A 144179-nucleotide genomic window follows, 5' to 3' on the forward strand; every position below is an offset into this window, starting at 1 on the left:
GCATGGGAAGAGATGCTGACAAAAAAAGGGTCAAGCTCAGAAATGGGCTACATCAAACTGGAGGTTATAGAAGAAGAAAAAAATAAAAATCTTTCTGAGTGTTCCATTCTAAAGCCGATATATCTAGCTGTACATTTTAGTGCCCATGCGTATGCATGCACACACAAACAGAAATTCAATATGTTACACACCACCTTACACATCTACTGGTGCCTCCTATGACCATGGCTTGCCAAGATTTTGGAAGGAAATCCAGAAGCCGTGCTCTGCAGGATTTCCCTTTTTGTGAAGACTGTGAACAGTCAACCTGTGGAGAAAACCTTCTGCCCACCGCATCTATACCACCTCCCATCCTACATCTATGTTATTTTTAGCTGCCCTACATTCTACATTGAGGTCAATAGCTATGTTATTTCTTTGTTTGGATGGCCACCTCCCTTTCCACAGTCCTGGTTGGTGAACAAAGTTTAAAGCAGAAATTATAATATAAATTATAATTATAATATAAAAGACTATTAAATCACACAACAGCCAAGGGTAAAAACCACAGCATGACATCAACCAGCCAGGCTTCCCTAATTTTCTTCTGGGCAAACAACTAAGTTTTCAGCACTAAAAGGTCAAGAGGGTTGAGAGCCAATCTAACCTCAGATGGCAAGGTTTCTCCAAAGGATACACACCATGATGAAAAAGGCACCCTTCCTGGATCCCATAGGCTGCCCCTTTTTAATTGACAGGACCCGAAGCAGGCTTCTCCTTCCAAATCTAATGTGGAGGGCATAGGTTTATCAGTGTATGGAGGGCATGGGTGGTTTCAAGAGGTTAAAAAAAGGCAAGAAGTGGCTAATCATGCAGTCAAAATCCTGAACCTTTTATGTTCAGCACAATGCATATAAGATGGGGTGGGGGGGGAGGATAGGCTTTAATTGCACCTTGTGAAAAGCATCTTGACTTTTTTGACTCACTCCCTGCAGACCTGGTATGGGGAAACTGAAATAATGAAGTAACTCTTGGCTTTGGTTGACCTGACTGGGATTGCAACAAATAAGATGGGAAAGCTATTTCCTTTCCCCGTAGAAACCTCTTCCTCATAAACTTTTGTATGCATTTTTAGGAGATAATCTTTATCTTCTGACTTCAGAAGTTTCCACTATGGACAGTGCCAGTAAATATGGCAGATTTATCCAATATATACCTTCTAATGCAAGACTAAGTCATCATAAAAGTGCCTAGAAGAGGAATCTATCCACTGATACCATTTCCATCTGCTATATTACTCTACACCATCTCTTCTTGGGAACCCTGCCTTCCTGTACATGATATACATGCCAATGTAGCCATTGTAGACTCCGACCTTTTTATTTTGGGAAAACAGTCTGCGCCTTCAGAAGGTTCCCATCGCATGGCCTTGAAGTATCAGCAATTTCCCAGGGTGCAGAACAGCTCACAAAATTCCTCACCTGCCTCCCAGCTCCCCATGCATTTCAAGCATTCTTCTTCCCCCTGCCTTTGTGTCTGTTGTCAAGTTGCGAGTAGAGGTGCATTACGAGTCAGCCTTGACAGCCATTTTCTAGGATTTTTTCACCACTGATTGAACATGTTCAGTTCAAACACAGATATCATACAGACGTTGGAGCAATCTGCTAACATTTCTACTTTTTATAAAAAAATAATTCTAGCATATGATCTAAAGATAAATTGTAATTATGTACCATGACTAAGGAAGACATTGGACTAACTGTCTTCCTTGGAAAAAAAGAAAATGTCAACAGTGTTTATTTTTATCCTGATAATAAAGTGTTCAGTGAGATATTGCACAGCTTCACCATTAAAATAGGCCACAAATTAATATAACTTTCTGAAGAGAAATTATTTCCCAAGGCAAAAATTTAAATCTGATGTTTTTTTCCTTCATTGGATCACTATGAATGATATTATTAAGTAAAATAATTACTTTAATAACCCTATCTTTGCTGGGTTTTTAGAGACAACCTTTACTGGAATATGTCTGCTAATATATAAATGTTTTCAGCTTGTATAAATTATGCCTTTAACTCTATTCTCCTTGGTTACTTTCTTCATACAAAATGATCTATAGGAGTGTGTATTCTGTCTTTAAATAAACAAACCCTAAAATCCTAAAAGATACATCCAAATGTATTCAATTCAGATGACTATGGCAAGGTGTGTATGTATGTAATACAAGATTACTCAATATTATGTAAAGAATCGTGCATAGAAAATCAACACTAAAATATGTTCATGCAATACTTAACACTATTTAGCTGATGCATTCTAAATTTTTCCTTTATGATTTTTAATTAGCTTAATTTTATTCATGTTCAACCCAAGTGCAAAAGCGTAAAACACAGGTGAGAGACAGAAGGCTGACAGAGTGAATTTTTCAACAAGCAGCAAACTAGGTGAAAATTATTGCACTCAGTCAGTAGCCTGGTTCGAGAGAATAAAGATCCTGTCAAATGCTATTTGAGATCAGAACTTTTGTAACATAACTGTCTTTGGACGAATATTAAGTATTATATTTTGGATCATTGAATAATCGTTAACTACATGTGTTTTTTAGTAGTAATGGAGTTTGCAATTTATTTCTTCATTCTATTAACATATAGAAGTCTTGCAATCAAGACCAAATCTATAGAGTTGCCTTAAATTATTCCAAAATCTGAATGTATAATTTCAGTTATCTTCAGAATATAAAATTTAAGCCATGAAAACTATTACGAAGTTGCTATTATAAGACTTAACAGTAGTGATTTATGACTTGAGCATGAATGAAGGAATTGACTTGGTAAGTGCTTTACAAGTCCAGATGAGCTGGACTCAGCTCAGCTGATTTAGTTTCTTGATTGTGGGGACAGGGTTTAAAGACCATTTTGTGCCCTGCAGGAATACCTTCCCTTCAAGTGTGGGCTTTTACTAGTTTGTTGAATCAACAGAATAGAGATACCATTAGTATATCACCACCTGATTATCACTCAGTTTCCTCCATGATTAAGTTGTAAGAGTGGTATCCAGTGTGATGTAAGTCTGTGGAATTCTAAGAAGCTAAGAGGCAGTGTTGACATTTATGTTGAAAGAGTCCTACTGGGGCCTGCTTGGAATTTCATGGCCACTATGACATTCATGGATCTCTGTCAAACTATAATCAGGGCAATGAATAGTCAAACCTAATTTTAGTTTTTGCTTTATGCTGAGTGGGATGGACAGTTAGGGATATCGGGGTAGTTAGTTTTAACTCACTGTCTTGATTAAATGACAATAGTGAAGTTTGGTCTCATTTCTCAAGTTTGCTACAATCTCTTCTTTAAGAAGAAGATTGGACAGCCACTTGTCTGAAATAGTATAGGGCAGTGATGGAGAACCTTTTAGTGTGTCCAAACTGCAAGCCAAAACCCACTTATGTATCGTTGGGTGGGCATGGCCCATTGGGTGGCCATGGCTGTGGTGGTCATAGCAGACTGGATGGGTGTGGCCAGGGTGGGCGTGGCCACCTCGATATTGCTCATGGGGAGGGATACCTGTGGGGGTCAGGCAGGGTTGGGGGAGATCCAGTGGGTCTCTGGCGGGTGGGACAGGGGGCAGGAGGCTCATCCTGCGGGGTGAGGTGAGGTGAGGAAAGGCGAGGGGGCAGGGTAAGGGTGCCATTGCCATAGGGCAAGGCAGGGGCCGGGGTGGCTGCTGCCTGACACCATTGGCCCCTGCATACAGTGGATCCATGGGGGCCTACTGTGTCCATCAGCAGCCACAGCCTGCCGGCCCCTCGGTTTTTGCATGATGTGGCTGTTTGCCACCTCATGTGTCGCACCCACCCCCATCGCAAATCTTTCCAGAAACTCAGTGCAAAGGACGCCCGGCATGAAGGACACCAGCACAACTCCCAGGAGCCAGAGTGGTGCTTCATGATAGTGGCACTAGGCAGGAGGCGGCAAATGGCTGGTTTTGGCACAATGTGGATGTTTGCCTCTGGCTGCAGCCATTTGCCATCTTGCGCATCACACCCAATGCTGCTGTCATGAGGCCACGGAACAAGCCGGGCAGAGATAAGGATTGTTATACCAGTTTCTTACCGCCACCCAGCTTGTTCTGTAGCCTCATGGCAGCAGAACTGGGCAGGAGGCAGCAAATGGCTGGTTTCAGTGTGACACAGCTATTTGCCACCTTCGTATTGCGCCCAATGCTGCTGCAATGCGTCTTGGCCAAAAGCGGCCATGGAAAAAGTGGGGCAGGTTTCCCCCTCATCTGCCCATTCAGCAACAGCTTTGGTGGCTCTGTAGGCAGAGACTCTAGTGCTCCAACTTCTGCTTTGGTAGGCCGGCCGGCCCCCACCTCAAAACCCTGCCCACTGCTGCCCTGCACGGCCACCCCACGGCTTCAGGGGCTGGCCTGGCATGGCAAGGGCATGCGCCACACCCTCCCGCCACCATGCAGGGTAAGGTTGTTGTGCCCGCCCCCGCCCAGATGCCCTCGCCTCCCCCAAGCGGTTTTTTACTAACCTGCCTTTCAGCTGCATTCCGTTTCTCCATTCACTTCTCAGCCTTCGCTGTGTGTTTGTGGGACTATGGGTAAAAGAAAAAAGTTCCATCAGACTAACTTCTTGAGATCTCGCGATAAGTTAGAAAGTCTGATGGAACTTTTTTTTTTACCCATAATCCCACAAACACACGGCGAAGGCTGAGAAGCGAACATAGAAACGAAATGCAGCTGAAAGGCAGGTTAGTAAAAAAAAAAAGCTTGGGGAGGTGGGCGCGGGCGCGGCAACCTTACCCTGCATTGGTATTGATGCAGGTTGCTCATGGATGGGACTGAAGGCCTAGGCCTGGGGCGATGGTGCACGTGCCCACAGAGAGGGTTCTGTGTGCCACCTGTGGAACACGTTGCATAGGTTCACCACCATGGGTATAGGGTTTCCTGCTTGAACAGGGGGGTTAGACTAGAAGACCTCCAAGTTCACTTTCAATTCTTTTACTCTCATATTTTATTACTCTGTCATGATGGCATTCCTATTCTTCAGGGTTGAGGGACTCTGCTGCCAGAAACTTATGGAAGCTGGTGAATGTTTGAGTGTATTGGGATATTTTACAGAAGTCAGAGTCAGTGATTGTAGTAATGCCTTTTATGGACATGGAGGACGGTCCTTTGACAGTATTCTCTTTCTTTAGCACTATGACATCTGGGTTTCTCCGTGATTTTTTGGGGGGCCTCCAGATGAAAAAAGCTAGAGTGTAAATGGGGTAAGACTCATTTTGAAGCTGATTAGACATAACATGGTACAGTATATTCAGTCATGCTTACTAAGTGCCAGCGATGGTTCTAAAGCACCCTTCCTCTTTATGTTGGCTAAGTACATGCTGACATTTCCTCCAGAAAACACTTAAAGACCTGCTGTGACAGATGTGTAAAACAATTTGAGAACAAAATTACCAATCTTCATGATGACTCATACAAAGAATACGACGTGTTCAGAAGTCAGGAAGGGATTTGTCCATTCCTCAAAAAGCTTATCTGGTTCCAGGGGATTTGGTCAGCTGTTATTTACCATGATGGTATTCTTATTGATAAAATATCTGTGTGAGCTGGGATTAGAGATATTATGTCAGAGTGCTTTTTCTTCTTCTGTTTAGGGACATTCTTAGTAATAACGGGTGGCTGTGCCTCTGTATCCTGGCATCTATGCTACATAGTACTCCAGAGCACTGTTTTGCCCCCAGGGCTCTTTAACATCCATCTATCATCTATTATCTGCCTCCCTATCACATTTCTATGCTGTACGACCTATAGTAATTAAGAGTGGTGCACATGAAGCCAATGGAAGCTCTCATCGAACATTCAAGGTTCACTGTAAAATAAACGTGGATAGCAGTTAACATTCCATAACATCTGCATGAATCAATGTCTAGGTGCAATGAATTAGTGGAGGAGGACCAATACGTCGAGACTGAACCTAACAAGATGGACAATCATAGACTCATAGGGCTTTCTTTTGAGCTTCCACCTATTGCTTCTTGTGCTGCCCTCAGGTGCTATGGAAAATAAATTGACCTCTCTTCCCCATGACAGCCTTTTGAGGGCTCCTTGGTTGTTTTCTTGTAGACATTTCACTACCCAAATAGGTAACAGCACACTAATGGCGTTACCTAGTTTGGGTAATAAAACGTGGTGAAAAAAACATTTTATCCCTGAGCTACAAATATTCTCCTTTATCGGTACCTTCAGGTCTCCCTTAAGCCTTCTCTAGGTTAAGCTAAACATACCTAGTTCTTTTAGCTGTTCATCATATGATTTAGCCTCCAAACCCCTTATCATCTTTGTGGTCCTTTTCTGCACTCTTTCTAGGGCCTCAGCATCTTTGGTGACCAGAAAAGGACACCATACTCCAGGTGTGGCCTCACTAGACCAGTACAGAGCAATACTACCACTTTCTGTGATCTTGATGCTTTTCCCCTATTAATATAGCCTAGGGCTGCATTGGGTTTTCTGGAAGCTGCAGCACACTTCCGATTCATACTTCGGACACCTAGCTCCCTCTCATAGGCACTACTGTTGAGCCAAGTATTGCCCATCCTGTACTTGTGCATTTGTTTTTTTCCTGCCTACATGCACAACCTTACTTTTCTCACCACTGAACTATGTCATGTTGGATAGAGCCCAAAGCTAATATGTCTCCTTGAGTCTTTCAAAGTGTTAACAATTCCTTCCAACTTAGTCATCCACCCCTTCAAAACCCTCATCTAGGTCATTTATGAAAATGTTGAAGAGCACTGAGCCAAAAACAAAACCTTGAGATACCCCTTGCATGTTTCTCCCCATGTAGATGTAGTTCCATTGAGGGATAAACGGTGAGTGCAGCTGGCCAGCCAGTTGCAAATCCATCTGGTGGTGGTTCTATCTTTTTGAAGACTGGAATCATATCAGCTCTTTTCCGGTCTCTTGATAGTTCTCCTGTGTTCCAGTAGTTCTGAAAGATTTCATACAATCATAGGGCTGAAAGGGACCTTGGAGGTCTTCTAGTCCATCCCCTGCCCAAGGAATGAATTCTTATCCTCGACAAATGATTGTCCAACTTTACTTGAAAACCTCCATCAGTGGGGTACCTATGAATCCAAGAAACAAGCTGTTTCATTGATTAATTGTTCTCACAATCAGGAATTTCCTCCTTATTTCCAGGTTGGAAGCTCTCTCTGACAAGCTGCTACCCAGGTGCTATGGAGAATAAATGGATGCCCTCTTTCCCCGTGACAGCCCTTCAATTTCAGATACATGAGTAAATGAGTTGTTTTTTTACTGTTTCCAATTCGGAAAGATCAAGTGCATTATCTGGAGATACCACCAAAGGCTCAATTACTTCCATGACCAGGGGCATATATCACCAGCTGTATGCCAATGATGCCTTTTCCTAGCTATTGCAGTCTACGAACTGGTATCCCAATGCTTCAATCATTATATTATGCTATATGTTGAGATACATTTATTCTTACTTCAGTAGCTGCAGCTGCAGCTAATGCAAATACAGCAGTCAGGTTATTTAGTGGAATCCTTGGCACTATGCCCTCTCCCAGAGAGACTCAATTTTTATGCCATTGACTTATTTTATTATTGACTCAGATTCAGATAATTTTTATGAGATGTAAAAATATAAACAACATATTTGGTTGTATACAACCTGGATACCTGATTGATAGGTTTCACCATTAGAAATGGATCCATCACTAAGATCACCACCTAAGGTCATCATCACTCTCAGGGAAGCACTTTTTTCAGCGCTAATACTTTGTGGAATAATGACTCTCTGAAATGTGGACATGACTGTTTTACGTACTTCTTGAAGGCTTAAAAACCTCTTTGTTCATGCAATATTTCTCTTATAGATGCTGGATTTCTTGTTTGAGTATAAGAGAATAATACTAATAGTAAATAATAACGCAGGCAAAAACTCAACTTATATCTTAGCTATGGTTACAATAGCACTATCTCACTTTATTATCTAACTCAGAGCTCCCTCTTCTGGATTTATAGGACTATACTTCTATGTATAAAGTTAAATATAAATACACATTTCTGAAGCAATCTGAAAATTAGTTCCTATTTACAATAATTACTATTCAACTTTTCTATTTGCACAGTAGAGGTTAGAATAATAGAAAATTGAAATCTAATCTAAGCTCACCATTTCTACCAATTTATAGCAAAACCAGGAAATTACAGGAGGTTTAAAACACAACGTAACTTGATGCATATCCTTTTCCTTTTAAACTGTATTATCAGTAAATGAATATGGAAGGGAAAGGAGGACAGCACAGTTAAACTGTAAGCAATGTCATTGCGAGATTAAGGAAAGGCAATGAGAATGACAAAACCTACTGGTTTATTAGATTATTTAAAAATATTTTGATGATCTGTTTCAGAGCTTTTGTAGAAACCAATAAAAAAAATCCAGGTTTTTGTATTCAGCAATTTTCAGCTTCTTGAATAAAAAAGGTACCAGTAGATAATTTGAGTCTAATCCACTTACAAATTTGTACCCTCCCCATAGGGAAATAGTAAGGTATAGTAAGAAGCAGTTTTGTGTAGTGGTTAAAGGGACTAGGTCAGAAACCAGGTGTCTCTGAGTTCTAGCCTTGTCTTAGACGTAGAAACCAACTGGGTGATTTTGGATTGATCACACTCTCTCAGTCCTAGGAAAAAGGCAGAGGCAAACCACATATGAAAATGTTGCAGAGAAAGCTGCATGTTGTTAATATTGTTGTCAGGATTTAAGACAGACCTGAAGCGACCAGAACCAATAAAGCATCTCTATACCTCATCCAATCTTAGCCAAAAACCCAAGATGGATAAAACATAATGGATTTTTAAACTTCTTATGTTTAGTCTATGACTGTATTTTAATAAACCAAAACTAAAAAAAGTATCTTCTGCCATATCAGGTAATTTCAACCAAGAAAACAATTATTTGATTGAATCTAGATGCTATTCTATAGTTCCCAATGTTCAAAACCAGGGATTAACAATGCAAACAGCTTAAAATTGAGAATACATTTCCCATGGAATGGAATAGTCTGATAAAACAGCTCTTTTCCTTGTCTTGCTAGCTGAAATTAATTAAAAGAAGCAGTTGGAGAAGGCACTGTAAGATGAGACTAGGACCATACCAGTTACTTAAATGGTGGCTTTGGAAATTTTTCACCAGTAGTTCAAGTATATCAACCATACCCATGGTGTTAGAAAGGAAAGATTCTGGGCTTTCATTCATGTCCTTTAAAGTGAAACTGGAGCCATCACTATCTGTAGACTCTAATGTTTATTGCAGTTCATGGCACCCTTTGGCATAGAGAGGTATAAAAGTGGTTTTGACTTACATCCAAAGTTCTAAAAATAGAGTGGGAATTTTCAGTTGATTTGTAAGGCAGAAACAATTCCATCTGGGTTTTGCTACTTTTAGCCCAGTCTAGCTCCTCATAGTTAATCAGTATAGTTTATATAAGGCCTGAGCTCCCACTAATACATTCTAAATTCCAACCCACATGATGAACATGTGCTCAAATGCTGTTTGACATATATGCAGTGAAACCTATAGTGGAGAGAAGAATGTGGGCATGAGATTACATCTGTATCTGATGGTGTTCGTGTTTGACTGCACCTTTATAGAATAGGAATAGCACACTATGCACACCCAAGCACTGAAAAGCAAACCGCCCCCCCCCATCAAAGATATGCAAATAAAAATGGGTGGTCACTATCTTGATTTTTTGGCCACATCCTACAGACACCCTTGCTAAATAGGGATTAAAAGGCAGGGAAGTAATAACAATTATGGTAGGTTTTTTGTGTTTCATGTGTCTGCAGTTCTTTCACCAAATGCAACACATGCATACAGGCAGCATACACATATGGACAAATAATAATGTTTGACTACTGAATGGGAAGCAATCTCAGAATGTTTTAAACCACAGGTCGTAAAAGGGCTATAGTTCCCCCCCCCCATTTTAAAGGATATTATGGACATTAGAGAAGCTCAAAGGCTGACAGAGTAACAGAAATATGGACCCAGGGCATTGTGTAGATTGCTGCTTCTCTGGAATTAGCTCCCAATGTCTTCTGTACCTAAAAAACCTTTTAACAAAGGTCGTTGACAATCATTTTGGCACTCTAAAACAAGAAAAATAGCAAATAAAACTAGTAGAGCACTTGGAAGAGGTCCAGGAAAGTTTTGCATCTTATATTACACAGTATTAAGTGTTTAATTTCCAGTTTGCTCACTTTTGGAAGTAACAATGCCTGGGAGTGAGGGCAAAGCAAGAGTTCAGTGTTGTTAATGTAGGCAGGAAAATCAAGCCAAAGATGAAGGTGGTTGTTTTATTGGTAATGTGAAACTGACTGAAAGAATTAAGATCAGATTTCCTGCTAAAATAAAGCAAAAGGAAATGAGACCTGCGGGTTGATAGTTTCCAGAAAAATTTATTTATTTATTTATTTAATTGTATTTATATACCGCCCTATTCCCTGAGGACTCAGGGCGGTTTACAGGGAATTAAAAATCCAAAATACAAAAATTAAGAACCAAATTAAAAAAAAATTAAATTAACCCTGTAGTCAGTTAAAAAAGAACCCCAAATTAAAAATTCCTCCTCAGTCTGGGCCCGAGAGCTCGAAGAGCCAGGTCTTCAGGCCCCGGCGGAATGATCGGAGGTCGGGGGCAGTCCTCAGCTCCACCGGCAGCTGGTTCCAGAGGGCAGGCGCTCCCACAGAGAAGGCCCTATCCCTGGGTGTCACCCGCCGGCAATCTCTCACCGGCGGAACCCTGAGCAGACCCTCCCTGTGGGAGCGCACTGGGCGAAGGGCGTTTGATGCCGGCAGCAGGTGTTCCCTCAAATAACCCGGACCCAGGCCATGTAGGGCTTTATAGGTGATAACCAGCACCTTGAATTTCACCCGGAGGGCAACCGGAAGCCAATGCAGCTCGCGGAGTAGAGGTGTTACATGGGAGTATCGGGAAACCCCCATTACAACTCGCGCGGCCGCATTCTGCACCAGTTGAAGCCTCCGAGTGGTCTTCAAGGGCAGCCCCATGTAGAGAGCGTTACAGTAGTCCAAACGGGAGGTCACAAGCGCATGAGTGACTGTGCGTAGGGCGTCTCGGTCCAAATAGGGACGCAACTGGCGCACCAGGCGAACCTGTGCAAAAGCCCCCCTGGTCACGGCTCCTATATGATCTTCAAAATTGAGCCGTGAATCCAGGAGGACGCCTAAGTTGCGAGCCCTATCAACGGGGGGCAACACCTCACCCCCCATCGTTAGAGGTGGAATAACATGGTTAACCCGAGACGCCAATATGCAGAGCCACTCAGTCTTGGCGGGATTGAGACGAAGCCTGTTTCTCCCCATCCAGACCTGAACCGCCTCCAGGCACCGGGACATCACGGAGAGGGCATCACTGGGTTGGTTTGGGGTGGAAAGAAAAAGTTGGGTATCATCAGCGTACTGGTGATACCCCACCCCAAAACCACGAATGATCTCACCCAGCGGCTTCATGTAGATGTTGAACAGGAGAGGCGAGAGAACCGACCCCTGAGGAACTCCACAAACGAGAGACCTCGGGGCGGATCTCTGCCCTCCTGTCAACACCGACTGCGAGCGGCCCTGGAGGTAGGAGGAGAACCACCGTAAAACGGTGCCTCCCACTCCCAACCCCCTGAGACGTCGCAGCAGGATACCATGGTCGATGGTATCAAAAGCCGCTGAGAGATCTAATAGGACCAGGACAGAGGAGCAGCCCCTGTCCCTAGCCCTCCAGAGATCATTCACCAGTGCGACCAATGCCGTCTCCGTGCTGTGTCCAGGCCTGAAGCCCGATTGGTACGGGTCCAGATAATCAGTTTCCTCCAGGAACATAGGGAGCTGATGCGCCACCACACTCTCAACAACCTTCGCCAGAAAGCGAAGGTTGGAGACTGGACGATAGTTGTTTAAAACAGCCGGGTCCAAAGCAGGCTTCTTGAGGAGGGGTCTCACCACCGCCTCCTTCAGGGCGGCAGGGAAGACACCCTCCTTCAAAGAAGCAGTTATTACTGCATGGAACCAGCCTCGTGTTCCCTCCCGAGCCGCATAAGCTAGCCAGGAGGGGCACGGATCCAACAAACAGGTGGTGGAGCTCAATTGACTATGGTAGTCCTCTTCCATGCCTTGAGCATAACTCATCCTCAATTGGTATTTCTCCTGAGGGAAGAATTTTATAAACAGAATGTTTCCCTTTTTATATATTAATATACACAAATAAACATTTACTGTTTTTTCCAGTATTGCTTACCACAATAGGAAAACTTTTGATTTGACTCAGCTGTGATATTCTGGAATAGAATGTATAAATTTGAAAATGGAGGAAGGGAGGGAAGAGAAGAGCATTTCTAGGAAAAGAAAATGAAGACAGAGAAACAAACTCTAAGAAACTCCATTATTTCCACACCTTTTGATTTCTAGCCAAAACAGTGATTCTTCCATTGTACTTTAAACTGGTTAAAGTGCATTGCGGTGTCTTTCATTGTGCTTTAGAGTGCATAGTCAAAGAAAGAAAAGCCCACATCTTTCCTCTAAGCAATCGATAATCTAAATTTTAGACTGTGAGAAATTTAATACGAAAGGTGAAAAAGGAGCAGTTACAAAAAAGTGAGGAGAGGATAAGGCAAGTCAAGGCTAGGAGAATAAGGAATGAATTTGAATAAATGCAAGTAGAATACTTTTGATTGGCAAGAAAAGCTATTTTAAGCCAAATTTGGTGGTGGTGGAGGGATAGTCAGCTTGCAAGAGGAGAAGCAAGAACTTTTTGGCAAGTCTGGATACATCCAGAGAGTCATTATCTAGAATAAAGGTCCTTGGTTATTATAGTTAGTAAAGCTGATGATCTAAGACAAATCCATATAAAAATGACATTTCTATGTGAATAATAAATTCACAATTGTTTGAAATTCTTGGAATCAGGCAGAGGGATGGTACTGTAAATTGTCACAAGAAATAGTCTCAACAATAGTAAAAGATTACATCATAATTTTTCCTTCTGATGGATTTTTTTGTCTTCTTTGTTTTGTGGGGTTTTTTGTCTGTTTTTTAAAATATTTTTTGAAGGCTTGTATTTGTATTTTAACCTTTTTTGAATAAAAATAGAAAAAAAACCCTCATTTTCTCCTCTGTTTAATTAGGCACTGTGACAGGTGATATCTTAGGCTTAATAGTCCATCATAACTTATGGTTATCATTTTAGGTAACCACATGCAGCATTTTGATGATCAAAATCCTATAGATGAACACATTTCTAACTCACATTAACTCACAACTCTGTACAAAGGAGATACTATTTGTATCATATTTCTGCCCGATTCTAGGATTTAAAATTGATTACTGTTTTTCCTCCTTCTGTTTATGCTTCATATGTTGCCTTGAATGCTCTAAAAAAGGACTTTCTGAACAGTTAGCTCTTCCTTTTCTTCAATAGAGATGCTGCTATCAACACTCTTTGCCTCACAGTCTATTTTTGCATTCACATATTTTTCACTTCTTTGTAGTTGTTTGTTTTTTCGCCTTGTATTAAAATTGTTGCTTTCTGAACTTGAACATTTTATCCATGTCTTATTTTCTCTCTTTTCAATTAAATCAGTATGTCTAAGAATGCCATCCTTTTCTCATTTTGCCATTTTTATTTTTTGGATATGTCAGTCTTGACTAGTGCCTATGGCAGAGCATTCCACTGTTTTTCTTCCACTTGGTCAGATACTGGTTTGTAGTTTAAACCTCTTCTTCGTCACAAAATCTACTCTGCTGATGATCATGTTGCTAGTTTTTTCCAGACTACACACCACTCTTAACTGTCACCAAATGTCACTCACTTTGTTTGCCCTCAATTGAAACGAATAGTTTAATGTGCCCACACTAATTTGCTAACCCTAACATTCCCTGTTGTGTCCCGAACTGCAGCTATCTAACAATGCTTCACCAACAAGCAAATGAAAACCACAACCAAAATCGAGTGAAGAGTGAAATAAACTTGAAAGCCAAACCATCAATCAGAAGCAGTAGTCAGCTATTCTCCAGTTTCAGGGAGCTGCAAGACAAATAGCACAAGTGCACGCAACCCCCATTGCCAAGAGGCCTGGCAGCTGAAACTAACAAAACGGAGTTACTATGGCAGAATTACTGACCCTCCTTCATTCTAGCAATTTCACAATCTGCCCTGTCTTTCCCTTTGTCTAGAGTTCTTAAACTCTTTAATGTGCTTTCAAGTCATACTGAAAGCCCCCAATCTTTTGGGAAGTGGTTTGCTCAAGTGTTCCCAGATGTGCTTTTATTAAACAGACATATTCAGTGTAACTAGAGTGAAAAGCTCCTTGCATATGGCTATTAGCTTTGGAAGGCAGGGAAGTTTCCTGTTCAGCAAGAATAAAACAAAAATCCCTTTAGAAAATGCTGCCTTTCCTACTTTATTATCCCGCTACACTCCCCCCTCCCTATCAGCCAAGCAACCTACCAATTAATAATATGCTCAAATACCATAGATTGAAGACTGTTTGTTTGGGGGAGGGGGGAATCTGACTTCACCATATGGAGCACTCTGGAAAAGCCCCATCAGGGTGATGGATTCCTGAACAACGTGCAACACTTTGCTGGATATCTGATACTAGCATTTCAGTGATTATAGGCAATGACCCCGGAATTTCTCAGAGGAGGAACCTGCCTACAGACTTTAATGGTAGTAAGGAGATTCATAACAATCATATGACTCTGCAGATTCCAACCTATGCAATGCAGTGCCACTATTGCGTCAAGCAGGCAAAATACCAGGGTGCAGGATTGTAAGAATGTGACCCTTGGGAGAAATGGCCTTCGGGAGCAAAAATCATGCAGAAACAGAGTTGAAGAAATTCAGTGTCGGAAATTTAAAGTGCAATGCAGGAGACTAATAAAAAGAGCTTCTTTTATGGGGCTCTTTCATTTTCTACTAATCTGCCTAAAATTCTACTTTTGCTCTACTCAAGAAAGTAGAAGTAGAGGTTCTCTGCTTCCAACCTTATGGACCTATGGTTTTATTTATGTCACTTGGACCTTGAAATGAACTCAAATTCTTCTTGCTATATAGCTTTCTCTGCTGAATTTGTCTCCTGTGCCTGCAACCTAGTTTGTTAAAATTACATTTTGCTGATAATACACCTTTGGGCAGGACACAAACAGTTTTTAAAAATGCACTGAAAGGAATGTACTTTGGGATACGGCAGCCTCACACTTTCTCTTTAGTAACAAAGCTCTCTAGATAAAATCCATCTCCAAGCCATAAAAGCAGATTAATACAGTACAAGTTTGCATTTAAAAGAATATAGTAGATTCACTTTATGAACTTATCTTTTACAAATCACCTCCTGTGCCACAATCCCCTTTGAAAATACTACCAGTGTAAAAAGTCATTGATTCAGACCAGTTTGGGTTTGTTTCATTTCTTTCTGGTATGACTTCCACCATGAAACTCACAAATTCATTGTCCAAACATTGAATGTGAGCCCCCTTCACATAAAACTCCTCAAGTCTTGACACATTCTTCTCCATTTTTGTTTTTCTTTCATGGACATGCATGCATCCTTTTCTGAGCTCCATTTTGCCCAAGCTTCAGAATTTGTTAAACTTTCTCAGTTTATTGGCAGCTGTTGGGCACCTATGTCACCTAAAGTCCACCTTGGCAGTCGTCCTTAACATGATCTGCTTAAATTAATGCTTAGGGAATTTAAAAAAAAATAAATAAATTAGCAGACAGTGGATATTTAAAAAACTAGAAAGTTAATTGCTTTTGATTTCAACAGGTTCAGCATGTGTGTGTGAGATTTATTGAAATCTATTCAATAAATAATTATCTGGAATGCTTACACAGCGAGTGCTCTGGATAAGCCCCAATCCCACCGCTGTCTTTCAAATGACAGAGGCCTGCTTGTGAGTCAGCATGTCCTGCCCCAAACGCAGCATGGATGAGAACTTCTCTGTGTATAACTCTATTCTTGAAACCACCCTTTCTGCCAATATCAGTGATCACTGACAGAATGCTTGGAATGCCTAATAAAGCTCACTAAAAAGACAGAAAAGCTGCAGAGTTTTAAATCAGTACTAAGAATCTTTTGAGGGACGCGGTGGCTCAGTGGGTTAGGACGCTGAGCTTGTCGATCAGAAGGTCGGCAGTTTGGCGGGTCAAATCCCGAGTGCCGCGTAACAGAGTGAGCGCCTGTTACTCGTCCCAGCTTCTGCCAACCTAGCAGTTCGAAAGCACGTAAAAATGCAAGTAGAAAAATAGGGACCGCTACGGTGGGAAGGTAACAGCGTTCCGTGTGCCTTTGGCATCTAGTCATGCCGGCCACATGACCACGGAGACGTCCTCGGACGAGCGCTGGCTCTTCGGCTTTGAAACAGAGATGAGCACCGGCCCCTAGAGTCGGAAACGACTAGCACGCATGTGCGGGGGAACCTTTACCTTTACCTTTAAGAATCTTTTTAAAATTATGTTAATCTGAAATGCAGTTTGACAAATTTATATCACTCACCAGAGTACGTCCTCATTTTTATGTTGACACATGATGTTTTGATTCCATGAGCTATTGTATACCATGTAATCCCAATCTATGCCTTCAGGTTTTTTTTTCATGTTAGTGGTAATTAAATGAATAATATGTTCTTCCAGCATGTAATTTGAAATGCAAAATTCTCTAAAAGTTGAAATAATAATCCTATAGCTAGTTATGTGGTTAAACATTGAACTCAATAGAACGTTTCTCTCAGTAGAATATATAGGTTTGCACTAGCACTGGAGGAAATAAAAACACAAAATAAAAGGTGGAAAAGAGTCCATTTGGACATTTAAGGAACAGTTTTATGCATTTCTATCTCCCTGCAGAAAATTTCTGGATTGAGATAGCACAGCTGTCTGCATGAGAGAGCTCAGGTCTCAGGAAGTGAGTTGTAGAGTGAAAAACAAATAAAGCTGGAAGCCTGGGAGAAAACATCTGGTATGTTTGAGGTGGTAGGACATGAGTTCACTTGAGCTAATTAGCAAGTTTGATGGTAATTTTTCAAGGTAGTCATGTATGCCATTTAGCCCCCCACCCCAAGACTAAAAGTCACAAACTGCAAAAATAGTTTTGTCCATGAGATTACCCTATAATATATAACCTTTGTGCACCACTCAAATTAAATTGGACACATGCCCTGCAAACTGGTTCTTTCTTTCCAAGAAACTGAGAGCTGAACATGATAAATCTAGGGTTTGGAGATTTTTTTGGTAGTTTAACACTTGAGAGAAATGTACAATTAAAGCAGTATTTTGGCATAAAGGTGCACAGAGATGCCAAAATGGTTTCACTCCAAAATATTCCTGCACAGTGGCATGCAAACCAGACTGAATTCTAACCTCTGTAAACTCCAAATATACTATTTTGAATTCAAAATAGCCTTTCTTGTATTTGAGCACAGCTGTTTCGATTATTTTAGAAAGTGTTCTGAAACATCTGTTTCGTTTCAAAACAATGCCACAATGATCCAAACAGTCCTTTTCCAATACAAAACAGCTGTTTTAAAGTCAAAACAATGGTTTCAAACTCGAAACTGGGCAATTCAAACTGATTTGCATGCTTCAGTTCCTGCATACCTATCTTTTTACTAAATGCTTAATTTTTAGAAAAATGCTAGTTTTAATAATAAACTATTACATATCAGGTATAAAGAAAGATCTCTTTCCAGAATCCTGCAGGGAAGGGTCAGATATGTGATTCTTGTCAAACAAATGATAGCAATCCAACCGATGACTCTAAATTATACAATTCAACTGTTTTGTAATAGGCAACTTCAAATATATTCTCAGGTTCAAATTCCACATGACCATGAAGCTTTCTTGATGCTTGACCAGCTACCAGCTCTCAACCTAACTGAAAGGACTGTTGCCACAATAAAATGTTGTCTGAAAGATCTGTGAGAAGATTATATTTCAATTATTATAGTCAAATTTTAAAGATAATGGTGTTAAGGATAATTCATACCTGAATGGCCGAACCAAGTTTCAAGCACACCATTAAGGAATAAAGATGGGAAAGTCTGCTTATTTCCTCTTCCTAAGGAGGAAGACAACTGCTAGTTGGGAAGAGACAGCATTTAGCAAAATAAATAAATTATTAGGTGGCATAAAGCTTTTTTTTTTTTTACAAAAATTCTAACACAAAAAAGTATAACATTCACATGATAAAATGAGTTGAAAACACAGAACATAATTGTATGCACGTTTTCCTTACAGCACTGGAATTTGCAAAATAAAATAAAAAAGGCTTGAAAACACAACATATAACCAAATGTTATTTAATATTTTAAAAAGTAACACAATCCAAAATGGATATTTCACACAACACTACATAAACAACATGAACACAGTATTACCATATGAAGGGACTTTCAAATATAGACTTACAAAAATCCCTGTCCTTTTTTTAAGTTATTTTACTAAGCATGACAAGTTATCATCATTTACAATATGGTACACTGACACAATAAAAACCATGTCACAAATGTGCTGTTATAAATCAGTAACGTTAAGGGAAGACATTTCATGAACTGTAATTATTTCATATGAAATTCTGTACAATATAAACAGAACATCCAGCTTGGATGACCTTTACAGCAACCAGAGACCAAGTAATTTTTAATATTTCTTTTTCAGTGCAAACACATTTGTACAAGGCTGTCTTGGTTGCAAAACTCCCTTCTACCATACAGTAAGTCCCACTTGGCATTTATTTACTCATTTAAACCTAATGCAACAGTCACATTCAGTCACTCACAGAAGGTTACCTGCAGAATTATGAACCCTTAAATGGAAAGTCTTTTGATGACATATAAGTTACTCATTGGGCCCTATTGAGATCTTTCATGCTCACAGGCAGGTGTTTGATGTATAGCCATTTTAACAGCATTGTAACTTGAAAATCAGAGTACTGTTACAGATGATTATCAACTAGCATCAAGGGATGTGTGTGGGTTTCTCACAGAGAGAAGAGCAATTTGTCTAGAATACCTTTTATGATACAGAACTCAAAGTGGAGGCACTCTGGTAAGTTTATGAAGTGTTTGTGTATCATATACTTGACATGATAGGAGCTTGCAGGCCCAAATTATGAAATACAGTAGCTTTACATGTATTTCTCCAATAAAAGTAAATCCCAATGACTACACTTATCCAACATATAGAAGTCATCTACTGTTCTATACTGCTGCATAAGCTAGTAATACATTACACTTCTCTGAAGTGTTGAGTGTAGCCTTTACTTCTGTCACATGTTAGAAGAGGCACCATATTTTATCCATAGGAGGCTCACAGAAGACTGAATTGTCCTGCTGATTTTGCCGTCATGCTATGCAGCGGATCTGTTTTTCAATCTGTCTCCGCACCAGATATGGGGATCAGCAGTTTTCCTAATGATCACCTGATGTTTAAGCTCTCTGCCTTTGAGGATCCAGGGAAGACTGCAACATTATGAGCAAAAAACTGTAGTACAATATACTTAGTTTCATACGTTATTTAACCCCCCTGCCAAATTTGTCCTACACTTTGTGTACTGAATGCACATTATACAAACATTATTATTATTTTTGAGCTGATCTGAAACCATTATAATGACATTAATGGTTCTATTCCAGTAATGTTCTTTAAAACATACACAAATATTCAAGCCATTTTAAAAACTCAAAGTCTACGTATATTCTATCATTTCAATTAAAGTAAACATGATTTGCACCAATGAACATGAAAGCAGATTTGGAATGACAGCATGTAACAATATCACAAGATATTTTACTAGCCTTTCTTTGATCCCAAACCTAATGATAGCACCTCGTATATAAATCTGCAGCAGAGAAAGGCTTAAAATGCCAGCTATAAGGAGAGAAAACCTCCCGTAGCTGGTTTGTGTGCTTTCGAAGAGGCTGTGACCATCTCTTGGTAGGTAATCCAAGAATGTCTAAATTCTCAAAAGGGCAGATAAGGGCTGGGCAGTTTGGAAGTGCCACAGACCTTGAAAAAAAAATGCTTACAATAATTAACTGAACGCTTAGTACTGAGAGGGATTTTCTTTTCTTTTTCAAAAATCAGTCCACAAAAAGAGTTGAAACTTTTTTCTATTTTATAATATCACTTGCATGGAGGAGCAGAAAGAAGTATAAACTACAGCAAACTACATTAATGAATTTGGCGACTTCCCGTTAAGGCAAGTCCCACATAAAACATATTTAAACTATTTTCCTTGCTTGCATTAATTTTTGTTCTTGTCAATGGGGATGGCTATGTTGGTGGAAGTGAAACATTTTGGCACTCTGGTAAGAGCTAGTGCAAGGTTTCATAATAGTTTCTTTACTTCAATAACTTTAAGTGAATGCTGCTGTATTAATACTGATCTTAAACATTATAAGCAGGCAGGCAAAGATACCCTGATATACCATAAACTCAGGGCAGATGGCAGCACCCTTACTTGATAGATTTGTGAACCTAAGAACACTTATAAAAAAGCAAGTCATTGTATTTCAGTGGAGTTTTCCCACTTGCTTGTTGACTTGTGAAGTCAAGGCACAATAACCTATTACCACTATTTCATGACCTGCTCTTTTTGTTAAAATCATTCACTACCCCCTTAAGTAAAGTAGCTGCCATTTTTGATTGACAGCTAATGCTGGTGATTTACTGAGAGTAAGAATGTTGCTTAATTACAGAACCCTTTTATATTTATCTGGTTATTATATTCAGGGATGAATGTTGTCGTTGTGTCCATGACTGCACCACACAGCATGAATTTTGGGAATTGGGATCTTCTGCATTTCTATGAAGGGAGATTAATCCCTTCACCCTTGAGGATTAATTCTTGATTTCAGGATGGATCTGCATAGGGTTGTCATTAGGAAGAGTCCAGTTGTGGTTCTCCTTTCAGGTTAACAAAAGAGCACAGGAGCAAACTGGCATTCAGATTGCAGGTGCAGAATCTGGATAACTGCTGTATGACTGCGATATGTTTCAGGCACACTGTGTCCATGGCCATGAATATAATAAAGCCAGTACTATCTGAACAGCTTAAAATATTCTGAAAATATGTTCCTCCAATTATCTTCTTAAAAATTCTGCATTGAACTGAAAAATCCAATCTGTATGCCTAACACATCAGAAACAATATAGTTGTTGTAAGGCAACTGCCATTTAAATGCCTCTTGATCCTCCGCCTTTCTCTAGTTTTTTTATGTACTTCTTAACTGCTCCTCATTAAAAAGAAAACAACAGCAAACAATCTGATTATTATCTTAAAATGAAAAACAGTGGCTTCATCTTATTTTGTGGCTACATTCCCGATGTTGTAATGTCAAGACATCAGACTACTTATTTCATGGTGAAAAGGACACAACTTATAACATTTAACCCCCAAGATGTCTAAGATCAAAAACTGAAAAATTTATCACACCAATGGGCAATTAATTGTAAGCATATAAGTTAAGTTCTGGCATGCTATCTCCCCACAAATGGGGCAGAAGGGGAGCCAAAGCGTTCCAATGGAGGCAGTTAAAATAGCCGGCATGTCTCCTGTTAAGCCCTAAACTGCCAGTCATATTCCATATACTGTATCTATTAACAGGCTTCTAAATTACCAGCAACACTTAATTTTCTATCAGGTCAACATTTCAACAGAAATGGAAATAGAAAGGACAATTTTGATCCTCCCTTTGTTTATCTAAAAGATTCTACAACTTTTTATAAAAACTTGTACTACTAAAGTCAAAGCCAATTTAACACAGTAACAGGAAATCATGGCAATCAAAAATGACTTCATATACAAGCACTGATACACGAGAGAACATCATGGCCTTTTTTTCTTCATGAAGTTTTAAATGCTGCTCTTAACATTACCTTTTTTTAAAATGTTGCTGCATTTCATCAAATTCATGGAGGTAGTTATATGTGTAAAAAAATCTTTTTACCATAAAAGTAATATGTTGTATTATAATACATATTCAGTGTGCAAAATGCCGACAGATTTGTGTTGACCCTTTAAAGTCACAACATAGAAATTCAACGCATTATGGTTTTGTAAACCTTCCAGTTGATATAGTAAAGGAGGATAATCAACCATGTAATACAAGATCATCGTAATTTTATCACAGGATAACAGTTTGTCACTCAACACTCAAGCTCCACTCCTGTGGGTATATATCTATAATCTCAAGATGGGCTTTCCTTAAAAATAATGCACAATAAGAACATTTCTTTTTGTAACTTCTGTTTATATTACATGTTGCAAGAATTACATTAATGCTAATAAAAAGTCATAAACATACTATTGGCCAATAACCATGCCAACATAGTCAGGACCTTTTTAAAGCTCTTCTTTGGGAACCCTTAAATGTCAACTTAGATAATCTGTAAATATAACAGTGGTATGATTTATTTTGCATAATTGCTACAGGTATCCATTTCAATAATTCTCACTGATGAAAATAGTAATTTTCCATATGTGGTAATATCTGCCTCATTTTAAAACTGTGTTTTGATTTTTGCTTTTGGCCATAAGTTAAGCAATCTGTTTCTACAATTCTTACTTGGTGAACTAATACATATCATACTATCAAAACATGTTTTAAATTCAAATTATGTTTATGATAACAATTTCTTTCTCAAAACCTATCTGGAATCTGCATGTATTAAAGTACTGCTAATGTTATATGTGTCATCGGTAAGTTTTGTCCAGCAATACCCAGTAACCCTATTACAACACAGCTTCAAATTAGGAGTGGCGACCAAGGAATCAGGCAGCATAATATTCATTACATGCAGAGGGTTCTACCTTTCTCTTTGCAGGAAACAGAACTTACACATGATAATAAATAAAGTAGTTAGTCCTTTTCCTGTACTGCTTGTTCTAAGCGTAGAATGGTTGCAACTCAAAATGAAATGGCTCAGGAAGCATGGTAGAACGCTTCCCAACACTGAAGGGAAGAAAGCAGTTCCTTGCTTGTTCAGATATGCAAAAGGTACTTCTAAGTTTTTCAATAGGTGCTAAATCCCCCAGATTTACAACAAAATAATTGATCAAAATGTAAACTGAAACCAAGTAAGTCTAAGATTTATAAAGCTATTTCAAGAAGCACCTGCAAGCTGTTCAAAACTGGTTTCAAAGTGCACCTTCAGAAGACAACACAGAACGCAAGTGAAGCCTGAAAAGTTATATTGTCACCAGTACGATAAAATACTGCCTTTAATGGTATATCTGATTATATCACCTGAAGAACAAAAGACAAAAGTGTAAATGTCAATGTGCACAAAAGTGTAAATGTCAATGTGCACAATAATTTACACTACTCCTGATCTTACTGAATTTCATAGTTTGACTTGCACCACAATTATGATTGTTTGAAAAACTAATTCTTTGCAATGTGGGATTGCATAAATAACTGAAGCAGAATTTGGCCCTTTATATTATTCAAGTTTACTTCTGAAACTGTAAACCTCTCTAGCCATTAATTTAGTATACTTTTTTTTCCAAAAATAAATTACTTTGGATTAGCCATTGCAGGACATATACATTATAATAAATTAATGCATACAGAACTTCTATTAATTTTGTGAATTCTATAAGAGAGGTAATTGTATTTTATGGACCTAGCTTTAGATGATGAAAAATCTAATTAAGCTTTGTATGCATCAATGAGTCTTTTTATCACCGCTCATATCAGGAAAGTGATCTTTCTGCATTATCAACAATGCTTCTAGATATGTTTAATTTCAATTCCTGTGATTGTTCTTAAACTTAGTATTTCCATACAATGTTTACTTACAAAGAAATATAATTCAATAAAAAGCCTGAAATTTATTAGTCTCTATATCTGTTTTCTACAATGTATGCTCATTTCAATAGCCTAATTTAGGCACTCTAAAATCTACATAAAATAGAAATATAAAATGTCCTTCCATAGAAAGAAATCAACTCTTCAGGCCACTATTATTTGTATTACAAAGAGCTTTTTTTAATAATTGTTCAAATTCTTTCAATATTAGTAATATTTGGGGGGGGGGTTAACAGCTGGGGTAACACATTAAAGTGATTGTTTAACTTTATTTGCTATTTAATATTTGCTATGTTACCTTTCCTATCACTTAATGATGTGTCCCAGTCATAGTTAGTATTTTCTTTACTCACCATCTATTACAAGTATTAAACCTCTCCTTGCAAATATGTAAAATTAAGAAATAAGATTTAGGCAAATATCTACTTTTTACTTTAAAAGAACACAAGTAACATAAAAATAGGTAACTTCTCTATTAGCTCCGACCTCTTCCCACATTTTTAAAACATGACCTCTTTTAACTTACTTTTGCTATGATTTCTTGCAAGATCATGTCATGAAGACTCACAGTGAAAATGACAAGATATATAAATAATTCACAGGTAGAGCTGAGGTCTTTCCTAATCTTGTTTGGCATTGTTTGCCTTCAAGGTGACCCTTAGCTGTTTACTTTCAATGAAGGCTCAGTTTATAAAGGAAAAAAAAATCACATCTATGGTAAACATTTTAATCAGTGGTGGGGGCATCACATATCTGTGGCATTTTTAAATGAAGTTGGCAACTGCATGACATTGAAAATGCAGATTACACTTACAGTGTCTAGACTTTCATATATGTGCTCAGTTACAATAAGTGAAGCAAAAGTGTACATATTGTCCCTATTCTGTTGCTATAGAGCTGCAAAATGTGAAAAGCAATGCCTTGAAATAAAGATTTCTTTGTTTTGCCCCCTAGCCTATCTAGCAGCACAGTTCAAGTTGACACAAAAACTATGCAGTTAAAATGCCTGGTTTATTTTTTCCCTCCAAACACGTAAACATCAATCTCAGTGTCGTAAACTTTGATGTATACGATGAGACAGAAGATGTGAGGCAGAAGCACTATCAAACACTTGTAACAGAAGCTTGCAAGCAATTAGCGGGTTTCTGCAGTTTTTCCGTTTCACTTGTTGGAGGGTCAGCAGTTGCTCGGAAGCTGAACACTGGACCTACACCACCATGTGCAGGACTGAGAGCTGGATTTTGGCGTCTGTTGCTTTCAACAATGCTTGACGTATTGGAAGCTAAGCTCTCACGGGTACTAAAGAAAGAAAAAAAATAATTATCAATGTAACCTATGTACATATCCATGAGCTGGCCACAAGGTGAAAAAAACAAAGCGCCTTCTGAGTCTGATTATAAATATTCTGTGCATTCTGTAAATTCCATCCAGGTACTAAAACACATATTTTATACTTATTTTTAAGGAAAGCCATGCTTTAGTCTCCCCCATATCTATAAACATAGATGAAAGAAGAGTCTAAAGAATGTTTGCTGTAAAGTCACTACCCAAACAGGGGCAAATTTTAGACATATATGAAGCCTTAGCAGTACAAACAGAATTAGAATAAATTCTATACGTTAAAAAAACAAATTATTTATTTTACTCCATATTACAGGTGTATTACATACTATAGATATGTGTGTGTATGTGTGCTCATCTTTTTAAATACTGTATACTGAATATTCATACCTCTTTGTAAAATTGACTTTGGGAATTAATCTACAATTATACTTTATAAATATGTAATTTTTAAAAAAAACATGGAGCTAAAGATGCTGGAATTACTGATAACACTCTGAAGTTAAGAATTTTTTAAAAAAAAAATTGGACTAATATTAGAGTTGCTGAATTTATCACTTGTCATTCAACTGGGAGAATCAGTGTGCTAATACTGCAGGTGAACTGTGGCATCTTTGCATTTTGGACTGTCCATCCAAGGACACAGTTCCTCAATAAGCTGTATCCCTGCATGATTGAACAAAAATAGATGAATTAGAGTTTTATTACAAGCTTTTATGCAGCATAGAGAACCCTATAGACTTCAAAATAATTTAATTTCTAATGTTAACTCTAGTTTTATCTATCAACCATGTCCAAGGGTTGAATTTATGCTTAGTACATTGATATATTAAAGAGGAATTTAACCAAAAATCCAAACATAATCAGCAATGGAAGGCAAACAGTAATTACATGTACAGCAAATAATACTTGGTAGTTGCTAGGCACAATATAATATGGATAGGAAAAACAATTGGCCTTTTTGAGACAAAAGACATTGACAGAAGTTGTATGTCATAGTAAATTAGGAATTCTAAGTATTCTGGCTTACGGTAGTATATACAAGCCAATATTCTTGTTAACACTGATCAAATAAAAAAGATTGACCCGAATAAACAGAGACACTGGAAACTATTTCTATAAATTGTTCTTCATGATGTTGGTGATTCTGTCTGCCTTCCAAGCCAGAATTAAAAATCATTATTTGTACTTGTTGTTTGATTCTTAGCTTAATTAGAAGAAATACCTTACATATCCCATAAATACAATACTAAGATAAGTAAAGCATGGTACTGCTACCCATCTACTTATCTCTGCTGAGAGGAATGATTGAGCAATGTCCACTACTACTGATTGATTCATGGTAAGACCAAATTATCAGAAATTGTGATTTACTATACTACATAAAGTCAGTAACTTTCTTCTTTCCTTTACCTTCCTTCTAATTCTTCTTTTAATTGGCTTAATATTATGCACACATACATACATATAAAATCAGTACAGGAAACATATTAATTGTTTAGCTTATAGTAGAATATTTCCAGCCAATCAATTGTCCTGTTGCAATTAAGACTACTACTAGAGCTAGTATTTCTAAGATGTCATGCATCAGTGACATATTAAATGCAGGTTGTAGCAGGAATATAAAATTACTTATGACCTAATACCAATGAAAAATCAGAATGAACATGTCTGCCATATTTCTCAATATAAACAGATGAGAATTCTAACTATTTAATAGACCTCAGATCATATATTTGTGAGCAGTAACAGATTAATCAGCTCCTATGAATTACTCTTATTATCTTCAGTATCACTTCAGGAATATGGCCATTTGTGAAACATCATGGTGGAAAAAAAGCAAATAAACAGATGAAAAATCACCTGATTTAGTGAGCTGCAGCTCATGAAAATCTATACCTTATATTAGTCAGAAACGTGGCTACCAGATTCCTGATTTTCAGGAATATGGGTAATACTACAAAGAAGCCAGCATAAGAATCAGGAAACATAACTAGATATTTCAAAATAAAAATGATGTATCAATTTAGAATACTGAAAGGAAATCAGATGTTCTCATTTATATATAGATGCTCTAGGTGCTTTTACATTGTCAGTGTTGGTAACAGAAATAAAATATTGATTCATTCCAAATAAAAATTATGCATAAATGTTGCTTAGACCAGAGGTTCCCAAACTTTGCGGCTTGGTAGCCCAGCTGGGGGAGTAGGGCAACCGAGCTGTGTGAGTGGCGGCCCAGCACACAGAAACATGCAGGTCCACTCATACAAGAGAGAAAAGCAGCCTTTGGGGTGCGGTCTCGGCTCCTTCAGGTTTCTCCATGCCAAAAGCTTTTGTAAATGGATGGAAAGCCTGAAGCAGCGTCAAATCGCTCCCCCGAAGCCTTTCGTTTGTTTGCAAAAGCTTTTGCCGTGGAGAAGAGAAGCCTTTGGGGGGGTGGTCTCATGCTCCTTCAGACTCACTGAGGCTGCTCTGTGCTCCAAAAGCGAATTGGTGAGTCAACGAAGCTGAGCAGGATGCGCTCGTTCCACTCAGCCTCTGCTCTCACCACTCCACTTTTGGAGCATCGGGAGCAGGCGGCTTGGGTGGGGAGTGGAACCAGGCTGTGTGAGCAGCAGGCTGGTGCGCACGCATGTGCAGCTCCATTCACACAAGAAAGAAGCCTTTGGGACACTGCTTGTGTGAGTGGGGCTGTGTGCATGCCAGCCTGCCACTCACACAGCCCGGTTGCGAACAGGGCACAGCCTGGTAGGGGACTACTGATTTAGACAAATGCAATACTCTTTGCTATTTGTCACATGCTAAGAAATTATTGTAATAATATTATGTTGAAGAAGTTTTAGAAACCTTTATAAAAAAATCTATGCATCACTGACAGATTTTTCTTCCATCATATTATGATGGGAAGAAAATTTGTTATCATGTCTGTAATCATAAATGTATATGAAACAATAAATGGAATGGTTGAGTATACAGTAACTCTATATGAAAGAATTCCAGTACACTGCAAAAGGAATTTAGTCTGTTGTGATAAATATTTTAATTCTGTATGAATTCATGTTGGTGCTGTGGGGGAGGAAAGCTCCACCCTAGGCCTTTGTAGTATGGTGTACCTCAAGGCCTGGGTCTCTCACTACTCCTTTTATATGAAATTGTTGGGTGAGGTCAGTGTCATAAGTTGTGATGTCATCAATATGTTGATAATACCTAGTTATGTTACCATTCCTGGTTGGTTAGGTAAAATCCTAAGCCAGTTCTTGGAGTCTAGGAAGGTTTGGATGGGGAGAACCAGCTCCAATTAAACATCAGCAGGTAGAATGGCTTGAGGGTTTTGGCTTCCCAAGATGATTCTTGATGGGCTTGCACTTCCCTAGATAAAGCCAACTGATCCTGTTCCTGGACAGAGTCACCTTGCTTATTTTCTTCACTTGTGTGAGGGGAGGGGTATCTTATGATATTATTTGTCATCGTTTTAATCCTACCCTGAATGTTTTAGTTTTTGCTAGATGCCCACAGTAGGTAAATTGCAGCAGAGACAGACAGATATTATATGAAAGAGAATTCTTGAATGAGAATTCTTAATTTATTCAATCCCTTACCACTAGCTATGCTGACTATGGATGACAGAAACTGTAGTTTAATAAGAAACAGACGGCCATATATTGCCAACCTCTGTTTAAAAGCAACATGCACAGCTAATTTGCACTTTTGAAATAATACCCTTAATTTTTCAGATCAGAATGAAAAATCAGAGAACTGAATAAGGGAACATAAGAGTAGAAAAAAAAATACATTTTCTCTGAAGCAATGGAAATAATGAGATTGAAAGAAATGTAAAATCTATGGGAAGAGGACAAGATTGCTTTCTTACATTTTTGATAGTATCAATAATATGTTCACTGAAGTGATACAAAAAGACCCTTATTGAAATAGCCACACCACATTTTTTCTTTATGCAAAGACAGCATATCTCTGTGCCTATTTTCCTTAGGTCTTATATGAAACTATGTAAGATTTCAAACAGCTGCAATAATATAGTCTGGTCTGGTCTGATACAACTACATGCTTAGTGGCAGACAAACCAACTTGAGAAGTAGCATCATAACTCAAAAACTAACCACAAAACAAAGGGAACAGGAAGGTCTACAAATGCGCTGAGAAACTCAGGTTTCCTGGCACAAGCGTAGAAGCATTAAATGACAAGCAACATTCAGAAAAATAGAAAATCCGAAGCTAACTCCAAGTCTATTAAAATAATGTAATTGTTTCGAATAAACTGTTTCATGTCTTATTTGTGCATTTAAATATGTGTATTTTTTTTCTTTGAGATTGAGGAAATATGTAGGAAAAATGTAACATCTGGGATATTTGTCCAATCCTTTTCTCACTTGTTTTCTTGCTCTCTAACCTCAGATTCTGGTCCCATTACTGCTAGAGGAGACAATCCTGAACTTCAGTGGAATTCTCCTCTATGATTTTTACCTGTTTTATAACTACTCTATATACCATAGATCTAAGTTAGCCAGAGAAAGATGGAAAATTTCTACTTTAAATAATTGTGCTTTTCAGTCAAGTTTAATAAATGTAAATTAACTCTATAAGATATACTAAAATCAATGCTGTTAGAAGATCTAATGTCAATTGAAGTGGTAAATATTGATTGCTGTCTGACTTGCCTATTGTCCAGCTATCCACTGCTATTGAAGCTGTAGAGCTAAAGATACTACAAAAAATCAAAATAGCTGAATAGTACAATTGGAGATATATAGTTTTGACATGGTATTAATATTTTGTAACCTCTAGCTTACTTCTAGAGTAGAGTCTGACCATAACAGCCATAGCCAAATATGTATCTATGTCTGTTTTGTTCTAACTTTATTCCCTTCTGATATAACTGAATTTTGTAATGTTCTAAGAATTGCCCAAAAAATTGTAGGAAAAAAAGGAAGAAAATTATAACCTGCTAATACTTCATGCATATTTCTGCTTTGCACATATTTTTGAAAGTGTCACAAATTCCCAGGAAGAGATGCATAATGTGGATAAATCAGAAACACAAGTAAGGATGCAAATGTATCACATATCCATAAAAAAAGAAAATATGCAAAGTAGCTTTGTAGAATATGGTATACTGCAAAATTTAGTTTTAAGTGCACAGTTTTTATTTTAAAAAATAAATAATTATCATAATATCCTACAAAGTTGGTATTGGAAATTGTGTTGAAATTCTGAAGGCAATATCTGATGAAATTAAATAAATTTGCAAAAGTTGGAATGAAAGGAACTATATTTTGTAGTATTGTTTTCTCTTTTGTTTGTAGTAACAACAGGGACAGAATAAATCTGAAGTAAATAGTTTTATAACTTTCTTCAACCTATTTATCTTTAAATAGAGCTCACACCATGGGACAAATATAGAACATTTGAAATCTTTAATATTTTTCAATTCATTTTAGCATAAAAAATATTTTAACTCTGAACTTTTAATACCACAAGTGGACAGAGACAGACAGGTACTCTATTTACTGCAAAACAGTAAATAGTATGGCTATAAAAAAAAAATCTCAAAGTGATGAAGTAGTTGCATTCTCTAGAATACTTGGCCTCAGCAGTAGTCACCAAAAATATCTGTACATGAATATACAGAACCTGCTTCAACACTTCAGAGGGGTGCTTCACTTGTACCAACATGGTTTATATATTAGCTCTATGTTAAGCCTTATCTCAGAGAGATAATAACTTTGGCAATAGGTTTAATCTATAACACACTATATACACACACCTGAAATTTATGATCCTGCAGCCAAAGACAACAGGCATCTTATAACTGAGGTGAAATAAAATTTTCCAATCATGTGGAAGCAGTTAAGCTACCACAATGTAAATGTTATTCTAGAAAAGTCTGATTTATTATATGAAATCATAGTTTAATTATTTAGGTGACCATTACCAAGCCATTATGATACATTCTAGTCAAATCCAAGACCCTAACTGCCTCAAGCTGTAGGAAAACTCCAACCTAAAACACTATAAATCTGCAATATTTCCATGACTTGTTTATGGTAACGAGACATTACATTTAAGGCTGCTGAAAATTAATGTTGTTAACTTAAAATCTTACCGTGGAGAATTGAATCCACTATCTACTGTGATGCTACTACTGTCCATGCTGTCCAGCCTTGCTGAATGCGTGGCTCTCTGGCTGTTGCTGTTTTCAGTTTCCTTTGGAGCAAGTAGAGTGAGATTCTTTTCAAACTTCCTTTGCAAGTCTCTTTCCTTTTCTCGCTCAAGAAGCCACTGCATAGTGCCCACATCATCCCGATTCTTCTCTTCCTCTGTATTCTTATTAGTCCCTTCCTCAGAATCATCATCATCAGACACATTGTAATAATCAAAAGCTGCTTCTTGGTTTCCAGCTGTTTCTTGCTGCCTCTGGGAAATTGGTATGACTTGTGTGACTGAGGTTACCATAGCTTGTTCAAGTTTATCACATCTGCTTGGCAAAGTTTCAGGAGGTGTCTTTTGATGAGATTTTAAGTGTGGCACATTAGCTTTGTGAAAACTGTTGACAGATAGAGTACTGTGGAGAGGCTTAAAAAGCGTGTCTTTACTAAATATTTCTTTCCTCTTATCAAGGCTACTGGACTCTGTGCTGTGATGTTGAGCTAGTCGACCATTTGTAATTACGTCAGCTGTCTGATTTGCAGCAATTGGCCCACTACTATTACTTGGCCCTTTAGGTGACTCCTCTCTATGGACACCTGATTCTCTAGCTAAGTGCTGTGACTGTCTTTCTGAGGGAGAGACTTTTTTTGTACTGTCTGCCAAAGTCACTGGGTCACTGTCATCTTTGTTCTTTCCTAAAGGTGAAGGAGCTGTGAGTACTGTTTCACTGGAAGTATTACACTGAAAATAATCATCAATGGCTGATTTTGTTGTACAAGAACTGAGTTCATTATAAGGTGGTAAGTTCTCAGTTGGCTTGCTTTGTTCTAACAAGGTACAGGAAGTAGGAGTTTCTGCATTGCCAACAGTCTTTTCAGGTTTAATTACCTCTTTGTAATTTACAGATGACAGAAGAGCCCTTTGATGACTAAGTGATTGTGAAGGCCTTAAGGTACTATCATCTATATATGTTTGACTAGTTGTTTGGTCATCTTGGCTGCAAGCTTCAGCTATGTCTTCAGGGGTACCTAAAGAAGCAGTACCCAAAGGTCCTTTTGAATTATCCATAGATCGAGATCGTTCCTTGGCTTTATTGGATCTCTCATTTCTTGATCTTCGGTCCTGTGTGTGGCTGTGGCTTCGATGTACCTTAGAATGGGAGCTTCCTCTTGAAGGTTCAGGAAAAGGCATTTCTGTTCTCCTTTTGGCCAATTCACCAGATACATCCCATTCAGGTGTCATAGGAAAATGAGACTCAAGAACATTAGGGCTGCTGTGCATGATAAAGTTGTCCCTTTTGTGTTCTATTATATAGCAGCCTTCCCTTGGGGACCTCATGAGAGGATCATAGAAATCATATTCCCTTTCACCTGGCACATCTAAATGGGAACCCTCTGAAGGATCTCCTTTAGAGACTCGAGTTTTGCTGTGCGACCGAGATTTTCCATGAGATTTTCTATGACTTCTACTTTTTTTGCTTCTCCCGCTATGGTGCGCTGATGATCCAGCCTTGCTTCTTTGAGCTTTTTCTTCTTCAAGCTTCTTCATTAGTGCAGTGTGCCTCATGACATTTTCCACAGTCAGATCAGGATTGATACGCCTAATAATCTCCATTTCTACCTCCCTAGGTATAGTGGTAGGGGTATCTTCATCCCGTAAAGGCCATTCCTCAGGAGGAAATTGGGCAGAAAAATTGGCCAGCTGTTTTGTCTTATCTTTTTTGAAACTCAGTCGAAACAATTTTAGCCCAAACTTTTTAGACTGCTTTTCTCCATCTTTAGGCTTTGAAAGTGTCTCTGTTTTGTAAGAAAAATTTACAGTACTTTTACTTTTTTCAGTGGGTGGCACCTGGCAAAGAGAAGGGGGGCAATAAGAGTCTTTGCAGTCTTTTGTTGATTTCCTCTGTAGAGTTGATGCATGCATGCTATGCATGTCTTCTCTGCAACAATGGCAAGAGTCGCAGTGGTTTTTAGGTAACGTTCGATCTCTGACACAGCCCGAGGTGGAAGGAGTTATAGTTCCTTGCTGTGGAGAGGTACACTGAGACCTGTCAGGTATCCTCTCATCCAGATGGTACCATTTACTGTTAGTTCTTATGAGGGAAGGTGTTATAAAATAAGTCTGCGGGGTCACAATGAAGTAACCATCTGGAGTTGGGTATATTTTTCTTTCTCGTACAAGCATGTTTAAGGTATGACGAAGGATTTCAGGACTTGGAGTTGGAACACCTTAAAAAAAAATAATGTGAAAAATGAGATGCATTTTATTAGAGACAGTTCTGAATACTCTTTTGAAGCCCTTCCTTCAAATAATCCATGATCTTCCCAAGATAAAAAAAGTCAAAAAACAAAAACACCCTGGCAAAGCATCTTGCTATGGGTTTGCTTTCAACTTATTGTTTGTGCTTAAAATTTTTAAACAGAAAAACCATTAGTCAGGTTTTTAAAAGTATAGATAAAATATTGATAAAATTCAAATTTATATCCAAATGTTTAACTATAATCTGTGTTCTTCTACTTGAGAGAATTCTGATAAATATTATTTTAATTAAGTCTTTCTTAAAACACAAAAGCAAGAAATCAAAAGACATCATTCTGCTGTTTTAAATAAACATCAGAAAATTAACAAGGGCTTTAAAAAAATCCCCAATATAATCTCTAGTGAATCTTAAATTATATATATGATCCATAAAAGTGAAATACACCTGTAATTCAACAAATTACTTTGATATGACGATATCAAAGCAAAGCAAAATATCTTTGGAACTTTTTCCTTGATATCTCTGTGACCACTGCTGCTTTGATGTTTTTTTTTAGACATTTGCAACTATAATAAAAAGTGCTATTCAAACTGAACTTTTAGATATTCCAGATTAAGCAATTTAGCATATTATATATTTCCTAATAGTTATAAAATACAATATAACAATTCTAGCATGTAGGTGAATTTCTGGAAGTTTGTCATATAAATTGAATATAATACAAACAATTTCTTAGCTGTGCTTCACTGGCTTTTCTGGGGCATGTTACAGCCATTATGTATAATACAGACTTTCAGATCACTATCTTATGACTGAAAGGAAAAGAAAACCAGGCTAACAGAGGGCTCTTTTATATGTAAAGACATTTTAGATTTAACACCAACTATTGCCAAGATACAACTGCTAAAAAGAAATCCAGTTATTAGAAAAATCACTGTTCATGTTAAAATCAGTCAAAGAAGCCATCTATCTCAAATTGAACAGCTCTCTCTCAACAGACAGGAGAGTGATATGACATCATCTATCTCCAATCTACAACACAGTCCTTTCAAGAGTTCCGAGAAGGCTCCACACCCATGTGCACTACTCAAGCGACCCTGACAACACAGATAAGGCTCCAGGGGCTTCAACGACTTGCTAAAAGAATTTAAATGACCAGCTGTCTGCAAGGAGTATAAATGCTGCCATTCCCCACCATCCAGTCAGAGCTGAAGAAGCTTCTTGGATGAGAAGCGAAACGTGTTCAAAGAAAAACAAGGAAGTTCAGTTGCCTCATGAGAAAAGCACCTTTGGGATAACCATGACCTGGATGACTGAGAATCTCCATAGACATTTCCCTCTCAATCATTAACTGAACTATTTACGTTGACATAAATTAGCATCATGAAAGAAGAAAGAAAATACTTATTTCATTTACAGAGATACTGGATGTATTCATTTACCTGGCCAATGGTTTCCTTTTTTAAAATATGTTTTATTAACTTTTAATATATACCTTAATATTTGGTAAACATTGTGTTGTCTGGGTTAGTGTTTAAAAAACAATAACAATTAATTTCTATAATTCTATAGTCCGTATAATAACTTGATTTCCTCTTCTTCCAATAATATTTCCTTTTGCCAAACTTAAATACAGTTCTTATTTAAATAAATGACAATTAAATATAAACATTTTTCTCATGTTTCTTCAAATAATAACCACGTCAATATAAAGCTTCTTTTCATTATCTTGATTGCCTCATCATAAATCCTGTTTACATTATTTAAATTTGTTTTCCCCACAATATTCAAAACATTCTTACTAGTTAAGATTTTCTCAAAATTAGTTACACTTAAGTATTTAAGTCTTTTTTCTCACACAAGCCATCATTTTTACATTCCTCATATCTTAAAGAAAAATAACAGAAAAAAAGAAAGACAAAACAGAGAAAACATTTCTTTTATGTAAACCATCCCAACATTTTTGTATTTCTGTCAAAAAACCAAACACAAAAGAAAAAAGAAAGAAGGCATACTATATTACTTGAGGGGTTCATCCCTCTTAAACTAATCTTTTATATTCAAAATCTTTCTATTTCTTTAACCACATTCAAACAAATGTTTAATTTTTAAATACTCCCTCTGGTAATTCCCATCATCTAATTTCTTAATTCTCACTTTAGCCTTTTTTGTTTTACCCAACATCTTCCCTGTTCAATATACTTCAATGAATCAAAGAATCTTCCCCTAAACTTAAAAATGTTGTTGCAGGTACAAAAGGCAAAACAAGTAAGATGTTTTTATAGGAAAGTTTCACCCCTTCATATTCTTTGAAAAACTTTTCCTTTTTTGATTTCTTGATTTTATTTATTATTTGTTGTCTCTCAAGTTCTCATAATTCTTCTGGTAAAATCCATTTTGCCAAATCTTTTTTCTTGTCCTCAAACTTATTTTGTAATCTTAAAGTGCAGTTTGTCTTTTCCATGTCCAGAGTTTCCTGTAAATTTTTTCCCATCTGGGTTAAGTCATACTTCCTTCTATTGTTAGATTTCATCTTGAAATCTCTCTCTGCTGTCTCATATTAAGTTGTTTGTTTTTTCTGCTCACTCTCTATTTTCATTTTCTGAGAATTTTTATGTTGTAAAGTTAAATTGGAGATATGTTCATTTGTTTTCAAGGTTATGTTTAATTTCCTCATGGTTTGAGATTATTGTTGTTTGGATTAGTTGCAACATAGCATAGATCTCCTTCTGGAAAGTATTTTTTCTTGGTATATTCTTTCTGCAGATCTGTTTTCCACGATAGCCAAAAATCAGAGTTTTCCTTTCTCTGCAGACAGCTTTAGAGTCACAGTTGAGTTAGTATTTGTAATCCAGAAAGGTCAATTCTTTTTTTTAGAGTTTATAATTCTCACTTTGTAGAAAGCCCAAGATGTTTTCTTTTTTTCTTTTCTTTTTTTGTCAGAACTGTTCTCTGTTATTAAGACATTGTAGGTCATCAGAATCAAATTTATTTTTTCCTGGGCCTCGACCTGGCCAATGGTTTCCACTGACAACTATTTCATGAGTCAAACTTGGAAAAGTGAGAGCTGGAAGCTTATAAGAATAAATCTCATATTGCTTTTAAAAAATATCTGACACTGAAGGCCAAAAAGGAAAGTTTTCACAGACTATTAGTAGTTTGTGTGAGAGGCCTTGATTAGGATTAGAAAATAAATTTGCATAAAAATCCTCCCCAATTGGGGTTGGAATAGGCAGGGCTTTTTTTCCTCACAAAACGCTCAGAACAGAGTTCCGACACCTTTTTTGGATGAAACCTTATAGGGTAGGCAAGGTGGGTTGTATGACATGTGTGAGTTCTGGCACCTTCTTACAAAAAAAGCACTGGGAATAGGAATACTGAATTGGAATTTACATTCTGTCAATAAACCTGATAGAGTACTCCAGAAGAAAATTGAATTTATTCTTTTCACTAAAACTTCAACATTTTACTACATTTTAACTCTATGGAGGCTTTTTAAAAAGGCTATCAGTTTGTGGTTGTCATGCATGATTTTTAGCATTTCAGTGTGGTTTTTTTGTGGTGGGGTGTCCCAGGGCCTTGTACATTGCTGTCCTCAATAACTTTCTGCTATGTAAACAGTCAGAACAGTCCTACAGTCCAACCATTTTGAACTTATTTGCTGATGATTTCAGGTGGAGGAGGGGCACAACATAGGTCAGGGAAGCTGCATGGGTGATAGAGTGCACAGGGGTCCCTTCCTTCCTCCCTCCCTTCCTTTTCCCTTCTCTTACTTTCCCTTTCAAGCAGGCAGTTAAGTGGCTGCTGCTGGTGGATGAGGGAGCAAGGGAAGTTTGCAAGGTTAGTTGGGAACCTGTGAAGGAATATTGAAAATGAAGATCACGTACTAGCAGTATGGTAACAACCAGTAGCATTAAAACAGTCACAACTTTCCCAAGTGTTATTCTATCAGGAGTCATGAATCTTGGATTATGAACACATTCTGTAAGTTAGCCCATTTGAGGTATTTTGGTGTAAAAATTCTTGCCCTATGATGTATTGTTTTGCCAAGTTAAGCATCACAACAACAAGAGATTTAGTAGCATATACTGTAGATGAACTGTGAAGGCAGATATTGAATATAATTTTCTAAGAAGATTAAAGCTGTAAATTGTTTCATGTAGATATACAATACTTGCAGCTTAATGTGTTCATTAATGCATTCTTGAAATGCATTTTTATCAAAAAGACATTATAATTGTATTAGGCACAATCGAACATCTCTTTATCTTCCTTGTATCCACAGCAGAATCAATTTTACTTTGAATACGTTTTAAAATGTGATGTGGTATGATATGACATGATCAGTTTTGGAACCAAGTTGGGCAGAGATGCATTGTTTTGATAAGTCAGTATCTCTTACCTCCTATTTCATCAAAGTTCTCTTATGAATTAATAGGGAACCTCCACTCAGTATCCGTAGATGGTAAAGATTTATTTTGGGTTTTTAAAAAAAGAAGAAAGAAAGAAAGAAAGAAAGAAAGAAAGAAAGAAAGAAAGAAAGAAAGAAAGAAAGAAAGAAAGAAAGAAAGAAAGAAAGAAAGAAAGAAAGAAAGAAAGAAAGAAAGAAAGAAAGAAAGAGGGGGGGAGGGAGATAGAGAGATTGATTCTGGGTAAGATGCTTAGTCCTCTCCTCAAAATTAACATCATAGTTTGAAGTTCCTTCATAATGGGATTCAGATGTTTCTATACCATTAATCTGAGCATGCAGATGCTCTATGGTTAGCCATATAATCCTAGACCGTCTAATAATACGTAGGCATGAAACAACATATTCCAAATACACATAATTTTCTAGTATCATTTTCTTCTAAGATGTATTTTTGAGATTCAATAAACAAAACATTTGCTTAATATATTTGATTTAAAATGCATAATACTTGCAATGTGATGCCATAAATAATTAGCACATTTTCTTCTATATATAGCTGTGGCTCAGATTCCCCCCCCCCATTGCTTAGCAAACTATGCACACCACAATTTCAATCTGGTTTCATATGCTATTAAGGTAGGCATCACACAATCTATACATGTGCATTTCAGAACCCAGACAAAACAGTACATTGATCAGAGCATTTAAAAAATTTTACCCCCAAATTAGAATGCACTTAAAATTATGCATGCTGTCAGACTACATCTGACTTTAAAAACTGTTTTCCAATTGCAAGTATTTTTTCAACTCCTACTTTAAAACTTGAAGGATCTATTTCAAATATATTTGAATACAAAGGTGTTGTGGTGGCATTGTGGTGAGAATGCAGTATTGCAGGCTAACTGCCCATAGCCTAACAGGCTCAAGGTTGACTCAGTCTTCCATCCTTCCGAGGTCGGTAAATTGAGGACCCAGACTGTTGGGGGCAATATGCTGACATTTGTAGACTGCTCAGAAATGCTGTAAGGAATTACAGAACGGTATAGAAGTCTAAGTGCTATTGCTATATTTGCAATATATGCCCTCCATGCATCACGATGAAGACTTAATTGAAAAAAATGTATTATTTGGACTTATAATAATTTTCTTAAATTTATATAAAACAGCAACCTGGGTAAGACACTGAATCTTTTTCTGTAAAGCTTGTAATTTTAAATTACTCCTTGCATATAAATATATCTAAAATAAAGAACAGGAAATCATTTCTAAAAACAATTAGGTATTTTATATAAGGAGAAAATATTACTAAATGTTCAGTAATTATCACATGCCATTCTTGTCACCAGAAAGTTGGGAAAACATTCTGTGATTTCTTACATTCAGTGTTCTTATTTGTTCTAAGAAAGTATGCCAGTCTAGAAGCAATGAGTAAAAGTTGATCTGAATGGTAAACTAAGTTTAATTTTGTTTATTAACTGGATCTGCTACAAAAGAATTATAGCTCATAAATAAAGATAGTAAAACAATTTAAATAAAATGTGTGACCTTATGAACTGAAAATAGAAATGTGCTTAGCACTAAAGGAATAAAATTAGCATAAATGTAGCCCTTTTGTTAAGCATTGTACATGGGCCTAAGGCTACTTTAATAGCTCTATTCTTAACAATATGACACCTTCAAATAAATATCAGTATGTGAAAAATATGTCCATGCGACCTATAAGAGAACAAGAAGAAAAGTAAAATAATATAGGTTTTATTTAAAACACAAAAGTAACCAGAGAGAGAAGAGAATGAATTTAAAAGTATAGTAGATTCTGCTATTATAGGAGAATCATGGAGGCAGAATATAGGTTAACAGTTATTCAATACAGTTTTTTAAAAATAAGATGACTTAGTTCAGAGCCCATACAAATGCATAGCTGGGAACCACATTGTTATTACAGATGAATAATACAGAACAATTATATATACAACTATTGAAGCAGAACTACCTATACATCTTATCGTTTGTGCATGTGTTTAGAGACAGATTAGTATATATTTTACCAGGAAAGCAGGTTGTTAGGTGCTCTATTAAAGCTTCTTGCGTGACTTGTTTTCGTGCTGCGTTCATTGATGAGATGGCCAAGCAAAGGATTTCTCCAAGTGGAATAAATTGTGACTGACTGATGGGTGACATATTGATTGGCGATACATCACCTGTAGATAGAAAATGAGATTCTGCTTAACCATCCTCAAGTGATTGCAATGAGACACGTGCATGCTTCTGTTACAACTTTAGAGTAAAGCCTAATAATATTTTGAAAGCATAAAAAATGCAGATTGTATTTTTATGGAGATTAAAATAGCAACACCTATTTAATTCAACAGTTTGGCTTAATAACTGAATGGAGGAAAAGAGAAAGAGAGGAGATTAAGATGTATAATTACAAGGTACATTTGCAATTATAAACAATTTTAAATAAAATGTATTTTACGTAAATTCTGTATAGTTAAATTAGTGAACTTTAGTATAACATTAGCGAATTAGTGAAATCAGTATAACAGGTAAATAAGAACAATTTACCTATTGTATCAGTGACATCAAAAATCCAATGAAACTACTGGAAAGTAGTATATCTAAAATCAATGAATGGTCTTAAATTGAGGTTTTCAAAAAGTAATGAATGAGTATACGTATTCTGTCACAAAATGTCACAACTGACAGTTTTACCCTTTTAGGTCATTTAACGAAACATTTGCTGGCCACTTTCTATTTATCCAAATCTGTACCTGTATATTACAATAGCTATATTGGAATAACATAGAACATTTTAAAACAGCAATAAGATTATCATTTAAAAATTACCCATTATGAGTGCATAACAGAATCAATTTTAGGAGCCAAAGGACTTTTTTTTTTCAAAACTACGTTTTGTCTATTGTTTTTCAAATTCAAAACAACATGCTAGAAAAATGATGGAAAACCACAATAGGAATGGATGATTAACTTCATGCTCTCTTTTGGACTTTTCAAAGATACTTGGTAGCCACCTTAAGATATTGTACTAGATATGTTGCTAATCCAATCAATGAAGAGACTGCTTATACTCCTAAGGTAAGAACAGGGGGACTTTTATAGAAAATTGTCAAATAATTTATTTAAAAACAAATATATTTTATTTGGAGAGTGGAGACAGGGACAAGATATATACCCCAAATCTCTGTAACAGTATTTTGACTGTAAGAAGGAAGTATCATATGCAATGCTAATGCCCTGCCTGATATAAGCAGACTTAAACAAAAGTTCATTAAATGTTTGAGAAAGATTAAAGGGGCTAGATTCAATCTCTCAATTGAATATTGAATACTTATTAATAAGCAAACATTTTACAGTGGTACCTCGGTACTCAATTGCTTCAAAACATGTCGAATTTGGTACTAAATGCATTTTGACGTGAAAATGCTGTCTGGTATTCATTGTTTGTTACTTGACGCACAGCGATAAGAAAAGGCGGACAGCTGGGAAGAATGGACAGAGTCAGTCATGCAGGTAAGGTCAATGCAAAAGGAAGAGGGGGATGGTCGCAGAGGATGGACAGGAAGCTCGCCATGCAGGGAAAGTTGCTAATATAGGAAAAGGGAAGTCCTTCCCGGCCAAAACAAAGGGTCACAGGGGAAGTCACACGGTTTGTTTGGCAATCATTGTTTTCATCATTTGTTTTTAGTATTTGTTCCACCTCCTGGAACCAATTAATTGCATTTTCAACCCACTATGGAAACATGGTCAGTTGGGGGTCACAAATATTCACATATGCATATATTACACATGTACATCTGCATTCACCCAGCATACTAAACTGCTGAATTGGGAACATTATGGGAGAAGAACATTTCCTCCTATTTTACCTACAACTCCTTGTAGGTTTCTGGTTCCCCACTGCTGCTAAGACCAAGGAACTAAGTAAGTTTGACTTGGTTTCATCCCCACCCAGAACTTCTATTTTAAGGCTATTTTCTTGCTAACACTAGTAGTGGCAATGAGTGATCTGTTGAAAATTCTAACAGAATCCTGATCAGATGGATTTCAGAATGACCACAAATAAGGTAACCTCAACAGAAGAGAACTTATAAAAATTCTTTTTAATACTGACCAGAAAAATACAAGGAAGAATTACTGAAGAAAAACTAACCATAAAGAAGAAAAAGTCTTGCTAAAATATTTTGTAAATGAAATTTTGTCTCACATTTTTAAAGATACGAACATGTAAATGGAAGCTAAACCAATTGACTAAAACTTTAAAAATACTGAACAAAATTTCCTACTAGTCCATAAGACAATAGATGTTCTAATGCAGTAATTTCCTCCTCTACCCTCTTATTCATTCATTCCTGCAATTTATATGTTACTTAGTCCAAAATGTTCAGAGCTGCTTACAAATTATAGAAAATAAAACAAAGGAAGTTTTAAAATAACCCAATCAACTTTCTAGCCATAAGTTTACACTGAGAAAAACACTTCTAGCAGCAAAAATAATGTTTTATAGGGAGGGTAGCCTGCCATGCCATGAATTTCCATAAATTTTTTTGGAACATTTGGTTCTGGCAAATTTCCTGAACACCATCAGGTTGGTGCTAACCAGATCTCCAAAGAAGAAGGGCACTGGCTATGGCACATCAAAAAAGTAATTAAAAAGTAATAAATGTTTACATATGCCTAATTGTTCTGCCTTTTAAAAGCTTATCATAATTCAGTTCTTCTGATACCTTAGATAATAACTACGGTACTTGTTGTGTGTCATGACAGTGCAATCCTCATTCATCTTCGCTGCCAGAATTAATTCTAAAGGGACTCAACTGATGTCTATAAGCTACTAAATGACTCATTTAAAAGACAAGTACCGTACATTAGTAAAGTTCACAAAGAAGCAATGTCAGCTCATCTTCTTCTCACAGAAATAAGAAGTGGCTACATTTTATCCCAAATATCCTTTGGGACTAGGAAATTACAAATATTTTATAACAATAGTTAAGCGAATAATTTGTGATATGTTCAAATGATTGAAAAGTTTTCAATTTAATTAATAACTGCAAAATACATTTTTAAACCAGAACTGTATCAGTTGAATTGGTTTTAAGACATACTAGGTTTTACACAGTGTATCAAAGTCTGCTTTTCTAATATATGCATAGCCAGGATATACGGAGGGCTGAATTTTTAAGAGATGAAATTGGTTTCACCTTAAACCATCAGTCATTTTTTAAAAAGGTGAAATGTTATGACCCATTCATTTCAGAAAAGTATCCCCTGCCAAAAAGAAGAAGAAAGAAAAGAGGTTGGTCGGCTACAGTTTTTGCACTTTCGCTTTAAAACATTATAAAATATATTTGCCCTGGTGTATTGCCTTTCAAAGATAAAATCACAACAATTAGAAGCCCTTTAATTAATAAAAAATGTTATTTCTTCTGAATGCTACTCCTCTTTGCTGATATGCACAAAATCAAACATAAACTCCCATTGAATTACTATATACAGCCTGTCAATATTTATGTTACAAATGAAATGGGAAATGGAAAACTAAGGGCCACAAGATAAAATGCTTTTACAGCTTGACAGTACATTTTATTCAAATACTTCCAATAAAGGTCTTATAACTACTGTTTTAAGTGAAAGAGTAGTCGGCTCAGAACAAACAAAACAGAAATTCCTGCTTCCTATCACCTTCTCATTTTCAGTACCCAGCATGAAAATGTCTACATAAAGAAGTTTCACTAGTGAACAAGATGTTGCTTATAGATTCCACAGAATTGTAAAACAGAACTAAATTTCATTAATTTACAAAGCTATTGTGCAGCTCTCAATCAACATAAATTACTATCCCATTTTACCGATCAAAATAAAATACAAAGTACAGCGAAGTTAGTAGCAATACAGATATGACCTCCACCAAGCCCATTCATATATCTGCTCTATTGTTGTTGTTGTTATTTAATATATCTAAATATCCAACTCTTTAAACATTTTAAACCTTGCAACGTAGGAGAAAAGATAAGCAAATATGGCTTCTGCGACCAGCAGTTGTGACAAGAGGCACTTCTGTTTTCTTTATAATGAAAGAGCAGTTGCATTTGTAAATTTCCTGGACTCACCTTGTGTTACATCAATGGGTAAGCATGTGTAACACTTTGTGCTACCATCAGTGGGTAAGCATGTGCAGCCAGAAGCAAAGAATAATCTGCATATACTCTGTACTGGGTCATATGAACAGGAGGAAGGAGAGATGGTAACCACCACTCAACTGTATATCCCATAGGGATATGTCACAGATCATCTCTCCCCCCCCCCCCACCTGGCAATCTCAAGCCAAATCTACTATTTAGAACTCAACCTTCCTTTTCCCAGCTTCTCAAACAGTACCAAATTTGGGTCTATTCCATTCAGTTTATTAAGCGTTAACCTGCCAATGGGTGGGCAATCATGTGGAGGTCTGAGCTCTTCTGCAATTTTCCCCAATATTCCTTGGTGTTGGAAAGAAAAAGGAACCTCTAAAGGACTATCACATCAATATATCCTTGTACATATATTTATATGTACAAGCCACTGCTGATCTGAAGTTCCAATAGTCTTATGGTATGGAATCCCAAACTGCAACCATAATAGAAAGCAATTTTGTCAACATTCTAGTGTTTGACCTACTAGATATTAGATTTTTCTTTACCACTCTTTGAAGATTGAAAAGTGTGTGCTATAGAAATAGGAAGAGTTTCCTTTCCTCCATGTTTCCCAGTATCCGACTTAAGGCATTAAAGTGCTTTTAGTGTTTTGGTTCACAATGAAAACATGTTCCTGGATGCATCAGAGCATCAAATTATGATAAGAAGAAAAGTTCTTAAAAGTCTGCCATATAGTTCCAGTGATCAAGAACACATTATAAGCATTACCCTTACCAAAATAGAAAAATAAGGAAATATTTTTCCCTTTTATCATAAGTACAATTTCAGTAATGTACTACATTACTTCTATAGTACTTCTGTACTACAACTAAAACTCTTCTTCCCATAACTCATATTTTATCTACAAGTTCTTGCCATTCAGTTCATTATGAGAAATATCACATGTTAATTTTGATCAAAAAACCAACTTTATATTCCTTTCTTTTGTTTTTAACCATCTTGATCTTTGATTCCCATAGTGTCTCAGAATTTGATTCTTTTCCATTACTCTTGGTCATCTCTCAGAAGCTTTTTCAAAACTTTAACATCTGCCATTTGTAAATTCAAATTAAGATTCCCACATCACTCTTCTGGTTTGTTATTTGTATACCCTTTTTAATTATTAAGACATCAGCTGATTCTATTTGTAAACCCAGTGTAACATCTTTTTCTTATCATTCTTGTAACCTCTTATTGTTAAATTCACATTCAAATCAGCCTTAGTCTTAATCTTGTCCAGCACCTATAACCTCTTTTCGATTCATTTTTATAATAGGCAATCTTAACTATTGGGTACTTTGTTCCCTAACTTTGAATTCTTTCAAAGTTAAGAGTATTTTGCTCCATTCTGTATTAGTAGCTCTCTTCTCCTTTATTTGTAATCTTTATAATCTCTTCTTTCTGATTCTCTCTAGTGTCTAACTTTCAAAGTACCTTCTTATCATTTTCTTTTTCTCATCAACATTTTCCCATGGAAAGGTTTCTTAATTTCCAAATGTTCATATATTTTTAAAAAGAATTCTAAACAACACACAGGAAGAATCCTGTAATTCATTTAAAAATTTACTTCAAATTCATCTGGTCCATTAGTTAATTTATAACTTTCCAAAATCAACATGTAGATCACCCTTTTTCCGTTTATTCAAAAATGACATTTTTTAAGTCCTTCAATTTAAATTTAAACTTTGCCAAGGACTGAACAAAACTCACATGGTGTGATGAATTTTGCAATTCTGAAGGTTCTTAATATCTGAAAAATCATTACTAAGAAGTGATTAAGAAAGTATGGAAAACCTGTGTCCTTTTGGGCAAAGATAACAACACCTCAGTTCCCAAATCCCAACTCCCTAAACTGGCCAAAATTGCTGTGTTACAATCTTCCTCATGGAGAAACTAGTGTATGGAGCATGTGTGGGCAATTCCAAGTCCTCTCTTGTCAAGAATTCTGAAAATGGATCCATTTTCTCTCTTATTCTGCCAAAATCATCAGCTACATTTTCAGCAGAGCAGTTCACCAATGCTTTACCAGAAGTCAGAAACAATGGAATCAATGATCACGCCAGAATGCTGATAGAAACTTCCAAAGGTAGAAATTACTTGCTTTTCTTGCTCTTGATAACTTTGAGAAATTATTCTCAGTCTATTGTTTCTATTTGTTGACTAGATGCTGCTAAATACTGCAACTCTCAAAGGTAAAAAACAAGACTGAATTTACAGAAGGTAAGTCACAAAAACATTTTATATTCTGTATTGGGCTGAGAACAGTGGAGTAGAATAGTTAGCAATTCATAAGAAACAGAATTTATGTCCATAAAAGGGTAAATTAACAGGCAATAACAATCAGTGAGATGAAATACTGAGAGATACAAAATTTTCTCAGAATGATCAAATCATGGTTTGATTTTTATGATCACACATGATGCTATTATTTTTTGTAGGGCTGTCTTTAAACCTATTTATATATAACTATGTTAAAAGTTTCTCTTAAAAGCCCAAATTCCTTCTTCCTATTCAGGCGTTGTAATGAAAATTTTAAAAAATCACAAACTAAAACAGTTTTTACAAAAAGTTGAATTTGGTAAAATGTCCCTCTCAAGGAATAAAGGAACTACTATGAAAATGCATAGACAGACACCCCTCCACCCCACCCTACCACACACAATACATAGATATAAATTATTGTCCTTTTAGTTTGGCCATATGTTACCCACCCACATATACCCCCTTAAACATTATACAATGTAGGGCAATTCTCCACAGACTTACTCAGGAGTAAGTCCAGATAAATACAATGCAATTTACTGAGTAATAAACAGAGGGTTTTTTAAGGCTTTAAATCTCATTTAAAAGAAAAATCAGAATAAATTCTGCCCAGAATTGCAAACTGCTGTGTTGATGAACCACCAGAGGGAGCACTTTTTGTAGAAATAGACAGTTGTTGCTCCTAGGAAGTATTTAATTTTATGCTGACTTGCAAAACATACTCCCATACTTTGTAGCGGGGCAAGGACCATAAATAAAGAAGATATCTCCCTATCTTCTGGTGTTTATGTTCTTCTCTTTAATAATGAATTAAGTCTAGACTAGCCCAGGTTGTTTTCCAAACAAAGCTGAGAAAATGTTACAATACATATAGAACAATTCAGAATCACAACTATAACAGATTCACCTAAACCAGAGGTAGGCAACCTTGGCATTTTTATGACTTGTGGACTTCAACTCCCAGAATTCCTGAGTCAGCATGGCTGGTTCAGGAATTCTGGGTATTGAAGTCCACAAGTCATAAAAGAGCCAAGGTTGCCTACCCCTGACCTAAACTATAAAAATCTAGTTTTAAAATACATACATTCAAGTCTTATTTGTAGTATGCAATTTCTAAAAATGTTCTTAAAAATTCACTCATTTCTTAAAGCTGGTAGAATAAAATCACTGCTGAGTATGCAGCATTGTTCTGGGTGAGAATAAAAATCTTTTTCATGTTCCTATGTTTTAACATAGTTAGGGACAGGCAATCTGAGGACCACATGTAGCCCTCAAAAATTTGGGGAGGAGCAGGCAACCCACAGAGCTCCCCACTGCAACAAATTAAGAGTAGTATGTTTTCAGTGAAAGAAGAGAAAAGTTGGTATTTTCTTTGCAGGAGACAGTTTTCAAAGGTTTAATTCAGAGGTCTTCAAACTTGGCCCTTTTATGACTTGTGGACTTCAACTCCCAGAATTTCTCAGCCAGGCACGCTGGCTGAGGAATTCTGGGAGTTGAAGACCGCAAGTCATAAAAGGGTCAAGTTTGAAGACCCCTGCTTTAACTCATGGATGGAGTAAACACAGAACATCATGGACTTTTGTTTTTTTTTCTTTTCTGGGGTGCTGCTTTTCAATACAGGTATTCCTCAGGTTATGATGGCAATTGGGAATTTCTGCTGCTAAGTGATGTGGTCCTAAAGCTAAAGCATATAATTGTATCCTTAGCACTAGCCATCCCAGCAGCTCCAACAGCTATTTTAATTCTATCCCACGTAAGTCATTAAGTGAGGACCTCACATGGTTGTGACATGGGAAAAGGTGGGAGATCCAGACAAGCAGGCCAGCCAGGAGACTTATGGGCTGTTGGGTGAGTGTTGCAAATGGGCACTATGAACTATGTAGCTTAGCAATCAAACAGGCAGTTTTAACAGCCACTCAAGTTATGTTAGTACTAAAAAGTAACTTTGTGACTAATCCTTGCAGCTAGACCAATCCTTTTGCAGGTCTGTAAAGGGAAGCTGAAGTAAGATCATAAGAACAAAGTTTCACTTAGCGAGCTTTTTGTTTCAGAACTGAATTGCTTAACTGCGGCCACAAAAATATAATGGTGCGTGGTATCTGACAAGGTCAGATAAAAGACAGCTTAGCCTATAGCAGGAATGTGAGTGGAGCAAGGGTCTCAGAAGGTACTCAGTGTGGTTTCCTGGGCTGTTAAGTGGACAAGGTGAAAGTAGTACTTTCAGCCTTGCAAGATTTTGTTAGTGTAGCCTTATAATGAAGTGGAATTAGGTTATCGGATCAAGTTTCCTGTATGGTCTACTTGTAAGGTTGACACTAAATGAAGACGACCTGAACAGATACAACTGGTAGAAAGACCAACTTTTGCTCCAAATTATAAACATTAAATTAAACAATATTTCTAGTTGTAATTTATTTCTAGAGAAATTTCGTCACTTTTCTTGAGAAATGCATATACTCTGTAATTGAACGTTAACTCTTATTACAAAGTAAAGAGAAGCCAATTGTGATTTCTAGACATGAATTTGAATGCAATTTGTTAACAAGATTCACATCCCAATACATAAAAGGAATGTGAATGATAAAACAGAGCATAACTTATTTTTTGAACAGCATTCTGCATAGCCCACCAACAAAGAGCAGCCTCTTTTTGAAAACTGTGAAAACAAGACATGTTTTATTTATTAAATAAATCACTGGTTGCTGCCTCCACTTCAACCATATGGTAGAAGTAATCCCCCCAATTAGGCACAGTCAACTGTTTTCCACCATTCCCACCCATACAGATTTAGAAGCAGTTGTATAAAGAGAAGCTGATTAATTTCAGGACAATCCTGTAGATTACACAATAGTTCTCTTTCCACTGCTCATTTGTTCTCCCTGCAACTGCCCAGCATGTGCTCCATTTTCCATGATTCTTTCTCTGGGTAAGGAACAGGCTCATCTCCACTCACCCCCAACCCAGTATTTGGTGATTTTAAAGATATGGAAGATGCCAGATCTGATGTTGCAGTAAATTCACCTAGTAATTCTCTGCACTTACAGTGTGATGTGAAAAAAAATGACCAAACAATTTTGTCTGATGATAAGAAAGGCAAACCAAATAGGGGCACTGTGATAAGATAGAGCACTGGTCAACACTTAATGCAGGCCTTAGATTGCAAAGTACAACCAAGAAAAACGGAGACATGTTCAATGAACAACATAGGTCTTGAGATTGACCTGCTAGTGGTGATGGTCAATACAGACAGCCTCCGGGCAAAGAGTTAATACTGGCAAGGCAACAACTAAAAGCTTGAAATCTCTCTAATCCATTACCATAATAAGGGACAGGTATGTACTGTCTCCCCTCCTAAAACACAAACTTCAAACCTGGTGTACCACACTGATAGGGAAAAAGGCACAAGAATATGTCTCTTGATTCAATCATAAATAGGGCTTGCATTTAGTATATAGTACTGAAATTCTTACATAATTATTTCATTTGCTTGTTTTGCAATACATTTATTTATTAGACTCCTGCATCCCTGAAAGCCTGCCTACATATGTTTCTAGTTCTAATATCTGCCATTCAAATTCCTTTCATGAAATCTGTTTTGTAATCATATTAACAAGGCTCTGGAAGTAGATATTAAGTCTGGGGATGAGGAGATTATCAATCAGAATCAGAACAGAACAGTCTTCTAGTCCAGCCCTCTGCTCAAGCAGGCGTCCCTATATGATATCATTTCAGACAAGTGGCTGTCCAGTCTCATCTTAAAAGGAGCTATCAGGAGTAGACAAAGAAAACAAGGTTATCTCCAAAACAAATTTCACTAGACTTTATACCTGTGCCTGTTCTGTCATCCACCACAGCAAACTGTGAAAGACTAACAGGTTTTGGCTTCCTTTATTTTTCAACTGTTTACATTTTGGTTGTCTCTAGAACAAGAGAAATAATGTCTCTCTGCATTGTATCTAACATTGTAAGACTTAGTAACTTGCCTTCATTTGTTTTGATTTCCTTATTCCTTCCGGAGTCCTTTTCCCTTTTGTACTGTTGAAGGCATAGTCTCATTTTTATTTGTAAGGAGATCTGGGAGACTTTCTAGGGTATGAATGCTTTAAATAAAGAAATTAAATAAATTAGTCACTTTAACGATGCCTCTGGTTGCAATGTCACATACTCTTTCATCCTGTGCTTACTAGGGACCCTTCAAGGAGCACCAATTGAACAGCTCCAGCCAAAGTAATATTTAAACCATGATATATGGACAGCTACAACACATTGTCTCCACTCCCACTCTAGCTTTTATCAATCAACAGTGTCTTTGAAAAAAGTTCCTGTTTGTTATAAAGAAATTTGTTCCCAAATCTGTTCCTTTCATGTCTTGTATTGTTTTGGTATTGCATGCAGGAAGTCAGAGGTCATTGGGTAAGAAATGTATCATTTTTCAGTATTTATACAATTCCTAGAAAATTACAATAATAAATTAATGTTATTGCTACTGTATCTAAAATAATTGGGACTGTACAACAATTATTAAAAATCATAAGACCTTGCCTACAGCTTGAACTCAAAATTACTAAAACCTAAAAGACACACCAGGGGAAAAGTAGTAGAATAACCAAATATTTGTCTTCTACTACATTATTTGATTAACTAGTTCTTCCCAGTACTATCCAAGTATTTTCTCAGCTATTCTATTGAATATTACTCCAGTATAGCTTAAATGAGTCCTATACATATTTTTAAAAATAAGCCTGCTGAAAACAATGACATTTATTATTTAGTAAATATGAATGGGATTGGATTATAAGAAACTTTTTAAAATAAGTCTATTTAACAAACAGAATTACCCAACAATAACTACAATAGTCCTGGAAATTCAGGTTCGGTAATTATTTTTGACATATCTCTCTCTCTCTCTCTCTCTCTCTCTCTCTCTCTCTCTCTCTCTCTCTCTCTCTCTCTCTCTCTCTCTCTCTCTCTCTCTCTCTCTCTCTCTCTCTCACACACACACACACACACACACACACACACACAGATATACATCCTTCCTTCAAAGTATACAGGCTCATACTTGCCTCTGAAACAACTCTATGAGGAACTGGAAGCTTCATAACGTAGGATTTTAAACTTTGTTTCTCTAAAGTCAGATACCAGATTTGATTGCATTACATTAAGCTTAATAATCTCAAAATATTTCTAGGAAATGTGAATTCAAATAAATCATAAACAGAATATGCCAGACATTCTTGAAATAGACAAGAACGAAAACAGGTTTAAAATCAAATGGATATAAATTTAAATGCTAGTTTATAATGAAATAAATACAACCAACTTTTACAATAAGCACACAAAAGAGCAAATATTTTTCAGAGAATATGTTAGTTTATCATACGAGTTTATATGACACTGGAAATGTACTGACTAAAAACATTGAATTGACATTCTTTCTTGGGCCATTGGAATGCACAACATCTTACACACAAATGCATAAACACATACATAGACATGAACACCAAGAACAAACGTTCGCTTCTGTTTTGGATTAGCTTCTCTACACAAAAACCTAATTGTATATGTGAAAGTGTTAGAAACTACTCAACATTTCTATCATCTATATATGTGTCTTCTCTCCCTGCTGGACATTTCATTATCTATACCAGTATGTCTACCTGACTGGCAACATTAACTTCCCTGGGGCAGAGAGATCTTTCACTCTGACTTTACTGCACTCTGTATTCCTGGCCATTCGCCAAATTTCCTGCTAAGTCACAGATTCTTTTTCCTAAATAAGAAGAGAGAAACCAGTTGTTGTTGTTTTTTTTAAAAAAACATAATAGCTATAACAGTACAAATTATTAGTCAGAAAACTATAGCAAGGCAAGAACTGCAGTTCCAGTGTCAGTGTCCTATGTGAAAGAGAGAAAAATGATAGAGGTAATTTTTCTTTTCACTTGAATTAGGAGATAACATTGTTCTTAGATGTGTACCCACTATGGATGACCTGGATATTTCCCATATTAATTCCCACTGGTAGTCCAAGTTATTAAAACTTTTAAACTTTTCACCACAGAGCAAGGCAGTTTCACTACAGAAAACCTACTGTATTAGCTTCACTGATACTCATAGCAATTCTAAGATATTTTGTCCCATCAGCATAACATATAAGATTTAAAATTTTGGATGCTGTCCCCTAACCAAATAATTTCATTTTTTTTTCTCTTTAACAATTTTTCACTGCAATCCACATACAGGTACTTGCTTTTTCATATTCTAATCCATGTGGCCTACATTTTTAAAAAAGTTATTTTCCACCATAGCAAAGGGTAGCAAAAAGGGTATATAACTGTTCCATGTCCAAAATACTAAGGTGCTAGAACAGAAACAAAAGAGCTGTTTTTCTTTAGAGTAAAGAATCCCATATGAATTATTTTATCTAGAGGGGCTACATACCAAATATAGATAGTCAGAGCCAGTAGTAGGCAGGATGAAATCAAAACAGAATCCACTTCTTTTTCTTTCTCTACTTCTCTTTTCCCCCCTCATATGTCTTTTATATTTCTGATGTTTGCTTCTGTATGTTTCTCTCTCAGGCTACAGGAAAAGGAATAGATCAGTCTCGCCAAGGGTCCATTAAAATTGAACTTGTTATTCATCTCCCAGTTAAGGATACACAATACAGTTAGAAAAGAAGCATGAAATACTTATGTGCATTTTAGGTACACACATCACAATGTGGAAAGTTACTGTAGCTAATCAACATTGTGTGTGGAAACTGAGTCACTCTTTTTGCTAAAGTCTTGTGCTCTAAATAATCAAATTGTTTCTAGTGCTCTTTGCTAAGCTTTTTTTGGAAATATTTGTATAAATATTCAAACTACGTATTTAATACAAGTCACATGTGAATTTATACTTGCAACATGCAAATCTGATAATTATGCAGCAACTGTTTTGATTTGGTTATGTATGTGCTCAAACAGGTCAAACTAAACAGTCAAGAAAGTGATGCCACAACATGATGGAACTTAAAGCACAATGTAACCCACCAGCAATTATTTCTAAAAAAAATTATTGGCTCAAAGCATTATAAAATCCTCTTCCGATGCTTAGTCAGAAATAGAACCATACGATTCCTAGTGAATTTCAGGGTCTATTTTTAATACAAATACAGTAATAACGTGATAGTACTTTTTGATCTTACAAACAGTCACTGTTTTTAACAAAAACACAAAATGTATTTGCATATCATAGCTCTTAACATCCTAAACAGCTATATTTCCAGACCATAACAGGTGCTAAAACTACATTAGATACTTTTTCTCTGCACAGAGGAATTATTTACAGGCTACAGAACTGACTATAGGAAATTGCTATATAAATGTACTAGCCAAATCCCAGAAATCACTTCATGAGATAATTTGGTTTCTCCTTCCAGGGGTGGAGAAAGTAATTCCAAACTTTCCAACATCAGCCTTTATATGATGGGTTACAAAGATTAACGCCACCACATTTATAACTATGCTGAGTGTTACGGCGTAATGCTGAAAGTAGCTCTTCCTAAATAATGTCAATCAATCTGCAATCAAACCTTAACACTGATCCCCGACGTTCCCCACCTCTTATCACATTAGTACAGACAGAAACCCTGCAAATCATAGGGAGGCAATTAGTCCAAAATGGAATGAAAATAATCTACTCTGCAGCCTTTTAAAGATGCATTCTATAATCCCCAAAGATTCAAAAGCATTACCTCACCGCTGCTTTGAGACAAACTGAGCATTCACTCTGGGCTCTACCCAGCATTCCCTGGTTCACACAAAGACAACAGAGGTGTGACCAATCACATTGTGGCAAGCAGGCACTGTTTGAAAGCTCCCTCCCTGCACTGCCCATTGACATGCTCGCTGGCAGCCTGCTGAACTTGTTGTCATGGCAACACATCTTAGCTGCTCTCCACTGAGGTTTGTTATATTATTCAGCCCCTCTCCCTTTTCACCACTCTTGCTAATTAAAAATTTAGGCCCACGTTTTGCGTTTTGGAGCAAACAGAAAGAAACAGACTCCTTGGTCTTGAAAAAGCTAAAAGGGCACAATTAAAAAATTAATTACAGGATCTGTTCTAACCTATCAAAGGTCCGCTGCTCAGACCTGGACAGATAAACTTTTCGCTCAAGCCTGTCTTTGTTTTACAGCAAACAAGCTCAAACCAAAAGTACCCCCTTCTACATCTTGCAGACGATAGAGACAATGCTCTCCTTAAAATGATGGCTTCTATACTATCTGCTGGCTAGAATACTTTAACAATAGTGCTCTGAGTGCTCCCGTGAAGTGAGGCAGGAGAAAGGACAAAATGAAACTTTCCACGGCTAAACAGTTACATGGTCAAGGAGTGATGCTATATTGAATACCCAGAGCCCACATGAAGTCCCACAACTGACCTCATGAAACTTTCCTTCGAATCTAAATGATGAGTAAAGTCATGAAAAAGGAGAAAGGACCTAAAAATGAACTACATGTCAGGATTAAAGCTATATTGTCATAACAATATGCTTAAATAGTTAAGACAACCATAGCTGACCAAATAGAAGAGGTCAGAAACCTGTGAATGAACCAGTATCTTTAGGGCTACAATCCCAATGTGCTGGTGCCAGGTTTCTTTGAAGAAATTCAAGGGTTTTAAAAGTGAAGCAGTTAACCACTTTAAGGATATTAGTTGCTTTTTATTGGAGATTATTTGATTCGCTCCTTGAAAGAATGCTTAAACAATCTATGAGAATATGCTTTGATGTCCACATCACTTTATAATTTATTTTTGAATTAGATAATAATATCCTAATGGAAATCATTCCTAGACTATAATCTAATACACTGATTTATATCACACCTGAAAAATGGGGGTTTCTATCCATGAAGCCTATACTTTAACTTCACAGTAGTTAAAATAATCTCATGGGAAATTATATTCCTAGTATTAGGTCAATTTTAATCAATAATCTTTACTGTGTTAATCATGGTTCTTACTATATATCTTAGCTTAAATTTTAAATGTTTAATTTTAAGTGATATAACAGATTTTATAATTTCATAAGTAAATAGTGATATTTGGAAAACCTGTTTTCAAACTAGATTTAGAATAGACAATTGGAAAAGACTAATACTGTGCTGTGTTGTACATTTCTTATCAACAGGAAAATTGGATTTGTTGTTATAGAATTTGAATATGACTCCTCTCTGTGTTTGTTGAACACATTTGCCTTCCAAATGGTTTATAGCTATTATCTCCATCATTTGCCCTCTAAAACTCCTGCCTCTACAGATCTTTGAGTGTCTTTTTTTCAGGTGACAAAGATCCTCTTAAAAGAACAGTTAGATTTATTTTTATATGTATAGTTAGGTTTGTACACATGCAGCCAATGCACAAAGGCAAGAGGTGCCAATGCTGCAAGGTGGGGGTCAGATTTTATATAACTGTTCACTAAGTTTTTACTTTCCTTTTGGCTGCTGAACAAATTAAACTCAAAGTTTATGGGTTCCTTCCCTGTCATCAGATCAGATAGTAGCTTTCCATCTGTAATCATCCATCTCAATAAAAATATATTTCACTTTTCTGTCCCTGTATGAAAGGGGCCTCCCTATTCCTTATAATCAGGGCCTTCTCCTCCCCCACCAGTTCTTGTAGATGGAAAGGGAGATAAAAGAGTATTCTGGATTCTTGATACAGGATTCTGCTATCATTCGCACCCTTTGGAGGTCTCCACTGATATTAGTACCAAAAAGGCTTTTCCCCCTTCCATTCAATGGTGTTTGACTCTTGGGAGTCTTCCTGGACAAGTCCCTGTAGTTTTATTGGCAAGGTTTTTCAGAAGTGGTTTATGATTGCCTCTTCCCTAGGATTGATAGAAATGACTGGCTGAAGAACTGAAGAAGCTTCTTGGATGAGAAGTTTAATATTTTCAAGGAAAACCCAAGAAGTTCTAGTTTCCTTTCGAAAAGCACCTTTGGGACAACCATGACCTGGACATTGAGATAGACATTTGACTGGCTCAAGGTCACCAGGTGGCTTCATGCCTTAAGGTGGGACTGGTTTCTAGGCTGATGCTTTAACTACTACACCAAACTGGCATAAAAAGGCATAAAGACTGTATTTTTTGCACAACCTTCTATCAATCAGTCAGTAACAAGGATTAGAAAACTACAGAAACAGAAAGATAAAACTTAATAATCCTATACAGCACTGTTTTTGATATATCCTCTCTATTACTAGACTAGTTATGCATTCATCCCTATATTCATTTATAACACAGCAACTGTCAAAAGAAAATAGCTTCCACAGACTGATAGCCTGCAAGTAGCCTTACTCTCCCCAGATAATCCAAGAAGTGATTATATACAAAACTAACCTTGGTATTTGTGAAGTATGGATAGTTAATGTGAGATCTACAACATGATCCCTCAGGGTCAATATAGGAGGTGTATAAATGTAACATATAAATAAATAACTAGTTAATTAGGTATTAAAATTAAGACATCTGTTAAATATAGTATAATATGATATGACGACATGTTATATGATATAATATATATTTTTGTAGGCCCACAACCTTTTGGGCACCAGGGAGTGGTTCCGTGGAAAGAGGTTTTTCCGCAGACCGGAGGGACGTGGTTTGGCATGCTGCTTGCATCCCATGGATGGGGCTTTGCTTGTTTGCACAGCCCTGTTTCTGGCATGCTGTGGCTCAGTGCCAGTCCACAAACTGGGGTTGGGGACCCTTTACCTAGAGTAGTCCCATGGCAAAACAAGCAGCAAATATGTTTAACAGATAAAATATAATAATAAAAACTGCATCATAACTGCCTGAAATCAGTCTAGCACAATACCAATGAAGAAATAGAATAGCTCTCAAAAGAAAGCAGCACGGCTGCATAAAGAACTCTCTGATAAATTGAAAGACAAAAAGGACAAGTATAAAAAATGGAAAGAGGGGCACTTAACTAAGACAGAATATCAGCAGATAGCCCAAGCTTGCAAAGGTGAAGTGAGGAAAGCTAAGGCTCAAAATGAACTAAGGCTTGTGACAAAAGTCAAAAAATAACAAAAAAAGCTTCTTTCAACATGTAAAACAAAGAAAAAAGTTAAGGAAATGATTGGTCTATTAGTGGCAAGAAGGTGACAAGCAACAGGGGGAAACCAGAACTACTTGTTTTTTGCATCCGTCTTTACCCAAAGGGAAAAACAGTCCAACCTATGAAAAACTACCGTAAAATACAGATTAGAAAGTTAAAATAGGCAAGAAAATGGTAAGTGAGCACCTGTCCAGCCTAGACGAGTTCAAATCAACAGGATCAGATGAATTACGCTCCAAAGTTCTGAAGGAACTGGCAGACATTTATTTATTTATTTATTTATTTATTTTTGGGACTTATATGCCGCCCTATCTCCCGAAGGACTCAGGGCGGCTAACAACAATAAAAAACAACAATACAAAAATTAAAAAAGAATTAAATAACAGCCCCAAAATAAATTAATTACACAGTTAAAAAATTAAAAATTAAAACATATTTAAAAACCCATCATCAATCCAGGTCAGCCTGATGGAAGAAAAAAGTTTTGAGGTTGCGGCGAAAGGACCGGAGGTCCGGGGCCATCTGAAGCTCAAGGGGGAGTTGGTTCCAAAGGGCTGGTGCTCCCACAGAGAAGGCCCTCCCCCTGGGGGTCGCCAGCCGACATTGTCTGGCCGACGGCACCCTGAGGAGGCCCTCTCTGTGTGAGCGCACTGGGTGATGGGAAGTCGTCCCCGGTAGCAGACGGTTCTGCAAATATCCCGGGCCTAAGCCATGTAGGGCTTTAAAGGTAAGTACCAGCACCTTAAAGACATGATCTCAGAACCACTGAACTATATCTTTTAAAGATGCTGGGGTACTGGGAAACTATCAGAGGACTGGAAAAGAGCTAATGTAACTTCCATCTTCAAAAAAAGAAAAAAAATAGATCCAGGAAACTACAGACCTATCAGCCTCTACCTCAACACCTGGAAAGATTCTGCGAAAGATAATCAAGCAAAGAATCAGTGAATACCTAGAGGCAAACAAAGTCGTAACAAAAACCCAACATGGGTTTGTCAAAAATAGATCAAGCCAGACAAATTTTATTGCATTCTTCGACAAGGTGACAAAATTAGTGGGCTAGAGGAATGCTGTGGATATCATTTATTTGGATTTCAGTAAGACATTCAATAAAGTAGACCACAACCTACTAATTGATAATATAGAAAAATGTGGGATAGCATCACCACCAGATGCATTCGTAACTGCCTGTGTGTAGTCCTCAATGGAACTGCATCTACATGGAGGGAAGTATGCAGTGGGGTACCCCAAGGCTCTGTTTTAGGCCCAGTATTCTTCAACATCTTCATCAATGATTTGGGTGAGGGGATAGGTGGGAAACTCATCAAATTTGCAGACAGCATCAAGCTGGCAGGAATAGTCAACACTCCAGAAGGATCTTGACAGACTTGAACATTGGGCATTATCTAACAAAATGAAATGTAATGGTGAAAAAAGTAAAGTTCTATATTTAGGCAAAAACCCCAAATGCACAGGTATAGTATAGGTGGTACCTTGCTCAATAGTAGCAACTGTGAGAGGGATCTTGGTCTCCTAGCGGACAATCACTTAAATATGAGCCAGCAGTATACTGTAGCTGGCAAAAAAGCCAACACAGTTCTAGGCTGCATTCACAGAGGGATAGAATCAAGATCATATGAAGTGTTAATACCACTTTATAATGCCTTGGTAATGCCACACCTGGAATACTGCATCCAGTTTTGGTCACCACAATGTAAAAAAAAAAGTTGAGACTCTAGAAAAGTGTAGAGAAGAGCAACAAAGATGATTAGTGAACTGGAGGCTAAAACATATAAAGAACAGTTGCTGGATTTGGGTATGTCTAGTTTAATGAAAACAAGGACTAGGGGTGACATGATAGCAGTGTTCCAATATCTCAAGGGTTGCCACAGAGAAGAGGGAGTCAAGCTATTCTCCAAAGCACTTCAGGGCAGGACAAGAAAATGGATTGAAACTAATCAAGGAGAGAGGCAATCTAGAACTAAAAAGAAATTTCCTGACAGAACAGTTAAGCAGTGGAACAACTTGCCTCCAGAAGTTGTGAATGTTCCAACACTGGAAGTTTTTAAGAAGAGATTCGACAATCATCTAGTCCTATCTGAGCAGAAGACTTCCAAGGTCCCTTCCAACTCTGGTATTGTATTGTACTGTATTGTATTGTAATTTATAACTTACAATATAAATATTGAAACAAATGGGTAGAGTTGGGTTGTATAAAGGAGGAAGAGATCTTATACAGAGTTTACTTCCTTTTCTAACTCCAGCACAATTTGTGTTTATGTATGTTTATGATGTTTTCCATCTCTTTTTCTAAACAATCTCAAGTTATGCAGAGCTTAACCATATAGCAATATTTGTCAAATGGGTGCTAAAAACAGAAATAATATCTTTAATAGGGTAAAATACATAACTTCATAAACTGACAGTTGCATATCAAATATATTTTAAATCACCACACAACTCAAACGTTGTCAAATTATAAATTTCAACACATTATAATCAGGGATTTCTTAAGGAGAAAAATTAATAATGGTAGAAATGTTTCTCTAGAGATACTTTTCATTTGTTCTGCCAAGTACACACACGAATGATACATGAATTTTAAAAAGGAATACTTTAAGTTATGAAGATTAGAGACCAGGACATCAACAGAAACTCTGTAACATGCTGCAATTTTCAGTCTCATTTGTGATCATTAAGCAAGGAGTATCTGCACACTGGTTTTCACTCACTGCCTTTTCTTATCTGAGACATTCAGAAAGTCTTTATTTATTTGACTTCTAATGCTATCCATTTTGACTTTAGGTGGCTTACAGTCAAGTAATAAATAAGACCCATACATTTACATATTCAAACACATTCAAAAATGTGATTCAAAAAATGTTCCTCAATGTGAAATGTTTAACAATAACTATACAAAAACTATTGCATATAAACTATGTATACAGAACAAATATGAAGCCTTTGAAAAATCAGAACAAGTTTTTAAAAGTGGATACGTACTTTAAACATGCATTCTGAGAACAGGTTAACATTTGGAGAAAAAAAGTTAAAATAGAAAATTCCAGACTTTGAGGGAAGAAATGGCAAACTGAAGATGGCTTTATTAAAAGGCGAAGCCAATAATCAGGAAAAAATAAAGAACCAGCAAGTAGATTGCCCTTCATAATTTTTTTCTGGACAAGGAGAGAACTTGAGATTGCACAGAGTGGTCCAGGCAGATGTTCCTCAAGAGGAGACCACAAGACAATGGTCTCTGTTAATATTACGAACTCTGCGGCATTAGGGAATAGCTATCTTGCTCGAACTAGTCACTACCTTTAAAAGGACACTGGGTTCACATACTTCCTTTTCTACTCACTTTCAGAAATTGCTTGTTACCTTCTTTTCAGCTATTAGGAACCTTTGGATTAATTAGTTTGAAAACTCTGGATGAGTTCTCTTTGATTTCTAGCAAAAAAAAAAAGTTTTAAATACAAATTTAGACTAAACAGCAAACAAATAATTAGAGCTTTGATTTTGGAAAGGTTCAAATAAACTGAGGGTCCAGATTTGAAATATGATTTTTAGAATTAATTATAAGACTCCTTCCTATGGGAAAATGTTTTTGTTTTGAATTATTTTTAAAGAAGCATGTCAAGGTGGAACTTTGAAGGTTGGATACTATAATTAAAGGAGAAGAACACTTAAATTCAACTTACAAATATAGAATGAAGCAAAATAACATTGGAAATACTGAAGGACAGTGGACCCAGAGGTTAATTTAAACAGTGTATTCCTCTACAGATAGAATGTATTTAAAAGAATATTTTTGGACTGCATTGTTCACAAAAGGCTTGTTAAACCTTTGAAGAATTTTGTGAGAAGGCACAAAGAAAAAATGAAAATAAATCAAGTTCTACAGCATTTTTAAAGGGATTAAAGGCAAAGATTATTAAAAGTAAAAGAAAAGAACATAAAGTTGGTGTATTTGCTCAAGATTAAAATAATTTGATTAAAATTAAAATCTCTGGTAACTCTTAATGGACTTTAGCTGCTATCAGGAGTGAAGTGATAAGGCTTTACAGTACTTAAAATGATAGAGGAGATTGAAATTGCAGGAACTTTGGGGGAGAATAACTATGTCATTTTGGAATTCAATATAATGCACACATAAGCAATAGAACAAAATCAAACTAGTGTTGTCAACTTTAAAAGAACTCATTTCAACAAACTATCAGTGCATGTAACATAGATGTGTGTGTGGACAAGAATATCAACCTTGCTGTCAAGCAAAATCAAGCTTCTAATAGCGAGTGCCACACAAAGTGGACTAACCAAATAGGTGGTAAGACAATAGGGGAACTCAGGCACCACACAGGTCATATAGAAAGTAAACACAGGGTCAATCATAAAGGACTCAAATGTCTATACACCAATGCACAGAGTATGAGCAATAAACAGGATGAACTAGAAATTCAGGTTAATGAAGGCAGATGTGATATTGTCACCATTATGGAAACATGGTGGGATGAAACCCACAAATGAAACCCACAGCTAGAGGGATTTAAATTATTCAAAAGAAACAGACCAAATAAAAGAGGAGGTGGAGTTGCTCTCTATCTAAGAAATAACTACATCTCTACAGAAATAGAGCACAACAATGATGAAAACTGTAAACTTGAATGCATTTGGGTCAATATAAAAGGGAGAAAAAATGACATTGCCATAGGTGTATACTATAGGCCACCCAACCAGAGGAAATAGATGAACTTTTTGCTAGTCAGCTAAGGTATGTAGGAAGCACATCACAATAGTAATGGGGGACTTTAACTACCCTGACATCAACTGGGAGACAAACTCTGCATCAAATGGAAGATCAAACAGATTGCTGACAAACCTAGCAGACAACTTTGTCACCCAAAAAGTAGAGAAGGGAACTAGGGGATTAGCCATTTTGGATCTAATTCTCACTAACAGAGATGAAATTATAGAAGGTGTTGAAGCCACAGGAACCTTGGGAGGAAGTGATCATGCAATATTGGAATTCAACATTGTGGAACCACAAGCAATAGAATACAGTCAAACTAGAGTCTTGGACTTTAAGAGAGCTAATTTCAATAAACTTAGAGAGAGCTTGGGAAGGATTCCATGGATGAGAATCCTCAAGGGGAAAACAACTCAAGAAGCTTGGGAAATAATGAAAAGTAAGATAATAAAAGCCCAGTCTAGCACAATACCAACAAAGAGGAAAAATGACAGCTCTCAAATAAACCAGCATGGCTGCATAAAGAACTCTCTAATATATTGAAAGACAAAAAGGACAAGTATAAAAAGGGGAAAGAGGGGCACATAACTAAGACAGAATATCAGCAAATAGCCTGAGCCTTGAAAGACGAAGTGAAGAAACCTAAGGCTCAAAATGAACTAACGCTTGTGACCAAAGTCAAAAATAACAAAAAAGCTTCTTTCAACATGTAAAAAACAAGAAAAAAGTGAAGGAAATGATTGGTCCATTAGTGGGTGAAAGTGGCAAGAAGGTGACAAGCAACAGGGAGAAAGCAGAACTCTTTAACTCGTTTTTTGCATTTGTCTTTACACAAAGGGAAAAAACAGACCAACCTATCAAAAATAGTGCCATAAAAACAGAATAAAAACACAAGTTAAGATAGGCAAGAAAATGGTAAGTGAGCACCTGTCTAGCCTAGACGAGTTCAAATCATCAGGACCAGATGGATTACACCCCAAGGTTCTCAAGGAACTGGCAGACGTGATCTCAGAACCACTGAACTATATTTTTCAAAGATCCTGGAGCACTGGGGAACTACCAGAGGACTGGAAAAGAGCTGATGTAGTTCCCATCTTCAAAAAAGGGGGAAAAAGGGATCCAGGAAATTAAAGACCTATCAGCCTGACCTCAATACCTGGGAAGATTCTGGAAAAGATAATCAAACAACAAATCAGCGAGCATCTAGAGGCAAACAAAATCATTACTAAAAGCCAACGTGGGTTTGTCAAAAACAGATTATGCCAGACAAATCTTATTGCATTCTTTGACCAAGTGACAAAATTAGTGGACCAGAGTAATGCTGTTGATATAATTTACTTGGACTTTAGTAAGACATTTGATAAAGTAGATCACAACCTACTACTTGATAAGATAGAAAAATGTGGGTTAGACAGCATCACCTCCAGATGGATTCATAGCTGGCTGACCGGCCGTACTCAGCGTGTGGTCGTCAATGGAACCACATCTACATGGAGGGAAGTGTGTAGTGGGGTGCTCGAGGGTTCTGTTCTGGGCCCACTGCTCTTCAACATCTTGATCAATGATTTGGACGAAGGGATAGATGGGGAATTCATCAAATTTGCAGACAACACCAAGCTGACAGGAATAGCCAACACTCCAGAAGACAGGTTTAAGATACAGGAGGATCTGGACAGACTTGAACACTGGGCACTATCTAACAAAATGAAATTCAATGGTGAAAAAAGTAAGGTTCTACATTTAGGCAAGAAAAACCAAATGTACAGGTATAGTATAAGGTGTACTTTGCTCAATAGTAGTAACTGTGAGAGGGATCTTGGAGTCCTAGTGGAGAATCACTTAAATATGAGCCAGCAGTGTGCTGCAACTGCCAAAAAAGCCAACACAGCGCTAGGCTGCATTAACAGAGGAATAGAATCAAGATCACATGAAGTATTAATACCACTTTACAATGCCTTGGTAAGGCCACACTTGGAATACTGCATCCAGTTTTGGTCACTATGATGTAAAAAAGATGTTGAGACTCTGGAAAGAGTACAGAGAAGAGCAACAAAGATGATTAGGGAACTGGAGGCTAAGACATATAAGGAACGGTTGCTGGAATTGGGTATGTGTAGTTTAATGAAGAGAAGGGTGAGGGGTGACATGATAGCAGTGTTCCAATATCTCAGGGGCTGCCACAAAGAAGAGGGAGTCAGGCTATTCTCCAGAGCACCTGAAGGCAGGAAAAAGAAGCAACGGATGGAAACTAATCAAGGAGAGAAGCAACCTAGAACTAAGGAGAAACTTCCTGACAGTTAGAACAATTAACCAGTGGAAAAACCTGCCTCCAGAAGCTGTGAATGCTCCAACACTGCAAGTTTTTAAAAAGAGACTGGACAGCCATTTGTCTGAAATGGTATAGGGTTTCCTGCCTGAGCAGGGGGTTGGACTAGATGACCTCCAAGGTCCCTTCCAACTTTACTATTATGATTATGATTATGAACTTATATTTTGAGAAGGATTCAATGGATGAAAATCTTAAAGGAGAAAACAACTCAAGAAGTTTGGGAAACTCTAAAAATGTGATTATAAAAGCCCAGTCTACCACAATACCACTGAAAAAGAAAAATAAGAAATCAGAGAAAAAAACAGCATGGTTGCATAAAGAATTCTCTAATAAAGTGAAAGGCAAAAAGATAAGTATAAAAATGGAATGAGGGACATATAATTAAGGCACAGTATCAGCAGATAGCCCAAATCTGCAAAGATGGAAGTCAGGAAAGCAAAGACCTGCAACAAAAGTCAAAGATAATAAAAAAAGTTTCTTTCAACATATAAATAAAAAAAAGTTAAGGAAACAGTAGGTCCACTTAAGAGAGAAGATGGCAAGGAAGTGACAGGCAGTAGAGAAAAAGCAGAGCTGCTTAACTCATTCTTTGCATCAGTCTTCACGCAAAAAGAAACTATAGCTCAGCCTACTAAAAATCTAACTGTAAAAAACAGACTAGAAATAAAAATTAAAATAAGCAAGGAAATGGTTAGAGAACAGAAGAGCAACTAAGATGATTAAAGGCCTGGAGACTAAAACATATGAATAATAATTGCACAGGTTGGGTATGGCTAGTTCAGAGAAAAGAAAGACTAGGGGGGACATGATAGCAATATTCCAGTATTTGAGGGGCTGCCACAAAGAAGAGGGGGCCAACTTATTTTCCAAAGCACCAGAGAGCAAGACAAGAAATAATGGATGGAAACTAATCAAGGAGAAAAGCAATTTGGAATTAAGGAGAAACTTCCAAACAGTGAGAACAATTAACCAATGGAATGGCTTTCTTTCAGAGGTTGTGGGTACTTCATCACTGGAGGTTTTTAAGAAGAGGCTGGACAGCCACTTGTCTGAAATGGTATAGGGCAGGGGTCCCCAACCCCCTGTACATGGACAAGTACCGGGCTGCAGCATGCCAAGCAACTGGTCCGCACAAAGCCCCACCGCAAGATGCAGGCAGCATACAAAACCATGCACCTTGTGGTACGTGAAAAACCTCTCTCCACGGAAGCGTTCCTGGTGCTCAAAAGGTTGGCGACCTGTGGTATAGGGTACTCTGCTTGAGCCGGGGGGGGATGGACTAGAGCAGGGCTTTTCAACCTTTTCACAAATTGTACCATTTCTAGGACATGGCAATATTCGAGTACCACCAGTTGCCTAGCAAGGTGTCAAAAACTTGATGACCCCCCGCAAAAGGCAAAAAGTACAGGTAGTCCTCGACTTACAACAGTTCACTTAGTGATTGTTCGAAGTTACAATGGCACTGAAAAATGTGACTTATGACCATTTTTCACACTTATGACTGCTACAGCATCCCCAGGGTCACATGATTAACATTTGGTTGCTTGGCAACTGATTCATATTTCTGACGGTCACAGTGTCCCAGGGTTATGTGATCCCCTTCTGCAACCTTTTGACAAGCAAAGTCAATGGCCAGTGGGCATGGCCAGCTCAATGTCACTCAGGATGGAGGGCACCTGTGGGGGCGGGGTAGGTGGGGCTGTGGGGAGAATCTGAGGGTCTCCAGTGGAGGGGTGGGACTGGGGGGGGGAGCCCGGGGCATGGTCCACTGGAGGAGCCTCACTGTTACTCCTGGGTCCTGCGGTGGCGCAGGCTGCCCGGAGCCCTGGGCAGCAGAGGGCAAGTGTCCAGCCCAGCTCTCAAGCTCCCAGGGCACCAGCACCCCACAGCCCAACCCAGTCCAGCCCCACTTGCCTGAGGGGGCACCTGGCTGCGCTTACCTCGAGGCTACTGCCGCCATGCTCACTCTCCTTGGCCAGGTTGCTAGTGGTGGGTGCAGGAAGGCAAAATGCATGGGTCAGAGGGACACCCATTCCCTTTCCGTGCAAGGAGACCCTGCTTTATAACCAAAGCATCCTAAGTGATAGGATGGGAGATCACCACAAGAGGCCAGGAGAAGGGGGCAAGGGGATAGCGAAAGGGCAGCAGGGCTCCTGGTGGCCAAGTGTGAAGGCAGGACTTCCCTCAGGCCCTCCCTCTCATTCCAATCTCTTTCCTTCCTTCCTTCCTCCATGTCTCACCTCCAGCCGATGCTGCCTTTCTTCATTCCTCGAGGAGGAGGATCCCTTCCCAGCTGCATTTCTTGCCTGTTTTTCTCTGCCACCTGTGTGCGTGCCTGGCGTGGATGGCTGCCACCAAGTTGTAGATCAGCTCCCAGCCAGCCTGTTTTATCTCTCCTCTCTCCCCCCTCATTTTCTCTTCAGTGCAGCTCCAACTGACTCCTCCTCCCAAGGCTGTGTCTTTGTTCTTCTCTCCCTCTCCTGCCCAAACTGCCTCCTTTTATAGCCTTTTCAGTCTCTGCCCTCCTCCTTTTTTCTCTTCTGGGTGAGCCAGAAGTGCTGATCCTGGGGCCTTTGTCTCGCTCCAGCAGCCCTGCAGCTTCTAAATACTCTCTCTCAGGGCAAGTCCTGCGCTACACTGCTTTAGCTCATTCCCTTCCCCCACTACATTTGGCTAGGTTGGGCAGGGCCGCATACCACCTGCCAGGTGCCAATGTACCACCAGTGGTATGCATACCACTGGTTGAAAACCTCTGAACTAGAAGACCTCCCAAGACCTCTTCTAGCTCTATTCTGAATTGAAAGTTACTAAAATTGTTTATGCTTATTGAGATGAAGGAGAAAGTCATTCTTTATAGATTTTTTCTTATTTTTTTCTATTTTTTAAATTTGTATTATTTTATTGCTGCAATAATTTTTAATAAAATTATCATAAAATAGAAAGTTTCCACATCTGCTCTGCTTAAAATGAAAAAGGTTTTTAAATATGCACTTTTAATCCTGCCCACTAAATATATTGCAGCTTGCCTGCAAAGTTCTACCAGTTTTGACAAAGACAAGACAGGTTTAACTGAAACATGTGCAATTTCCATAGTAACTTTCTTCACTGTTTATTTGCCAGTTTTTATGATGCCCTTGAGTGCTAGCATTTCATCCCCACCCCCACCCCCTTTTTTTAAATAGCACTCAATTATTGTAGTTCATCTCACCTGGCTGGGAGGTAAATGTAAAATGCACTAAACTCTTATCAGCAACTATTTGGCACTTCTACAAACCTACATAAAAGAGTTTTTTGTTTCAATGCAAAAGAGTAATGACTTTAGCTTCTTTTTTGCCAACGCACTTTTTCATTAAAACATAATGAAATGTTATATTTGGCAAATATTACATGGCTGCATTAATAAAATATTACTTTTAGGATAATGATAAGCCAAAATAGACAACAGTATGCAGACAATTAGAGAAATACCGTAACAGTCTTAAAACATCTGGGAGCATGAGCTTGCAGGAAGCTGAAGAGACAAATATACTGTTGTTTTAGCTGGCAATGACTGGAGACAGTTTCATACTGAGGGATTTCTGACTTGATCCAGCAAGAAATTTGTATTTTAAAGATAATTTTTTAGTATCTTAGAATATTTATGGCTAACTTTAAATTCAAACTTCCTAGATTAGTGAATAAATGTCAAGATGCAAGCTCAAAATTCCTGCACTGGGTCTAGAGCTGATCTAGGTAAAATCTATAATTCCTTCCAATCCTCCTAATGTATTGATATGAATATATTATTACTGATATTCTATTATTTTATTAGAGTTGTGCAGAAATCTTGATCAAAGACCAAAATGTGTAAATAGGTATCTAGCACTTAATAAGGAACACTTTAAAGCAGCTGCATCTTTTCCTGGGCTCACACAACTGCCCTAGGCAGCTGACATAGAATTCTGGAAAAAAAGCACATTTGGTTTAAGATACTCCCAACAGATGCTATGGTTACACCCACACGTGTTCCAAATCACACTTTGCCTTTTGTATCAAGATTCATGCACAGCCCTAAAGCTTATTATCAACTGAAAAAGTTAGTCATGGGAGAACAATTTAATTTTTAGAGTCATTTTAAAATCATTTGTATAGGAAATGTTACCCCAAACTATTCAAAGCAATAGTTCTAATATAGTTGTCAGAACTACTTTCATCACTAGTTTTCATATAAATAGAGTATTCTGTAATTATGCATGCAAAGGACTACGAAGCAGTGCACAAAAGGTAATCAGGTATTTCAAATGACACACAGTGTTTCCATAAAGTGGTAACAACCCTAGAAGTAAAAGTAAATAACAAAATACAGATCCTATCATTTCTAAAATTTACCCCAAAGCCATAATGCACATGACTTAAAATCATATTAACATGCAAGTGCAACTCACTGAGGAATGCTCTATGGCAAGGTCTCCAACCTTTCTCGGTTGGCGGAGTGGAGGGAAAGGGAGGGGAAGCATTTTACGTGCCTGCGGGGTCGCAAGCATGTGTGATGCAAATAAGGCAATGCTAGTGCCCATGTGACACTCATTTTTGCCACATGGCATCCTGTTTGCGTAGCAGGAGAGCTAGCACGAGTGGGGGTGAGTGTAGTGGGCTGCGACCCACAGGATGGTGACCCTTGCTCCATGACATAGTTCTGATTAAGCGTCAACAAGTAAGTTGAACAAGAGGCATCATCATAATATAGCCAACTCTTAATAGGACCCCCTTTCTGTACCTAAACCCGAGAAGGATTGTTTGAAGGCAGCTGTGGGGTAAATGAGAGAACATTTAATTTAGACAAAACATACAAGAAATTTAATGGCTCAGCTAGTGTACAAATGGCCTCATGTATGGATAGATAGCACTCCTACCCTGAATGGTTTGGAATCATTCCTGGGGTCTTTGTTTCTCACAGCAGTAAAGACCATCATTTGTGGCCAGGAAAACATGAACCAGCTCTGGCTGGTTCATGAATTATATCCTTACCTTTCCTTGAAAAACTATGTACAGATAATCCTCGACTTACAACTTAGTGACTGTTCAAAGTTACAGTGGACCTCCTCCACTTACAACCCAGTTCTGAAGTTCTGATCGTTGGGACTCCCTGCTTGCGATCACATCACCGGACTTCAGGCTACTAGCAACTGGCCCATGTTTACAACTGTTTGCAAAGTCCCGTGATCATATGACCTTTTGACAATATTTTTGCCAAAAATCAGCGTTTACTTCTGGTTTTCAGCAAAAATACTGCAAACTAAGCAACTGGTTTGCTTAATGACCACCACAAAAAAGGTCATAGAATTGAGTCAGTCACAAGGGTCACTTTATGACCATCATGACTTATGACTGTAATGGGCAGGCTCCATTGTAGTTATAAGTCAAGGTTGACCCTGCATTGCTAACACTTAGCTTATGTTATTTAATACTGCATCCATTGCATGGGGCTGCCCTAAAAGAAAGTATAAAATCTTCAACAGGTGAAGAATATTGTAGAAAGAATACTTTTAAAAGCTAGGGGTTTCAAGCTCACCACACCAATGTCTACATTTCTAAACCTAAAACAAGGTGCTTAGGTAATTTGAGATAGACTAGCTGAAGGCAGCCAGTAAATAAAAAGTGTCAAAGACTACTTCCTTTTTCACTATTAGACTATTAAGTATAAGCTTATCTGTGGCAGTCCCTAATATAAATATGTTGAGAGAGAAACTTTAATTTTTTAATATAATAAAATGTTTTTTCATCCCTGTCCATTTTAAGCTGATTTTACACAATATATCAACAGTAGTTTTAGCTTACTTTATTCCAATATTCCATAATAATTTTCAGATCTGTTTCTATCTTATTGGCTTGTAACTTTTATTATGCCTTTTCTGCACTGTTATTTTTTGGCGATGCTAGAAGCTATAACTCTGAGAGTACAGATTCCCAGAAAGGGGGCTTGGAAAACAGGTCAGGCTAAATATAATCTGCTGGAGAAGGAAACATCAACCCACAGTTATTTTTCCCCCCTTGTTTTGTTTATCATTGTTTTCTTTTCTCTCCCTTTTGTTTGTTAGATGGTCTTTATTTGTATTTAGGGCTTGGGGGGATATTTTTGTGTATTTTTTAAAAACCTGTAATAAAATATCTTTTTAAAAAATCCACTCTGTAGTTTCCTATAAACCAGCAACTGCAATTAGGACAATTGGAGATGAGTCCCCCAAGGTTGGAAGGTATATAACAAGCTACTGTGAAAGAGCAAATACAAGTAATAATACTACTTATCATATAGCTGTAAATAAAGATAAAAAGACATCCAGCTGCTGGTGTGTTGTTGCAAAAATGTACAGCATTGATATGTTGAAGCCAGAACCAAACACTATTGTCACAGTTGAAACATCAAGATTAATTCTGGAGTCAGAAACTATAAGGGAATGGAACAGGTCACTTCTCATCTTTTAATACAGACAATAAAAATCATAGAAGAAATTCAGTAATTAACATTATTAACAAAATCAAGTTCTCAGATCAAAGTGACAAAATGAAAGCAATCCGAATCCAAGTCAAGTCACCACAGTAATCCAAGTTTTATGTTCCAATAATGAAAGTATTCAACTTCTACTTTCCAGATTCAGGGGAAGTGGAAGTTGAACACTTTAAGAATGACTTACAATACCTTGTTGATACAGAAACTCTCCCCCCTCCAGATCATACTAATTACAGGAGACTGGAATGCTGAAGTTGGAAATTTATTTTATTTTATTTTTTATTTTTATTTTTATTACATTTATATCCCGCCCTTCTCCGAAGACTCAGGGCGGCTTACAAGCTTAGCAGTAGCCTTCATTCTATGTATATGCCTGCTTGTTAGGGCTTTCACACACACACCAAGCGGCATTATTACAAAGTCAGCTTAATTGCCCCCAACAATCTGGGTCCTCATTTCACCTACCTCAGAAGGATGGAAGGCTGAGTCAACCTTGAGCCTGGTGGGATGCGAACCTGCACTAATTGCAGACAGCTGGTGTTACTTAAGGAGGCATTAGCCCACTGCTCCACCAAGGCTCTAAATAAGTAAGTTGCAAGTAAATAAGTACTATGAACAATGAAAATTCAGCCTCAGAATACCACATGAAGCAGAGTACATTTGCTTTTGTTAATGTAATTGTGCAAAAAAGCCCACAGCAAATGATGGGTTTGTTTAGTGACTATGGCATTTGCTTACTGGCCATTGCAAAAAAAAAGTTGTAAAATCAGGCACAGTCATGTGGTGACCTGCTTTACAACTGACACACAACTCACAACCAAAATTGTCAGCTCAATTACAGTTGTTAATTTGAGAACTGTATTTTTTATGTGACTTCACAGGACTTTTTTATTGCAGGACATATAAATATGTGTATTTATGTAATTAATCTATACACTGCAAGCAAGGAGAACATTATTCTGTCAGTTAAAACAAAACCTGATGATTGCAACTCAAATCACAAATCCCTTTCAAAGTTGTAACTTTAAATAAAAGAATATTATCAGTACATCACAATACTTAAATTTGTCATATCATTAAATATGAAGTAAACAAATACATCTTGAAAGGCAATTTAGGAAAAGCAGTATGCAAGGGACATAGAGAAACTATATACTGAGTTGTTATCCTTAAAAAACTGGCAGTAACAGCTGAATGGGAAAACAAGAGATTTATTTAAGAAATGATGGGAAATCAAGGGAAACATTTTTGCAAACATGGGCATGACAAAAGATGAAAAAGAGCTATTAGAGATAGATATAAAAAAGAGATGGTGCAAACATGCAGATAACTGATGACACTTACAAGTAGTACTTGGGCTATGATGACAATTGGGACCAGGATTGTCATTGCTAAACAAAGTAGTTGTGAAGTATGACATTATATGACTGCATTGCTTAACAATGACAATCTATCAATCTTAGTTGCCCAGAACAGGCTGTGCACAGTTGGGGAGGCCAGGAGGTGTGGCATTGCACAAGCACAGGGAGGCTGGGGGAATGAATGGCACAATGCCACATGATCACAGGATGACCAGGTGAATAAATGGTGCAGCAATGCATGGGTACAGGGAGGCCAGGTGGCTTACCAGAACAATTAGAGACCATCTAATTGAAGGCTACTGCTAAGTTTGTAAGCCGCCCTGAGTCTTCGGGGAAGGGCGGGATATAAATGGAATTAAAAATAAAAAATAAAATAAAAAATCCCTGCTGGCTTCCCCATTAACTTTGTTTGTAGGAAGCTGTCAAGGAAGGACACAAGGTGATCACATAAGTGTAGAGTGTAACAATTGTGAGCTGGTTGCAAAGTGCCCAAATTGTGAACATGTGACTATGGGGTGGGGGGGCAGGGGGTGGCACAACAGCCAGAATTGTGAGGATCGGTCATAAGTACCAGTTTTCAAAATCATCACAATTCTGGTCAGTCAGCAAGCACTACTTGTACATAGATTAGATAAGTGAAGTTATGGAAAGTAAAATGAAATGGACCCTAAAAACACATCAAACAATGAAACTACAGAAATTGGTGAAAACATAGAACTATTTAAAATCTTGCAATACAATGCTACATATGATATTTAAATGCACACAAAAAGTACAATAGTGGACACAGGACTAGAAAAAAATGGATCTATATTCCAATAATGGAAGTGCTTAAGAATGCTCACAGTATCAAACAACACATCCTAATAAAACAGCTCAGATGCTATTTTAATCAACAATACATGACCTCAGAATGCTCAGATATACAGTGCAAGCTGGATTTTAAAAAGGCACAAGGAGGCAAAATCAGAATAGGATATAGAGCAACTTAATGGTTCAAAATTGAGAAAGGATATTTTGCAATCCAGTATATTTAAATAATAAAACTAGCAAAAATAAACCAACAATTTATTATTAATAAAAACCCTCACCTAATCCTTGATAAAAATTAAGAATAAGACCAAACCATCAGAAAAATAAACTTTGTGGGTGGATAGTTCTGACGCATACAATTGGAAATATCAAGGGGCTGCAGTCTGTCAAATAGAGCAGTTATTTGGTTTGGCCATCCTTCTACATTATCACTGTCTTTGGAAACCAAAGTGAGCTTTGTAGGCAAAAGTGCTATTGCCAGGTTTAGCCAGTATGCCATCTATACCCTTTGCTGGACAGGTAAGACCTAGTTACAGTTGTTCAACTATGAATATGTCACATTTAGATTATGTACAGAGTCCAAAGCTGCAGCTGATGTAAACAGCAACACTAACTTGCTGAATGGCCATGATCACATTAACATGAAGCAACTTAGAAATCCTAAATAATTTGGAAAAGGAATGGAATGATGTAGTGACACTATTTTGTTTTTGTTTTCTTATTGTTCCACCTTTTAAATATTTTATAATGCTTTAATTTGTAATATTTTAAAATAATTTTGAGATTCAACTGTATGGAAAATAGTGCATAAATATATTAATACTTTCTTTTCAATATTAATATTGAAAATAAATATTGGGGTGGCAATTGGGATCCCAATTAACACCTGACTTCCTGTGGTTCAGTAAATCACCCATGGTCATTAAGTGAGACATCATGTGATTGTGACTTGCAATTTTATTGTTGACTTTTCTATTGATTCTGCTGTCCGAAGTCAACTGTCAAGTATGCAAATAGTGCTCACGTAACCTTAGGATGGTTATCCGATGGTTATAAACATCCACTGGCTGTGAAGCACTCAAATTTTGATCACATGACCACGGGGATGCTGCCACATGTGGGGACTGGTCATAAAATTACTTTATTACTTTTTCAAAACCATATCAACTGGTTGCTAAACAGGGCAATCATTAAACAAAGTCTACCTGTACAGAATCCTTCAAATATAGAAATTATTGCAGGGATTCAATATTACAGGGATTCAAATAAGAAATCTACAGCCCTTAACTGAATAAGTAGATGTGAAAGTTGTGCCAGTAATAAGCTGGAAAAAGCTGTGTGCACTGCTGCTTCTTTTTCAATCACAAAGCAAAATATGTTAGTCTGTGATACCTCTATGAACTGAAAAACAAACGGTATTTTGATTTTGTTGATAGGGTAAGCCAAAACAATACTGAGATGCCCAAATGGAGAGATACCATTCCTTCTGAGATGAATTTAATTCAGAAAAAAAATCCACCTAAAGCATTATTCCTCTTCTCCTTTACACTAGCCATCTCTGATACAGCTTATAGTTAATGATTAATCATTCTCCTGTGAAGGAACTTGTGTACTGTAGACTGGAAATTTTACACCTAGCTCTGAAATCCTTTCATTTGTCTGTGAAACTGACTGAAAATGGTATAACCGATAAAGTGGAAATTCCAGGCAGTATTTTTCATGTCTAGATCTGTGTGACATAGTAAAAGACAATGACTGTGCTCCTTACAGTACATTTACAATATATAAAGCAGGGGTGTCAAACTCGCAACGTCACGTGACGTGTTGCGACGTATCGTGACTTTTTTGCCATTGCCAGCAATTGAGTGGGCGCGGTTTCACTATGATGCATCTGGCCCATGGGCCGGCAGTTTGACACCCCTGATATACAGCAACAATTCAAAGCAGTATCAAGACACTTATTTGACAGATTGGAAAAATAAAAGTTACGAATCAGTGGTGGTACTTACAGTTAGTTCTTTTATATACAGTTCTTTTACACAAACAGAAAAAGACTTCACAGAATTAAACTATATTATAACAATTAAAAATCATTTAGAAAGGTCAAAAGTTTAAATAAAGGCAAAATATATTAACAAACCAGTCAATGATACCCAGTTTCAAAATATCCACATTATATCTATCTTAAACAATTCAGCAATTCATTTAAAAAATTATAGCAATCAGAAGCTTTCCTATAGTGAACAAGCAGGAAAAGCAAAAATAAAAACCTTTAAATATTATATTGCTTTAAACAGATACAAACAAGACATTACAGAGCTCTATTTACAATAATAAACGGAGCTCTGTGTATTGTGTATTTATATGCACAGCTCCAACTTCAAGTCTAGCACAGTGAACAGTGATGGACAATGGATCTTTTTGAGTAACCTTCAAAAATTCTGAATACCATGCACAATTGTATGAATGGATCATAATGCTGTCCTTTCCCCAGGAGAAATACCTTTAGACCCCAGTTACCTAACTGGAATCAGCAAACATTTAATTCCTGGGAGAGAGATCACCTGTGGCCTCTAATCCTGTGAAAAGTTCATTTTTATTGCAAGTAAATGGACAATAAGATGATCATTTACAGAAAATACATCTCCACCAGACTGTTGACTGACTAGCAGCAGTCACACACTGTGTTACAAATTCATTTTATACTGGCAACATATCACACGCTACAGCTAAGTAGACTATGTAGCAAACAAATGTTATGGTTTGCAAACTATTATGTTTCATTAAATATAATATACAGTAGTTTTTCTGACAACTACTTTTGTCAAACTACTATCAAGTACTGATGATAGGGTTGTCTTTTCTTTCCAGGCTGGGTTCTGCACTAAGAGCAGCTGCTGTGAGCAAGTCCTGGCTCTTACTTCATTTATTGAAGTTGGTTTCCAAAAAGGACTAAAAATCTCTGTGGCTTTTATTGATTGATTTGACTGCAGCTTATGACACGGTGTGGCTTGATGGTTGGATGCTCAAGCTGTCGAAAACTATTCTGTGACTTAAAGTAATAAGCCTTCTGAAGAACATGTTTTAAAAAAGGTATTTCAAGGTTACTGTAAAAGGTACCACTAATAATTTTTTCTCCATTAAGAATGGCTTGCCACAAGGATTGGTTCTAGCCTCACTCCTATTTAATCTAGATACTAGTGATTTACCAGAAACCAACTCTGAAAAATTTTGCTACGACAATAATATGGCAATAGATATCCAAACCAAGGATTTTGAAGAAGCTGAATACATTCTTACTAAGGATCACAGATCACTAAGTCAATATTAATGAGAAGTGACAGCTATGCCCTAACCCAAATAAAACCGAAATATGCGCCTTCCATCTAAGCAATCATACAGCAAAGAAAGAGTTAACGTAGCTTCTTGTAGAAAGAGAATAAAACACCATTACCATCCAAAATATCTTGGAATAACCCTTGACCGATTCCTTACATTTGGAAAACATCTTGAAGTAATCAGATAAAAATTGAAAACCAGGAACAACTTGATCAGGAAAATTGCAGGAACAGGCTGGGGAGCACAAGTCAAAATATTACATATAGTGGCACAATCATTAGTATACTCTGTTGCCAAATACTGCACACCAGTATGAGGAATAAGTTGTCATACCAACAAGATTTGATGTTTGTCTTAATGACACAATGAGAATAATATCTGGAACCCTTAAATCCACATTGCTCATGGGTCCACGTTCTTTCTAACATTGTTCTCTTGATCTTAGGTGACAACAACAGACATTTCGAGAGTGGAATAAAACCCGCTATCAACTCCTAGAGATCTTCCAATACATAAATTATTAGACTCTCTACCTTTCATTGGGCTTAAATCTAGGAAACCAATTTGGAATAACATACCACAGTCTTACAATCTGAAGAATGATGATTAAGATGGGCAACTTTTAATAATCACAACTAAACAGATGACACAGATCAGTGTTGGGATTCAAATATGTGAACAACTGTGTGGATGCCGCTTCCGGAAGTCCATTCTGGGCCTGGGCAACAAAAAATTAGCTACCAGTTCTGCCAAAGTGGTGCAAACTGGCTGAATCCCACCACTGACACAGATTAACAAACCACTTCCAGGAATGCAGTTGCCCCCCAAAATATGGATCCACTTGAATAGCATCAAGATAGGCCATGCCAGAACTAAGGCAAAGAACTTTAAATGAGGAATGGCCAAAAGCCTACAATGTGACTGTGGTGCATCAGAATAAATTATAACACATATAGTTCAAGAAGTTCCTCTCAGGAAATTTCAAGGCACCTGAGATGACCTTGCTGCAACCACCAGAAGCAGTTAAATCACGGGTGTCAAACTTGCTGTGTCATGTGATGTGTTGTGACCTATTGCAACTTTTTCACATTGCCAGAACTGGGGTGGGCGCAGCCTCTGCATGACGCAACCAGCCCGCAGGCCAGCAATTTAACAACCTGAGTTAGATGATTAGCTTCCTTAGATATTGAATTATAACATCTATTGGATGCAATTCTATCACTTCAAATTGTGATGATTTTATTATGGTTTTATCTTAATTTAATGTATTTTCCTTTAGTGTATTACCCACAAATCATATATACACACAGATATGTACATATATGTACATACATATATATATATACACACACGTTTGTAAGCAAGCTGACGGTGGGACCGAGTGAGTGGGCTCTTATCTAGGGCTTATTTGGGGGGTAAGACTTATATTAGGCGCACGCCAAAAATCAGGCTTATTTTCTGGGTGGGTCTTATTTTGGGGGCACACTGTGTGGTGTGTGTGTGTGTGCGCACACACACACATATTTGCTGACACTTTAAATTAAATTTGTATATCAGTGATTGCATGACTTCTATAGATGTCATATGTTAAATAAAGAAATAACTACTTTTAAGGCATTGAAGTAGTACCTGGATCTGTTGTAGCAGGCTCCTACCTTTTTCCAGTACTGTACTCTTGGGGTCTTTTTGCCTAAATTTTCAATTATGAGGCAACACGCAGCTATTTTACTTATGGAATATAAGAAAACGGCATATGAGACTTTATACCCTATCACTGAGTAGTATATGTATCTTCTGTGTCCTTTGTGCATGGGATGGATGCAGAGATGCAGTTCATATGATAATACTAATCTTTACATTACATGCAGCTCTCATCACAAGTTTTTGGTTACAAATAGTTGCTCACTCTTCCTGTAATACAATGTAAACTAAGTTCTCACCTATGCAATCAGCACACGGCTTCTTTAAGGAAAAGTCTTTGACATAATTTTCCACAAAAATTATGGAAAATATAATACTTTTCATGTAACAAACCAGAAATAGAAAGAGTAATCAGAAGTAACACATTTCACACACTAATCAGAAGTTTATACATTGCAAACTCCATCACACCACAAAATTAGTAGTAACAACTCGATATATCCTTAATTTTCTGCTATGCTAAAAGTAAATGATCAAAATAGAGAGAGGGAAAGAGGGAGACAGAGAGGGAGAGAAGGAAAGGTTCCTCCAATTAAGAGCTGATAGTTTTGTATACCCGCCAAACCAAAAAAAAAGCCATCTGCTTGACATATCTCATTACAACTCTAACTTCCAAAAATGTGGGACAATTTAAATCTTTAAGCCATTCAATTTTATTGGGAGACATAATAAAAGATGAGGTATGCTTTTTACATTTATAACTTTATAAAAGAACTGCATATTCAGAAGAATTATTATTCAAAAACTCGGTGATTTCTCCTAGACATTTGTTTTTTCTTTCTATAGTTACATTCTTTTAAGATTTATCTTACTCAGTATTATTGAAATTCCAAAATAAACACATTTCAATTCCAAGTATCAGACAAATTGGCAACAGAAAATACACAAGAATAACACATTGTGCAAAAACGATGAAGAACACTGAAGTACAATATTCCCACTGAAATGAATTATTTAGAAAAAATGTGTAACTAAAAACATAAAGACAGATAGGGGTGCAAACATTTGTTCATCCTGGAAAAGACAGTTCCTGAGAATGCCAGAATGTTTCATTTTTCCCAAGACCATGTCAATTCTCTTCCTCCAGACCATGTCATAGATTAATTAGATTTTTTTTTAGATTAGATAACCTTTACTGACATTTTTTTACTGTGGGCACAATGGCACACATTAAAAATGAAATTTAGTTGGTTGCTCTCACAGTGTACACATACGTAACACACATTTAAACATACAATATACATACTATATACACCCTTACATATAAATAACATAAATATTAATCACTGTCCATCTTGAATACATAATAGGAGGAGGAAGCTTTAGAGTTCATAAGGTTAATACTGTATGGCACAAAACTGTGACTGAATCTGGATGTTCCTCTTCGGATACCACGAAGCCTCCTCCCCAGAAGGTAACAAGGAAAACAGGTCATGAAGAGGATGTGTAGTGTCCCAGATAATCTTATGGACCTTGCTCAAGCAACACTTATGTGCTATGTCCTGGATGGAAGGGAGGGACCTGCCAATGATCTTTTCGGCCATCCTTACCACTCTCTGCACCGCCTTCCTGTCTGAAGCAGTGATGCTTCTAAACCAGATTGTGATGTATGACAGGATGCTCTTGATCACTCCTCTGTAGAAAGTGGTAAGGATAGGAGAAGGAAGATGAGCTTTCCTCATGAGATTCAGAAAATGCAGGTGCAGTGTCTTGCTGTTGAGCGACCAAGCCAGCCTACCTGTTAACTGCATACCCAGGAATTTGATGCTGGTAACCATCTCCACAGGTGAATCATTAATGTACAGAGGAGTGTGGCTATGCCTGCCTTTTCTGAAATTGACAATGATCTCTTTGGTTTTCCCAGTATTTAAAATTAGGCTGTTTTTCTTACAGCAGTTCACCAAACTCTCAACTTCCTTGCGGTAAGCACCCTCATTGTCATCATAAATAAGGCCCACTACTGTTGTATCATCTTCAAACTTCACAATATGGTTGGTGGCAAACCTAGGACAACAGTCATGGGTCAACAGGATGAACAGCAGCGGACATAGGACGCAGTCCTGAGAACCTGTGCTCAAGAAAATGATGTTAGTTCCTGCCCTGAGGCAGCAGTCTTCGGTGAAAACATCATTGTTCTCTGCATCTGAATCTGTGTCAGCTTTTACAGCAAAAGATTTGCAGGATCTGTTGCAAGATACTATGGAAAAGCAAATGCAGCAATTTGTTGAGATAATGGAGAAAAAGTTGGAGGAGAGGTTTACAGAGAAATTAACAGAAATGAGAGCAGACATCACATCCGCAATACAAAGCATGGTTAAAAGTATTGAGATTTTGGATGAAAGAGTGGAAGATCTTGCTCAAAATGATATTAGATTGGAAGCCAAAATGACAGAAACTGAAAATGTGATAGAGAAAATGGATTATGATTTGATTTCGACACAGTATTATCAGATGGAATTTGCTTTAAGGATTAGAGGTCTGAAAGAAAATCCTAAGGAAAATTTGAAGAAAATGGTTTCTGAGGCTTTGGAAGGGGTGTTGAAGCGACCAGCAGATGAAATAATGCAAGATATAGATAAAATCTTCCATGTTAATTCGTGGATTGCAAGACAAAGGAAACTACCCAGAGATGTGGTGGTTTATTTTACAAAGAGAATGATTAGAAATGAAGTTATCCAGGCCTCCTACAATATTGATTTTGTAATTGCTGAGCAAAAAGTTCTGATTTTAAAAGAGATCCCTGCAAAGATTTTAAGAAAAAGGAAGGAATATGCTTTTTTGACACAAGAATTGAGACGGCGTGATATCAAGTTTAGATGGCAAATACCAGTGGGTATGGTGGTGACCTATGAAGGTACGAGGTACTGTTTTACCACGGAGATTCAGGCACGTGATTTCTACAGTAATGTTTTAAAAGCAGTCCCCATACCATCTTTGGAATCTACAAAGAAAAAAGGTGTGAGTCTCAACGCTCCAGAGAGAACCCACAAGTTGCTGAAGGGTTAACACAGACAGATGTGAAAGATACAGGAGTGGGTCAAATTTCATTATCACTGGAGAAGGCCAGAAATTGGAAGAGGCGTGCTACTTCTGGACGAATGAATCAAGCTTGAAGATTTAGTCACATAACTGTAAGAGACAATAATGTAATAAGGATTATGGGAATTGGAATTGCTAGAAGGACTAAATATTTGGGGATATATTTTTTACCCTTATAAAATAATTATGTAATATTTTGTGTTGCTTTAGTTTTAAGATGATTATGAAAAGTTAATTGGGAAGATTTGTAGTAGTGTTTATTGATATTCTGTAGGTTATGATTTGTTATTTGGATGAAAAATTTTAAGCTTTTAGTTGGATAGAAGAATAGTTTTATAAAATTGATATAAATTGTTTTCTTTGTGATTGAAGCTAACTTGTAATATTTTTATGGGTAATATTGGAATAGGTAATAGAATATAAGAATATAAGAATGATGTGATTATATAAAAAAATTTTAAGTTTGGAAAGTAATCTATGGTATTTTAAGTTGTATAACACATTAGGATAATGTGAATTTAAAGCTTAGTTGGAATGAGGAATAGTTTTAGACAATTGATATAAATTGGTTTATTTGGGATTGTTTTTATTGGGTATCAGATTGGAAGGTATTATTTTGTATTTGAATAATCATTGATATGATATATATATGTATGTTTGGAATTTACCTATATGAGTTAAAGTTTGATAGTTTAGGATTGTTTGCGTACGTTAGATCATGATTGTTTGTATTTTTATACCCTGTGTTTTGGTATTAGATTGGAAAGTATTATTTTGTATTTGTATAATTATTGATATGATTGATATATATATACATATATATATATGTATGTATGTATGTATGTATGTATGTATGTATGTATGTTTGGAGTTTTCTTATATGAGTTAAAGTTCGGTAGTTTAAATAGTTTAGGATTGTTTGCGTAAGTTAGATTATGATTGTTTGTATTTTTATACCCTGTATTTTGCTCTGGGAAGCGGAGGGGGAGGGGAAAGGGAGGGAGGGGTTGGGGAGGGTTGGGGAGGGGGAAGAGGGTGGGAGGGGAGGGGGTTGGGAGGTTTTTTTTTCTTTTTTTGGTTTGTTAAAGATAAAATGTATTGGAAAACTTTTTAATTAAAAAAAAAGAAAATGTTAGAAATATTTGTTTCAGCTTGCACATATTGGGGCCTGTTAGTAAGAAAATCAAGGATCCAGTTGCACAAAGGAGTGTTTAAGCCTAAAAGGCTCAGTTTGTCTACTAGATGCTGGGGGATGATTGTGTTAAATGCCAAACTGAAGTTGACAAACAACAAACACACGAGTGTTTCTTTCCTCTAAGTGCTTCAAGCTCAGATGGAGAACGGAAGAAATAGCATCCTCCATAGAGCAATTTGGTCAGTAAGCAAACTGAAGAGGGTCAAATGCTGGCGGGAGGCTAGATACAATAATGTCCTTTATCAGCTTCTCAAAGCATTTTATAATGATGGGTGTCTGTGCAACCGGACAGTAATCATTGAGGCCTGTAATTGTGGACTTAATATTCTTGATATTCTAGCTGAAATAAATCTTCTGACTGGAAACTGTTCAAGCTATTCTGTAGGCGGTCTTGTCCCTAAACTAGTCTGCTGCATCTGGTGCATTATGTTCAAAATACCTTGAACTGCTTCTAATCTAGGAGTGCCAAATGCCCCACCACTACCACCACACTGCATAAAGGGGAGCAGAACATATCAGAGGTTTTCCAGAACAGTTATCTGTTGGGTCAACAAATTAGCAAGTTTACATATTATCCTCAATCATTGCTAGAGTAATATCTGGGAATACTACATATTCATGCATGTCAATGTATTCATATTTTATACTTCTTTCTTTATGCTACATCTAAGATTTAATTTCTAGCTAATTCATTTTACAATATAATCTGAAAAAGGCATACATGACTTGCTCTTATTTGAAATGCAGACCAATTCTATAAATTCTTCTACCATTTTCTTTTGAAAATATATAGCGGTCACTGCAGTGATTAGTTACAACATTTTATAGCTGTCTCAGAGTGCTACTAAAATAGGCAACATCAATCGATAGTTTTCTAGAACATTATAATATCTAACTAATTACAGGGCAGTTCCATACCAATCTTTTCATTCCTTCAGGTGTGAAAGAAAGTCCACATGAGAATGTTCAATTAAATTGTTTTATTGCCAAATGCCTACGCACAGCAATCTTTTCAATAATGGTCAGCACTTTCCTAGATTGATCCCCCTTTTCATTCTGCCCCCAGGTTCTGCAGCCCTTCTCCTACATCTCCTTGATCTTTCACTACCCAGGCTGAAGTTGAACTGGACTATCCTAAATTGCCAATCTTGAAATAAAATGATCAGGCAGAAAATGCCAAAAAACAATTAGTACTCTGGTCCATTTCTGTGGACAACAACAATTATCACAACAAAGTGCCAGTCACTGAGCAGTTACAAATTATTCAAGTCTTGGAACAACAATAAAATTCTCAGTCCCAATTCTATGTAAAATAATAAACTATATCCATCCATATCTTTAGAACATACTGTGCACATCTACAAGATCCTTTGCAAAATCCCCCCCACAAACCCTAAAACATTTCTGTAAAGGGATAAACTACGAAGCAGTCAAACCACTGTTCCTCTGTTGCATTAGAAGCATCCTGCTATTGTTTTCCTTATTTTCCTTTGTATGGCATTATTAAATAAATAAAAGCAAAAAAATAATAATTAAAGTTTCTTCCTTAATGTTAACAGATCTGGACTGCAAACATCCAGAGGACCATAGATGGCAGCAAAGAGACAGAGAACCACTTTGTTTCCATCCAAATATGACCTGAATTTCTGTTGCCAGCAATAGCATGCCAGCAGTTTTGCAAATGCTTTCTTCAGTGGTTGAAGGCTGCTGTAGTGGCGGGCTTGGAAGAGTTCATGTTCAATATTAATATCCATGTAAATTGTTATATGAAACAAGGCTTATGGAAGGTTACTAGAAATGATTCTACATCTGTGGAGCAACAAAAATCATTTAAACTACATACGAACAGAGAAGAAACCCACATGCGTTTTTTGGGGGAATCTTGGACCATAAGTAAGTCAGTTCAGCACAAACAATAATACAAAGGAACAAAGTTGATTTTCAATCAATGAAGAAATGCCTAGTTAGTTTTTCTTGCATGCAGAAAAAAAGGAGGGAGGCGGAGTCAAAATAACTTTCTATGTGAGTTACTGAAAGAAAATAAAATTTCTACTTCCTGATGTATTAATTCTATAATTTTCAGTTAATACCATTTAGAGTATAACTGAACAGTATTACATATATTCAGACAAAATGCTATCCCTTAAAAGCAGATTTACGTTGTAGTGGATATGATCTAATATGTATCACAGTGAGATACTCACAAAATCAATAACTTAACTAAATGTCCAAACATAATTCCATTCACTCTGCCATCATATATGAAATCTTTAACATGGCTTTGTCCATCTATCTTAAAAGAAGGCTGATCTACAGATCTATCTCTGATCTACAGATTTTTAGGAAATTATATAATTCTTCAGTAATATGTTTTCCATACCAAGATCCAGGAAACTTAGAAAAAGCTTTTTCAGGGCTTCCAATCAATCTCCTATTCAGAACAGGAATCCAAATTAAAGCATCCCCTAAAATTACCATCTAAAGTATAAATCAATATATCCAATGAAGGATAGTATGTCTCATTGTGTTCCATTCTTGAACTGGTCACGCTAATGAAAATTTTTCTAACATTCGATAGGAGTATTAAAATTTGAAGATTTTAAACACTTTAAAAAGTTTTGTGTCTTATACTCTGGAATGATGGAGAACGTGTTTACAGGTAAAATATTATTAGATCCCTCTGCTGTTTCAAGGAAAATTATATCCAATGTTTTCAATCTCTTTTCATAGGATTTAGTATCTTTCTTCGGTTCACACTTGTTGCCTTTGTTTGAAGCTACTTCAATTGCATTGATTTTTTTCTTACAGTCCCATCCCTAGTCTGACCAATGCAAAATAGATTAAATTATTTCTCTTGATTTGGAAATCATATTTCTATGGATGAAACCTAAAACAGTACATATAACACTACTGATTCAGTCAACACTGTTCCAAGATATTTTTCACAAACACCCTTCACAAATATTTATCTCCCTTACAACTTTACCTTCTATTTCCTAATGAAGTCTACATGCTCATTCTCTTAGTGTGTGTGTGTGTGTGTGTGTGTGTGTGTGTGTGTGTGTGTGCGCACGCGCATATTTGAATTTTTAAAAAATTCTGGCATAGTTTCTATCTCCCCATTTTTGTATGATCTATAAAATTAATGAGTATTTGTACCAATTTTTGTTCTAAATTAATAACAACACTGAAAACCAGAAGTCCCAAGAGAGAACTTTGTAGCCCCCATTCAATTTGATGAGGAACCACTGATAGAAGGCAGATTTATTGATCTTCCTGTCACTTGGTTAGGAGAATAAATGGCAGAACTCTTCTCAATTTAACCAACTCCCCATATCCTACTTCTAGTAAGTTTTGCAAAAGAATGGCAGCACAGGCAGCAAGTGGTTGCAGTCAGCTATTCCTGGCACATCCCAAATGGTTCTAGAGTAGGCAAAATTGCACCATCTCATTCCAAAAGTAATAAAACAGTGAATTATTTGACCATGCAAAACACCTTGCTGGGGATGAGCAATCAGAGTAAGTGAGAATTAGAAGACTAAACTCTGTTTATTAGCCAGATTAATACTGTGGGCTATTTCCTTTCTTTTGATTTGTGTTGGAGATGTTTAATTGTGCAATTAAACTTTTAATGCACTCATTTGAAGCAAAACCAGCTATACATCTGTTTTCTAATTTGAATCAAACAGTGAAAGCTATGAACTGTATATAAGCCAATGTTCAATTACAGCCTTTGTGATTATGCTCATTATGCTTTGGGCAAACACCTTTTTACTAGTTCTTTGTGCAACCTAGAAACCAAATCCCTCCCTTAGGTACCATTTACACAGCTGGTCATTCACTTGCAGTGGGTCTCTTCTGTGGACTGGAGGAATGAATGAGCATACCCATCTGAGTCCTAGGACTTCAACTTTCTCTCCAAAATCCATAGTGTCTACCTATAGCTTTTCTTTGAAGTAGTATTTGTCCTAACACAGTCAACCGTAATAATGTTAGTATGCCATGCCCACTCTACTTTTCACAAAAATTCTGGAAATATTAAGCCCATAGGACCAAATGAAGGGGAAAAAACCCCCAAAACTAAAAAACGAACAAACTGTTCCTTTAGAATATACACAGTCTCACTAAATAGAGGATGCCTGACTCTCTGACTGCTATAAATATATGATTATGGATGTTTGGAAAGCTTTGTGCTATAGTTTGCGGGGAAGTTCAAGGCTGATTACAGAACTGAGGTTACAAACTAATTCACTACAATGTGCAATTTAAAAACAATGAGATGTTTTAGATAAAATTTTTAGCCAGAATATATTTGTGGAATACCTATACTCCATGTCTAGAAAAAGAAATAAAGAATTCTTTTGAACTGAGAATTTTTCAGAGTGGAATTTCTTGTCATATATTGGATTATATAGCCTGAAACAATAGAAATAAAACCTTAAATGACTCTGACAGGAAAATCTAAAATAATCTTATATCTACAACAAAGAGAATATGCAAATGCATGGAGGAAATGCATGGCTTACCGTATATACTTGAGTATAAGCCGACTCGAGTATAAGCCGAGACCCCCAATTTCACCCCCCAAAAGTGGAAAAAGTTATTGACTCGAGTATAAGCCGATCCGCCGTTCTGCAAGCCTCTGCCACCAGCAGAGGCTCGATCCGCCATTTTGCAAGCCTGAATACACAGGAATACCCTGTGTGGCCGCGGCTCTCGGGGAAGCCCTGGCTGTCCGCTTCCTCGCTCCACGCTGCCATTCGGGGCCCGCGCGTTCCCCGGGCAAATCGCGGCGCCCAGCAGGCGAGGAAACACGCCCGCTCCAGTGGCCCCCCCTTCCCTCAGGAGACGCGAAGCAAGTGACCGCCCGGAGCTTACCGAGGACTTGCGCGCGGCCGAGGCTTCGGTGCTTCCAGGATCGCGCGCACCTCCCCAAACCTCCCCAAACGTCGGCAGGTCTCCGTTCCTCCTGCCGACCTTTGGGGAGGTTTGGGCGCCTCCCCAAACTTCCCCAAACCTCGGCAGGTCTCCGTTCCTCCTGCCGACCTTTGGGGAGGTTTGGGCGCCTCCCCAAACCTCGGCAGGTCTCCGTTCCTCCTGCCGACCTTTGGGGAGGTTTGGGCGCCTCCCCAAACCTCGGCAGGTCTCCGTTCCTCCTGCCGACCTTTGGGGAGGTTTGGGCGCCTCCCCAAACCTCTGCAGGTCTCCGTTCCTCCGCGCAGACCTGCCGACCTTTGGGGAGGTTTGGGCGCCTCCCCTAACCTCGGCAGGTCTCCGTTCCTCCTGCCGACCTTTGGGGAGGTTTGGGCGCCTCCCCAAACCTCCCCAAACCTCGGCAGGTCTCCGTTCCTCCTGCCGACCTTTGGGGAGGTTTGGGCGCCTCCCCAAACCTCCCCAAACCTCGGCAGGTCTCCGTTCCTCCTGCCGACCTTTGGGGAGGTTTGGGCGCCTCCCCAAACCTCCCCAAACCTCGGCAGGTCTCCGTTCCTCCTGCCGACCTTTGGGGAGGTTTGGGCGCCTCCCCAAACCTCGGCAGGTCTCCGTTCCTCCTGCCGACCTTTGGGGAGGTTTGGGCGCCTCCCCAAACCTCCCCAAACCTCGGCAGGTCTCCGTTCCTCCGCGCAGACCTGCCGACCTTTGGGGAGGTTTGGGCGCCTCCCCAAACCTCGGCAGGTCTCCGTTCCTCCTGCCGACCTTTGGGGAGGTTTGGGCGCCTCCCCAAACCTCGGCAGGTCTCCGTTCCTCCTGCCGACCTTTGGGGAGGTTTGGGCGCCTCCCCAAACCTCCCCAAACCTCGGCAGGTCTCCGTTCCTCCTGCCGACCTTTGGGGAGGTTTGGGCGCCTCCCCAAACCTCCCCAAACCTCGGCAGGTCTCCGTTCCTCCGCGCAGACCTGCCAACGTTTGGGGAGGTTTGGGCACCTCCCCAAACCTCGGCAGGTCTCCGTTCCTCCGCGCAGACCTGCCAACGTTTGGGGAGGTTTGGGCGCCTCCCCAAACCTCCCCAAACCTCGGCAGGTCTCCGTTCCTCCGCGCAGACCTGCCGACGTTTGGGGAGGCGCCCAAACCTCCCCAAAGGTCGGCAGGAGGAACGGAGACCTGCCGAGGTTTGGGGAGGTTTGGGGAGGCGCCCAAACCTCCCCAAAGGTCGGCAGGAAGAACGGAGACCTGCCGAGGTTTGGGGAGGCGCCCAAACCTCCCCAAACGTCGGCAGGTCTGCGCGGAGGAACGGAGACCTGCCGAGGTTTGGGGAGGTTTGGGGAGGCGCCCAAACCTCCCCAAACAGGAACGGAGACCTGCCGAGGTTTGGGGAGGTTTGGGGAGGCGCCCAAACCTCCCCAAACGTCGGCAGGTCTGCGCGGAGGAACGGAGACCTGCCGAGGTTTGGGGAGGTTTGGGGAGGCGCCCAAACCTCCCCAAACAGGAACGGAGACCTGCCGAGGTTTGGGGAGGTTTGGGGAGGCGCCCAAACCTCCCCAAACGTCGGCAGGTCTGCGCGGAGGAACGGAGACCTGCCGAGGTTTGGGGAGGTTTGGGGAGGCGCCCAAACCTCCCCAAACAGGAACGGAGACCTGCCGAGGTTTGGGGAGGTTTGGGGAGGCGCCCAAACCTCCCCAAACGTCGGCAGGTCTGCGCGGAGGAACGGAGACCTGCTGAGGTTTGGGGAGGTTTGGGGAGGCGCCCAAACCTCCCCAAACAGGAACGGAGACCTGCCGAGGTTTGGGGAGGTTTGGGGAGGCGCCCAAACCTCCCCAAACGTCGGCAGGTCTGCGCGGAGGAACGGAGACCTGCCGAGGTTTGGGGAGGCGCCCAAACCTCCCCAAACGTCGGCAGGAGGAACGGAGACCTGCCGAGGTTTGGGGAGGTTTGGGGAGGCGCCCAAACCTCCCCAAACGTCGGCAGGTCTGCGCGGAGGAACGGAGACCTGCCGAGGTTTGGGGAGGTTTGGGGAGGCGCCCAAACCTCCCCAAACAGGAACGGAGACCTGCCGAGGTTTGGGGACATTTGGGGAGGCGCCCAAACCTCCCCAAACGTCGGCAGGTCTGCGCGGAGGAACGGAGACCTGCCGAGGTTTGGGGAGGCGCCCAAACCTCCCCAAACGTCGGCAGGAGGAACGGAGACCTGCCGAGGTTTGGGGAGGTTTGGGGAGGCGCCCAAACCTCCCCAAAGGTCAGCAGGAGGAACGGAGACCTGCCGAGGTTTGGGGAGGCGCCCAAACCTCCCCAAAGGTCGGCAGGAGGAACGGAGACCTGCCGAGGTTTGGGGAGGCGCCCAAACCTCCCCAAAGGTCGGCAGGAGGAACGGAGACCTGCCAAGGTTTGGGGAGGTTTGGGGAGGCGCCCAAACCTCCCCAAAGGTCGGCAGGAGGAACGGAGACCTGCCGAGGTTTGGGGAGGTTTGGGGAGGCGCCCAAACCTCCCCAAACGTCGGCAGGTCTGCGCGGAGGAACGGAGACCTGCCGAGGTTTGGGGAGGCGCCCAAACCTCCCCAAACGTCGGCAGGTCTCCGTTCCTCCGCGCCCTGCCTGCCTGCTTCTTTCCGCTGCGGAAAGAAGCAGGCAGGCAAGGCGCGGAGGTCCGGAGACCTGCCGACGTTTGGGGAGGTTTGGGGAGGTGCGCGCGCACCTCCCCAAACCTCCCCAAACTTCGGCAGGTCTCCGGATGGCGGTGGCTTGGGAGAGGTGCGCGCGATCCCGGAAGCACCAAAGCCTCGGCCGCGCACAAGTCCTCGGTAAGTTTTTTTGTTGACTGGAGTATAAGCCGAAGTGGAATTTTTCAGCCCAAAAAGTGGGCTGAAAAATTCGGCTTATACTCAAGTATATACGGTATATAGAATTATCAGTTAAAATATCTTAACATGTATGTATGCAAATGGACTGAATCCAAAACACTTATCACCTAATAAACGCATTACTCATTAAGGTACAAGGAGATCAATTGAACATGCTGCCACCCAGAATGGAGTCTCTGGATCTCCCCTGACCTCCGTTCTGGGAAACAATGGCTTGGAGCAGTCCTCCAAGGCCTTGATCCAACCTCTGGAGGCATGCTGAAACCTCTCCCGACCTCCGTTCTGGGTGCAAATGGCTTGGAGGACCCCTCCGAGGCCTGGATCCAACTTCCAGAGGCACTGTTCCGGGTGCAAATGGCTTGGAGCAGTCCTCCGAGGCCTGGATTTCTGTTCCGGGGTGGCGGCCATGTGTCTCTGGAGCTAGGGGGGTGGAAGCAGGAGGCAGGCACCACAAACAGCACGAGAGTTCAGGCACCCATTCTCTGCAAAAGAGGATCGGTGCCTGAACTTGCATGATATTACAACACCCAGGGGCTTCCAGCGACTTTCTTGTCCCTCAAAAGCAGGAACCGCGGCAGAGAGGAGACAGATCTTTTCAAGGTAAGTGAGTCTGACATGGCAAGAAGGGAGGGGGAAGCATGAGGTATCTTAATGGGTTGGGGTGGCCTTGGGGGCCTGTTCCATCACTAGGCTTCCCATGGCCTTCCCCACCCTGAGATACCTCATGTTCACTTAATGATCCACATGTGTTTTAACGAGCAGGGAATTTTCTCATTTCAGGTAAAAGTTTACGAGTTGAATGTGCAGGCTCCATTACACGCATAACTCAAGGACTACCTGTAGTTTTACTACCTGTTCATGTCGCAAGAAAATCCAAAATGTGTATGCATTTTTAGCCTAAACAACAACATGTATATTTTTATAGAAATTATGCATTTAAATACAGATACTGTGGAAAAATGTTACTTCATTCTTGAAGGACTGAAGGTCTCTTTCAATTTAAGACAGTCTCTTAGTTATTTTTCATCTCTCCACCTAATGAAGGACTTCTATACTGAGAAATTCATTTTATACGTCAGGAAAAGTGGCAGTAGAATTTCTCTGATACCTCTTAAGGAATCTGTTTAAAAACAAATGCCCCTCAGCTTCATTCAGTTTTACTTATAGAGAATAAATTGACATTTTGTTTTCATACTGCTACCTGACCTGTACAAGTCATTTTATCATTTCAGACTATTATGTTTGGGCAATATCCCAAATAACACAAATAAAATAAGTAAACATGTGACAGCATTCAAATGAGATACTGTATATATTTTTATTTTAGGACTGAACTGGTCATTAGGAAAAAGACATCATGAGTGGCTGTATTCCAGTTGTGCAACATCTTTCCTGAAATACTGGTATTTTACAGGCATCAGATCAATGCTTTTTTTAAAAAAAAATTCCAAACTTTTTAAATAAGTATTTTAACAAAGGCTTTGGGCAAGGTTTGAGGGCTCAGGAGACTTCTGTAGGGCTACAGAAAACAATGACAGCATCTCACCAAATTTGGCCAAAATTCTTAAGCCTATATTTTCAGAAGCAGAAGAACTTTAGGAGACAAACTGTGACCACTCTCCAGCCTTGAAATTTCCAATATCCCAACACAGGGACCAAACTCACACTACTGACATTCAATGGTTTTGCCCAATAATTTTGACAGTGCAATCTTGGGATAGCTGGGAACTATAGGTAAGTTGACTGGCCATTATATGGGGAAGTTTGATACTACTTTTTCTTCATCCTGATTTTAGGTTTTATTTATGTTGGTCTATGGCTGTAATAAAGATTTGATTTGGTTTTGATTTTATTCAGATTCCAATTTCCTCTTAGGTTTTATGTTAAATCTTTTTACATCCTATAAGATATTTTTCTATAAATATTCCAGACTATATGATAATCGGTGATATAACATATAGAAAATACACCTCCTGAAATTTACTTAACAGTAAAAGTTTCCTTTGGCCTTTAAAACTGTATTATAATATCTAATATTAATCTATAAATTTTTCACATAATTTAATTAACCCTGTGGAACTCAAGGAAACATATCAAAGCTCAAAAATATTCCTTGTGATACAATTGTCCTGCCAATCCGGTATCAATTACGTGCATATATTCTTTCACTTAGGAACTGTACAACACCAAAATAGATTGCCCATTAGACTCAGAATGCTCCATTTAATTTCAGATTCCTTTCTTTGGGCAAGCAATGGTCTCATGAACAGAGTACTACTAAAAACATGCCATCATGCTTTGTACTACTGTGTTATTTAAGATAGGGATGGCAGTCTTCAACAGAAGATCCCATTTACTTCCTTGTATTTTAATGAGATGAATATGCCAAGGATTGCAGGTAGTCATACTAAACAGCAAAAGTTGGGTTTTCTGACTGTTCCTGTTTATTGGAAGGTTTGGTTTTTTCATATATTCATGGAGTGCAAAAACATACATGGCCGCTTAGAATGTAGCGGCTTGGAATTCAGATTCCCACAAAGGGTCTCTAAATCTTCTTCCCACAATTTCTGGGGAAAATCAAATAGGCATGGTGCAACTTTACTTAAGAGAAAGTCTCTCTGCCACTTAATTATCTTGGAGGAAGTAAAGAAAGGAGGGAAATCTCGTTTCTTCAGAAGCCTGGTCTGGAAGATATGTGGACCAAAGGATAAATCCTTTTCTCGGAATAACTATCACCAGTTCACAAATTTAACAACTTCATTACATATAATGAGGTCAGAAATTTAGAACATGATTGAAGAAAAAGACATAAAAGAAAAAAGAAAATGGAAAAGAAATCACCTTTAGCCCAGAATTCCACATAAGCACCATGCCAGACCAAGTCTATGCAGCCCAGATTTCAGTCCCTAAAACAAGATGTAATCTATACTGAAACAAACTTCGCTAACCTTAGTTTGCTATTCATTGCTCTATCCCAATTGCTGCTGGCTGGGCCATGACTCTTGACTTTCAACCAACCTGGATACGTAGAAGGAGGAAATACCAAAAGAGAATGAAAAATGGACACTGCTTTTTTCTCTTCTATGTTAGTCTCCAAGAGGGAAAGCTGCTCATCTGACTGGCTGTTAAGCATTTGATTTCCCAGGCTTTGGTGTTTCTGTCCATTACCTGGATTGATGGGTTGTCACTTTTCATTAACCTTTTCAGTCACTGAACTTCTTGAAATGGAATTTCTGCATATTCACTACAATATGCAAGTCAACTTAAGGCTTGGATAAAAATTAACTTGTTTTTAATCTAAGTCAAAGGAGTTCTGAGGTCCTTAAAAAAGGAAGTAAAAGAGAGGCTATCCACTCGTTTAAATCAAGCCCCACAGCCTGTTCATAAACCAACTGGCAATATTTTGACCCTAGTCTCTCAAATTCAGAACCTCATCATAGAATTAAAGCTGTATCTGGCACAATTAAGTTTACTAGAGCTTATGTAAGGTATATAAATAATCATATAAATTTCCTTTTTATTAATTTATACTATTTCTAGCTGCTTATTGTGCAACAGCTCTGTGGTATATTAAAGTTTATGGAATGGAAGAAAGTATTCCATAGTAATTCTGCTAACTTACAACTCGGACAGTTTTACTCCAGTAACTCATAGACATATTGCTTATTCTCACCCAAATGTGTGTGAATGGTCACCATGCAGTCTTTTCCAGTATTTTTACACCCAGAGTATTTTTAACATGAAGGAAGAAGACTTTTATATCCACAAGTGAACAACACAGAATGCTCTAGTGGCAGGGAATCTTGAACTGAAGGCATTCAGAACAAAGACCAGGCTTATGCAAGTCAAAACAAAATTGTAATTATGAGCAGAATGGAACAAACATATGCCCAAATTTAGCTTGTCCTTTTAAAAAGATTAAGTTGAAAGTTATATTCTCCTATATTAGGATTTTTAAAAAAATCTAAAACAGGGGTCTCAAATTGCCATCCCGCGGGCCGGATGCGTCATGGCGAAATCGCACCCACACCATTGCCGGCAATGGAAAAAAAGTTGTGATATGTCACAACATGTCACATGACGTTGCGAGTTTGACACTCCTGATCTAAAAGATTAGAGCAAGGGTCCCCAACTCCTGGTCCATGGACTGGTACCAGGCCAAAAGGGCCAAAAGCATATGAAGAAACCCACTTTAACAGAAATGCTTCAATACTCAGGGTTATAATATGCAATTTGGAGGTGCGTGATTGATTTTTTTATATATACACATATATACATATACTCACATACATATAATATACATACATATATTATACAACACTGAAGGTTTTTAAGAATTTGACAACTATTTTTCTGAAATAGTATGGGGTTTCCTGCTTGAGTAGGGGATGGACTAGAAGCCCTTCAAGATCTCTTCCAAATCTGTTTTTCTGTTATTCTATTATTCAATGTTGCAATGCTATCGCTGGAAAATGATCTTTCCTTTAATTCTGCTCTTAACTATCCAATATAAGGAAATAGCTACAGGACATAATAAACTGTAATTAGAATTGGAAATCAGCAGAAAAAAAATGGAAGAAATTGCAAGAAGAAAGGAATTTTGATGGAACCTGAAATGGAGAATCTAAAACTAGTATTTAAGAGATGAGTCCTTATGACTGACCTTGCTTCCTCAGACATAAACATTCTCATGAAGGCCTTTCCTTTGTTTCAGCCATGCCAGAAAGCTGTGAAAGAAAAACAGGCGGCTAACCATTTTCCTCACCCTCACTTGCACTTTACATTTCTAGTAATCAAGAACTATCTACCATTTAGGAATGATTTGAAATAATTTTTGTTTTTAACAAAAAAAAATCATGGACATAGAGACTGACACTCTCATATGTTTGAGCTTATCCCCACAGAGGACCCACAGTATATATGTATCAAATGTAAATCATATGAATTATTAGAAGAAAAAGTAAAGGGTCTAGAAGCAACTCTAGCCACTTTGAAACTCAATGAACAAAGTGAGAATCCCCAACCTAAACAAGAAGACTACACCAAAATTAAACACAATAGGGAGCAACAGCTTCTGTAAAAATGTATGAACAAATATATAAACAAAAAGAAAACAGAAAACTGGTAACACCCAAATTGAATACAATAGGCAACAAACAGCTCCCCCCCCAAAATGACCCAATATATGAACCTAAAGAGGAAGACCGATGGAAACACGATATTTTCAGAAAAAAACAGCAACCAAGAGCAAAGACAATACTATCTACCTTAGTATCGAGTGAAGCCCCTCTGGAATTGAACATAGCCTCCCCCTGGAAGAAAATATGCAGACACCTATAAAAGAGCAGTCATTAATAGTTTCTAAAAATGAGACATAACCCAGCATCCCTGTGACAGAAAGAATACAGTACAGTGGTATCCCAGATTTCCTGAGGGGGAAAAAAGGCAAATATTGGTGATAGGAGATTCAATTCTTTGGGGAACAGAAACTATAGTCTGCAGACCGAACAAGCAATCTAGGGAAGTATACTGTCATCCTGGAGCAAAAATAAAAAATGTAACTGAGAAACTTACTAAAATAATCAACCTCACGGATTACTACTCCTTTCTTCTCCTACACATGGGAACCAATGCCAAACAATGAATCTAAAAACAATAATAAGAGATTATGAACACCTAGGAAGAAAGTTGAAGAATTAGAGGTCAAGTGGTGTTTTCATCTGTACTTCCAACAAAAGGCCAACATCCAGCGAGGGAGCAAAGGATTTTAGAAACAAACCACTGGCTTAAAAATTGGTGTTGTCAAGAAAACTTCAGTTTCTTAGACCACGGTCTGCATTATCTACATGAAGAGCTACTGGTAAGGGATGGAGTGAACCTCACAAGAACTGGAAAGAATATATTCATAAAATGACTGGCTCATCTTATCAAAAGGGCTTTAAACTAAAATTAGGGGAGAGGGAGGCCAATCTTCTAGACCTTTAGAACCTGATTCCAAGCAAAAACCACTAGATAACCAATCATATAAGGAGGTAGGGAGGAAAAACACAGTGAAGTAGAGAGTGATGGAAAGGATGGAAAACCCAGATAAAAAGAAGTAGCTATAAGAACAATAAAATAAAAAAATAAAAAAATAAAAACATACCCAAGATCCATAAAAGACTCTGATGCCTATACACGAACGCTCCATGTTTAGGGAATAAACGGTGAACCTGAAATACTAGTACATGAAGGTAAATATGATATAGTTCCCATTACTGAAACATGGTGGGATGAAACTCATGATTGGAATGTACTATGGAAGGATACAAAATATTTAAAAGAAACAGACCTAACAAAAGAGGAGGTGGGTTTGCATTATATATAAAAGATCACTACACCTCTACAGAAATCCACAAAACCAAGGATGAAAACCTCCTAGAATCCATTATGGGTCAATATAAAACAAAAAAAGAATGACATTGCTATAGGCGTATACTACAGGCCACCCAACCAAGCAGAAGAAATAGATGAACTTTTTGCTAAACAACAAACAAATGTTAAGTAGCAAATATATACCAGTAGTAATGGGAGACTTTAACTACCCAGATATCAACTGGGAGATAAACTCTGCAGTAAGTGGGAGATCAAACAGATTCCTAACCAATCTGACAACTTTGTCATCCAAAAGATAAGAGTAGGGAACTAGAGGAAAAGCTATACTAGACCTAATTCTTACTAATAGACAAGAAGTGATAGAAAGAGTTGAAATTGCCGGTACTTTGGAGAGAGTGTCCACGTCATATTGGAATTCAATATAATGCAAACCCAAGTGATAGAGCATAATACAGCCAGTGTCTTAAATTTTAAAAGAGCTGATTTTTAACAAACTCAAAGAAAGCTTAAGAAAAATTTCATGGATGAAAATTCTAAAGGGGGAAACAACTCAAGAAGCATGGGAAACTCTGAAAAGTATGATCCTAAAAGCCCAATCCAGCACAATACCCCTGAAAAAGAAAAACAAGAAATCCAAGAAGAACAAGTACAAAAAAATGGAAAGAGAGATATATAAATAAGGCAAAAACACCAGCATATAGCCCAAATCTGCAAAGAAGAAGTCAGAATGAACAAAGACCTTCAATGAAAGTCAACGATAATAAAAAAAATATTTCAACATATAAATAACAAGAACAAGTCAAGGAAATAGTAGGTCCACTTAAGAGAGAATATGGCAAGGAAGTAACAGGCAGTAGAGAGAAAGAAGAGCTACTTAACTCATTTTTTGCATCATTTTTCACGCAAAAAGAAACTAGAGCCCAACCTACCAAAAATCTAACTGTAAAAGACAAGACTAGAAACAAAAATTAAAATAAGGAAGAAAATGGTTAAAGAAAACCTATACAATCTTGACGAATATAAATCACTAGGACCTGGTGGTTTTACATCCTAGAATTTTGAAAAAGCTGGCAGATGTTATCTCAGAACCATTGTACCACATCTTCAAAAATCCTGGAACACCGAAGAATTACCTGAGGATTGGAAAAAAGCTGATGTGGTTCCCATCTTCAAAAAAGGGGAAAAAACCAGACCTAGGAAATTACAGACCAATCAGCCTAATATCAATACCTGGGAAGATACTGGAAAAGGTAATCAAAGAACAGATCTGAGAACATGTAAACATAATATAATAAACATATTATAACAAATAGTTATAATAAAAGCCAGCATGGGTTTGTTAAAAACAGATCCTGCTAAACATCTTATTTCATTCTTTGAGAAAGTGGCTAAATTAGTAGACCAGCGAAATGCTGTGGACATAGTATACTTAGACTTCAGCAAGGCATTCGACAAAGTAGACCACAACCTACTTCTTGGTAAGCTAGAAAAATGTGGGATAGACAGCATCACTACCAAAGTGATTTGTAATTGGCTGACAAACCGTATTCAACAAGTCATCCTTAATGGCACTGCATCTACATGGAGAGAAGTAAGAAGTGGGGTGCCATAGGGTTCCATCTGAGGTTCAGTACTCTTCAATATATTCATAAATGACTTATGAAGTCAAATTTGCAGAAGGCACTAAGCTGGCAGGAATAGCCAATACCCCAGGAGAAAAGCTCAGGATCCAAAAAGATCTTGACAAACTTGAACAATGGGCTCGATCCAACAAAATGAAATTTAATATGGAGAAAAGCAAAGTTTTACACTTAGGCAGGAAAAACCAAAGGTACAAGTACAGATTAGGCGAAATCTGGCTTAAAAACAGCAACTGTGAGAGAGACCTTGGAGTCCTACTTGTCGATCATTTAAATATCAGCCAGAGGTTGCAGCCGCCACCAAAAAAGCTAATATAATCCTTGGTTGTATAAACAGAGGCAAAGAATCCCAAATCACGTGAACTATTAGTACTGCTTTATAAAATGTCAGTAAGACCACACCTGGAATACTGCATCTAGTTTTGGTCACCATATTATAAAAAGATGTCGAGACTTTGGAAAAACTGCACAGAAAAGCAACTAAGATAATTAAAGGCCTTCATAAAAACATATGAAGAACAGTTGCAGGATCTGGGTTTGAGTAGTCTAGAGAAAGAAGGACTGGGGTGACATGATAGCAGTATTCCAGTATTTGAGAGGTTGCCACCTGTAGGCAGGACAAGAAACAATGGATGGAAACTAATAAAGGAAAGAAGCAATCTGGAACTAAGGAGAAACTTCCTAACAATGAGGACAATTAACCAGTGGAGCAGCTTGCCGTCAGAAGATGTAGGTGCTCATCCCTGTAAGTTTTTAAAAAGAGATTGGACAGTTACTTGTCTGAAATGCTTGAGCTATGGGTTGGACTAGAAGACCTCCAAGGTCCCTTCCAGCTCTATTCTGATTGACTGAAATATGTAAATGTCCAAAGAGGTGATCAAAAAAGTTCACAATACAATTTGGTATAAAGCCATCCTGTTCTAAAATTGACACCCTTATTTTTGAGGGGGGAAAAAGACAGGCATCATATTCTAAAACTATGTTAAGAAAGAAAGAAAGTGTTCACATTCAGCCTAGAACTTGCCTAGCCCTGCAATAAATCAACTTCCTTCATCTGTCAGGCACTTAGATGGGATCTTTCAGAAGATCTCTTTAGCTTTTTGTTTTAGTGACATCCCTGCACCTGTTGCTCCCTGATCTACTTGCAGCATAATTGTCTACTAAGGCAAGTTCAATAGTCTTTGTGGAAATTCAGATAATTTACATCAAATATTTTATTTCTTGTGGTTTTTAAGTTATATCTCAACACTTGTTTGACAGGCTCTTAGTTGCTACATTCATACTGAGCACTAAAAAGAAACAAGCCAAAAACAAGCCATTAGTATTGTTACATGCAATCACTGTCTATGTCTACTTAAGTTTCTGCAGATGTTATTGGAGTTGTTTGGTAAATATGTGAGATATGTGATGAGAAAAGCACATCTTTCTTCCCCTGTCCTTACCACTTTTTACAGGGGGATGATCCACAGCATCCCGTCATACAGCATCACAATCTGGTTTGGAAGCATCACTGCTTCAGATAGGAAGGCGGTGCAGAGTGTGGTAAGGATGGATGTAAAGATTATTGGCAGTTCCCTCCCTTCCATCCAGGACATAGCATATTAGCGTTGCTTGAGCAGTGTCCGCAAGGTTGTCTGGGACACTACATATCCTCTTCATGACCTGTTCTCTTTGTTACCTTCTGGAAGGAGGCTTTGTGGTATCCGGAAGTCCATTCTGGGCCTGGGCAACAAACATTAGCTACCAGTTCTCTCGAACTGGTGCAAACTGGCTGAATCCCACCACTGGCTTCACCTATTATAATAGGGGAAGTTCAAAATTTGAATGTCATGGCAATATCCTGCCCTTTTCACCCACCAGAGAAGTGTGTCAGAATCCATCCTTTATGTACTTGAAAGCTAAACTGTTTAAGAACTTCTGCTTAAATTTTCTGTTAAGCTGCTACAGTTCCTCAACTCATGCTGAGTTAAACAAGCATTTTCATTAATTCTGTTGAAATTAAAGAAATCACATTTTATACCAGAGTAAAAAAAAGTTCTTCTTTTTATTGGTAAGCAAGTGGTTGACATACTGAAAAAAAAATACCAGTTCTTTGTTGTTGTTAGCTGCGAGGTCGTGTCCAACCCATCGCAACCCCATGGACAACATTCCTCCAGGCCTTCCTGTCCTCTACCATCTTCTGGAGTCCATTTAAGCTCACGCTTCAGTGACTCCATCCAACCACCTCATTCTCTGTCGTCCCCTTCTTCTCTTGCCCTCAACCTTTCCCAGCATTAGGCTCTTCTCCAGTGAGTCCTTCCTTCTCATTAAGTGGCCAAAGTATTAGAAGGATCAGGCCTTCTAAAGAGCAGTCAGGGTTGATCTCCTCTAGGACTGACCGGTTTGATCGCCTTGCAGTCCAAGGGACTCGCAGGAGTCTTCTCCAGCACCAGAGTTCAAAGGCCTCAATTCTTTGGCGCTCGGCCTTTCTTATGGTCCAACTTTCACAGCCATACATTGCAACTGGGAAGACCATAGCCTTGACTATACGCACTTTTGTTGGCAGGGTGATGTCTCTGCTTTTTAGTGTACTGTCTAGATTTGCCATTGCTTTCCTCCCCAGGAGCAAGCGTCTTTTAATTTCTTGGCTACAGTCCCCATCTGCAGTGATCTTGGAGCCCAGGAAAATAAAATCTGTCACTACCTCCATTTCTTCCCCATCTATTTGCCAGGAACTGAGAGGGCTGGATGCCATGATCTTGGTTTTCTTAATGTTAAGTGTCAAACCAACTTTTGTACTCTCCTTCTTCACCCACAACAAGAGGCTCTTTAGTTCATACCAGTTCTTAGCAACAGTAATTTTACATCATCCACAAGCATCCTGGATGCACAAAATTCTTATATTGTATAGTCATCAAGAAGAAAAAAGGATAAAATTTTGAAAAATGTCATGGAGGAGGCAGCATGTAATCTTTGAGTCGATGATTGCACAGGCAACAAAATCCTGAACTTTAAATATCATTTTTTTTTCTTCCTTGTAATCTTGTCTGATTCTTGGAGGTTGCCTCAACAAGTACCCGTAGTTTTCCCGAGGTGGTTTGCCATTGCTTCCCTCCTAAAGGTGAGAAAGTGATTGGCTCCATGGTCACCCAGCTCGCTTTGTGCTCAAGAGGGGGGACAGAACTCATGCTCTCCCAGTTTCTAGCCTGATGCCTTAGCCACTCTGCCAGACTGGCACTTCTAGATTAGCTTATTAAAAATATTCACACTGTTCCCCAACACATTTAGAAGTGTTCTTATAGAGAAGTTTATTTTTATTTTTGGAAGCAAAATTTTAAAAATTAAATAATGAATAAAAGGAAAAAAAGATCCATGTATTTTAAGCTCTTACAATGTGTAAAAATCCATTAATCGGAATAACAGTAAACGGATTATTAAGAAATTATAGATTATAATAGAAACCATGTGCTCAATGACATCACATAATGCAGTAAAAAGAGGTAGAAGAATCATGGGCTACAATTATAGTTCCCAGCATATCTCATAATTTGACCACACTTCCTGAGACATCATCGATCAAATAACTATACATTCTTCCAGGTATATACTGTGTATGGAGATCCGTGAGCGCTCATGCAAGTCACCTTTAAAAGCAAAAGATATCATTTTTTAAATTTATATTTAAATACCACTATCCCATGGATTCTGTCTTCTAATTTACTATTCCAATAAGACCACTATGCAACATATAATAAAAATAACCACATACTCATGCTTAGCAAAAAAGAAATTTTAGTAATACATTCTAAATAAAAAATATAGCACACATTCTAAGCATCCTACTGTCTCTAACCTAAACTTTTACAAGCAAGCACCAACTCAGACAAACAATCAAACAGTAAACAACAGCTTAATCAAGGAACTAAGAAGAAAACAACGCCCCCACCAACACTGACAGGGTAACCCACTGAATATAAATAATACAGAGCAAACCCCACCCACTTCTACCACTGACAATGATACCTATTTGGGTAATGAAACATTTTTTTTTAAAAAAAGCCAAGCTTAGAGAGTACCAAGGACCATACTATTCATTTTCAGTATAAAACTAAACATTACTCCACAAAACATATTCCGTATAAGGCAGGGTCCCCACCCCCTGGTCCATGGACCGTTACCAGGCCACAGCATGCCAGCAACCGGGCCGCACAAACAAGCAAGGCCCCATCCATGGGATGCAGGCAGCACACAAAACCATGCCCCCCTCGGTCCGCGGAAAAATCTCTCTCCACATAACCGGTCCCTGGTGCCCAAAAGGTTGGGGACGTCTGTTATAAGGTATATAAGGCAAGAAGGGAGGGGGAAATAAGCACTGGGTGGTTAAATCTAGATTCGTCATGTATCTAGTAGCAAGCTTCCAGATACTAATATTCTGTCTTTCTAACCAAAGGCCTACTGATGAGAAACAAATTAAGAGGTATTCATTTTCACATCTTTAAACCTTCCCAATAGGAGACTGGGATACTTTTAGATATGCTTCATCAATTATTGTAATTCCCAAGTGAAATTCTTAGCATAACTTCTTCCATTAACTTTAGTTAGTGCATCCGTTCTAATTGTCTCCTGGAATGGGATAATGCTTCACATTTATCCTGCTATAGAATTATCCAAGCAGAGATACTAAAATGTTATATACTAGGTGAGTTTTGAAAAGCACTGGGCATTTCAACTTGTTCAAAATAGGACATCAAAGCTGTTAATTCAGAAATACATCTTACTAGAATTCAAAGATCTGCTGTAATGTTCTGGGGCCACAATATTTGAAAGACTATTTTCCCCATATGACATGGTCAATCATCAACTATCATAAGCTCTGTTATAGACTTGCCTTTTCAGACAATAAATTACTATGGATCAGGCTACAATTCTAATTACTCTTATCCAGTAAAATTTCTTTGGTGTCTATTCTCTTAATTTGCAAGTTTTTTGTTTTAATTGTTTTTCTGTTCAGACATTGATTTTTAAAGTGTTTTTCCTTTGTCATTTCACTACATACTTTTCTATACACACACAAATAAGAGACATATCACTGTAAGAAAGGCAACTTGCCAGCAAGCTGTTTGCCCACGGCAACTTCAAGTCATCTTAGAAGAGCATATACTCACTTGGCAAGTTATACAGTTAAACTAAGCAAAATGTGAAAAGAGGATAATTTCCAACTTAGATAATAGACCAGGTGCACAGGAAGCACTATATTTTTAATCTATCCTATGGGTTATGCCCTACCTAGCTCTCAACTTGGAATAAAAGATAGGTGATGTCTACAATCAGTAATTATACTTAAAGCTATTAACTAATGCCCCTTCTAAGTAACATTTTTATTGACTTATTTATATACATTCTTCCTCCAAGGAGCTGGAGCACTATACATATTCCTTATTTACTCTAACAATGACACTGTGAGATTGGGTAGGCTTATAGCAAAAAAAACCCTGATTAAAATATCACCAAAAATGACTTAGAGGTGACGTGAATATAATTCTACATCTGATAATCTAACTACAAAACTATTCAAAACAATAAAAAACCGTTCACGCTCAGTAGTGGAATCTTGTTGAGATAATTTTCATTTGGTGCTTGCTTTTTCTTCATTGTAGTATCATTCTTTAATGCAGAGGATGAATAAATTTAGTGCAAAAAAAAGGTTAGGATTTCACAACCTTCCAAAATAAAGGCATTTTCTATCATACAAAAATATGATGAATCCCAATCATTTCAGATGAATCAATTTTATACAAATGCATGCATTACAGCTCTAGAATAAAATGGATTCCAACTTTTTATTTTGATATAAGGTAAAACATTTATTAGATCAAACTTTTTTCTACTGTCCAGATAAATATTCCAAAATCTGGAAGGTTAAACAATAAGAAGCAGTTAGTGAATTAATTTATTCCTTAATTTTAGAACCATTTCCACATTTTAAGTTAGGTAACCCCTTTTTCATCTTAAACCACTTAGGTTCTTGTTTTAAAACAAAACAAAACAACCTGAACGGGCCTTTTAAAAAAATATGTTCAGTACAACACTAATCTAATCTATTCATTACCAAAGTTAGCATTGAACATCTATGTTCCAAATAAGACCTTAATGGAACTAATAGCTCATCCATGAAAAGTTTCCAATAACCCCAAAACTACTTTGGTATAGATATGAGAAAAGCAAAGAAAATAAAAGATATATATACTACCAGGGTATTTACGGTAAGTTATAAAATTAATGAGGCTATTCAAAATTTGTCTCAAAATACAAAACATAAACATGTTGATTGTTCTACTCTTTGTTTGGAAAAGTAAAGCCAGTGAGTTTTCCTATATGAAATTTCTATTTCCAGCATGAAATAAACAGATGAATAAAGCTCTACAAAGCGGTTGCTCAGAAAAGCTAAGAAATTTTGGATTACAGGTAGTCCTTGACTTACAACTATTCATTTAGTGACTAAAATTACAATGGCACTGAAAAAAGTAACCTATGACCATTTTTCACACTTTTGTTGCAGTATCCTCGTGGTCATATGATCAAAATTCAGACATTTGGCAACTGGCATGCATTCATGTGATCACCTATTGTGACCTTCTGACAAGCAAAGTCAATGGGGAAGCCAGATTCATTTACGACCACTGCAGCATCCCCACAGTCACATGATCAAAATTCAGACACTTGGCAACTGACTCATGACAGTCGAAGTGTCCAGGACACTTTTGCAATCTGACAAGCAAAGTCAATGGGGACGCCAGATTCACTTAACAATTGTGTTACAAATTTAACAAGTGGAGTGGCTCACTTAACAACTGTTACAAAAAGTCACAAAATGGGCCAAAACTCACTTAACAAATATATTGCTTAGCAACAGAAATTTTGGGTTCAATTGTGATTGTAAATTGATGGCCACCTGTATTTTCTATTGTTTTTCTGAAAAGTGACCAAAATTTTAGTATCAAATATTATTCACCATAACACAATATTTCAGATACCTGTATTAGTGAAAGGAAAAAAAGTCTTACAGATAGATTGACTTGGGAGATTTAGGGAAAGGAAATGCTTTGCTTGTATACTTTAATATTATTAACCTACCTAACAATCATTTCCTAACTTTCTCTTCTTTCTTCCTGCAACAACTTACTGAAGCAATATTGCAACAATATCAATAGCAATTAGTCTGAATAACAGGAAATGTATAACATTTTGAGTGACAAAGAAAACATTTGTATTCACAGTCTGTCAATTTTATGCAAGAAAGCTTCCTATAGATTTCCTGCCCCAAGGAGGCCTTTAAAAGTAGCCAGGATTTAGAACATAATATTCATTCCTCTCTAAAGAATATAAGAAAAGACAAAAGACACAATTTTTAACGTAAATTCAGAATGAGGTTAAAATTACTTTTTCAGTTACAGCATCACATATTAAGTTTGCTTTATATAACTTCTGATATACTCTTAACAATTATAGAGTATTACTCATAGTTGATGTGTCAGATGCTCCTTTCTCACCCCCCCACAGACACCATATATTTTTGCACTGTTAATTTTTCAGACTTTGCTGCCAGTCTAGGGAGATGGAACATTCTGTTTTACAATGTCCTAACCCAACACAAGTAACTGTAGCACCCACAAACAAGTTCATATAAATTTCAGTATTGATGATGAGTTTAGATAATACAACTGCTCTTCAAATTTTGTATTTGAATTTGTATTCTATTTCAAATGTATCTTAAGCTGTTCCCTAGGGATTTTATATAAGTAACATGAATTACATGCATATGATAAACTTACCAACAACACAGATTTGCAGAAAAAATATGGAATTGTTAATTCCAGTGACACAAAACCAGATGACAATGCAGTTAAGTACTAGTTACTCTAAACTAATTTTTAAATTAACTAAATAATAAATTAGTAAACTCCCATTCAAATTTTAGGAGTATATAGCATGAGCCAAATGCACTATTAAATATATTGAAGCAACAATATTGCAAACAGTGTGGCTGGTTTTTATTTTTCTGACTGCATGCCTATATGGCAATGTAAAAGCTTGTAGACCAAAACTCGTTGAATCAAGATTTCCATAAAATATTTCTCCTCTATATTTACTGCTACTGACAAAAGCCTGTTGACAATATATTCTAACCTTTAAAATTTACTGCTTATTAGAAAAAACATAATTATTAACAAAACAAATTAAGTAAGCAAGTTACACACAACCACTAACTTTAATGGGCCAGAACAGAAAGAAAAAGCTACTCTTTGCCTATTAATAGTTCATTTTTTTTATGCTGAAGCAAGTTTAATTCCCAATAATAAAAGAAAATTTAATACTATAATAATGAAATCTCAGACTAAAACTAACCAAGAATTAAAACAATAAAAACATTTCCATGTTATTATGTCCTTTCCAGTAGTATGCAAGGTATTTCGTTCGATAATTCTTGACTGAAAGATCAAGAGGTGCCCTGATACATAGCTTTCTGCAGCACTGTCATTCTGTTGTGTTCTGATCTTGTTATGCATGCACAAACATGTTAATGCAGTACCCATTATTACTAAAGAGCTTGCGTTGAAGCAATAGATAGGGAAAGCACACACCATACACACCCCCAGACACTCTTCCCTTCCTACCCGCTAATGTTTACATATGTGCTCATTTTTATCAGCAAAACAGAACTCCCCCTCAACCCGCCCCCAATCAAATGGATACTGGAGACAATATTCCCAATAAGGCCACTACGGCAGGGCCACTTCCAGACGGAAAATGAAATCCAGAAACGCCTTTTGAGATCATTGCATTTAGGTGGAACAAGAGACAGCAGTATCTGGTTTGATCATCCTATGGTCAGCCCAGCGGCGGGGATGGTGCTTGTGGTCTCACAAAGGGGTGCAACGTTCCAAACGCGGATTTGAGCATTTCCTTCTCTCTCCCTTTATTGTAAGGGAGCTGGAAGGTTTTTAATTCCATATTGAAAAGGCCCTGATTCAAATAAATATCTTCCCGAGGTACAAAATGGTGGATGCGAGCTTTAAAAGAAATAGCCTCCTTCATTGCAACCTATGCTAATCAGTCGCAACCCCTTAACACGGCGCGGGGAGATAAACAAACACGCCAGACCAGCCCTTTGAAACGGGCAGATTTGCATGTACGTGTGTACACCTAACTCACCACCCCCACAGATACTGATGTTACAAACCTGATGTCATGTAGCCCCGTGATGCTTGAGAGAGGAACGCTGGTGGGAAATGTTTGTGCAGGCGGTAGTCCTTCTCGCTGCGGGACCTCATGCGGTCTGAAGCCCGGTCAGAGAAATCCGAGCTCGGCCAGGCTCGCCGTAGGGTGATACTTCGGGTCTTCTTCATGTTGAGGCTCCCCGCAAGCTAATTCCGCACGAGCCACCGCGGCGGCGGCGGCGGCATGAACCAGGCAGGCCTCCCGGCTCGCTTTACCTCAGCCTCCTCACAGGCAGCGGTCGGGCTGGCAGCGCAACGCGCAACCTGGAGTCCCTGCCTCGTCCATCGCGGTTCCTCCGTGCTTGATCTCCCTCCCGCGAAAGAGCCCGCGTTACGCACGCCCCATAACGCATCCCCCTTCACGGGCACTCCAACCAGCTTCCATCCCGAGTCATGTGGAGGAAAGGCAAATGGGGCGGCTTCGAAGGCGGCGGCGGGGGAAAAGCAGAGCCCTCGACGGCGTGTAAGAAGCGCGGCGCTTCCAAAACAATAGCTCGATTCGGCGCGGAAGGGCTCAGCCGGCGGTGAGCCGAGGCACCCAAGGCCCGAGCAAATCAGGCAGCGCGCTCGGCCTGGGAGGGCTGACCCCGAAGGCTGCGAAAAGAAAAGCAAGGAAGCCTCCGAGCTGTAAAGCCATAGGAATCGCCCGAAGGGCTGGCTTCCCCCGCTCCCTCCGTCAACCTATCAGAATCCAAGCAAACCATCAAGGAGGCAGCCTAAAAATCATGGCTGCAGCAACCATTCTTCCCGTTCGCAGCACCCATTGCCTCTCCTCCCGCCCTGGCCGCGCATATTCCTCCTTCGCGCACTCCAGTTGTCTAAACCTACAAGCGGCGGCGGCGGCAACAACAACAGCAACAATCGCCTTCACTGCAGATGGCCGAGGCGCCCATCTCCATCGCGCTCCTGCAGCAGCGGCAGCAGCATCCCTCGCCAGCCGTTCCTCCCTCTTGCTCTCCGGCAAGGTTATTCTCGTCTTCCCTTCACTGAATGCGCGCTTACGTCTTGTCTGGCAATCCCGCCTGCAGCTAAAGCCCGAAAGCGTTCGGACTGCAAGATTAGTCCGAAATGTTTTTCTCTCCGAAAATCAGTCGTGGATCGTCTGCTCGCTTTGCCCCTGCTGCTGGCTTGCTGCTGTTGCTCCTCCCCTCCGAAAATGGTGAATAGCTACTGAAGGGCAGGAAAGAAAGCAACAAACCAGCCTTATGCTAATCGAGAAGCTTAGGTTACACGGGCTGAGCCAGTGAGCCTGCAAACTTTCATAGAACCCAAGCTGGAGCTTCTCCAAACCTTGGCTTGTGCTCCGGCCATCGGCAGAATTGCGGATTTATATATTATAATGTCATTCGATTTCAATAGGCAATATGTTCTACACCCTACTCTCACAAAAAAGCAACGAAATAAAAGTCTTGTTAAGGTTAAACTTGTTAAACTAAGCCTGCCTTTCCAACAATTTCCAAATACCGGTATTATTTTGGAAACAAATACTCAAAACCAATGGACAGAAATCCATTGGAGCTGGACTAGTGGATGGGAGACCTGCAATCTTTTCTACTTGCCTTGAAAGACATGGTACATCTTTCTTTCCATATACTTGTTGTCCAGCAGGCTCTATTGTCTGTAATTTTTGTACTTAGAAAAACGCTTTCATATTTCAAGTCCAATAACCATTATGGGCACCCAACTAGACAGTGACAGTAATAAAAGAGGCTCACTTCCATTTAGACTATGAGATAGATTTGAAAACATTTAAACTGGGACACCAGAATTGAGGAAAAGTCTCTCGTTTTTGCTCAAAGTCTTAAAGAAAACCCCCATTTTCTCCAATGCTCTGTTAAAGGACTTAGAATTATGGATCACTTGAAGCAAAAAAACGGGAAATTTATTCAAAAATAAAAGTATATATTATGTAAGCTTTGACACTGTGCTTATTGATCTGCCTATGTATTTTAAAATATAAACAGTAGCAGCACAGAGCTGACCATCAAATTTTAGGTGAGCTGTTCTGTATGGGAGATGAAAGACCTGACTTGCCACATATACTCTGGCAATTTAATCAGACTGGAAATGTTTTCACCACAATCATCACAAAACCTTTGCTCACAAGAACTGCTGAGAACTGATTTTTGTTTCAAGGATAGTGTTTCCATTTTTTCTTACCCCCAAAAACATTTTAAAAATAAAATTGAATTTCCTGCCATATTTTGTACTCTATATACATACTTTATTTGTATAGAAATGCCATAAATCTCATCTACATTACCAAAGACATGTAGCACATTGTTCAGAATTGTTTGTTTACCAAAACCCATAGTGTGTTGTAGTGGTTAAAGTAATGGAATGGCCAATGCTTATTTTGTAAAAGAAAAAGGTGCCGGAACTCACACATGTCATACAACCCGCCTTGCCTACCGTACAAGGTTCCATCCAAAAAAGGTGCCGGAACTCCGTTCTGAGCATTCTATGACAAAAAAGCCCTGGGAATGGCACTGGAGAAACCCAGGTTTAGTTCTCAATTATTGAAGCTCACTGGATGACTTTCAGCCAATTATTCTCTCTTAGACCAATCTCACGTGGTGGTTGTTGGAAAAATAGCAGGTGAGAGCAATTCAGCCACCTTAAGTCTTTAATGGGAAGGTAGAATATATATCTAACAAATAAATACAAACCATCAATTAAAAATATGTTTGTTCTAAGAAGATATGCACATGCAAAAGACTGCAATCTCACAAGAAAGTCCCTTATCCTTCATAGCATGATTCAGGAGCATCAGCAGGGATAACGATAACTATTGAAATAGGCAGTTCAGCAAGTCATGGTAATTTGCCAGAAAAGCATCAAGAGGATCATCAAGGAAAAATTATTTGACACTTATTTTTGTTATCCCCAAAACACATAGAAGTGAAAGAAATTCAACACGTACTCCTTATTCAGATATACTGGGCAGGTCAGTTTATAATTAAGCTGAAATAACACTGGTTTTATGCATATGTCTGTGGCATATTATAATGAAATGCAAAAGCAACATTTCCTTTAAAATGTGGTTTAACACCCTGGCTTGTTTTGAACTAAGATTTATACACTCCAGATCCAGACAAAATGGAAACTATTGTTAACTGAAAGCTCTCTAATTTATTGCAATATAATGAAAGGAAACCAGCAAAAGCCTCACAGATTATTTTAGCTAAGATATTTCCAGCTAAGAACAAGGCTAATTTCTTGCCATTCTTCCTCATTCACAGTAGATGTGCTGTCCTATGGTAGCTCTCCCATCCTGGTACTATCCGAGTTGAATTACTACACAGGTAGTCCTCAGCAACCACTCAAACTAACAATGGACTGCCAAATAGGGACTTAAGACAGGGATTTGAAAGTCTTAACAGCTGTTTCCCCCCCCAATCATATGGTCACATTTTGTCCCACATTTATGGCTGTTTGCAGCATCCCGCAGTAATGTGACCACAATTTGCAATATTTTTTTGTTGGAAACCAATGTTTACTTGCAGTTTCTGGCAAAAAACCCCAGATATTATAGAGAATGAGTTTGCTTAGCGATCATCACAAAAAATGTCATAAAATCAGGTCATTCACATGATGACCATTTAACAATTGGCAAGACATATGACCATAATTCCAGGTTCAATTATGGTCATAAGTGGAAGACTACCTGTAGTTCATAATTTCCAGTGACCGGTGCTTTGATATTGGGAATTATAGACCAAGACAACTAGACTCCACCTTGAGGAAAGCTACTATGTCGAATTTTAATTCCCACCCTCTAGCAGACAATTTGGCCACTATTTATGTATGATTATTCACATAGTAAATAAAGACTTATTAACGATGTGGAACTGCCTTCATTCAACTTTGATTTGCTCATGATAACATAAACAAGTGAGAGGTTGAAAAAAGTTCAGATTATTCTAGGTCAAGCATGTCTGGTGCAAGGAAATCTTTGCTTTGATCATCACATAATCTATCTTCTTTACAATGGAAAAACATGCCAAATACATCCTTCTGTCTTCTTTCTTTCAATACATCAAGCCTTTAGAGAATATAACCATTCTTTAAATATACTTCTGAAACCTTAAATCCCAGAGGGGGAAGAAGAAGGAAGGGGTTGTTTGTTTACAGTCAAGCAAATAATTCATACATGGAACTGATGGCTGATCATCTATCAATTTCCCATTGAAACAGTACAAAGTCCTTGACAGTTATTTAAAAAGCCATCTATAATATCTATCATGCCATTACAGATCTGTAATGTTTAATTGCCCCGGGAAAAGTCCCAAGAAACTTTCAGAAATTGGTATCAAGCTGTATTTTTAAGGGTGCAGAAGAAAATTTATTAATTTTGTTATTTTATTTTATGCCACCTACAAGATAACTGGGCGGCTTACAGGTTATAAAACAAGCAAGAAATAGTTAAAAGATTAAAAGATTAAAACAACACAGTTAAAATATTAAGAACTAAAACTAAAAAGAGAGCTAAAAGCCAGACCGAAAGGAGATGAGGTCTTCTTACCCCATCAATCATCTTCAGCAGTGAGCGCCCCCTTTGGGAACCCAACCCAGCTGACAAAGCCAAGTTTTGATACCCTTCCAGAAGGCCAAAAGGGAAGGGACAGTTCTCACCTCCAGTAGTAGAACCAATGCTTTTTTTGTCATAGAACACACCGGAATGGAGTTCCGGCACCCTTTTTTGACGGATTTTCCAAGTTTTAAAAGTAACTTTTGAAAATGTGATGTTTGGTCCACATAGACTTGAATCGCCCTGTTGAGCATAGCAGGCCGGCAGCAAAATTATTAAAAGGGTGCCTGCGGGCTGCTTGTGTGTCGAGTCTGATGCATGCATACTTCGTCCGCGCTGCTTGTGATGGCGCTGCTTGGCTTGTGACTGGTTGTGTGGTTGCGCATTGAGTGCTTACTGCGTGCAGCAGCCATTATATTTCATAACACAACTGATGTGTGTGGGTGTGTGTACAGTGATTGACCACATGTGAAAGGTAAATTCTTTATTTTAAAAAATCGGTGAATTGAAAATCTTTAATTTTTAGTATAAAATTTACTATGAATATTTGTCTTAAATACAATAAATTAAATTTAAGTTAAAAACTGTATATAATATATATATATATGTATGTATGTATGTATGTATGTATGTATGTATGTATGTATGTATGTCTTGGCGTATTCGGGTCTTTTCCCGTGTAGGATTGAGGGTGTCTTGGCGACATTTCGACGAGGTCCCACTCGTCATCTTCAGGCTGGTGTCTTTGGTTTCGTGCTCGCACAAGCACGAAACCGAAGACACCAGCCTGAAGATGACAAGTGGGACCTCGTCGAAACGTCGCCAAGACACCCTCAATCCTACATGGGAAGACCCGAATACACCAAGACCTACATACCTATACCCGTGAAAATCTACAAAAACATATATATATATATATATATACATATATATATATATATACACATATACATATATATATATATATATATATATATATATATATATATATATATATATATATATATATATATATATATATATATATATATATATATATATATATATATATATATATATATATATATATATATATATACATACTGTATATAATAAAAGATTAATAAGTTGTGAGTTCCAGCACCTTTTTTCTTACAAAAAAAGCAGTGAGTAGAACGTTCCATAGGGATGGGGCCCCAGAGGAAAAGGCTCTTCTGCTTGACCCTGCCTGCTTCAATTCCTTAGCAGACGGGATGCATAGCAGGCCTCTTCCATTAGCATCAGTGGGGTGGGCTTGTCCCGTTGGAGAGAGACAATAATGAAATATATAACTGGAAAATAATCATACCAACTAGGTGTAATACTATCCAAACACATGTAATGAAATGAAGTTTTATTCTGCTCTAATTCCAATTATATGGGGTGAGAGGAACACTCAAAGGCCACCTGCATGCTCGCCCCCTAAAATGTTATGTATCAAATCCCAAACCTTTATCTTGTTGAATATATTTCTTGTAAATTAAAAATAATTAAACATAACTATTAAAATTGAATTGATGCTTCATGTAAGAATAAATTAAGCAGCTAAATACTAAAGAACATTTTAAAAAAATTAAAGAAGACCATCATGGACCAGATGCCACTAATCAGATAAACATCAGATGAATGACTTCCTGCTATTTTCTTCAGCCTTTCAGACAGAGCTAGAAGGTATAGGGTCATCACCAGTGTCTGCACCCTGAAAATATAATCTCTTGGTCTGAGATCAAAGACTTAGATCAGCAACAACAAAAATGCAGCATTTCAGCATTCAGTGCAAATATCTTTTGAAACCTTACAGAGTTCATAGATTCAAGGTACGCTTCCTAGTTTCTGTAAACAGATGGAGACCTGAAAACGTTTTGCTCAAGTTAAAATAATATGAAAATGAGCCTGTAAAAACAAATGATTGCCAGGTAAATCACATTATTTGTTAAAGATTGAAGTGAGACATAGTAAAATTGTTTTGGTGGAACATTAGATATATATGATGTCATATGTAGAGAGTATTTCCATTATCCCTTTTCAGGTTGTTTCAGAACATGCTTTTTGTCAGCCTGGTTATCTGGGCAGCTATCATTCATGTATTTTAAAAAAAGACCTTCATTCTGAGCACCTATGACCAACTGGCAAGGATTACAACTTTTGACTGTCTATAGTGATTACTGATAATAGTATAAATTAGCACTTCAGTCACTATTTGGCTTGCTTAAGATATACATTTGTGGACATCATACTAGCAAAAATATTGTTAAAGCACTTTAGCCTGACAGTGTAAGAACAGGATCTCCAAAATGCCAAGACAAGAGCCACTCAAGTATCTTCAGGCTAGTCTGCTGCTTACCAAAAAGGCGGCAAGTATATTATGCTGCTCAGATAATCCAGTGATAATTACAAAACCTCTTAAGCTTATTTCAGATCATGTTTCTCTTACTTTTTACAATTTTGGAATGCATGCTTCTGTCTATCATTTCCCCCACCTTTACAGCGCTATAATAGATTTGTTTTTTAGTCAACTTGCAGGCTCCCTCAATCGCAGAAGGGACAGTAGGCAGCTTAAAGCAGCAGGATCAAAACATAAAGAAAAATAAGTTAGAAAAAGAAAAAAAACATTAAGAAAAGTTGAAACACAATCTTAATTTCCTGCAAAGTCCACTTGGGGAAGAGGAAACGAGCGGATCTGGGCAGTGGTGTGGTAAGCTTTTCAGCTCCACAGGGAAGGGATAGCCAGCATGGGTGCTGACAGGAGGCCCACCCGCTTCACCACCCTCCCTCCCTGAGCCTCTGGTGCTTCACCTGCCCTTTGGTTGGCCTGGCTGTCCCCACCTCAGCATCCTTCCCACTGCCACCCACCACAGCCACCCCAGGGCTGCAGGGGCTGGCCTGGCATGGGAAAGGCATGCGCCCCCCCCCCACACCGGTACCGTACCTGGTCCACCACTATGATCTCACCACCGCGTTGCTTCTCCACCTCATGCACAGGCCCCACCCCACCCCCGCATGTTCGCAGCCTACTGGTACTGGCAAAAAGTAAGCCCTCCCCGAAAGTAAATCCTATTGCTTATTTCAGAGCCCAAAAGAAAGTAAGACCGGGTCTTACTTTCGGGGAAACACAGTATATATATCTCACTAAGATATAAAGCTTGATGCTCATGGGCGCGTATTTCACAGGTTACAAGTTTTATATAAGCTCATATAAGTTATAGCCTATGTTTTAATATACAGAGAGTAGAGCTCGTAGCACCTCAAATTCTAAATATCCAATAATGTAATTTGCCAGTTTAAGAACGCATCCGACCAAGTGTACAAGATTTACTCTCAGGATGATGCTAAGTACAGAAGAGAAGAAAACAACTAGAAGCCTAAACTTATTGTATAGACTCCCATCATGTTCATAACAAAACCTTCAAGACTCATCTACACATCTATTTAAGTTTTTTCTCTCTCCACGAACAGAGATACCAGAAAACATTTAGGCTTACTTGGCTGGTTTAAGATTCAGTTTTCAATCCAAGCATATCACATTGCAGAAATCATGCAAGACTATGGAGTAATATTATCAGTGCATTTATATGCAGCAATTTGTCTATGTCACATGTTGCAATTCAGAGGATATCAGAGCAAGACTTAAACTCCAAAAGGGACCAAGATATTTTCTTACACAACAACCCATTTGCATCTAACCTATATCTGAACTATTTTGAAAAAATGTCTACATAGAAGGGTCTGGACCAGAAAAAACTAAAAATATAGTTTAGAAAAAGAGAAGCCAAACACTCTTATTTTACATATAGTGTATAGTCATGTCACTGGCTATTACGATGGAAACCACCTTTGAGTTAGGTTAATTTTTGAATTGCACATATGAACAATGATCAGGACAAATTTCGATAGCAACTTTTTGAAGTAACAAAGTTTATTTACAGGTATAAACCCTGTGGGACTCCATGCATCTGATGAAGTCACCTGCCGTTCATGAAAACTTAATGCTTTTTAATGGTATTTGTTAGTAAAAAAGGGTGCTATTAGGCTTATCCAGACTTTGCGCTACAATAAAATAACACGGCTCTCTTTCCATGCTATCTACATATGAACAATGATCAATTTAATAGGAATTATTAAATTATTGCCTTTTCTTCCAATCCAGGATTTTGTTAGAATACATGTAAGACTCACAAGTGTCCCACTCTGGGGAACTAAAAATCTCCACCCTGTGATTTTCCTACAGAGGTTTATGAGCTATAAATTATTGCAAATATTTACTCTACTTGCCATTTGAAAATGGGCAGCAGAGCAGCAACAACAGGAGACAACAATCACTATAGTGATATATGGTGAACCAAAAGAAAAGGATGATCCAATCAGCTGAAGAGGCAGACAAGATAGCATTATGGTCTTTATCTGGTCTGGAGACCACCTGTTGAGCCTTTTGCTTTATATCCTTTCTCTACCATTTCTAGACTAAAAACGCATTACTGTTTTAATGCATGGTGCTAAATGTTAAAACATTCAACAGCTGCACTCATGTTACAGAAAAGATACTGCAGACGGTAACTTTAAAAAGCATAGTGTAACTTGCCCTTGTTTGCCAATGCATTCTTTGATGAAGATGGGGGGAAGCCAAACAGGTGCCTACTGTTATATTTGGACAACAGATTTAAAAACATGTAATGGTATTTGCTAGAAGAAATGTATTATCTTCTTCCGTTTAACAGACTGTCATTTAATATAATATGCAGTGCAGCTGGCTTCAGCATGTCAATTTGTGCCCTTCTGCTGTGGCTCTTTAGACAAACTTTGAGATGAATGTTCATTCCAGACTAAATAATTGCAGTTATTTCAATTTTCTTTTCACGTTAATACATCACTTTATTATTTTTTAAAACTAAGTGCTGTACTTGATGGACTAGTTCTGCATATTTTATAGCAGTCATGCTCAGGCCAAGATGACACAGTGAAACAATCGAGTCCAATCATTTATCTGTTTATTCTTAATGGACAGAATCTTGCCAAACACAAGCTACAGCCGTCTAACCTACTAGACTGTCCTGACAGAATCTAGGTTGTGGTTACCCTAAACACCTCTTCCCTCTCCATCTAGTTTGGGACTGTACTGTCTCTTAACCTGGGCCTTTTTCTGGGAAAGCTCTGTGTTGTCAAAACTCCTGCCACTAATTCTCCAGGTGCACAGTCCATCAAAACAGCTAATTCTCTTATCACGTATACAAAAAAACCACCATGTTGCAAACTATAGGAATTAGAAAGAACACATGACACCTTGTTTTAGGAATTGCATCTTTGAACACATTTTGGAATTCTGGATACTACTCTGCAAATTGTTTTCCTTTTATAGTACTACAGAAAGCAAAAAAGTCACTTCAACTGAAAACTCATCCGAAGGCCCTCAAACTAAGATATAAATTATATAGTAGACAAGAAAATTTAAAGTCAGCCCCCCATAATGTGGGATTCCTGGAAAATTTTGGTAAAAGGTAAAGGTTTCCCCTGTTCAGTCATATCACTTCCCACTGAAGTGGTACCTATTTATCTATTTGCACTTGCATGCTTTCGAACTGCTAGGTTGACAGGACCTGGAGCAAATACCGGGAGTTCACCCTGTCATGCGGTACTCAAGTTTCAAACCTGAGTTGTCAGCTTTCTGGTTGACATTTTGGAGAACACCAAGTTGCGGATGGTTTCTTTTAAATCAATACAATAAGGATTAGTGGCACAGTATAATATTGGTAGCAAACTTTGCCCAGTCAGGAGTTCAATCCTGATGGGTCTCAAGATTGACTCAGCTTTCCATCTTTCTGAGGCTGGTAAAATGTGGATTGTTCAAGACAATATGCAAATAATGCTTACTTTATAAGCCACCCAGAGAGTGCAATAAAGCGCTATGGGGTGGTATATAAGTCTAAATGCTATTGCTATAACAACTGGAAATTCTGTGCTAGACTACCACAAAACACAAGTATTACTTAGAATATTCAAATACAGCCCTCTTACTTATTGTCAAAGCCTGGAAAGTAGCTTTCCTCCTCCTCCAAAAATAGTCAAAGGAATTTATTAATACAGAACACAGAAACATTTTGGTAGGGCAACAGACTTTGGACTTAAATGCTGGGAATTTCTCTGTTACAATCAATGCTTTTTTTCTAAAAAAGAAAAAGAAAAAAAGGTGCTGGAACTCAAGAGGTGCTGTCACTGGAAGCGATGCCGGTGTCTTGCTACAGCGTCGCTGCCCATCCTTTGCACCCCCGCCCCTGCAGCTCGGAGCCACATGCCGTGGGATTCCCCTCACCACAGCTGCTGTGGGGATTTCCCTCCCTGCAGTTGCCACGCTGCGGCCTGTGCTGAGCCCCCACCCGGAGCTGCTCCAAACCCCGACCCAGAGCTGTGTTCCTCATGGCAGTGGTCTCTGGCGCCAAACAGCTGATGGCCTCCGGCACTCGTTCACTCACTGCCCCGTTGCTTCCAAATGCAGTAAGTGAGTGAGCGAGCAAGTGGCGTTTGGAAGCGTTTGGAACCGATGGGGCAGTAAGTGACTGAGTGAATGAGCAAATGGCGTTTGGAAGCATCAGGGCAGTAAGTGAGTGTGTGAATGAGCAAATGGTGTTTGGAAGCGATGGGGCAGTAAGTGAGTGAGTGAATGAAAAAATGGTGTTTGGAAGTGATGGGGCAGTAAGTGAGCGAGCAAGAGGCCTTTGAAAGAGACGGAGTGGGGGAGAGACTGATGAGGTTCCTTTGAAAGAGACGGAGTGAGTGAGAGCGACTGGAGGCTTTTGTGAGCAAAGTGTGAGTGAGTGGGGGGGCTTTTGCGAGCGAAGGGTGGGAGAAAAAGGGAAAAGTGAGGGGGAGAAGGGAAAAAGAAAAGGCACTGACATCTGACTTTCTCTGTTACAGGAGTAGAAGGAAGCATTAACACTGAACCTCAACTTTTTGCTTTTCTATAATATTATAAACTAGCCAATTCTATAACAATAAATGAATCTAACCAATGAAACCCAAAATACCCCACCCTTTTTTTAGTCATCAAGTTTTTGACACCTTGTTAAGCACTGTGGTGCTTGAATATTGTCATGTCCTAAAAGTGGTACAATTTCTGAAAAGGTTGAAAAGCCCTGATGTAAATGCAGCCTAAATCGTTTATTGCCATCCTATTTGCAAATAATATCCTCCTTACCTAGTTGAGATGGTGTAGTTGGGCAGCAGGGAGAGGTGCAAAGTTCCTGCCTTCGCTGCAGATAACTTGCCTGTGCAAAGTTTGCTGGCCGGGTCTTTTGGCACGCTCAGCAGTAATTCCTATTGGCTTTCGAAAGCCAAATAGGCCAAGTGTAGGCAACCTTGGCTCTTTTATGACTCGTGGACTTCAACTCACAGAAGATGTTACATAACATCAGCTGGAAGATGTTAAACTGTCCTTCTGTTTCTTTCCTTCCCAAAAAATTGTGTTAATGAGTCCTCTCTAAGCTCTGCTGATCAGCTTGTCCTGGATTGTTTTCCCGCAAAACGGAACGGTTTGCAAGTTGCAGTTGAGACAGCCCATCTCATTTTAGATATATCATATATAATTGAAGATTGTAATTAGTTGCATGTGCATGTTCAGCAAGTGTGATGTATTTGTGTTGGCATTTCTAGGCCTCTTTCCAACCACATCCAGAAAAATTTGTAACAAACATTGGAATTCTCAAGGCCATGTTTGGTATTTCCCAGCAATCTGTTACTGGAAGGAAAAAGCAATCCCTGCTGCGATACTGATCCCAGAGAAGCATTTGCATGTATGCAGGTATCCTTAGGGTGCCACAGTTATGGATGAGAAATATTGTTTGCAAAGTTGGCATTTCTGGATATAATACAGATATTACGGACTTATTTTTGTTTCTTTGCATGTTTGATATTTTTAAAAAGGCATATGCTACTGACTACACTTATGCACATATGTAACATCTTTTGCTAGGATACATGACCACTACTTGTCCAGAATGTGAAAAGTGAAAGATTGTGACTAAATAAAATTTTAATGTACAGATAATACCACCAGAAATTTTAGCCTTTTTAATAAATGTTGTTATTGATGTTAAGCTCACCATGGAAAACATCGTATATTGTTATGTATATACTAGGTTAATTATTTAAAGACTGAAGTGCAACATAACCAGATTCTAAATAATCTATTTTTCAAAACACACAACAGTCCAAACAGTAAAAGTAAAGTCCAAATTAAGAATATTTCATTCTTAACAGTATGGGAAAAAATTAAAATGAAAATATATGTAAAAATTCCAGGGTGGCTATCAACGATGGAAGGTTTCTCACACCCAAATTTGTTAGATTTTGAAAAAACTTGGGTATATAGAGATATTTTGAATACTGATGGGACATTAAAATCGAAACAAGAGCTGGAAAATCAGGGCATCAACATGTCATGGTGGACATTGTTACAAATACAAAATAGATATGAAAAAGATGTGAAACTGTACAAATTTTATAAAGAACAAACTGTATTTGATAAGATATTGTTAACTTCTGATGAGAAATTAATTAAGAAAATGTATATTTTTTTATTAATTTTAGAGATGGAAAGTGAACAAACTAAAGTGACAATGACAAGGTGGACGAAAAACTTTGGTTATAATTTAGAATTAGAAAAATGGCAAAAATTATGGCAGAGAAACTATAAATTGACAATGTCAACTGCGTATAAAGAAAATCTGTATAAAATGTTTTATAAATGGCACTTGCCACCAGCAAGCAAGATTAGCAAAAATGTTTAAAAATGTGTCAGATAAATGTTGGAAATGTAAACATAATTCAGGTACGTACTATCATGTCTGCTGGACATGTGACAAAGTAAATGCCTATTGGAAAAATACATGCTTGGTTAGGAAAAAATATTAGGAGAACATGTAGTATTTAATCCTGAATTTTTTTTATTAAGTATAATACCAGAAAAGATTAATACGCAAAATTTATATTTGGTTCTACATATTACAACAGCAGCAAGAATAAGCTACGCGCAATGTTGGAAGAATGAACGAATACCATCACAGGAAGAAGTAATTAAAAAAATACTGGAATGCGCTGAGATGGAGAGATTAATTATGAGGCTGAAAGACAAAGAAGAAACAGAATATTACCAAAGCTGGAATTTATTCTACAAATGGCTAGAGGAGAGAACCAAAGAGTAGGACTTGATGATGTATTAGCGTTTTATGAATACAGATCACACGCTGATTGAAAAATTAACATATGTATGTAGAGAGAAAAAAACAATAAAAAGCTTATTACAAGATAAAAAAGAATATTTCATTCTTAAGAATTGTTTAATTTAAAGTGGTTTAGTCGTAATAGAGTATGTACAAAAGATACTATTTTTTTCTAGCATCAGCTAAATTATACATATTACATTGAGAAAAATGTTTCTCATTTCTTTCCTGTTACCTTTATTGATTTCATTGCAGAGATGTTAACATAGGAAACAGATTATTTTGTTATCTAATTTTACCTTCCAAAAGACAGAAGCAGATGAAAAATGTGAGGTTCTTTCCTGTTGGTTTTTATGAATTAGCTGTTTTAGATTTTAAAAGTTTAGTTCCTAAAGAAGTAACCTTGTAAATAATTTTAATGTCCTCCTCTAGTGCAGGGTAGGCAACCTTGGCTCTTTTATGACTCAAGGACGTCAACCCACAGAATTCCTGAGCCAGCATGGCTCAGCTTGGAAACCTTTCTCTTTCCCCTCAGTGTGGCTGGCTGAGGATTTCTGGGAGTTAAAGTCCACGAGTCATAAAAAAGAGCCAAGATTGCCTGCAATAGGCTTTCAAAAGCCAATAGAGGGAGCTTTTTTTGTGTGTGTGCAAAAAAAGGTGCTGGAATGCCATTCTGAGCGTTCTATGAGAAAAAAAGCCCTGGTTACCACAGAGAAAGCAAGCTGAGATTGCGCATTTTTAAATAAATATTTTATTAATTTTCTAATTTTACAATGATAAGTACTTAATAAGCAACATGTTGTGTGTGTCTATTAGTAATTCAATGGTACATATTAACTTTCTCAGTCCAATACTACACCATCCAGTGCTTCCTTTGTCCTCTCTTCTTCCGGTAATATGCATTTTTCCATACTGAGCAAATACAATTTTTGTTACTGTTAATGCATATACAATTAAATATAGACATGTTCATCGCATTTTCTGGTATTATATATAATACCGATGGTATCAATTTATAATATCTTTTCTAGCCAAAATATATCTCAATTACATTTGCACTTAAAATCCATTTATTCAATTAATATCCTGTTTTTTGCTTTTTTAAAATTTTAATTTCTCATCAATGTTCAAAATATCTCTATCGCTTATAATTTTCTCATAATAAATTATATTTCGGTAACCAAAAATTTCCCTTATTCAAACCCTTTTAGAATGTTCATATTTCCCATCTCATAACAAAGTATAATATTCTAGTTACAAATCCTATCCTTCTAATTATAATATTACTTTTATTTCTAACATCTACCGTATTTTCTTAGCCATATTCAAACATTTGTTTAGTAGTATAATATCCCATCTAATAAGTCAGAACCTCAATTTTCTTTAGTCTTACTCTAGCTTTCCTCCTTTGCCAAATAACTTTCCAGGTCAGCACATTTAAATTATCAAGTAGTTCTTCCTCTGTTTTTGTATATATTATTTGTAATGAGGAAAAGAACTTGGTTGAAGTGTTTTTGGAAGAATGCTCAACCCATTTATATTCATTAAACCACCTCCATCCTTCTCCAGTTTTTCTTTTCATTTCTTGTTTGTCAATATTCAGCATTTCTCCTAACACCTTTATCATCCATTCGATCGGCTCTTCTTCCTTATCCTTAAATGTGTTCTGAAATCCTGACAAGTACGATGTCTTTTCCATTTCCGGTTTTATCACTGCATCTTCTAATTTTTCATTTGTCTGTATCTGTCTGTTAATTCCTTCCTTTACATCCTTCATCTTTGGATCCATTTCTTCTAATTTTCCTTGTTTTCTTGGTTATTAGTTCCTTCTTTGCAGTCATTCTAGAAAATAGTTCTTTTATCTCATTTGTGTTATTTTTAGTCTCATCCTGAAATAAAACAATCGTCTGTTGGATTGATTTCAACATAAAAGAATTTCTTTCTGAGATTCATTAACATTTTATGCTGCCCTGTAGACCGCCCTGAGTCCTTCGGGAATAGGGCGGTATAGAAATTTAATTATATATATATATATATATATATATATATATATATATATATATATATATATATATATATATATATATATATATATATATATATATATATATATATATATATATATATATATATATATATATATATATATATATATATATATATATATATATATATATATATATATATATATCTTCTTGTTGATATATCAAGCTTGGAGCTTTGGAGACAGGTGTTGAAGATGATTTTTTTTACCATTTAAGGCTGAGTATGGAACACTCATTTTGTTTCTGTATGTAGTCTTTATAATTCAATAGGGTCCCCAACTGAGATACGCAGCCCAAGAGATTTGTTTTTCCCTTTTCCCAGTTGCAATCTGCAAAAGTGAAAGTGTCCAGGAACAACAAAGAATCTTAGCTGAGTCTGGGCTTCAAGCCAAGTTTCCCTTAAGCACAATAAATTGTAGTGCTGTAATTCTCCACTAGATGTCGTTGACACCCTCTTCCAGCTTTCCAAATCCTAGCTTATTTTGCAAACTTTCAAATATTTTTTTCTTAAAAAGTCTCAAAGGTACTTTTAGTCCCCAAATTTCAAAACTATAGATCTGTATTAGTTCCAAATTGATCTTGTAGTTTCCTCTGTTTTAAAGCAATTAATTTGCCGGTTTTCTTTTCCTGAAGGAGCAGGGCAATAACTTCCCTTCCCTCTCTCATCGGGGAGGATTCTTTGCTTTGGGCATTCTTTTTTCCAGGAAAGTAGTGTGAGGGCCATAAAAAGAGGATAAAGTCTCACCCAGTTCCATCCACATTGCTCAGAAATTGCTAGTTAGTGCTTATCTTCGGTTGTCAGCCGCTTCTGACTGGCCACATGAAGGTAGCCAGTATTTCCCCTGCTGGTTTGAAGGGCTTCCTTGGATCCAACAGAAAGGCCGCCACCCCTCTGTGATCAACCAGGGTCCCCTCCTTTGTGACCCTTTTTGGGGTCCCCAGCAGGAGCCCCATCTTCCTGCACCTGTTACGCCGCCATGTCAAACTGGAAGTCACTGTGATTACACACATTAAAGTTCCCTAGCTTTATTTTCTACATTTTCTCATTTAGATTGCTATTCATATTTTTCCATGAACAATATGAATAGCTCAGTGACCATTCTATGAACATCTTGCATATACATGCATACATACACACATACATTTTATACATATATAAAATATCCTTGAATAATTATATAAATTGTTAAATAAGGATACTTGTTTTTGAAACAAATAGGATGACACTCATAACTGATTGAGTTACTGGAAATATAGATTCTATTATAATGAGATAAATATAACCAAATTTATATTTCTAAAAAAAACAAGTTTTATTGATTTTCTAATTTTACATCCAAATAGCAATGTGGTGGTTGGGTAATCAAAGGTTAACAATAACAAATAACAAACTCTTTTGTAATCAGCTCAGGTTACATCAACAATAGTTCCCTCTCCAGTTTCCTTAATTACGATAACATAATCAAATTAATACATTTCTAATTATGACAATCAATTAGAACAATTTTCAATATATTTTCACTTATACATATCCATGTCCTGTTTTTAAATTTTACCTAATTGCAATACAGTGTTCCAAAATAGCCTGTAGTATCTCAAAAACTTAATTTTTGGGTAACCCACATTTCCCCTATTTAATTATATAATAATTATTGTATTTTTACAGTTTTCATTTCATTCTTATTTTATACAAATATATTCCGTTTATCATCTTAATAGTTCATCAATTATTGAAAACAAATCTTCTTTTGTATCATTCCAAATTCTATGATATAATTCAGAATTACGTTCTAATAGCTAGTTTTCCTTTCCCTTAGAAATCTAAAATCTAAATCTAAAATCAGTTTATATCTTTTGAAGATTTCCCTTGGTCCATTTAAAGAAAATTTTAAGCTCTGTCATTAAAAATCCCAGCAAGTAGAAAAAAGAAAAAAAACATTTTTTTAAATCTAACTCTAGCCTTTTTGTGCCAAACAGGTTTCCATATCAGTGCCTTTAAATTCTCAAGTATGTCTTCCTTTCTTCCTACACATATTGAGTCCAGGGAGACCATCTAATTGTCAATTTTTCAAAAGAAATATCCCCTTTATAATCATTAAATTGTTGCTTTAATAAGTCAATTCTCAATGTTTGGTGTAGTATAGTTGTCATTAGTTGAATCTGATCTTCTTCTTCCAGTTCCATCTGGCTCAGGTAAGAGATCATGTCCGGTGTTATAGTTATTATTTGGTTGACAAAATTCTCAATGTACTGTATTTGAAGGCCTTTGGCATCCTCCATCTTAGTGTTGCTTTCTTTGGCTTCTGTTGTTTTTTGAATTGTAGATTTTGTAGTTAGAATCAAGATTTGGGCATCAAGGTCCTCAGTAGATTGTATTTGCTGTTCTTTAGCATCCCCTATTTTAATGTTAATTTCCTCCTCCTCTTTCTTTCTTTCTTTCTTTCTTTCTTTCTTTCTTTCTTTCTTTCTTTATTTATTTATTTATTTATTTATTTATTTATTTATTTATTTATTATTTTTGGGACTTATATGCCGCCCTAGCTCCCGAAGGACTCAGGGTGGCTAACAACAATAAAAACAACAATACAAAAGTTAAAAGAAATTAAATAAATAGCCCCAATAAATAAGTTAAACTAAACAATTAAAAATTAAAAAACATTTAAAAAAACCCTGTCGTCAGTCCAGGTCAGCCTGATGAAAAAGGAATGTTTTAAGGCTGCAGCGAAAGGACCGGAGATCCGGGGCCATCCGGAGCTCAAGGGGGAGTTGGTTCCACAGGGCTGGCGCTCCCACAGAGAAGGCCCTCCCCCTGGGGGTCACCAGCCGACATTGTCTAGCCGACGGCACCCTGAGGAGGCCCTCTCTGTGTGAGCGCACTGGGTGATGGGAAGTCGTTCCCGGCAGCAGACGGTCCTGCAAATATCCCGGGCCTAGGCCATGTAGGGCTTTAAAGGTAAGTACCAGCACCTTAAATCTCACCCGGAAGACAACTGGTAACCAATGCAGCTCACGCAGGAGGGGTGTAATATGGGAGTATCGGGATGCTCCCATCACTACCCACGCAGCCACATTCTGCACCAGCTGGAGCCTCCGGGTGGTCTTCAAGGGCAGCCCCATGTAGAGAGCATTGCAGTAATCTATCTGGGAGGTAACGAGTGCGTGAGTGACTGTACGTAGGACATCTCGGTCCAGATAGGGGCGCAACTGGTGCACCAGGCGAACCTGGGCAAATGCCCCCCTGGCCACAACTCCAATATGATCTTCAAAACTGAGTCGTGAGTCCAGGAGGACGCCTAAATTGCATGCCCTATCAACGGGAGGTAACACCTCTCCTCTCATAACCAAAGATGGAACCTCTTGGACAAGTCGAGATGCCGGTACGTAAAGCCACTCAGTCTTGGCCGGGTTGAGCTGGAGCCTGTTCTTCCCCATCCAAATCCGTACTGCTTCCAGGCAACGGGACATCACATCGAGGGCATCACTGGGTTGGTTCGGGGTGGAGATGAAAAGCTGGGTATCATCAGCATATTGATGATACCTCACCCCGAAACCAGTTTTTCAATTGTGAATTCATCAGTTGAAATTGCATTTTGGTTTGGCTGTTTTTGATAAAAGCCAATAAATGTCCACCTCCACTATTCCTAAAAGTTGTTTTTCAGTGCCAGGTGTTGCCAATTCTTATCTTTAAAGATAGTCAAGGTCAAATCTGAATTTGAGCCAAATCTCAGGACAAAGAGGAGGTTTACTTGCTGTATCAGGTTTTGCCACAAGATGTCCTCAATAGCATGTAAAATCTTTTCCAAACTTATAAAAAACCGCTTTTTTTCCTTTTTGCCCTTCTTTCACAGCTTAAAAGGTAGATAGGATAGTAGGTTCCCATAAAAATAAGGATTTTTTAATATCCCAAGAGTTCCAAAAGTACAAATAAGATTGCTTAATTATTGTTAATAATTTCCATTCTTTTAAGGCTTTAAAATTTTAATTCCCCAAGTAAGTAGTCGTCGTTTTTTCAAGAGGGGGGGAGGCACTTTTCAGGAAAGTCCCACAGGAAGGTGGTTAGGGGAGTAAGAAAGGTAAGATCTCACCCAGATCCTCCAGATTGCTTCGTTGTGCTTGATGGTGCTTATGGCTTTCGGCATCTTAATGATCGGCCATATTAATGGCCGATCTCTTCTTCTTCGGGCCAGAGGAGCTGCTCTGGATCAAACGGAGGGCTGCCGCCCTTCCGCAATCACAGTGAAACTACATATGTTTACAAACTGCTGACCTTCTGGGATTAAAAACACACTGAGTTGCATTCTTAAACCTAAGAACTGTTTGGAGAGAAAGAAAAATCTTGGCCCCTGGCTAATCTTCTTAAGGAGAAATTACTGGAAAACGTTTAGATGGTCAAATACTTTGGACTGAATCCTGACTGGTTGATAACTACAAGACCCCTGAAAAGAAGAACTGTGACAAAATATTGTTTTCAGTGGTGCCTTGACAATTGGAAACATATTGGATTATAAAATCATTATATAAAGATAAGAACTAAGTAAGATTTGGCTGTTTGGATGTTAAAATGGGTTGGTTTGATAAAGCTAATTAAAAAGAGTATGACACCGATGAAGAGGGGAGAGATGAAATGGATATTATATACCTATCTAAAAGTGATAGAAAACCATACCCAACACCTTTTCCTGAAGACCCCAGTTTGGAGCCTCAAAGATCTGCAGGAAAAATGACTCAAGATAAAACAAATACATTCCAAGAGAAAAGATACACAATGCTGCAACAGATTCAAACAAACCATGATGAGATTAGAAATAAGTTTGACAACATAAACTAACATATCTCTAATTTAAACCTACAATAACACTCAAAAAATGACATCAAAGAATGATCAAACAAATCAGACAACAGAACATAAATTAAATGAAAGTGACTTAAATAGAAAAGCTACAAATGAAGAAAACTACAGTTTAATACAAAAAAAAAAATCTGCAAAACCTCACTATAATAAAGAAGACAAAAAAGATGCTTTATCCTCCAGGACTTCAAAACAAATTTGAGGATAAAAAAGAAGAACTAATAAAATGGATTAAAGAACTGTCAGAAGAATCATTAAAACATGGGAGAAAAAACCTGATACTTTATTTGATTTTTCTTTTTTGACCCCAACAACACTTACAAAAATACAACCTGGCAAGCCAAACTTACTGATTTGGAAAGTGACCTAGCAGAAGAAGAAGATTAAAGTTGGAATCAAGAGACGTGATTCAATCTATCAGATGAAACATTATATGACTAAACATTAGTCTGAATACGGTTAAATATATATAGAAGCGGTGAATGCTCCAACACTGGAAGTTTTAAAGAAGAGACTGGACAGCCATTTGTATGAAATGGTATAGGGTTTCCTGCCTGAGCAGGGGGTTGGACTAGATGACCTCCAAGGTTCCTTCCAACTTTTTATTATTATTATTATTATTATTATTATTATTATTATTATTATTATTATTATTATTATTAATAATAATAATAATAATAATAATAATAATACACATACACACAAACTTTGGATATAAAGGGGCCCTAGAGAAAGATTATTAGATAGTGTATTATAGGATTAAATATTGTTGGAATACGGCCAAAAGAATAGATAAAGCTTGTAAAGGGGCCCTATAGTAAGAGGAATAAGATATATAAGTAGTATAATACTTTTAGAATATATGAAATGTTAAAACATCGAGAGGTCTATTTAAATCAGACATGTCAAACTCGTGACATCACATGACGTCGCACAACATATCGGGACAGTTTTGCCATTGCCAGCAATGGGGTGGGCATGGCTTCCGCATGACACATCCGGCCCGCGGGCAGGCAGTTTGACACCCCTGATTTAAATGAAATTTTGGATATTTAAAGGTAATAAATTTTGAGAAAATTATGACTGATAAGAGTGGTCTGAATACTGAGGGGAAACTAAGCTTCAATAAGAATCTTGAAAACAGGACATATAATGATTTAATAAGATGACTTTTATAAATACAATGGAAACAAGCTGATTAAAAACATGTTATATGTTGATATTATTATATGCATAAATATTTAAAAATGTTTATATTCAACTTGGTATATACTGAAAATATTAAGAATTATATTTTTTTAATGTAGACAAAAGGAGAATATGACAGGAAGAAGAGAGGATCAAGAAATATATTACCAACATATTGATTAATTGTAGAAATTAATTATCATTTATTGTTTTAAATATATGAACCCAGAAAACACACTGTTCACGAAGCACTAAAGATTGTTATTGTAAAAACTTAATAAAATATATTTTTTTAAAAAATTCAGATACTTGGCAACTGGTTCATATTTATGACGGCTGCAATGTCCCAGCGTCATGTGATCAACTTTTGCGACCTTCTGACAGTGTCAATGGAGAAGCAGGATTCCCTACACAACCGTGTTTCTAACTTAACTGCAGTGCTTTTCTTCATAAGTGTGGCACAAAAGGAGCACAGTAAAATGGGACAAAACTCACTTAGCAATAAAAATTTGGAAGTCAATTTTGGTCGTACGTCGAGGACTACCTGTATAGAAACTCCCACTAAAATATGTGAAAAGTCTAAAATATTTTTAAAAGACTGAAATTTCTTTGTTTGATATGATCCAATAAACTATTCTGTGACCTTTGGCTCAAAAAATTTCACCTCAGAATCCATGAAGTAAAATATTTACTCTGCTTTATTTTTAAACCAGTGGTTTTCAAGCTTTTCTTCACCTTTAAAATGCTTTTGTGGCCGGAGACCATAGCCATGGACCAACAAGACTTAACTCAAGATTTAAATCGTTTCTTCAAGCCTTTGCGGACCCCCTGTGATGACATAGTGGACCCCCAGGAATCTTCAGACCACAGGTTGAGAACCACTGTTTTAAGCTATTTGGAAGAATCATTATATTCTTTCTATTCCATTCCTGCAGTTCTGTTTTCAGAGATAAATGCAGGATATGTTTCTATATTGTGGAACTTAAAAACCTTTCACAGCAGGATAGAGTTTTCTTTATTAGAAAAAAAAAACCAGAAACCTATACCATAAGTAATTTTAATTTCTGGGTTATATTCCAGATGCAGTAAGTAACTCACCTCTACACTTTTCCATAAAGAATACCATGGACTGAATTTGCCCAATAAACATTTAATTTTTAAAATTATTTCTACAAAACCAATCCTATAGACAGTTATCTATTGAACTTCTTTATTTTCAACATTGTTTCAATATTTGTGGCATGCTGCTTTTCAGATTTTTCAAGCTAGATGGTTCTTGTTTCATGTGAACTGATCTCTAAGAATTTTAATTGTTCTGTTTTTGAGCTAAGGAATTATGGTTGGTTGCAGTTAGCCAGATGTTTAGACTGCACTTGGTATTTTTATTCACCTGTTGAATCTTTCCCAATGACCTGGGATAAGCAGATTTCTTTGATGGTACTATTAGAAGAATTGATGATTCAGGATGTAAGCTGTTACAAGTGAAGTTGCCTTTTGAAACTGAATGACTGATTTTGTCAATACAGATGGTATGCAAATACGCTCCTGATGTTTTGGGATTGTACTCAGGGCACCTATTAATATTGGTGCTATCCTTGTTTTCTATTGCCACAGTTCTAATTCTACTTGCACGTCTTTATATTTTGTGATTTTCTTTATTGTAGATCTTTCTCTTTTGTTCTGCTGTTTCCATGTAGTGCAGCATCAAGTATTCAGACTTTTTTGTCTTTCTTATCAATAATTGATAAGTCTGAAATGTTATGTGACAGGTGCTTTCGGTTTGAATTATAAAGTCATAGAGCACTTTAGCTTCACATTCTGTTACCATTATTTTTATTATTGTATTTTATTCTGCCTTGTATGTGTGTGTAGGGAGGGAGGGAGGGAGGGAGGGAGGGAGGAAGGGAGAAAGAAAGAAAGAAAGAAAGAAAGAAAGAAAGAAAGAAAGAAAGAAAGAAAGAAAGAAAGAAAGAAAGAAAGAAAAAGAAAGAAGGAAGGAAAGAAAGAAAGAAAGAAAGAAAGAAAGAAAGAAAGAAAGAAAGAAAGAAAGAAAGAAAGAAAGAAAGAAGGAAAGAAGGAAGGAAGGAAGGAAGAAAGAAAGAAAGAAAGAAAGAAAGAAAGAAAGAAAGAAAGAAAGAAAGAAAGAAAGAAAGAAAGAAAGAAAAAAAGAAAGAAAGAAAGAGGTTGAAGTGGGTTGAGCTGAGAGTCAGTGGCTGATCCAAAATCACCCAGGTGGCTTTCATGCTTAATGAAGGCCTAGAACTCACAAATTCCTGATTCCTAGGGGAAGCATGCAACCACTACTTTGCCTTCTTGACTTTAGATTCATGATTTATTGCCATTCAGCAGAAATGTAAATGCAGAGAGAAAATGAGTTTTCTATTTATCAATTAAGCAATAAAAGATCTAAAAGATTACTCAAGCAGATAGAAGACTGATAAATTCAGCACCTCAGCATATCAACCAGATTTTTCTGTATGGGTAGACATGGATAGGCGATAGCGGCAATGTTTTAACAAGCTATCCAAATGTATTCCTTTCAAAAGCAAATAACAGGAATATTATAGTAATCAATGAAAGGAGGGAAATAAAAATATTTTGTGTTCAGATTTGTCAGTAAAACATTTAAAATAGTTCCTGCTAACACTTTCAATATATATTCTGTCTAATTTGAACATAAAAGGTTGTAATTAAATGTAATATGATTAAAATAGTTTGAGAATCAAGTTCATAGATTCTCAACGTTTTGAATCCTTGATTACATGTAATTTTGAAACATGAAATGCTAAAACTTGGGGCCTACACTTACTGGTTGTAGCTAGACTGGTGTATTTGCCACAGTGTATTGTCAAACTGGATACCCATCCTGTGCAAAATTCTAACATGGTTTGTTGTGTTCTGGTTTGTGAGACTGTGAGGTCTAAACAAATTCTAGTTTATTCAGGGCAGCAAGATTTATGTAACACATGAACTAAGCCTCATACTGGAGCACAGAATATAAATTGGTTTGCAATTTGCAACCATGCAATCTGCTCTATGTAGATGCATCATGGGTAATGTGAGACAAAAACAAACAAACAAAAGGAATGAACTCAGGAAAATCACTATACAATCCTCTAGAATACATACTATGGATATTATATCTACACATAGTTGTTAAAATTCTAAAAGCAAAATTATAGCGAAACAGACATTTAAGATACAAAACATTTAAAAACATGACTTAGTATGTATGCTCACACTTAATTATTTGTAAAAAAAAACAAAAATATTATAATAATGCTGATGATTTAATAACAATTTCCTCCTTATATAATTTTATATTATTTCCTGGCAGTCAAATATTCTTACACAAAAAAGGATGAGAATAATTAGTATAAATATTGTGACAGCAAAAGTATTTAAAAAAGATGTAGGTAATCCTCAACTTATTACCATAATTAAACCAAAACTTATGTTGCTACGTGAGGCATTTGTTAAGTGAATTTTGCCCCATTTTATGACTTTTCTTGCCACAGTTGTTAAATAAATCACTGCAGTTATTAAGTTAATAACACGGTTAAGTGAAACTGGCTTCCCCATTGATTTTGCTTGTCAGAAGATTGCAAAAGGGGAACACAGGACTTCAGGACACTGCAGTTGTCATAAATATAAGTCAGTTGCCAAGCATCTGAATTTTGATAATGTGAACATGGGGATGTTGTAACAGTCATAAGTATGAAAAACGGCCGTATGTCGCTTTTTCATGCTATTGTAACTTAAAATGGTCACTAAATGAACTGTTAAGTCCCAAATAATTTTTTGTAGGTTAGTATTACTAAAAATCAGAAGCTAGAAACATTGTGGAATGAATATGTATGAAAGAAAATTGGTATCAGTCCTCATAACAGTGAAGGAGAGCTACAGAGTTATCCAATGGTAAGCTTGTGAATAGAAAGAATTCAGGCTAGATACCCATGTACTGTAGTAGAAATAAAAGTTATCCCAAATTTATTTTTCTCTTTTCTCCAAAGAGTTCAGTACAGCATAAATCAGGGGTGTCAAACTCACAACATCACATGATGTATCGCAACATATCATGACTTTTTTTCCATTGCTGGCAATGGGGTGGGCACAGTTTTGACAACACATCCAGCCAGCAGGATATTTTATTTATATCCCGCCCTTCTCCAAAGACTCAGGGCGGCTTACAATCTAAAGCACAATGTGCTTAGCAATAGCCTTCATTCTATGTATATGCCTGCTTATTAGGGCTTTCGCTGCCCCCCCAAGCGGCATTATTACAAAGTCAGCTTATTGCCCCCAACAATCTGGGTCCTCATTTTACCTACCTCGGAAGGATGGAAGGCTCAGTCAACCTTGAGCCTGGTGGGATGCGAACCTGCACTAATTGCAGGCAGCTGGTGTTACTTAAGGAGGCATTAGCCCACTGCTCCACCAAGGCAGTTTGACACCCCTGGCATAGATAGAATTATTTTGCTATTATCCACAGCCAATGTTCAATTAATTATATGATAACTTAGGAGCCAGATTGATGCCCCCTCCTAAAGATAGGATTCAGATGCAACCTTGCTGACTTTTTGTAAGCCCTTAAAGACCTGGTTTTGCCATCAAGCCTGAGGCCCTGATGTTTGGGTAGGCCTGGTACTTGGCTGTGTTGCTCAACTGCTATTTTGTTATTTATAATTTTGCTTATTGCTTTTATTGTTTTTAATTGTTAGTATCCCAACTGTGTATTTGAGATGGAACACCATATAATGGAAGGCCATATAATTTAATAAATGAATATTATATATTATATACTAGGCAAAACTTATATACACCTGATGAAATCAAGTTCTCCTCCTTTTAGGTACAAATATTTTATTGTAATCTTCAAATAAGTGAGTTTTAAACTATACTATAAGAAGAGCAGTAAAAACAGTGCTTTTCCAGGTACTTGTCCAAACATCTTTTTTATATTTTGAGGCTGAAGCTGCCTGAAGAGGGACCTGAGCCTCCATTTCCGTCTGAAAATGAGGAGGGAGGCAGGCCTAGTTGACGGTGGGCAAGCATTTTTCTTGAAGCTCTTTTACTGAACCACTTTCAAACTTGTCTGAAGTAAAAGAAGGCTCTTTAAAACTTGCAATTGTAAATTAGGGCTGGTATATTTTAATGAGTTTATTTCTGCTGCTATGATTCATTTTATATTTTATAAATATTTATATATGAATAGAAGGATGACACGTAGCGCTAAGTCAGGTTTTTAAATAGTTTGTTAAACATACCCTAAAAGTCTGACTCAGTGCTAAGTGCTGTAACTGACAGCTGTAAATGTAATATATCACACTAAGCTCAAAACAAACAAGCCACATTTTGGTTGGCATCATGTGTGAACCCATCAATTACCGTATTTTCCGGGCGTATAAGACGACTTTTTAACCCATGAAAATCTTCTCAAAAGTCAGGGGTCGTCTTATACGCCGGTGCTGAAACTTTAGAGACAGGGCTGGCTGGAAAACCTGGAGCGGATCTCCCATTTAGTCTGTGCAGGGAAAGCGGGAACAATTGGAGTAGAAGCTGCAGTCTGTGATTTTTTACAGGCTGGGGTCTGGGCGTTTTTCCTTCTAAAGTTGAAGAGCAGCTGCAGTCTATCCCAACTTGAAAGGCAGGTGGGGAAGGCAGCAGCCAGAGCAGCTGCTTAGCTCTAAAGACACATTTGACTCAGGAACTGGGCGGGCTGGCTGGAAAACCTGGAGCGGATCTCCCATTTGATCTTTTTTTTTAAAATCCCATTTATATCCCGCCCTTCTCCGAAGACTCAGGGCGGCTTACAATTTAAAGCACAAATCAATGTGCTTAGCAATAGCCTTCATTCTATGTATATGCCTGCTTATTAGAGCTTTCCCCCCCCCCAAGCAGCATTATTACAAAGTCAGCTTATTGCTCCCAACAATCTGGGTCCTCATTTTACCTACCTTGGAAGGATGGAAGGCTGAGTCAACCTTGAGCCTGGTGGGATGCGAACCTGCACTAATTGCAGGCAGCTAGTGTTACTTAAGGCTCTGTGCAGGGAAAGCTTTAGAGTGAATTAGGAAAAGTGAAAAAATGAATTAGGAAAATAGGAAACGGTTACTGGAATTGGGTATGTGTAGTTTAACGAAGAGAAGGGTGAGGGGTGACATGATAGCAGTGATCCAATATCTCAGGGGCTGCCACAAAGAAGAGGGAGCCAAGCTATTCTCCAAAGCACCTGAAAGCAGGACAAGAAGCAATGGATGGAAACTAGTGAAGGAGAGAAGCAACCTAGAACTAAGGAGAAACTTCCTGACAGTTAGAACAATTAACCAGTGGAACAACCTGCCTCCAGAAGTGGTGAATGCTCCAACACTGGAAGTTTTTAAGAAGAGACTGGACAGCCATCTGTCTGAAATGGTATAGGGTTTCCTGCCTTAGCAGGGGGTTGGACTAGATGACCTCCAAGGTCCCTTCCAACTTCTTCTTCTATTATTATTATTATTATTATTATTATTATTATTATTATTATTATTATTATTATTATTAATTTTATTTGTATACCGCCCTTCTCCCGAGGGACTCAGGGCGGTGAACAGGGCAAACATATAAAATACAAAGGTACAAAAGTTAAAAAGAATTAAACACAATGCCCAAGCTAAAACAATAAATAGATATATTAAAAACAACAATAAAATCACAACCCATCCCCCATCAGGCCAGGCCGGCTTGTTCGAATAAGTGAGTCTTCAGATCGCGTCGGAAGGAGCGAAGGTCGGGTGCCATCCGGAGCTCGACCGGCAACCGATTCCATAAATCCGGGGCGCCCACAGAGAAGGACCTCCCCCTGGGGGCCACCAGACGACATTCTCTGACCGGTGGCACCCTGAGGAGGCCCCCTCTGTGGGAATGCACAGGGCGGAGGGAAGTTGATGCCGGCAGCAGGTGATCCCTGAGGTACTCCGGACCCATGCCATGTAGGGCCTTGAACACCATTACCAGTACCTTGAATCTCACTCGGAAGACAACTGGGAGCCAATGCAGCTCACGGAGCAGAGGTGTAACATGGGAGTATCGGGAGATTCCCAACACAACTCTCGCGGCTGCATTCTGTACCAGTTGGAGCCTCCGAGTGGTCTTCAAGGGCAGCCCCATGTAGAGAGCGTTGCAGTAGTCTAAACAAGAGGTCACGAGCGCATGGTGACCGTACACAGGGCATCCTGGTCTAGATAGGGCCGCAACTGGTGCACCAGGCGAACCTGGGCGAAGGCCCCCCTAGTCACAGCCACTATGTGGTCTTCCAAAGTAAGCCATGAATCTAGGAGGACTCCCAAGTTGCGAGCCCTATCTACGGGGGGTAATAGCTCACCCCCCATAGAAAGAGATGGAATATTCTGAATATCCCGGTATGCCGGTATGCACAGCAACTCAGTCTTGTCGGGGTTGAGTTGAAGTCTGTTCCTCCCCATCCAGACCCGAACCGCTTCCAGGCAACGGGACATCACGTCGAGGGCATCACTGGGGTGGTTTGGGGTCAAAATAAAAAGCTGGGTATCATCAGTGTACTGATGATACCCAACTCCAAAACCACGAATGATCTCACCCAGCGGTTTCATGTAGATGTTGAACAGGAGAGGCGAGAGGACCGACCCCTGAGGAACTCCACAAGCGAGAGGCCTCGAGGTCGACCTCTGCCCCCCTGCCAACACCGACTGCGAATGTCCCAGGAGATAGGAGGAGAACCACTGAAAAACTGTGCCTCCCACTCCCAATTCCCTGAGACGCCGCAGCAGGATACCATGGTCGATGGTATCGAATGCCGCTGAGAGGTCTAATAGGACTAGGACAGAGGAATGTCCCCTGTCCCGGGCCCTCCAGAGATCATTCACCAGAGCGACCAATGCCGTCTCCGTGCTGTATTAAGTTTAATCCATTTGCACTGTTTTATGTTTACATGTTTGATGACAAACAGCCTTATGTTTATAAGTGACAGTTTTCCTACTAAGTACCTGCATGTCATAAGCATTTGAATTAAAATTACCATATTAAAATCAATTTTTAATTTTTATTTGGTGTGCGTTGGAAGAGGGGTAGTCTTATACGGCGAGTATAGCCCAAACCCTATAATTTAACAGGAAATGTAGGGGGTCGTCTTATACGCCCAGTCGTCTTATACGCCGGAAAATACGGTAAGTCTTTTAAAAAACAATATGCATTTATTTTACTCAAACAAGTTCACAACATTTGAAATTTTTCACTAACATTGTTACATCTTATTACTATATAATATATAATCACATTCAATAAGATTGTGATTTGGCCCTCTGTGTATTTAAAATTTGAATTCTGTCCATGATTTTTTTCAACCATATCTTTTATGGTTTGCTTTCCCCTGATAATCTGTCATTCAAAAATGATTTAAACTGAATTTTGAGCTCATGCAGTGGGGATACTCAAAAATGGCTCCCATGGAAGATTTGCAAGTTGCCATAGTATGGGTAGTCCTCAACTTACAACGAAAATTGAGCCCCAAATTTCAATTGTTAAGTGAGAAATTTGTTAAGTGAATTTTGCCCCATTTTACGACTTTTCTTACCACATTTGTTAAATGAATCACTGAAGTTGTTAAGTCAGTAACACGATCATTAAGTGAATATGGCTTCCCCATTGTCTTTGCTTGTCAGAAGGTTGCAAACGGTGATCACATGACACCGGGACACTGCAACTATTATAAATACGAACCAGCTGTCAAACATTCAAATGTAAATCACATGACATGGGGATGCTGCAATAGTCATAAGTGTTAAAAATGGTCATAGGTCATTTTTTTCACTGCAGTTGTAACTTTGAATGGTCACTAAATGAACTGTTGCAAGACGAGAACTACCTGAACATATTTTTTTCCTTCTGTTCAATTGTATCCGATTACAAGACACAATTCAATTCAGAGACTTCCTGGATAAGTCCCCGCAGTTTTCTTGGCCAGGCTTTTCAGAAGTGGTTTGCACTGCTTCCTTCCTGGGAATGAGAGAAAGTAAATGGCTCAAGATCACCTAGCCAAGGGGTCTCCTACCCCCAGTCTGTGGACCAGTACCAGGCCATGGCATGCCAGCAACCGGTCCGCACAAACAAGCAAAGCCCATCTGCGAGATGCAGGCAGCACACAAAACCACACACCCCCTGGTACACGGAAAAATATCTATCCATGGAACCGGTGTCCAAAAGGTTGGGGACCTCTGACCTAGCCAGTTTCATGCCTAAAGCAGGACTAGAATTCATAGTTTCCTAGTTCCGAGCCTGATCCATCTCCTATTACACATACCCAGGCACAATACAACTCCATCTATCTGAGGGTGAATGTAGCCACATCTCACTGGCACATATGTTAAGCTATCTGTGAAAATCTTTTTAAAAGACAAGGTGGGACAGAGAACTTGATGGATACTAAGGAAGCTGTCCATGTTAACTAGGCAGAAAGTAAGTCACATACGTGCATGAGCAATGTTGAGTGGAGTATTCAAAAAAGACTTCCATATTTCTGCATCATTATTTGACTCAAAAAACTCAACCAAAACACTTCTCTATTGTTCACGATAATCCAGAAGTTGAAAGAATAATAAAATGAAATAGAATATAATACAAAAAGAAAAATAAACAATGAAATGGCCTTTCATAAGCAATAGGAGAAATCAGCACAGATATTTTAAATGCCTCATTTTTCCTTTCTGGTTTCTTATAAAACAGTTAATTGCAAAAACATGTTGAAATAGACCATATTAAATATTTCAGGCATTAGAAACCCATTCTCAGCTGGGGTTTGAAATCTTTCTACTACACAAGATTTCATTCTCATAAAGAATATACTGTAATTTATGTTTAGCTACAGATAAGATCAATTACGATAATTTAATGCAAATAAATTATTCTGCTTAACAATGGGGTCCCTCTACCTTTAAATTAATACCAAGAGGCTTTCTCTACTTTTTCCCATCATCTGAAGAACAGCAAGTAGAGACACAGCTCAAGATAGTTCTATTGCAGCTGCATCCAACAGCCTAAGCTTTCTCCAACAACACCCATCAATTTCAGCCAATTTGACCAGTATTGGGTGGGAGTGATGGGAACAATAGTTGAATACATCTGGTGAGCTCACTGGGGAAATCTGCCATAGATTAAAGTCTTCTGCCATGCTGTCAAGACCCCACTTTTTCATAAGACGCTTGGGAGAAGCTGATAGCATGAATTGTGGCTGCTGGCCAAGCTCATTATATGTTGTTGCTGCTTCTGTTTTGATACTCAGTTTGATTTGTGGGTGCATGTGGGGAGATGGGGGAAGGCTCTATTGGCACTTTCTATACCTCGGAAACAGTTTTAAAAAGCAATCAACAACAACAACTTTAGTGATTAGCCCTTGGGCCATATCAAAGTGCAAAGTTCCAGCACAAATTGTTACTAAAATTTGATAAAAGCAATTTAAAATGGAATTTGATAAAATACAATTTAAAATGGAATTAGAATAAAATACGATTTAAAATGAAATGGTAATAAAATACAATCTAAAATGAAATGGTAATAATGTACAATAATTTAAGATATAGTTAAAATATGATAAAATTATATTTTGGAGTTGCCCTTGCAGTCTACCCCAATCAGCCCCACATATGCAGATCTCAACTGGACCATTTTGTTTAGGTACTGTGCTATGTTAAATGTTATTTTCAAGTTCTGGCCAGACATAAGGTTAAGTTGTTTTGATATGCGGATCCCAATGGGTCATTCGTTTGGTATATAGACCAAGATACCTGTCTCTCACCCTCTTATACAGGTAACAGTCAAATAGGATGTGAGTCAGGTCTTCTACTTCTGCTGCTCCGCAAATGCAGAGACGTTCATTATAGGGTATAGCATGAAATCTCCCATATTTGACCATTGTGTCAAGCTGTTCGAATCTCACTCGCGTAAATATCTCCCTAAGAGGTTTTGGGAGTTGTGACTTCAAATAACTGTCTACTTGAAAAGTACGTTTATATTTACTCAGCCATTTCAAGTTACCCACCTTACCAAGGATAGCTATATCAGTTTGTGCTTCTATATCCTTAATTCTTTGGGCAACTCTTTTTTTGGACTGTTCTCCTGTTACGCAAGAGACGGGAAGGCCACAGCTTCTTACAAAATTTGTTAGTTTGGTGATCCAGGAGATTTGTGATTGTAGTTTTATTTGCTGTAGTAGGCATAACTTGGGGAGTCTATCAGTCTCCATTTCATTAACTTTACACCAGTAGTTATCAGCTCTAATTTTAGATAATGCATGAATTGTATGAATTCCCAATTCAGCTCTAACTGCTGCTGCAGATGTTCTTGGATCTACACCCAAAATACATCTCAAATGCTGGGACTGTGTTTGTTCTAGGACTGTGGTTGAGTAAAGACCCCAAATTTCTGCTCCATACAAGAGCATTGTGGTAACCTTAGCCTTATAAACCTTGATTAATGGGGCTAGGGACCCTGGGTAAATATGGTTCTTTAGTTTGAGCAGTAAATTCAAACGGGCTTTTGCTCTAAATGTACTCTGTTGATGATGGCAGGCCCAAGATCCAGTCTTGGAAAAAGTTACACCCTAATATATAAAGGGGTTAACTTGTTCAATTGGTTCACCATCTAATTGCCACTTATGTCTCTGTTGGTTTCTTCCAAACACCATTATTTTTTATTTAGATTTGCTAATGATTAGGGAGTTATCCTGGCAATAAGAGCTGAATGTTCTTAATAGCCTACGCAATCCTACTTGTATGATAATAAAATCATATCATCAGCATAAAGCAAGCTGTTACAGTAAGTGTTTAGGATCATCGGCATGTGTACCATGGTATCCTTCATTAACCCAGGCAAGTCATTGACGTATAAATTAAATAATAATGGGGCCAGGATACACCCTTGCCTTATCCCTTTATTTGTGTGAATCCTGTTAGTCAGGGCCCCATTAACCCCATACCGCACCCTCAAACAGGTACTTGTATAAAGGGCTTTAATCAAAGCCAGGAGTCTGGGTTCTATTTTAAGAGATGTCAATTTACTCCATAGTACTTCTCTATTTACCATATCAAATGCTGCTGTAAGGTCTATGAATGCAGCAAACAGGGGTCTCCTCTTATAGGCATATTTGGCAATTAGATGGTTCAAGACAAAACAGTTATCAATAGTAGATCTGTTTTGTCTAAAACCTGCTTGTTCTTCTGTGAGGATGTTGTTTTCCTCTACCCAGATTTCTATTCTGTTCAAAAGGTACCTAGCATATATTTTTGCTACAATGTCAATCAGGCTGATGGGCCTGTAGTTACTAGAATCCTTTTATTTCCCTTTTTTATATATGGGGACAACTATTGCCATCTTCCACCCATCTGGTATATGGCAGGTGTTATTTATGTGTGTAAAAAGACCTGCTAATACAGGGCCCCACCAATTGGGAAATTTCTTAAATAATTCTGCTGGTAAAAAATCCTTGTCTGAGGTTTTATTGCTCTTTAAGCTTTTAATGATGGACTGTACCTCCTTTTCTGAGACTGGTGACCAAGGGGGGGGAGTTCTAGGGTTTACTAAATCACTGTTTAAAGATAGTTTCTTTACCAGCTCAGTGGGAGCAAACAAGCACTGATAATAATTCTCCCAGTCCGGAGCAGACATTGGTATGTCGAACGCAAATCTCCATTCCTTCAGGATACCTGCTACAGAGTGCCAAAATAATACTGAGTTACGACTTCTGGAAGCCAACTCGAGTTCTGACCAGATTGAAATGGCAAAACTTTTTTTCTTTAATGTTATAGTTTTTTTATATTCCCTTCTTGTGTGCAGCATCTTAGCTTGTATATGGGCAGTAGGATTCCTCTGGGCAAGCCTCATGGCTGCCTTCAATTTCTTTTTCAGTCGCTGGCAATCAGGATCAAACCAGCGAGATCTACCCACTTGGGCTCTTTTTGTAGTAGGTTTAGCTGTTAGGTGTTTTTAAGTATATTACAGAGATTGGAGAATGCATTGAAGGCTGACATCCAGTCAGTAGTAGATGACTGGATAGTTCTAGCCCACTTAGTAGCATTCTCTGTTTTAAGGCATTCTAATATTGCCTTAGTATCAACTTTGGCCCAAATTAACCTTTCATTTTGGGTCACCTCTACCTTTTTGGTGAGCCATCTGTCAGCCATGTTATATGGTCTTAAATCTGAGCGGCCTCGCAATGTCACACGTACAGGCTGATGGTCGCTATTGTCGCTAAGGTGTACTGTGACCTCCGAAAAGAGGTCAGCCTTATCTCTACACACGCAAAAGAGATCCAGTACGCTACGTGAATTGGCCAAGTGGTATGTATAAGGGTATGTGTAATTCTTATCCTTACCCCCCAAAATTTGGAGGTTACCCTTAAAAATTAAGGAGACTAGGAGCAGGCCAGCGGCATTACTTTTACAATCTCTCGAGAGCCACTGAGGATGGTTATCAAAGAACTCCCCTGGGATTCCCTTCTTCTGGGCAAGCTCATACAGAGAGGGACCCAGCCTAGCGTTCAGATCTCCTAGTAATACCACTATGGACTGAGGGTACACTACAGATATATCTTCTAGGATAACTTCCAAACCCATCCAGTATTCGGAATTATAGTGCTGGGATGTGCTTGGAGGAATATACACATTTACCAATATTAACTCAAACTGGTCATATTCAAATTTGACAGCTAGGAAGTATGGATACTTATCTTTGTTATATAATTTCTCCCCCTGCCATTGCAACTCTTGCTTTATAAGAATGCATAGCCCACCAGAGGGTCTCCGTTTGTTCTTTGTTTTTTGGGCTGGGGAGGCCCATCCCTGAAAGCCTGGCAGTTGTACTGGTTCATCCATTTCAGTTAACCAGGTTTCTTGAAAGGCTATTACATCAAATCTAGAGAGGAAGCTCATTAGTCCACTATCAACCATCCCTTTCCAGCCAGCTACATTCCAGGTCAACTGTATGGGGTTCTCGGAGGCAAGGTGGTCTGGCTTGGTTGACTGGCTAGATGGTAAAAATGCCAGATGTCAACTTGACATTGGAGCCAGGTCAATATCATCTATGCTTCCCATAGATTGTCAGTGTGCCTTTGCTCTTGCTCCAAGAATGACTTTTTTTCCAATGGGCAGGTACTCCGGCTTATGTCTATAAATGTAGATTTATGTCCATTTTTGGAGGGGCGTAGCTGAGGATTCATCTTGTGAAAAGATGTTGTGGGAACTTATAAATCAAATAAGGATGGAAGCTGGATTATATCCTTAGTGTTTGTCAGCTTAGGGGGCACTGTGTGATGAAGCCCTTTGTCTTTCAGTTGTTTCTCAGAGGCTGGGTCAGTCAGTGCAGTTACCCCATTGTCAGCCTGTGTGACAGTACCTTTTTTTACTATTGAGGTAAAGGCAGATTGGTGATTAAATATATTGTCACAAGGGTGCGTGATTAGTGGAGCCAAATTAAATAGAGGCTTTGCTGTAGATTGAGTTGTTGTCAGTGCCTCTTTTAGGTCATCCAATCTTTGAATGATATTAACTTGCTCAGGTTCCGGCAATGCACTGAATAGGTCAATCAGCATTTCCTCTGGCACATCCTCAGCAGTTCCTGCA

General features: G+C 38.0%; 1 protein-coding gene across 1 annotated transcript; it reads right to left on the reverse strand.

The window, feature by feature from the left end:
• Positions 1 to 24998: 24998 nt before the first annotated feature.
• STOX2 (storkhead box 2) lies at positions 24999 to 107841 on the reverse strand (the record flags this gene model as incomplete). Its single annotated transcript, XM_081332105.1, has 4 exons — positions 24999 to 25194; positions 31358 to 33629; positions 40121 to 40273; positions 107676 to 107841. The coding sequence occupies 4 exons, from the start codon at positions 107839 to 107841 to the stop codon at positions 24999 to 25001; spliced, it is 2787 nt and encodes a 928-aa protein (XP_081188231.1).
• Between the last annotated feature and the right edge of the window lie 36338 nt (positions 107842 to 144179).

This window comes from Vipera berus (assembly GCF_964194415.1).
Source record: "Vipera berus genome assembly, chromosome: 7".
NCBI classification, from domain to species: domain Eukaryota; kingdom Metazoa; phylum Chordata; class Lepidosauria; order Squamata; family Viperidae; genus Vipera; species Vipera berus.